At 42.2% G+C, this 144,179-nt stretch overlaps 9 protein-coding genes across 16 annotated transcripts in view; 5 read left to right on the plus strand and 4 right to left on the minus strand.

Moving 5' to 3' along the window:
- Positions 1-7,307: 7,307 nt before the first annotated feature.
- Positions 7,308-54,513, plus strand: LOC308296971 (vinculin-like; the record flags this gene model as incomplete). Of its 3 annotated transcripts, none has more annotated exons than XM_080740344.1 (22): positions 7,308-7,475; positions 24,717-24,787; positions 27,141-27,291; positions 28,306-28,414; positions 29,005-29,127; positions 30,159-30,319; positions 33,138-33,228; positions 34,524-34,671; positions 35,659-35,812; positions 36,063-36,238; positions 37,448-37,638; positions 39,729-39,928; positions 40,941-41,069; positions 41,671-41,820; positions 44,717-44,825; positions 45,588-45,890; positions 46,392-46,516; positions 47,369-47,560; positions 49,696-49,872; positions 52,482-52,685; positions 53,084-53,188; positions 53,876-54,513. In XM_080740344.1, the coding sequence occupies 22 exons, from the start codon at positions 7,308-7,310 to the stop codon at positions 54,020-54,022; spliced, it is 3,384 nt and encodes a 1,127-aa protein (XP_080596470.1). In that variant the 3' UTR covers positions 54,023-54,513. The 3 variants fall into 3 exon arrangements, with proteins under 3 accessions (XP_080596470.1, XP_080596471.1, XP_080596472.1); XM_080740345.1 differs by having other exon boundaries at positions 47,369-47,554; XM_080740346.1 differs by lacking the exon at positions 49,696-49,872 and having other exon boundaries at positions 47,369-47,554.
- Positions 54,514-57,483: 2,970 nt separating this feature from the next.
- On the minus strand, positions 57,484-65,952 carry ap3m1 (adaptor related protein complex 3 subunit mu 1). Its single transcript, XM_080740503.1, has 9 exons — positions 65,930-65,952; positions 65,001-65,278; positions 63,578-63,749; positions 63,175-63,312; positions 62,968-63,053; positions 62,283-62,416; positions 61,130-61,337; positions 60,555-60,699; positions 57,484-59,056 (listed from the first exon to the last, which is right to left on the minus strand). Exons 2-9 carry the CDS (start codon positions 65,271-65,273, stop codon positions 58,956-58,958), a joined length of 1,257 nt encoding a protein of 418 aa, XP_080596629.1. The 5' UTR covers positions 65,274-65,278; positions 65,930-65,952; the 3' UTR covers positions 57,484-58,955.
- A 968-nt stretch (positions 65,953-66,920) lies between these two features.
- On the plus strand, positions 66,921-82,768 carry adka (adenosine kinase a). 2 transcript variants are annotated; one of them, XM_080740317.1, is made up of 11 exons: positions 66,921-67,093; positions 70,648-70,722; positions 72,235-72,288; positions 74,822-74,900; positions 75,011-75,183; positions 77,021-77,129; positions 77,737-77,907; positions 79,002-79,037; positions 79,135-79,249; positions 79,398-79,484; positions 79,971-82,768. In XM_080740317.1, the coding sequence occupies exons 1-11, from the start codon at positions 66,987-66,989 to the stop codon at positions 80,102-80,104; spliced, it is 1,140 nt and encodes a 379-aa protein (XP_080596443.1). In that variant the 5' UTR covers positions 66,921-66,986; the 3' UTR covers positions 80,105-82,768. The 2 variants fall into 2 exon arrangements, with proteins under 2 accessions (XP_080596443.1, XP_080596444.1); XM_080740318.1 differs by lacking the exon at positions 66,921-67,093 and adding an exon at positions 68,448-68,543.
- An 861-nt stretch (positions 82,769-83,629) lies between these two features.
- Positions 83,630-96,526, minus strand: LOC308297330 (uncharacterized protein; the record flags this gene model as incomplete). Its single annotated transcript, XM_080740743.1, has 6 exons — positions 83,630-83,853; positions 86,033-86,256; positions 86,852-87,054; positions 94,249-94,478; positions 95,433-95,647; positions 96,324-96,526. 6 exons carry the CDS (start codon positions 96,524-96,526, stop codon positions 83,630-83,632), a joined length of 1,299 nt encoding a protein of 432 aa, XP_080596869.1.
- Positions 92,232-93,161, minus strand: LOC308296850 (dual specificity protein phosphatase 13A-like; the record flags this gene model as incomplete). Its single annotated transcript, XM_080740201.1, has 3 exons — positions 92,232-92,443; positions 92,597-92,814; positions 93,037-93,161. The coding sequence occupies 3 exons, from the start codon at positions 93,159-93,161 to the stop codon at positions 92,232-92,234; spliced, it is 555 nt and encodes a 184-aa protein (XP_080596327.1).
- A 934-nt stretch (positions 96,527-97,460) lies between the features above and the next one.
- On the plus strand, positions 97,461-105,296 carry LOC308296561 (sphingomyelin synthase-related protein 1-like). Of its 5 annotated transcripts, XM_080739858.1 has the most exons (7): positions 97,463-97,556; positions 98,245-98,262; positions 100,753-101,379; positions 102,050-102,145; positions 102,546-102,663; positions 102,791-102,941; positions 103,710-105,296. In XM_080739858.1, exons 3-7 carry the CDS (start codon positions 100,757-100,759, stop codon positions 104,012-104,014), a joined length of 1,293 nt encoding a protein of 430 aa, XP_080595984.1. In that variant the 5' UTR covers positions 97,463-97,556; positions 98,245-98,262; positions 100,753-100,756; the 3' UTR covers positions 104,015-105,296. The 5 variants fall into 5 exon arrangements, with proteins under 5 accessions (XP_080595983.1, XP_080595984.1, XP_080595986.1 ...); XM_080739857.1 differs by lacking the exon at positions 98,245-98,262 and having other exon boundaries at positions 97,461-97,556; XM_080739860.1 differs by lacking the exons at positions 97,463-97,556; positions 98,245-98,262 and adding an exon at positions 98,841-100,279.
- A 10,118-nt stretch (positions 105,297-115,414) lies between these two features.
- Positions 115,415-116,821, plus strand: LOC308297331 (neuropeptide Y receptor type 4-like; the record flags this gene model as incomplete). Its single annotated transcript, XM_080740744.1, has 1 exon — positions 115,415-116,821. The coding sequence occupies one exon, from the start codon at positions 115,415-115,417 to the stop codon at positions 116,819-116,821; it is 1,407 nt and encodes a 468-aa protein (XP_080596870.1).
- Positions 116,822-123,837: 7,016 nt separating this feature from the next.
- Positions 123,838-125,711, minus strand: LOC308297332 (poly(ADP-ribose) glycohydrolase-like; the record flags this gene model as incomplete). The annotated part of the gene is made up of 2 exons (XM_080740745.1): positions 123,838-123,968; positions 124,100-125,711. The coding sequence occupies 2 exons, from the start codon at positions 125,709-125,711 to the stop codon at positions 123,838-123,840; spliced, it is 1,743 nt and encodes a 580-aa protein (XP_080596871.1).
- A 938-nt stretch (positions 125,712-126,649) lies between these two features.
- mcph1 (microcephalin 1) overlaps positions 126,650-144,179 on the plus strand; it is a gene marked incomplete at its 3' end in the record, with an annotated part of 45,345 nt that continues 27,815 nt past the window's right edge. Inside the window, exons 1-11 of the mRNA XM_080740746.1 lie at positions 126,650-126,717; positions 130,412-130,502; positions 130,931-131,002; positions 131,102-131,193; positions 132,521-132,639; positions 133,224-133,308; positions 133,753-133,858; positions 135,527-135,655; positions 135,788-135,865; positions 138,873-138,995; positions 142,082-142,104. Of these exons, the coding sequence (XP_080596872.1) occupies positions 130,960-131,002; positions 131,102-131,193; positions 132,521-132,639; positions 133,224-133,308; positions 133,753-133,858; positions 135,527-135,655; positions 135,788-135,865; positions 138,873-138,995; positions 142,082-142,104 (798 nt within the window). The 5' untranslated portion in view covers positions 126,650-126,717; positions 130,412-130,502; positions 130,931-130,959. The remainder of the gene's footprint in view (positions 126,718-130,411; positions 130,503-130,930; positions 131,003-131,101; positions 131,194-132,520; positions 132,640-133,223; positions 133,309-133,752; positions 133,859-135,526; positions 135,656-135,787; positions 135,866-138,872; positions 138,996-142,081; positions 142,105-144,179) is intronic.

A 144,179-nucleotide genomic window follows, 5' to 3' on the forward strand; every position in this document is an offset into this window, starting at 1 on the left:
TAGTTTTGGCTCTGTGGGCAGGTGCCAAGTGCTTCTGGCTAAAGGAAATCATCATTTCCTTAAAGCTTGTCTACCTACAGAAGCGCAAAGTGCTCTAAAAAGTTTCTGAGTATTTTTGCTTTGTTTAACAATGACAGTGAGATACTTGTTTGCACTAACTAGCATTGACTGCTATGGTCTCTTTTTGCAAGACACTTTATGTATATATACTTATATATTATTCGCCCCCTCTATTGATGCACCTTCTCTTTATTGGTACTGTACTGCTCTTGTCTTTGTTTTTTTCCCTCTTATCTATCTTTTCTTACGTCTCTGTAACTTTGTAAATAACTGTATACTGCTGTGCTACTTCTGGACAACTGAATTTCCCCCTTGGGATAATAAAGGTATCTATCTATCTATCTATCTATCTATCTATCTAAATTAAAACAAAAAAAGCGTTTGAATATGTCACTGCATGCACAATGAATCTAAACTTTATGAAAGTTTAAAAAAATATATTGTGTTACAGAAGAAAATTTACTTTTACACAATATTCTAATTTTTTGAGAAGGATCCTGTATAGCTACATTCAGGGGCGTCAATTGGGTATGGCAGGGGTATGCAGCTGCCATACCTCTGGACCAAGTCCAGGAGGAACAATATGTTTATTTTAAATATAAATCCATGAATGTCTCAGCATCTTCGCCATACCCTAGCTTTTGCTGAACTGACGCCATGCTGGCTACATTCTCAGGAGGGTTGGAGCAGGTTATGTACTATGGTATTTAAAAAAAACACAGATATAGATAAAATATTATATGAAATGACAGATAGCTTCATACAGACAGTATAAAGAGGTTATTTTGCTGTTATTCACTTGGCAGTGATGAGCAGTATTTTCTCTACAAAACACTAGAGGGTGCTGTTGAGTAACAGTATTTGGCAGCAGCTCAGTCTCAATATAGACCTACTACCAGTATATTTATAGAAAACATTTATTTATGCTGTAAACTTTTTTGGGGGGAATTGGTTTGGAGAGAACAGTATACTTGTATTATACTATACTATACAAGTTTTATAGTATAGTATAGGGGAGAACGGGGTAAGAGATGAACCACTTCGTGCTTATGTTGCCCTGGAAGCAAGAAAAAGTGAGATGGCAGTAAATTCAAAACATCTAGACATATTTCAGGATGTCTGACTGCTATCATTTGAAATTATAAGTAAGTGTCTATGACAAAGGACCATAAAAATATGACATATTTAAAAAAAGTGGTCATCTGGTTCAACTTGCCCCAGGTGAGGGGTAAGTTGATCCAGGTAAAGGGGTAAGTTGACCCACGTGAAATTCAGTTCAGTTTAAACTTGAACAAAGAATGTATGTACTTATCAGAAATATTTTAATAACACATTTCCCTTTTGCAAATAGTCTTGTTTGTTTCCTTTCTTATGGTTATTTAAACCATAAGAAAAACTATTAAAACCAATTAAATTGAGTTTGTTATTCAGAACCTTTTAATATTTGCAATTATTAATATAATATTAAAAACATCTCTTAAATTAGTGTATTCATCAAAATGAAAGATCATTCAGCATAAACTGAGTAGCAAAGACCTAATAAAAAACATGAATGGTGATTCACATAGTTCAACTTACCCCAAGGCATGTGGTTCATCTTGCCCCAGGGCCACCATTTTGACAAAACCTGGCTAGCTTAATGCTTAAGGCTAATCTTTAGCTAAATGATTCACGTAGTTTTATACATTGAGATATCACCAACATGCATGATATATCATTTTAGACCTGGGTACATTTGCTTTAACATAAAAATCATTATACCATAAAAGTACAAAATTGACTTCGACCAGCAAAAAACACTTTTTGGGGTAGAAATATGCTTTCCACTTTGCCCATGTATCTGTCAACTCCACAGCCAGGTGGAAATGATGTTTGCGTTCTTATTGCGGGGTCAAATGACAACTCATGTGTATAGTTTTAAAGATAAAGGGGGTGGTTCATCTTACCCAGCGGTTCATCTTACCCCGTTCTTACCCTGTTCTTACCCCGTTCTCCATGTGTTACTATTTGTCGCACAGAATTGTGAAAATGTCAGTCACATATTTATGTGTGACATTCTTAGCATAGGTCTAATAATAACAGCAACATCAACTTGCAGAGTTAAATTAATATTAATGATTTACACAAGCATGTACATATCTATGCATGTGCAAATTATCAGCTGTCTCCTACTTTTCCATGCATTAACACACATTGCATGCAATAACACACATTAACTTCATCTAATTTTCACTTGACATGTATTTTAGGCCTATATAATACATAAATAATAAATAAAATGTACAACCTTTACATACAGGTCTGTTTTAAACTCAGTAAAACTATTTAGATCACAGTTATAAGATGGATGTTACAACTGTTCGATTCGAATTATCTTATTAAAGTTTTGATTTAATAAAACTTGCTTTGAGTTACTAGTGAATAGTGATTGCTAATAGGTTATGAGTGACAGTAAACTTGAAAAAGGCAGACATTTGTATTTGTTGCTTGCTGTCACATCATAGGTAATGTGTCTGAGAGTGTAATGAGTCATGCTTTCAAAGGCAGTCTTTCAAATGCATTTTTCATGATAAATTAATTTCCCAGCTAGAAAGGTAAAATAAATCTACCTTGAGTTTGAGACCCCCATCATCAGTAGGCCATACAACCATTTACAAAACTTTAATCCTAAAACCCAAGCTTAGCCTATGTCTGTCTGTCTGTGAAACTGTCTGGAGTAGACTATTTCACCCCACATCCACTGTGTCAAAGTGAGCTAAATCTAAGTATGTGTTGGCTGTTTAGACTGGAGGATGTGTTGGCTAAGTAGTAAGGCTATGTAAAAAATGTGGTTTCTCTCTGTAAAGGATTTTGTATTTTGCTTTTCTTTCCAAGATGTCTTAATTCAGTCTACTCTTGCATTTTGTTAATTAGAGCTGAATCACCCAACAGTAATAGCTACGGAAGCAAAGGACCTTGACAACCAAATTGCCCAGCAAGCACAAAAAGAGCATAGAGAGAGGACAAGCAATAGGAGGAAAAGAGATGAAATAGTATTGTCATGGACAGTTGGAAATTGGAAACACCTCATCATGTTTTCCCTTCCTCATAAATAGACAAAAAGAAAACTACCGCATGTGTCTCCTCACAAGTCTGGCTGTGACAATATTGCCTTCTATTTTTCCTTTTATGGGACTGGGATGAAGTTTAGGTCAGGTCAAGAGTACAAAATGTATTCATTATGAAGTGGAAAGAAGTTTCAAGCAGCTTTTTGACAGATTTTTGTATTCATTTTGTTTCAGTGTTTTGCCTCATCAGGACCAGCTGCTCCCTCCACCAGATCTTTAACTGATCTCTATGCAAGGCTAAAGTATAGAAACAACCACAAGTGTAATTTGTATAGGGTTGATGGGTTTAATAAACCCAAGGGCCCCCCTACTGGTGACAGTATTATAAATTCATAGGCTATTATATCGCCGTTGTCGGGTGAAAACCTTGTATGTCCAAAAACTAGTGAAAACAGCCGATCTACAAGCACACAATGCCTCGCACCGCGAGGCGTTGTGTGCTTGTAGATCTGCTGTTTTCACTACTTTTGTGCGACGGCCTTGTATGATGAAGCAGGGCTTTGCTTCAGAACATACAAATTTGAAACTTGGAGATACAAGGTTTACACCCGACAACGACGATATGTATTTTGTCATTTCCAATATATTAGGGGTTTCTAATCTCCTAATCTATGGGCCCCCTCACAACAGTACAGGGCCCTTTTGATCTGAAAACCCATGCAGAATAAGATCTAATTTCGCCCCTGGAAACAACAGTACTGTAGCCAATGTAGCCTCGTAAACCGCCCTCTTCCTACTAGGCTATAGTCAATGCATTGTTATCAGAGACTGTTGTTTTATGGCACACATTAAAGTGTGCATTTTGGCAAGGCGCTGTGTGTTCAGATAAGCAGTGTTTTACTATAATAAGTTAAGAGGCAGAGTTGGAAGCTGCATGAAAGCGGGGTGAAGGCTGTGTCACAGCTGGGCCTAGAATTCCAAGCAGAGACCCAGTGTGGAGCAGTGGGTGTTTATGTTTGCATGTATCCACTGACTCACACCTCTTTGTCTAATACCTCATACCTCTCTCAACGCCCACACCCCTCTCAAATAAGAAACATGTCAATGTAACGCCAAGCTCCGGACCTGCAACCACCACAAACAACCAGCCATCATCACAAACATGATGAACAGCCATAAATTAAAAAATCAAACCTCGGTTCGAAGTGGAGTGGTGAATCTGAGCAGCGTGCGTGCGTGCGTGCGTGCGTGTATGTGTGTGTGTGTGTTGAGTGTGCCTGGCCTGCACAAAACAGCGCCCCTCCTTTAACTAGTGTGTTGTGTGTGGCCACTCAAGGTATTGCCAGGCTACGGACACGGCCAGCCAGCCACCCACCCACCCAGCCACCCACGGACATACCCACAGACATACCTGTCTATTGGGAGTGCTTTCACCACTCCAAAAACAGGCATGGATAAAATAAAATAAAACAGGGATAAATAAGTTCAGTTATGGTTAACAAGCAAAAAGAAGTGATGATGTGGACTACGGGCAGTCATCATATCTTTATTGAAAGCACACTTCAAAACCACTGTAAACACAGGCCAGCTATGGCTTCCATCACAGAGTGTTTAGACAGGTCCAGATACACAGAGAACTCACAGCAGTGCTACTGAACTCAGTCACGGTTCATTCTATTGCTCCTAATGAATCACCAGAGAGATGCTGGGCTGTGCTGCTATATAGTTTACTTCTCCTCTCCTCTCCTCTTCTCTTCTCTGCCTGCCTCCCATATATGGACCTGAGGCACATCAAGGCTGGAATCGAATCCTACGCCTCTTTATGGACAACTCCTGAAAAGAAGCCTGGTGAAACCCCATAATGTCATCCATGACCAATTCCTGATGGAGAGAGATTCTGTGTGTGTGTGCGTGCGTGTGTGTGTGTGTGTGTGTGCGCGCGTGACACTTCTCCCAGGTTGTCCTCACATGATCTCAGCCGTGTAAATATACCAATATAACAAAATATTAGTGATAACCAGCGGAGAGGAGAGGAGAGGAGAATTGCCATGGCTCTTCATCCCGCCTCGGCCCTCTCTCATCTGGAAGTGACGAACACATTCTGCGTGCATGCATGTGTGCATGTGTGCAACTTTGCATGTGTGCATGCGTGGCATTTCTGGCCATCCCGGCACCCTATAGCAGAGATCCCCACCCCTGCTGCCACATCAGTCTTGGTGTCATCATAGGCTGTTGCATTTCTTTGTCATTTTATGTACATGTCATATATGACCTTGAATCTTGCACATATGACCTTGCTAAATATGCTATCTGTACTTGCCTCATTAATCTCCATGTCGACCCTGCACCTTATGCACTGTATATTTGAGTGACATTGTGTCTCTTTTTGCTGACTCTGTTTCCTGCTTCTTTCTCTGCTCTCTATTTGTATGACTGTTTTTGAAAATGCAAAGGTATGGGAGCTTGTACAAAAGTGAATTCCACCCATGCACCTACAGTATAGGTTGTGATGTGACAATAAACTTGGACGTTGAACTGAGGTGAGGTGAGGAGGTGAGGTGAGGTAAATTCCCGGTCTGGGCGTCAAGATGGGGAAACAGATTTTGGGCTTCTTGTGTGGTGGTTTAACTGGGTGGACCAGAGAGTCTAGTCACTCAAGTTTGTCTCTCCCTCTCTCTCTCTCACACACACACACACACACACACACACACACACACACACACACACACACACACACACACACACACACACACACACACACGATGGACGCACACACGGACGCACACCCACACGCACACACACCCACACACACACACACACACACACACACACACACACACACACACACACACACACACACACACACACACACACACACACACACACACACACACACACGCACTACTGTAGCCTATAAAAGTGTCAGAGCTACAGGTCTTTTGGTGAGCATGGGGCACTGTGGTATAAATACCCAAGTTTTGCTGCTGGGTCTCTAGTTTCCTCAACATACATTTGGACTAGCACTAAAATTCACTGGGGGAATCACACCTGCAGCATGTGACGCGCACGCACACACACACACACACGCACAAACACGCATGCACACGCACACACCGATGTAGAATTTCCACCACTACATTTGCATGAACCCACCCTATCTGGTACTGTTAGTTCTTGTCTCTTGAAGGCCCTATTTGAATTCTTCTTTGTCAGCACAGCGAGGAACTGGGCAAGTATTGGAAACAAGTTCCGGGTGTGGTCCTGGACCTCTGTGTCCCAGTGTTTCAGTTTCAGATGCCTCTCCTGCCTTCAGATACAGTCGGTGAACAGCAAGCTGAATCCTTGGTCTTAATTTAGACCTGGGAGACATGAACTCATGACCCACCTTTTAATGAATGTAGATCATATGACAGAGGCAGGTTCAATGCTTAATAGAATGCACACCACTGTATCTCAGCCATAGGCCTACAACATACGGAGAGACCACAGCGTCTGTCATGCGTCTTCAACTATTTCCAAAGTTCAAAGCTGACCTTTCCACATAATGAGTGAACAGTGGTCATTGACTGCCCATAGGCCATCATGAGTTATAAAACCTGCTGTGAGTGGACTCCATTTTCCCATACATTTTCCCAATTTCCTCTCACAAGCACAAGGAAGGGACCCCAACACACTTTCCTTTTTTGGCCACAGCATGGAATGTACTATGACGTAATTTGGGAATGGCTCTCACTTGCAGGCAGCACGCGCGCGTGTGTGTGTGCGTTGGTGGCGGGTGCTCGCTCCCTCGCCGCGCGCGCGCGTGTGTGTCTGTGTATGTGTGATGAGCAGTACGCACCAACCCGCTTGGCAGCGTGTATTGCTTAGCTGTGATTGGATGGAGGGCGGCGAAGATTCCTCCTGTCACGATTTTCGTTCAGACGGCAGCTCCCACCGGAGGACACCGATCATCAAACCGCTGTCACTACCAGGGCTGTCTCCGCGAGAAGGTTTTTCGTCCAGGGAGCTCTGGAGCCGCGATAACCCCGGGATTTGTTTTTGTTTTGTTCTTCTCCGCTCCTGTACGGTGGTGGGAAACGGGGGGTGGGGCGGGGGAGGGGGGGAGTCCTCGTTTAGTGCTGGAGGAGCGGATCCATCCAGCCGCCTGTATTTCATCTGTCTGGCTGCGGTAGTAGTAGAAGAACCAGTCTGACCGTCACGATGCCGGTGTTTCACACCAAGACCATCGAGAGTATCCTGGAGCCCGTGGCGCAGCAGATCTCCCACCTGGTCATCATGCACGAGGAGGGCGAGGTGGACGGCAAAGCCATCCCGGACCTCACGGTGCCGGTGCAGGCGGTGCAGGCGGCGGTCAGCAACCTCGTCCGGGTGAGTTCTAGTCACTAGTCTATATTGATGTTAGTGTTCCACAACATCTTCTGCAGGAGCCAAGACGCTTTTTGAGCCCTGAATGATGACAACAGCGTGTCAAACTTTGCCCCCACCCCAGGGACGTGCAGAGAATATTAGAGAGGCAGGAGCTGACATTTCTAAAAGGGCCTTTTGGTGGAAATATTGAAAATAGCTGACCTCCAAGCTCACAACGCGTCGCGAGCTTGGAGGTCGGCTATTTTCAGTACTTGCTACTACATTGAACTAAGCATAATCAATTGTGAATACTGAGAGTTTGGACAAGGCAATTCTCTTGAATTTGTGTTTCTTTCACCATAGTAAAAACTGCATTCATGGTCTGGAGAGGGCACTTTTTTACAGACGGATAAAAGGGCAGGGGCTCGAGCCCCCTTTGATGTCTATGTGTGCACGTGCCTGCCCATGACTGAATGATTGATATTGAGAGAGGAGACTGATGGGCACTGGACCGCATCAAGTTTGTAGGGCGGAATAAACGGGCGGATTCAGTCACCAGAATGTGTGTCACTGACTGTCACAGGGCAAGAGGCAAGAGGAGAGGGAAATGTCACTTGTCAGGGGGGAGAGGTGCAGTTTTATTATGCCTCTGCTCTCTGCATGCTCGCTGCCCCGGAGCTCGTATCACCTCTCCTTCATAACAGTCAAAATTAGCCTTGGTGCTGGTGGATAATTGCTGAGCTTGCGGTTTCTGAATGTAGGCTACCCGGTTTCTTCTCCAGACATTAATAGATTGAATTGTTGGCTCATCGTGTATCATTGCCCCATGTAATTTCTTCCCCAATTCCTGCCTATTCTGAATCATTTATTCACCTGAGTCACTGTCACATCCTTCTCCTGTCATCTCAGTGGGAGAGAGATGGATGGACCAGACAGACAATTGCATCTATTTATATTCTCTTAAAAGTCAATACAGAGGAGACCTCATTATCATTGACCCAGGATTATTGAATTTGATGCAGTGGGAAGTGCTGTATAGTCTCACACTCAAACAACAACTACTTATAGAGTTATAGCCTAAGTAAATTGCACATTCATTTGAATTGGATTGGATGATAACATATAGGCCTACTGTATAGCATAATATATACTTACTTGTGTTTTTGCACAGAATGACCACTGGTTATGTATGTTATTGTGCTGTAATAATCAAGCTGAACCCTTATATCACCTAGAAGTATATCACAAGCAACCACCTAATCTTTTCATGATGAATCCAAATGATAGGCGTGTAATTGATTTAATCTATAGAATAAACTTGATGCAGATATGAAAATGTGTAGATGGGGTGGTCAATTCATTGAATTAATAGTACATTTTAAGCCTCAAAAACACTTGTGCAAATCATGTACCGTTTAGGAAGTTAGCCAAAATATTTTCTATACTCTCAGTGGTGACTGAATTGTTTTGACTTCATAGAATAAACATGAATGAAGCGAGGTCGGGTTAAAAAGAAGTGCAGAAGTCATGTTGCTTTGCTGTGTTTCATGTGGCTGTTTCTTATTGGATTAGAATGATTGTGGAACATTCATTTACAGTAGCCCACTCAAACATCCTTTTGTTTCTCCAGTGAACTGTGTCTGAAGTCATATAACTGTAAGAAACATTTCCATGAACAAACATCTTTGTCATCTATACTATAATTTTGCGAATGTCTGACTGAGTGAGTGAGTGAGTGAGTGAGTGTCTGTCTGTCCCAGCGTTTCTCCTCGGTGGCTGGAGCAATTGATCTGAAATCGCATCACCATCAGCATATGAACACACCTGACAGAACTGTGAAGCCCGTTTGTCACTTTCACAAATCGTATGCTGTATAATAGCATTTTTATGGTGTATCTATATCTATTTAGCCTACAGTACCTTTTGTGACCACACATGTTAAGGGAGGGGCGCTGTTGTTCAGGCCATGCACAATCACACACAAACCCACACACACACACACACACACACACACACACACACACACGGGGGAGGGGGGGGGGGGGGGGGGGCCCTACAGATGTTGTCCAAAATCATGCAGATCGGTACACAGTATCTCTGTAGCCGTTAAATGGAACGGGTATTTCTTACATTGATGCTCCTACATATTAGCATGCAAGCACCAGTTAAAGTTACTTTCCATCCCTCATATACTGTGTGCACAGTGCACATCCCATAATCCACACACTGCACGTCATTTCGGAGCTCATATCTTTGAACGGGTAAGGGCTAGTTGATTCAAAATATTGAAAAGTCTTATTCAGTCTGAAATCAGACATGGTGTGCGTGGGTGCTTATCTCAGACAGCAGCTTAATGTGCGTGGACTGTACACACTGCACATTAGAGTCTTACCCCAAAGGAATCTGATAGCATCAGTCATTGTCCTTGCTGTTCCAAGATACAGGCGATGCGAGGCGTTGTGTGCTTGTAAATCGGCTATTTTCACTATTTTATATTCTCAAACATGTTTCATGAACTGTCCAGTTCAAGAGTGAAGCATACATGTCAAGTGCTCTCGAGAGTGAAACTCTCCATAACCAACGTATGCCAACTAGTCTTAGTGGGAGGTTTGTCACTTATCCAAGACATGAATATTTTAAATCATTATTTTTAATGATAAATACAAAACAAACGGTTTTGGACATACAGTACAAGGTTTCCACCGGACAAGAACGATGTACATTGCCAAAGCAAGTGATAAGGGCTCTGCCTCCCTGTCTCTCTCACTTCGCGCCTCCCTCTGTCTCTCACCCCCCCCCCCCCCCCCCCCCCCCTTTCCTGTCTCTCACTCTCTCTTTCTCTGCTATTGTGGTCTTCCAGCGTGTTCTATCAGTTCAGTTGACCCGTCCATCCAGACAGATGGCATAAGAAGGAGGCTAATGGCAGCCTCAGGCTTGCTGGGTGAGGCTGTGTGTAGACAGAGATAAGGGCCGAGGACACAGTGACACCAGCAGGTGTGGGACAGAGAGAATGTAGTCCCTCAAGACAGACGTGTTGTTGTGGCTCGCACAATTTACAAATGGTCCTGCCACAACAGTCGGCACTGTCTTGGGAAGCTCTGAAATTGAGTAGAAAATAGAGCAGACGTCACAGAATCTCCACACTTAGTGTTTCACCCATGCAAGCCAGTCGGGTAAACAATGCCTAGACTGGAAACCAAATTAGTCAAAGCCTATACCGTATCTATTGAGCTGCTTAGCAGAAATGGAAATTCTAAAATATATTTTAAATATATATGGCCTTATAGCTATACTTCTTTTACAGTAAATGATTAAAATAGCAGTTCAGCAAGCTCTCAACATGTTGCAATGCATTGTGAGCTTGTAGAACTATCTGGTAGGTAGAGCGAGAGAGAGGTCGTCTGGTACAGAAGCTCACTGGTTCTCCTTACAGTCTTCCCAGTGTATACCGTATGTCAAAGTGTCCTTGAGCAAGACTCTTAATCCCTAACATCTATTTCTCAAAATGGTGTTTTTTTTTTAATATATTTTGAAAATGTTTGACCTTTTTCAGCTACTGTTACATGCTGCCAAGAATAGGGGCACAATGGTTAATGGGAATGAGCATGGAGGAAACAGGAAGGTGCAAAGTTGAAGGAGAGAGAGATAATTGAGTAATAGAGATCGATGAGTAAACTCATGATAAGAGGAGGAGAGGAGGACAGAGGAGGGACACAAGAAAGCAGTTGAAAAGGTGTTGAAAGAGAGAACCAGAGGTGCATGAGCTGAGCAGTGGTGTAAAGTAAGTACTGTACAGTTTTGAGGTATTTGTACTTTACTAGAGTATTTCCAGTTTTCAGTACTTTTACTTCTACTCCACTACATCTCAGAGGCAAATTGTACTTTTACTCCACTACACTTATTTGAAAACTTTAGTTAGGCTGCACCCACACCAAAGTATGGTCGCCAGCAGATAAACTCTTTTTGTGTGTGGCTATGTAAAAACACAGAGAGCGCAAGCCAGTGCCAGTGATGCACCTGTCAGTCCCTTCTAGAACATGCATTTCTGTCTGTGCACACTTTGATTTAGAAAGCAGATTCATCGCTGAGTGATGCCATGGCAGATAGAGTTCTAATGAATGGCCCCCAAACTTTGGAATAAACTCCCATTGCAATTAGAACTGCAGACTCATTCCCTAGCTTTCGCCGTGGTCTGAAGACTCCACCTTAGCCCATAGCACTTACCGTAGCACTTTCCCACCCTCAATGAACATACATGTAATTTAGATAGCATTTTTAGATTTATTTTTATTTCTATAGTTTGTACTGAATACAGTAGGTGCTTGGTCTACCCTATGTTTTTCTTAGATTAGGTTACTATTTCCATGCATTTGATGTATTGATGTTGCTTATTGTAAATCGCTCTGGATTAAGACCGTCTGCTAAATGCCTAAATTGTAAATAGTAATGATGCACAGCATCATGTCATCATTATACTGTTACAGTTACACTGTTAACCAGGGTGGGAGGGGGCACTGAAAAACTACAGTAGGTCACTGAGATATACATGCATACATATGAACATGCATACACTCAACCACACGCTCGCACGCACGCACGCACGCACGCACGCACGCACGCACGCACGCACGCACGCACGCACGCACGCACGCACGAACGCACGCACACACGCGCACACACACACACACACACACACACACACACACACACACACACACACACACACACACAGCATTCACTCAAACTGTTTTTTGATTGATCGTTTGATTGAATACTTTATTAACAGTTTTCAAATAGTACATACGATTATGATGCTAAAAGGATAACACAAAAAAACGCTTGTGTCCTATGTATTCAATTCACCAAGACATTTAAAAACAAAAATATACAATAACTAATCCTGTGCCCGGTGGCACACTCACAGTATATGAGGGATTGAATGTAGGTGTCTCAGAAGTAATGTTGGAGAACTCAGACCGGTGCCTGTTGGGAAGAACAGTCACCATTGATGTCCATTTGTGCAATACCCGTTGTATCAGTCTGTGATGTCAGTACTATGACGTCGGAGTATGAAGTCAGCTTGCAGACAGACAGCCATGATGGCGACACTGGCGACACTGTCTATTATCAGTGATGCATGCAGACAGACAGCGGACATCATCTCCAAATTTGGGCATTGTTTCAGCATGCAGCTGTTACCATGGCGATGACACTGTTTAGTATCAGTGATGTCAGTTGTTAGATATTCAAGACATCATCAACACTAAATAATGAATGTATATGTACAGTATACTGTATAAACAGTTGGGGGGGGGAGTGAGTCAGTCAGGTTGAGTGTGATCTGACGTTGTGAGGTTGGTTAGTGTCGTCAGGATGTCTTGGCTAGATGAGCCTTGTTGCTGATGTGATCCGCTCGCTGTGTCTGACTGAACTTCAAGTGTATGTTCCTGAAGTCGTCAACATAGACTCCTGAGTATGACTAGGGGAGGGGCAAGAAGGAATAAATAGATTTACTGGTCAGGGAAGTAACCACACACTCACAGAATATAGGGGAGGGGGTTGCAGAGAGAGACAGAGAGAGAGAGAGAGAGAGTGAAAGGGTGATGTGAATCTGTGGTTCTCAAACGTTTTGGGATACATTCTTTATTCATCTACAGCACCCTTAATTATATTGTTACTTTTCACTCTAGCACCTTATATTTATGGCATATTTTACTACTTTGACATTTAGTGCACCAACATGTGTTGCTTCAGAGACTTGAGAGACACAATCACACTCCTAATATCGGACGGGGAAGACTTCTTGGGACGGACATCCCAAGAAGTCACCCCTTGACTGGAAGGGGTGACCAGACATGCAGTAGTAGATTATGGTCCGGTGTACAATCTGAAAATAAACGTTTATTGAATCATTGGTTTTTGGAGCTTATTCTATTTGAATGCCTATTCAAATCAGGCCAAAATAGAGATGATGCAATAATCTTACATTTTTAACCATTTTTATACTTAATTTTATATTTTCTCCTTTCCTTCTCCATCAATAGGCTACCTAAATGAGTATATAGTGTATACTTAGTGTATAATCATATTTTTCTTCAATTCAGTTCAAGTTCAAGTTCAGTTCTACCGAATTCAAGTTCAAGTTCAGTTCTTTGAATAAAAATACATGTGCGCTGACTGCGCTCTACTCTAACACAAAATAGTGTAGTATAGTTTCGAGTGTTGCAGACTCTTTTGAAGAATGCAGTAGGTTGAGTAGTTGCTGTGGCCTGCTGAGTGACAGGCAAAAGCCAGGATCACAAAGAAATTCTGCACCAGATCTTTGACCCCCAGTGTCCCCTTCTAGACATAATCCTGGGCAGACTCAACCTGTTCTAGCATGTCCTCAAACTCCCCATAGTCCTCATCCTCTGGATCAGTTTCTGACTGGCGAGCTGCCCTTGCCATGAAGTACGGAGGGAGCTCCCCGCGGCTGTGCCAATACGCCACACAAAGGCCTCCAGACGAACCTTGGACATGATGGACCAGACTGAGATGCTCTCTGTCCCTACACTCTGGAGACAGGTGACATTTTCTGGGTATGGATGGAGGCTCGGGGAAGTTTGTGGAGCCAAACTCATAAGCTGCCAGGGTCACGTTTATTATATGTGACACAGATAGAGGAGGAAGGTGTGCACGCCAGTGCCAAGGCCACATGATGACATGATGCCAAGGAGTACCCAGTAGGCACACCATTGATAAAAGCTTTGATACATTACCAAATGATATGCTAAAATCAACAATCAACTAGAAAGATGCAACTGGAAATTGCAAGTGTGGTTGCCGTGACGCGAGTCACATTTGTACATTAATTCCGTGTCACCATTTGAATTTTCCCCATTCAAGTCAATGGGGAAAATTAAGCGTGTGTGATTTTGTGGGTCCCTTAATTTTTGGTTTTCCTACATTTTGTTTCAAATTATTATTATTCAAAACAAGATTTTCATGAATAATAATAATACAAATCTGTTATTCCTCTAAGTAATTTCATTTCAATAAAGGAAAAATCTAAGAAAGTAGTGAAACTAGCAGATCTACAAGCTCACAACGCGGCGCGAAGCTGCTTGTTTTCACTAGTTTGAGTCCCGGGCAAACATCTAATTTCTCTTTTGGGTCACGGAGCTAAAAGGTTTGGGAACCACTGCCATAGTGAGTAGATTAGGAGCAAAAGGCCACAGAGCCCTGGAATAGATATGACAGTGCTGTGGCGGAGTGAAGCTCTAAAACGTAATAAAACCGGTGTGTTGATCTGTGTGGGATCGGATGAGGTGTAGCGGTGACACCGGCTCCTGACAGTGTCTAAATACTGTCTATGGTGTCACACGTCTTCAAATGAGACCATGTCTAGCCACCTCCAACACACACGCACACGCACGCACGCACGCACGCACGCACGCACGCACACACACACACACACACACACACACACACACACGAACACACACACACAGACAGACGCACACACACAGGGGCGTCACACCAAATTCTGGGTCCTGGGTACAAGGATTCACTGCGGGCCCCCCATGAATGTTAACTATTGAAAAATATTTTTTTGAAAAATCGTGAATATGTGTGCAAGAAACCTATGCCAAGGACCCCCAAGATGATATGTATTTGGCCACGGACCCCGATCTCAAAATATTTAGTTCCAGGGACCCCTCAGAAGCAAAGTTTTAGTTAGAAATGTTCGCTTAAAAAATACATATATTCAAAGATTTTCACACATTTTCACAACTTTTCAAAAATAGCAGATCTACAAGCTGCCGCGCTGTGAGCTTGTATATCTGCTATTTTTCAATAGATAAATTTATTAGGGCCCCTCCACCTTGGGCCCCAGTAACTCAGTCCCACTTTCCTACCCCTTGTGACGCCCCTGCACACACACACACACACACACACACACACACACACACACACACACACACACACACACACACAGACACACGCACGCACGCGCACACACACACACACACACACACACACACACACACACACACACACACACACACACACACACACACACACACACACTTTCTGTGAGTGTGGGCTTCTTAGTTTACATTAATGCTTTTAGATCCCAAAGCAGGGCTGACATCACTAAAGCAGTAGACTAGACACTTCCAGGAATGAAGGGCTGCCTCCTGAACCCTGGAAACACCAGGGAAGACACTGCACACACACACACACACACACACACACACACACACACACACACACACACACACACACACACACACACACACACACACACACACACACACACACACACACACACACACACACACACACACACACACACACACACACACACACGTTTGTATTACTATACTTGCGAGAAGTGTTGGGTGACGTTACTATTAAAAGTAACTTGTTACGTTACAGGATTACCGCCATTAAAAAGTATTACGTTACGGTACAGCAGTGTTTCTCAAACTTTCACATTTCAAGGTCTCTCCTTAACTTTGACAGTGTACAAATGGAACCAAATGGACCCGTTAGGGTTCATTTGGTTCTGTTTGTACACTGTCAGAGTTATAGACTTGTAAGGGACAATTGAGACCCCCCTAAAGGAACCCACAGAGTCCCTGGAATCCATTTGAGAATCACTGCAGTACAGGATTACCTTCTGAGGAAAGTAACTTGTTAGATTATTTTTGCGTTACCGACGATTAAAACATGCAAGAATTATTTTACTTATCTTTTACCAAAGTCAAATCAAAGCAAATCATCTACAATCTCACAACGCCTTACGATGTTCTACTATTCTTGGTATTTATATAGCCTAATGACGTGCCCCACTTTTTATTTAATATTTTTATATCCAATTAAATTGATTATTTAAATGATCTGTTGCCCATTAGTCCGACGGTTAGCGTGAGGTTGGGGTTAGGGTTGGTGGTGGTTGTGACCGTCTGTCTGACCAATGGTACTTCGGCACAATGGACCATTGGACACATGGCAAGGCACCCTACATACGGTACAGTAAATGCCTAAATTGTAAATTATAAATGGCTTGCTTTAGGAAGAAAGAATGGGAAAGAGAAGGACAACACTACTGTGATGACTCAGAATAGTGATAAAGGTCAAAGAAGTTTAGGGATAAGGGGTAAAGTAAGGCATGGACAAAAATAGAGCCCATAGTCTCTCGATAGGAAAGTGAGTGTTGATGCACTCTTGTAAGTAAAGACAATTTCTTTTTGCATCTAAAGAGACTTCATCCTTCAGTGTGCGAGACCCTTCTTTTTGTACATTATGTGGACTTTCATGCTGGCCTCTGGCCACCAGTTTTCAGCCCTTTAGTAAGCCTTGAGAAGAGCAAACCTCTCTACCTCCCTCTCCAGGAAAGCAACATCGTTGATAGATGGCTGACGATGGAGCATCCGGACACTGTCTGTCTACCGGTATATCAGTGGTAATTTAGCTACGTGAGCAATCACAACAGGCCTACACACACACACACACACACACACACACACACACACACACACACACACACACACACACACACACACACACACGCAAAAAAATACACCACACTCACAGAATCACTTAACTGCATTAATAATTTACTGAGTAATCGATGTGAAGTGTTGGTGGTTCTGGGAAAGACTGAAGCCCAGAGGGCCTCTGTCCTTTCTCTCACCACACAAACATTACACACACACACACACACACACACACACACACACACACACACACACACACACACACACACACACACACACACACACGTTAAACGAGTGAAATTGGAAGTGATGAGAAAAAGACGTGCAGATGAAATTGGAACTGGAACACTGTAAAATTGTATCTGCTAAATGATCTTCCTGGAGTTCTATCTTTGACACAATCTGGTGTTGTGGTGGTGAGGACCTAAATGATCTGGTGTTGTTGTGGTGGTGAGGACCCAAATGATCTGGTGTTGTTGTGGTGGTGAGGACCTAAATGATCTGGTGTTGTGGTGAGGACCTAAATGATCTGGTGTTGTGGTGAGGACCTAAATGATCTGGTGTTGTGGTGGTGAGGACCTAAATGATCTGGTGTTGTGGTGAGGACCTAAATGATCTGGTGTTGTGGTGAGGACCTAAATGATCTGGTGTTGTGGTGGTGAGGACCTAAATGATCTGGTGTTGTGGTGGTGAGGACCTAAATGCAGAACTCAACATCAAAGTACACGCAGGAAACCAAGGAGTGGAGTTTACGAAGACTACAGAAGCATGCCGTCGTTGTTGGGTGGAAACCTTGTATATCCAAAACCGTTTGTTTTGTATTTATCATTTTTTAAATGATTTAGTGAAAACAGACGATCTACAAGCTCACAGCACATATCTTTGTGCCCTGCTGCAAGCTTGTACAATACATCTGCTATTATTGAAGAATATCGAAAATCGAAAATATTCGTGAATATTCTCTTCTGGGGACCCCTTGCACAGACGGGGATCCGTCGCCAAATACATATCAATTTTGGGGTCCTTGACTCTCAAAGTTTGAGAGCCATTGCTTTATTGCATTTCCGGAAATGCCAAGGATTTTGGACATAGAAGGTTTGTGGCCTAGGTACAGTGGTGATAATGTGAAGTGTAGATGGGCTGACATCCTGACATCTTGGAGACAGTAGCTGATGGATGATGGCTGGCTGCCTCCTGGGTCTCTGGCTCTGGGAAGTCTATTAACTGGCTTCTACACACACAGCAGCACAGAGACACTGACAGCATCATCTTGCTATAATTGCATCTCGTCTCTGCCCGTGCGCCTCTGCCCGTGCGTGTGTGTTTGTGTGTGTGTGTGTGTGTGGGGGGGGGGGGGGGGGGGGGGGGGGCTGGGTAAGTTCACTGTCGTCACTGTCACGCTGAAACCTTGTATGTACAAAACTGTTACTTAACAAGAAATTAAAAAAAAACATATAAACTGTATTCCAATGGATCTCATTTATAAATCCCGCGACACACTTAACCACTTTAACTTTCACTTCCAAAATGTTTCAAAAATTGTGAAAATAGCAGATGTACAGACAGGCTCACAACGCGTTGCATGGTGTGTTGTTGTGAGCTTGTCGATCGATTATTTGAGCTATTTTCTTGTGTGACGGAGTAGGCCATTAATTTAAGACAAAACATAAAAAGTTGAAGTATGAACTCGAAGAATGTGAGAAATGGACTGAAAATGGAAATCAACAGGACTAAACGAACACTCATGAACCGACTGGAATCGAATGTGATGCATAATAATGTTATACAGAACCCCTGCACTACAACTGTTTTTGTATTTGAAAATCTGCTAATAAAAATTAAGTAAAAAAAAAAAAAAAGTTGAAGTATGGAGTTACAAGGTTTCTACCCAACAGTGAGGATATTATGCAGATGTGTGTCCACACACTGCTGTGTTTCTGGGTCATGTGGTGTTGCAGACAATCAGCTGCATCACTGAACATCTGTAAATACGGCAAGCATTGTCACCGTGTGACACCCATGTGTTCTAAGGGATGGAGGGGGGATTATCTTTTCACCCATTAAACCCGTGAAAGCATCTTTGTCATTTTAGATTTTAGATACATAGCAACATACTTTTTTCAGAAAACTTGTAGGATTTAGAAGGCATTTCGTTGCTGTCGGGCAGAAACCTCTTACAGTATCTCCATATTCTAACTTTTTTTTTTTTTTCTAACTCAATGTATAATAACAATAGCACACACATGATCTGTGAACTAATTTACACCTAATAGTGAAGTATGTATAATTACAAGCTAGTGTTAGAGGGGGTGGCACAGATAATGAATGCACGTAATGCACAGTTTGAAGTTGAGTTTGTAATCCCTGAAACACAACAACCACAGCAGCCAGCACCGAGGCAATTATGTTTAACAATTGTTACTCACATCAGATGTTTTGACACAAACATGTGGCTCGATGAACATCAATGTGGATAACTGAACTCTGCACTGCAATGCTACATGGGATGACTTAAGTGTAATACATTACGCTTTCAGTGCCACCTTTTCACCACTAGAGGGCGCCCAATGGCCATAGAAAACACCATTGACAACCGTTGTATATGCACAAGCCGTGCACAGCCATGACGCGCCTGAACACTTTCCTTTGTGTCATGAACAGGGACAGGATGAAGTTAGCTTGAAGTTAGCTATTGGCTACCAAGCATTTTAGAAGCCCTATTTTCAGCGATTTAGCCATGATTAAACCTTGCACACCTCATGGATATGCATGGAACAGAGAAAATGAGCTCATCCTGGATTGCATTGGAGTGGATGGTAAATATCGGCGGCGCGACGCTCTCACGGGCCGTGTAAACAGATGACGGCCGGCGGCCCGGCTCGAAAAAATAAATAAATAAATATAATTTTTTACAAATTAAAAAAAAAAAAAAAAAAAGCCGAACTAGTTCGGGATAGGCACCCAGGACGGTCCAAATTATCCCGAACTAGTTCGGGATAGGCACTATAAGAGTTAAATGCCTGATCTCATTTGGTATTATTGATTCCCTATCGCTCTGCAACAAAGTCCCTGAATACATGAATGCACAGTTGACTTCTGTCCATGCTGTGAGGGGGTTGGGCATACGTGTGTGGCATATGTGTTGTGGTCTCAGTGTGGGGCAGTCAGGTGATGGGGAAAGGATATATATAAGAAGTCAGAGGTCATCTGGTGGATGAGTTGAGACGAGCAGGTCAGGACAGTTGAACAAGGCTGTGGTTGGAGACATCCACTACAACAACATGCTTAGTTCTTAAAACTTCTACGTCCTTAATGCCGGATTACCAAATGAAATATAATTGTGTCCGTAGGTCGCAGTTTTGTATGTGAAACGGCACATGCATTGCTGACTCCGTCTGGACATCTGGACGTCTATGGGTTTTCCGCTCTGACATCATGCTCTGACGTCACTGTGATGTCAGTGTAACCACTCTAACAGAATGGGTTTGCTGCTCTGACATCACGCTCTGACTTCACTGTGATGTCAGGGGAACCACACAAAAGAATCTCTTTTATGCCCATACATGGCATTGATATTAATCCCATATCTAACGGACTTCATATGGGAATGCCCATATGGAGGCCACATCTGCCACATACCACACTAACAGAATCCATATATGGTCAAGACAGATGGCCAAGACAGCCCATATATGTGTGGCTGGTTCTATAGACAGGGATCTCCATGGGCACGAAAGGGATTGTATGTATGATGTCAGATGTCATAGACGTCATAGGACTTTCACATAACGAATAACTGAGTAAGCATGTTTGGTATCTCACAGCATATCTCCATATATAGTACATGGATCTCCATATATGGTACCAGGGGTCTCCATATATGGGTAACTGGTCTGATATATACCGTACATCACTGGCCAGATGGCCAAGACATGGCATTAGGGCGAGGTCGCTTGTCGCCCTGAGGCGTCTTACTAGTAGATCTAGAAAAACACAGGATAGGTGCAGCCAGTGAGAGAAGAGATTAAAAAGTAAAATAAAAACCACCATTGAGGTTTGAATTATTTGTGGTGTATCTGGCCTAGCCGGACACTCTCCAACAAACACAATTGGTTAGTGCGGGGGTCAGCAACCCGTGGCTCTAGAGCTGCATGTGGCTCTTTAGTGCCACCCTAGTGGCTCCCTGGAGCTTTTTAAAAAAATTTAGAAAATGGAAAAAGTATGTATTTTTTGTTTTAACGATTTTTTTATCGTCACTGTCGGGCAGAAACCTTTTTTTTTTTTTTTTTTCGCAAAGTAAAGCCCTGCTTCATCATACAAGACTGACGCACAAAAGTAGTGAAAACAAAACAGCAGATCTACAAGCACACAACGCCTCGCGATGCGAGGCGTTGTGTGCTTGTAGATCGGCTGTTTTCACTAGTTTAGTTAATTTTTTTAAATGATTTTTAAATGAAGAAATATTCAGACTTATACAAGCTAAGCCCAACATGTGAATGAATCCTTGTACCCGGGGCCCGGAATTTGGTGCGACACCCCTGCAGTCGGCCAGCTTCAGCCAAAACCCAGCTTGACAACAAGCTCTTTCCTCTGTAGTCTTGAAAGATGCACTGAAGGATACACTGCAAAAGTGTTGATTTAACTCTCAGGATAACACTTAAGTTAAATTATTTAAAGTACACGTATTTAATCATGTCATCATGGAGGTTTCAACTCCACACTGACATAATTCTAACGTATTATCATTTCCCCAGAGATTTGTTCTTAATCTCCTCACTCCCTCTTTCACTCGACACCAAATCATTTTGCCTAAAATCTCCAAAATCACAGTGCATATGTGACGCTATTTTATCTGAATCTTTGCTTATTATTTTCTCAGAATATTCACTATGACATGCCCATAATTTGTTTGTTTTAGGTTACGAGTAGGCCTACCCTTCTGTGTTCCAGACTGTTAAAAAGGTTTCATTAGGATTGTTACTAATTGTATCGACTGTTAATTTTTTTAAATGATAAGTACAAAACGAAGTTTTGGACATAGAAGGTTTCCACCCGACAATGACGATATATAAGGCTTTTATAATTTTTTGCGGCTCCAGACAGATTTGTTTGGTTTTTTTTTGGTCCAATATGGCTCTTTCAACATATTGGGTTGCCGACCCCTGCAGTTAGTGGGTGGGAAGCCGGGCGAGTAGGGCCAATTCTGTCACTGCGATACTGACTCCTGCACAGACCTGCAGGTCCCCACTTGACCCTAAGGGTCGTTTCATACCGTTATAAGGAGCCTAACTAATTTCGGTTCGGGAGTGCTCCCCGACCCGAAATTATTTAGGTTCGGGGGGAGTTCATCCATACTTTCTTAACGGCTAGTGCCTAGTCGCTTGTAAATATTGGTGGTCCATGGCATGACGACGTTTGTGTGACGACGTGTGTGTGTGTGTGTGCGTGTGTGTGTGTCACGCGTGCGCCTGCCTGCCATCACTCAGACCCAGCTGCTGTCTCTATTCGCTATGAAACACTCAATACACGGCGTCCACAATCATTTGGAAGTCGGCGTGTCTCCCTCCCAGAAACGAACGCTGTTTCCTTGGATTCACAGCCGAGAATATGCACTTGAAGCCGGGCTGAATGAATGAGAAGACACCGCTAAGTACCGAAATTAAGTCGGGAGGTCACAACATTTTGGCAGCACCGTAGAGCCGACTAAAGTCGGTTGACGCCCCCCCGAACCGGGAGGGGAAACCCATATTTGGGTCTGGACACTGCCGAACCGAAATTAGTTAGGCTCCTTATAACGGTATGGATCGACCCTAACCCTAACCCTTGTTCAGCAGGGCGTGTGGAACTGACTGAGGCATACTGTTCCTCCACAGATTTATGCTTTTATTCGTGGTGAAAAATCTACCTTGTTTGGAATAATAAGTGTCGCTTTATCGTTGTGTAATATTCATCGTTCTTTGTGGATGTGTGGTATGCAAGGACCTTTAGAATCTAATCATAGTCATCTGCACTTGATCCGACTAGGTTTAGCATGATGTAATATGTATAGAAATATAGGCATATTTGCAACCGTCAGGTCGCAAGTTACTATGAAAAGCTCCACCGGATGTCTGTCTGTCCGTCTGTCCATCTGTCACGCCATACTTTTGCGTCACACTTTTGCCCCTACTATATCTCAGCCCTATCGATGCCAAACTTTGCACACACACCCCTTGGATGGCAAATCACAACCCTTGATTTCTCACATGCCCCTCTTCTAGTGCCACCATTAGGCCGATGTTTGCAAAACACATTTTTGGACACTGCTCCTACAGATTCTGGCCTAAAATCACGCAAAGCGTTACACAGTATCTCTAAAGGCATGTCATCAACATGGATCTGTCCCATTTTGCATATTCCCTCCTGATTGGCTACGATTGTCTTCTAAAGTCTGCGTATGCGACGTGGCGGTTGCTTATCTCCCCATTAGGGAGTCTTACTGGTTATAATGTATAATCCATCATCACCATAAAATGAATGAACATACATCTATCTTCTATGAATGGATATACACACGTACAGTGTCAGGTGGCCCACAGCTGTGGGTATATGGACAGTATAGTACCGTCTATCAACAACTTACTGTAATATAATCAGTAAATATACCATCTATTATCATTATCATTTGTGTAAGGACATGGGTTTGATGACAACATGTCATGAAGCAGCAGTCAATAAGACCTCCAGTGGATGTCTCCATGTGAGTGCTTGGCCAGTCCCCAGACGTACCGGTACGTCTCACAGCACAGCAGCAGCCGTCCTTGGAGACAGAGGGTCTTTGTCCCCAATCTGGCCCTGATACTTACAAGCAGTCGGCAGGGGCGTCACAAGGGGGCGGGAAGTGGGACTGAGTTACTACGGCCCAAAGTGGAGGGGGCTTAATTATTTTATACTTTAGCTATTGAGAAATAGCAGATATACAAGCTCACGGCTGCGAGCTTGTAGATCTGCTATTTTTGAAAACTTGTGAAAATGTGTGCAAATCCTTGAATATACCGGTATGTATTTTTTAAGCGAACATTTGTAACTCAAATTTTGCTTCCGGGGGGTCCCTGGAACTAAATGTTTTGAGATGGGGGTCCGTGGCCAAATACATATCATTTTGGGGGTCCTTCACATGAAAAGGTTTGAGCTCCACTGACTGTAAAAAAAACCTTAGAAGGCTTTGAAATATTCAGACTTATACAAGCTAAGCCCAACATGTGAATGAATCCTTGTACCCGGGGCCCGGAATTTGGTGCGACACCCCTGCAGTCGGCCAGCTTCAGCCAAAACCCAGCTTGACAACAAGCTCTTTCCTCTGTAGTCTTGAAAGATGCACTGAAGGATACACTGCAAAAGTGTTGATTTAACTCTCAGGATAACACTTAAGTTAAATTATTTAAAGTACACGTATTTAATCATGTCATCATGGAGGTTTCAACTCCACACTGACATAATTCTAACGTATTATCATTTCCCCAGAGATTTGTTCTTAATCTCCTCACTCCCTCTTTCACTCGACACCAAATCATTTTGCCTAAAATCTCCAAAATCACAGTGCATATGTGACGCTATTTTATCTGAATCTTTGCTTATTATTTTCTCAGAATATTCACTATGACATGCCCATAATTTGTTTGTTTTAGGTTACGAGTAGGCCTACCCTTCTGTGTTCCAGACTGTTAAAAAGGTTTCATTAGGATTGTTACTAATTGTATCGACTGTGACGCTAAAATCAATGTCCTGTGTGTTGCAGGTGGGGAGGGAGACTGTTCAGACCACAGAGGATCAGGTGATGAAGAGGGACATGCCCCCTGCATTCATTAAGTAAGTCTTACTTACTCTTTACTCTTTATCAATAAACGCTTCCTCCAGACCGGAGTCGACCAGGTTGACTCAACGGACGCACTGAACTCTCTTTGGCCTTGCCTTTCGTTCATGGTCACTCACTCTCATGTCAATTTAGGAAATTATAGGAATAATCCATTTAAGCCCAGCAGACAAGAAGAACTCTGTGAACCAAAGGTTTCATGATGTTAATGCAGTTTAATGGCAGGAAGCATGGCTGTGATCCCAGCTGCTGGGAAAACCGCTTCTGACGCTCATTTACCCTGAGCCTTCACTCAGTTTGAGGCCTGAACTGGCTGTCTGTGCAATACTTACTGTCTGGTACTGTCCAGTACTGTCTGGTACTGTCCAGTACTGTCTAGTACAGTACTGTCTAGTACTGTCTAGTACAGTACTGTCTAGTACTGTCTGGTACTGTCTAGTACAGTACTGTCTAGTACTGTCTGGTACTGTCTAGTACAGTACTGTCTAGTACTGTCTGGTACTGTCTGGTACTGTCCAGCACTAACCAGTACTGTCTAGTACTGTCCGGTACTGTCCGGCACTATCCAGTACTGTCTAGTACTACTTTCTTGTACTGTCTATTACTGCTGTCCAGTACTGTCTAGTAATAATTACTGTCCAGTTCTATCCAGTGCTTTTTAAAATAATTTCTCCTGCGCTGTAATTGTATTAGTATTTTTCTGTTTCATTAGATTAACCTTTTTCTTTTTCTTTTTTGTATTCAAATGCTCTTAATGCTCTGTGTCTCAACCACTAAAACCCTATAGCGTCCTTATTCTGGCACAAAATTGCAGATCCTGGGGGACTCCGTACTGTATAGGGTTTAAGTGCTTTTAATGTTAGTGCTTAATGTTTTTCACTAAAGCACTTGTTGAATTGCCTTGTTGTTGAAAGGTGACTCCACAAGTACACTTCCCTTGCCTTGCTTTGCTGTCTAGAGAGAGCTAATGGCCATGTGTTGTCTTCTAGCCTGGCCCCAAAGAGCTGACTTGGATTCTGGGGCTTACTGTAAAGTGTTACTCAGCAATCGTGTGCGATGCGTGTGTATGATATGTGTGCCATATGTGTGTGTCCACTTGCACGTGTGTGTTTGTGCATGTGCGTGTAAATGGGTTTGTGTGCGTGCATGCGTGCGTACGTGTGTGTGGAGGTCTCATGAGGCCAAGCAGTAAGGCATCAAGCATTACCTGCCTTGCTTTCAAGCTTTCCTTTTATACTCCTCTGGTTTCTGTACACTTTCTCCTCTCTTCCTTGCAGCTGTGGGAGGCGAACAATTTAGATCTCAAAGAGATCCATGTTGCTGTCATCCATGCTGCACGCACGCACGCACGCACACACACACACACACACACACGCACACACACACACACACACACACACACACACACACACACACGCGCAGCAGTGCATGACACCATAAATCTCACACACAGGGCTTAGGAGGGGGCATGTGGGAATGCGAGCTCTACTAAATATAGAGGGACCGACGGCCATCGATACCCTGACCAATGGGGTCAGGGAGGGGAGGAACTAGTCTTTATTCAAGCCCTCGCAAATGCATCCTCTTAGTCCTTACTGAGGCTCGGCTAATCATCCATCAATAGGCAAGCACTGTCTCTAAAGAGACCCAAACTCACAACTCGTTTGGATGTGAATTTGTACAGAATTACACTTTAACTTGATTACAATTAAGTTCAACCACAACATGATGAATGCTAGAGTTGTTATGATGATGATGATGATGATGATGATTATTATCATTAGGCCCTTTGCCGGCAACAGTCGTGTGACTGGATGACGATATGTGTTCACAAATTGCAACATTGCAAAGTATCTTATTGCGTTGCATCGCATTTTTGTATGACAGCTGTCGTACGACGAAATATAAGTGTTTATGGGCAGGTTTGGGGTGAAAATGTCCGGCCTATAGCCTGGTCTTCTGCTCCTTTAATGCGTTCTTCTTACCCTTAAAGGGGGAGTTTTTCCTTGCCACTGTTGCCGAATGCTTGTTCAGGGGTCACATGACGTCCTGTCTCTGATCTGATATGGAAGGTGTCTGAGTCGTGTGTGTGTGTGCTTTAACTATTGAAAAATAGCAGATATACAAGCTCACAGCGCGGCACCGAGTGCCGCGCTGCGAGCTTGTAGATCTGCTATTTTTGAAAAATCGTGAAACTATTTGTCCAAGTCCTTGAATATTTAAAATCCTTTCTGTGTCAGTAGTGGTGCTCAAACTTTTTCATGTCAAGGACCCCCAAAATGATATGTATTTGGCACTATGATGAAAAGGAGTTTAAAATAAATGGAGCTGAATGGTGTGTTTTTGCAGGGTGGAGAACTCCAGTTCCAAGCTGGTCCAGGCAGCATCCATGCTGAAGGCAGATCCATACTCGGTTCCTGCACGGGACTACCTCATCGACGGATCCAGGGGAATACTGTCTGGAACATCAGACCTGCTCCTCACCTTTGATGAGGCAGAGGTGTGTGTGTGTGTGTGTGTGTGTGTGTGTGTGTGTGTGTGTGCGTGTGTGCGTGAGTGCGTGAGTGCGTGAGTGCGTGCGCGAGGGAGTGAGTGCGTGCGTTTGTGTGTGTGTGGGCTTGTATTCTTATGTGTGAGTGAAGGAAACTAACAACATCTATCACTTACCCAAGGGGGAATCCCCATTTGGCCAAGGAAGATTTGTGCATTAAGTAAATGACCGTGTGAACTGTATAAATAAATCAAATTACCGTAGGAGCAGCACTAATACTGTTAGCTATTTCAGCTTTTCTATGTTCTGTGATATTCCATAAAAATAAAGTACTTTATGTACTGCAACGCAATCTCGAATGTTTTCACAGTATCTTCCCGTGCTTAACTCTGCCTGTGTACGTTTGTGCGTGTGTGTGTGTGTGTGAGAGAGAGAGAGAGAGTGACTGCATGCGTGCTTCTTGCGTGCATGTGGTGTGTGTGTGTGTGTGTGTGTGTGTGTGTGTGTGTGTGTGTGTGCGTGCGTGCGTGCGTGCGTGCGTGCGTGCGTGCGTGTGTGTGTTCGTGTGGTGTGTGTGTTCGTGTGGTGTATGTGTATCTAGGAGGGTAACACCATAAGTGGAATCACATTGAGATGCTCACAATATCTACTGTACTCACTTGAACCGTTTTGACAGCCCAGTTCAGCCTCAGTCACAAGGCATTCATCACAAGACTACACACACACGCACGCGCGCGCACGCACACACACACACACACACACACACACACACACACACACACACACACACACACACACACACACACACACACACACACACACACACACACACACACACAATACACCACACAAGCTCTGCCGTGACTTCAAGGGCTGCCAAGAAAAAAGTGCACAGTTGATTGGGTTTATGCCTCCTAATGAATTATGATGGTTCGAATTTGTCTCTTACAATGTTATTCACAGTCAGCCCAAATGCATTTGAAAGTGTTGATGCAGTGTGATTGTGTCTGCGGCGTGTCTTAGGTGCGGAAGATTATACGGGTGTGTAAAGGCATCCTGGAGTATCTGACCGTAGCTGAGGTTGTGGAGAGCATGGAGGACCTTCTCACCTACACCAAGAACCTGGGGCCAGGTAAAGCAGGCAGGGGTGTCGCACCAAATTCTGGGCCCTGGGCACAAGGATTCACCGCATTATTTTGTGCTTTAACTATTGAAAAATAGCAGATATACAAGCTCACAGCGCGGCTGCGAGCTTGTAGATCTGCTATTTTTGAAAAAACGTGAAACTATTTGTCCAAGTCTTTCAATGTTTAAAATCCTTTCTGTGTCAGTAGTGGTGCTGAAACTTTTTCATGTCAAGGACCCCCAAAATGATATGTATTTGGCCACGGACCCCCATCTCAAAATATCTAGTTCCAGGGACCACCCAGAAGCAAAGTTTGAGTTACAAATGTTCGCTTACAAAATACATATATTCAAAGATTTGCACACATTTTCACGCGGCACTCGGTACCGCTGTGAGCTTGTATATCTGCTATTTTTCAATAGCTAAAGTATAACATAATTAAGACCCCTCCATCTTGGGCCCTAGTAACTCAGTCCCACTGACATGTATTTTATACTTTGGCTATTCAAAGATAGCAGATATACAAGCTATTTGCATTCATTTATTTAAGGAAGAGATGACATTATGGAGATACAAGGTGTGTTGTCTCTCCTCAGGGATGACCAAGATGTCAAAGATGATTGAAGAGAGGCAACAGGAGCTCACTCACCAGGAACACAGACAGATGCTGTTCAACTCCATGAACACCATCAAACAGCTACTGCCTGTCCTCATATCAGGTGTGTGTGTGTGTGTGTGTGTGTGTGTGTGTGTGTGTGCGTGCGTGCGTGCGTGCGTGCGTGCGTGTGTGTACAGAGTAGTTTAAAGACATTCATGCTCCGTCCCAAGACAGGCTGAAAATGGCAGAAACACACAATGTGTCCTTGTAGGTTGGCTATTCTCGATGCACGACACCGCCGACTGACGTAGTAATAATATCTGGCTTAACAAGGCTGCGACAGTTGTTATAGCAACAGTGATAATTACAGTAATTTTTCCGTGTAGGTCTGTCAGACTGACACACACCACCCACTGGCTCACATGTGTTTTACAACTCCCAATTATGCATATATATTCAGACCATACCACGTTCTATTGTATTAGCATAGAAGCCATGTTAAGGTTGTTAACAGGAGACATTATTAAAACAAATTGAAAAACAAATAGCCGTCATTACGATGAATAAAAAAGAGGGGAAAAAATAATATGAACTACTGTATAAAAGACTGTGCTTGATACAGTATATTGATGCATTAGGTGTATTAGTGTATTTCTGGGTTAAACCTAATGTAATTTCTTAAACCACTTTAAACCTGGCGTCCCTAAGTAACATTATAGGTAACAATTAGCCAAAGTTTTCAAAAAATGCAGTGTATATATACAGTATATTTAAGTGTGTAAGCTTTGTTAGCGTAATCTTTTTATGAGGTTTTAGTGACATCATAAAGATTAATATATGCTTCGTCATGCGATGGTGTCGTGCGCTGTGAGTGCGTTGTGTTGGAATAGAAGACCTACAAGCTCACATCACATCACAGATGCGATTCGTACTTGTAGGTTGGCTATCCTCTACCCACGACACCGTCCTGCGTCAAAGCACAAGTCTGACTTAACCACTTAAATGACATACAGTATGGTTGAGCAGAGTCGCTCAGGGCTCTATGCGTCTAAATTGTCGATCGACAAGCTCACAACGCGTCGCAGCGCAAGAATACGGATGCTGGGGTGGTCGAGTGCTTACAGTAAGAAGTGTTTGTATTCCTGTCCTCAGCCATTAAGATCTTCGTGGCCACCAAGAGCAGTCGAGGGGCTGGCGTGGAGGAGGCAGAGCGGAACAGAAAGTTCACCTTTGAAAAGATGAGCGCCGAAATCAACGAGATAATACGAGTCCTGCAGCTCACCACGTGGGATGAAGATGCTTGGGCTAACAAGGTAGGACAGGACATAGATAGACCAGGCCAGGACTTCTTGGCCCTCTGAGTCACTCACTTGACATTTTCTCAGCCATCACCTTCGGCCCTGAGCCTGCATTCTAAACATCAACCACCCACTCACTCACTCACTGACACACAAACTCAGCATCCTCTCCCTCAGCTCACCTTCAGTTGTTTTAACCACTTGGAACGTGAAACCCTAGGCTGATTTTGTTGTTTGTTTTCCAGTTAAACTTTAAAGATGCAGTTCACACATCCAAAGTGTGCTTTAATTCTCATGAAAACGAACGTCTGATCAATAAAACGCTAATAATTTACCCCGCCCCCAAAATGTTCCTAAATTAACTTATGTGATCACTTATGTGATCTCAAACTTTGCCCTATCTTTACCCTTATTTAGAATGCCAGGATCATACCCATTATTCATTTGATTAGCTGCAGCTGTATGTATTGAACTGAGTAAAGATCCTGAATTTATTTAGAATATACCGTAGTTAATCCCACGCCTTGCCACTTGTAAGAAATGGTACTCCTAAATGGACACGATTTGACCTCAGATCTCGAAAACATCCTATTGATCATGTTTTTAGATCTAGACTGTGTTGTACTGTAGTTCTCCAACAAAGATAATTTCCTCCTGATTTGTCTATCTGAAAAATATGTTCTGAAAATATGTGGCTTGCGAAGAATGGGTACAATATTTACTTCAATGACCATGGGTGTTCAAGTTCACTTCTTCCAAGTCAAGTGAAGTTTGTCAGTCTTGATTTCTATTGATTTGTCTTTGCAGGTCAGTCTTGTGCGGTTGTTTTTACCCTGCCGTAGTTTTTAATCTGAACTGGGAAATAAACTGAACCCTAGGTTACAAAATTCCCCTTTAAGATCTATATATTTACACACAACTCACAGCATCACAATGTGACACGTTGTGAGTTCATAGATCAATTAATTTATTTTGTCTTTTTTTATTATTGTGCTTAATTTATACACAGTCGTACGATGTCGCTTGCGATTTGTAGAACGCCTATTTTCAGCAAGCGACACCGTTGTAGCACGCACTGCCCCAGAGCTAGCCGAGGTTTCATCTCCATGTCCTTCTGCTCTGCAGAGAGCAGCCCACAGTATTCAGTCTCTTTACTTTCTGTCTCCACATTTTTCTTTTTGCTTGATATTATAACTCTTGGTTCTTCTTCTTTTTTTCTGTTCTTCCTCCTCCATTCTTTTCCTCCCTGTAGAAGGTAAGCCTGTTTCCGATCCCCTCCGCAGTGCTGCAGCATGTGGATGTGTGAGGAAGGGTCAATGTTTGTATGTTCATAACCCGTCATGTCGGTACTTACTGTCTTAAAGTAAGTGTGTGGTGAATGTTTTATTTGGCTGGCTGTCTCGCCTGTCTGTAGCCCGTGTGATGTTGTACTGTATATATATATAAATAGTATATGTCATCACTATATTATGCTATATATACGGTATATATATATAATATACGTCCAGTATGTGTCATTTTGTCACTCAGTGTGTCTTTATATGAACTACGATACGTTACTTGAATAATGATGTTGTGTACTTTTAAGCTTGATAACTGACTTATAACTGACTTTAAATAGCCATTAACTGCTCCAGCTCCTGATGGCTACTTTTATACTTTCTCGTAGGGCCATGACTCTCGCCGAAAATAGCTGATTTTCACACTTTTCAAAAAAGTGTGAGGTATAATTTTGGCTTAAGTCTAGTCTCTTTCTCGTCTTTGCTAATTCTACTCAACTGTCTTCATGTCTCTGGCATTGGTTCACTTTGCGATGAGCCAGTCAATGTGCAAATGAAACGTAATCTGATGGAACGTTTTGATACTCTTTGGCGCATCAGCTTGAGATTTTTCATTGATGTGGTTTTTGGGGGATTTCTTTTCCAGAAGTCTAAACTGTATCACTGCATGTTAATAGCCAGCTAACAACTTGTCCAGCTAAGGACATGTTTGTGTTTAGGTTCATGCGTGTGGGATGTGCGTACGGGTTCTTGTTTGTGCACTGTGTATACACTGCATATTTCAAATGAGCCTGTTGTAAGCCCTTATTAGTGTGCGTGAGAAACCATGGCCCAGCATGTCTGCTCAGTTCATGAATTATAGATAGATAAGCTGGTTGATGTCCTCGCACATCCACTGTAGATGGACGATATTGAGCGGTCCATTTACTATAAGAGCTTCATGAGCTGGAAAAAGTGTTTGTGTCTCCAAACGGCTTCTTTTCCACAGAGCTCATGGCTAGACATCTGAGACAATACTCATTACTTGCTGCAACTATTGATTATTTTCTTAGCGATCATTCCATCGGTTACTTTTTCAATTAATCAAATACTTGACTTGTTTCTTCGATAATTTGTTTTATCTTTTATAGATCAACAACAATCGACATATTATAGATTTTGTATAAACAACCACGTTGATTACCACATACCACATTTAACCACTTAAGCACTAGTTGTACAACACCCCCAAATAGCAATAATAGAGGATCTATAAGCTCACAACGCATCACATTGCAATGCGTTGTGAGCTTGTAGATCTGCTATTTTGATATTTAAAAAAATCTTATAGTGTTTTTTTTTAATATATATATTTTTGGTTAGGATTTCTTAGGATTTGCCCTTATCGTCAGTAAACAAGAACTGAAGCTTTTAGTCATTGGAATTGTTGGTAAACGGCATTGCTTTGAGTGATGCTGGTATTTTCTGTAATCTGAATGCTGTAACTTATTTCATGTCCAGGACTGGGTTTTTGACAAAGGTACACATGATGCTCTGTTTCATTCTCACTTCAGGACATGGAGGCTATGAAAAGGTCTCTAGCTTTGATCGAGTCTAAGATGGCACTAGCTAAAGCTTGGCTCAAAGACCCTCATGGACAACCAGGTACGTTATTGAGCTTGAAGATCGGATGTTTTCTTTTAAAAACATTTTGCAATACACACACAGCTATGGATAGGATCCTTGGCAGTTGGCACATATTTTACTTAAAGGAGTAGTTCACCCCCAAAATGACTTTTTTTCTATTGATTACTCATGCCATGGAGAGTAGAGATCAATAATATTTTTAGTTTTTTGTCACATTCCTAAGACATAAATGTGATAACAATAAATTTAGCCCCATTCATTTCGGATGGTGACCCGTTTCGAAACGGGTCACCATCCGGAATCAATGGGGGTAAATTTACTCAAATCAAATTGTTGTCTTAGGAATGTGACAAAAACCAAAAAATATTATTGAACTCTAGTCTCCATGGCATGAGTAATCAATAGAAAAAAAGTATTTTTGGGGGTGAACTACTCCTTTAAGTAAAAGTAGCAATACCACAATATAAAAATACTAATAAGTAAAAGGCCTGTGTTCAAAATGGTACTTGAGTAAAAGTACAAAGATATTGGCATCAGAATGTACTTAAAGGGATATTTCACTTTCAAAAAAACCTTGGGTAATTTTATCATCTAATCAGGCTTTTATGAACACCCTGAACAGTTTTTAATTTGCTTGATTTAATATTTAGATATTTGATGTAAATGTTACCAGGTCCTCCAGGCCCAGGGCCTCTCCCCACACACACCCATTGTAACTTCAAACTTCATTTTAACCATGATAGATTCATTAAAAACACCCATTATTTTTTTCTGGTTTCTCATACTACCCTCCTAATATGTGAGCAGGCAGTGTTTTTTCGATAACTTTTTTCAATAATTTTTTAGTATTTCATTTTTTCCATCTTCCCAAATAATTATTAAAAATACATGAAAGAAGTTATCGAAAGAACATGGCCTGCTCACGTATTAGGAGGGTAGTATGAGTCACTCGAAAAAATAATTTTTAATCAATCTATCATGATTAAAATGGAGTTTGAAGTTACAATGGGTGTGTATGTGGAGAGAAGCCCTTCCACTGCTCCCTGTTGAAAGTGGAATATCCCTTTAAAGTACCAAAAGTAAACATTATAGGCTATTCTCAAATAGCCTATGTATAAAGTAGGGCTAAAGTCGTTAATATGTTTTATAACATAATAATTTATATCTGCAAAGTAACTAGGAACTAAAGTTTTCAAATAATTTTTGTGGAGATACGAGGTTTCTGCCAGACGGTGACGCTATCATCGCTTGTCCTCTGATAAACGTGGTCAGTGCTTTACATTTACGACGCTGTGGTGTGTCCTTGTACACAGGAGACCCGGGGGAGGTTGCCATACGTGTGATCCTGGACGAGGCTGCCAAAGTGGGAGAACTGTGTGCTGGGAAAGAAAGGAGAGACGTTCTGGGAACCGCTAAGGCTCTGGGCCAGATGACCGAGCAGATCTCAGATCTGCGTTCCAGGTAAACACAATCAGTCTCTCGCTGTATCGCATGCTGTCTTGGCCTTTGTCTCGACTCAGCCTCAACTGACACACACACACACACACACACACACACACACACACACACACACACACACACACAAACTCACTCCACCAGTAAGCGTACAAGAGCTCTTTCCAGTGAATTTCTTACACCAACATTGTTTTCATGAAGCATTTTGTTGATAGGAGCAACAGTTTGTCCATAGAACTAACATATCTTAATATGTAAGCACCGTCATAACTGAAGTGACACAGTTATGAGTGACACACTCAATGCAGGCCTCCTGACAAGGTAGAATGATGTCATATTGAAGGTACGAAATATGCTGACATTCGAAATCGACAGCCATTCCCATGGACACCCAAATAAATAAATATACCTGTAAATTGCAGCCGTTTCAAGCGAGTAGGAATGGGGTTGTAGTGTGACCAAGACTGGAGAACTGTTACTGTTGTTCTACTGTAATCTTCAGCGAAGCTGTTCCTCGCAAGCCAGACCTTGTGCCTCCAATAATTTTCAAATTCTTCCGTCACACAGTCAGGAGCACAGAGGCTCCGAAAATGATCAAGCGACAAAGCGGATGTGAATCATCCTCCCCACTTCTGTTTTGTCTTACACTGTGCACAAATGTATCCTAATATAAATCAAAATCATCTAAGCATATAGCTTGCTGCTTAGCAAAAATGGAACTTACGGTAAAAAAATAAATTTAAAGATATTTACGTGAACGGGTCGGAAACAGATGACAGCTTCCTTCCTCGGATTTCGGGAGGTGTACTGTAGTTCCAGTCTCTATTTAGCATTCGGAGATTGTGTGTGGAATAGTTGTCTGGCTACGTTGTACTGTAGTCATGCAGTAATGTGTGTGTGTGTGTGTGTGTGTGTGTGTGTGTGTGTGTGTGTGTGTGTGTGAGTGCGTGTGCGTGTGTGTGTGTGTGTGTGTGTGTGTGTTGTCTTCTTTAGGGGTCAGGGTGCCACCCCAGGGTGTGTACAGCGTGCACTGCAGTGTTCCCAGGGTCTAGACCTGCTGTTTGGAAAGGTGGACAGCGCTGCCCGCAGACTGGAGGCTTTAATCAATGCCAAGCAGTCTATCGCCAGGAGGATGGACGCTGCACAGGTCAGTCTGAGCCACACAACACCGCAATACCAGTAGGAGACTCTTTGTGTCTCCTACTGGAACCACAGGTGTTCATCAAATACAAGCTCTATTATGACATGCCCAGAATAGGGATGCTAGGGTTTATGTGGTAAAGAAACGGCCTCACCTACAGCACAGGGCTCAATGTGTTTTGTTACAGTATACTTTATGTACTGTATGTCGGTGGATGTGAACAGAATTGATGTTGCATACTTTATGCACTCTTTAGGCTTGGCTGGCTGATCCCAACGGTGGCCCCGAAGGAGAGGAGAACATCCGGGCGTTGCTAGCAGAGGCCAAGCGTATTGCAGACCTGTGTGAAGACCCTAAAGAGAGGGACGACATCCTGCGCTCCATCAGCGAGATCGCAGGCCTCACTGCCAGACTGGTCGAGCTACGCAGACAGTACATTTATTCTCTTCTTTGTCACACTCACATGCACATGCACACGCACACGCACATGCACACACACACACACACACACACACACACACACACACACACACACACACACACACACACACACACACACACACACACACACACACACACACACACACACACACGCACGCACACGACTTGTGAGTGACATTTGAGTAATTCTTAGGGTCTTCTTTTTTGCAGATTCAAACTGCAGCCTCATGCCATCACTAAATGGCGTGTTTTCCCTGCCTGGACAAGGACAGTGTGTTGTTGTTGTCTGTCAGTCTTGGACATCAGTCCAACCATCAGGTTGCGAACCCTTTGTTGTGCTGGGTGTGGTGTAGGGCAGTGGTTCTCAAAGTGGATTTCAGGGACTCTCTAGGTTCCTTTATGGGGGTCTAAATTGACCCTTACAAGTCTGTAACTTTGACAGTGTACAAATGGAACCAAATGGACCCTAATGAGTCCATTTGGTTCCATTTGTACACTGTCAGAGTTAAGGGGAGGCCTTCAAATTTGAAAGTTTGAGAAACACTGGTGTAGGGTGTGGTGATATATCTGATAACTCTGGTGGACCTGGTGTGGTGGAGGGCTGTTTGAATATACTGTACTGTAAATAATGAACACTGAAGAACATCTGTATGATGCCAACAGTTGACAAATGTTTTCTAGGCTTAAAGGGGAATTTGGTGAAGGGAAAACCTAATACCGGATTCATTATACTTGTTGCGCATCGTGTCGGCCACCGAGAATGGCCTATCTGCTGTTTTCGGTTTGCAACACCGGTGTGTATAGAACAGTCTCTAGTCTTGCGTAGCCAGACAAAGATCTCTACCTACCAATACATTTGGGGAAATCTTCTAACCTCTACATAGGAAAACTTCTATGTAGTGGTTTGAACAGCAGAGAAAACCACTGCTAACAACCCCACGCCTACTGTTTTGGTAACCAGTCCGATACCATCTCAATATCCATCCTGAAGTCTCTGTATTGGTCCTGCAATGCAGTTATTTCCACCCAATTTTAAGCCATACATTGTATTATTTAAATGTCACCAGGCGTAGGCGGGCAGACGGTAGGCAAAGATCTCCGATCATGTGCCTACGTGAGACTAAACAGGCTCTGCTTGTTCCTGACTCGGGCGGATGGCTACCTCTATAGACTGAGCTCTGTCTGTTTTTCTGTTCTCAGGGGTAAAGGTGACAGTCCAGAAGCCCGTGCGTTGGCTAAGCAGATCGGCGCTGCACTCCTCACCCTGCAGTCCAAGACCAACCGGGCCGTGGCCAACATGAGGCCAGCCAAGCCCGCCGTCACCCTGGAGGGCAAGATGGAGCAGGCCCTGCGCTGGGTCAACAGCCCCGGGGTGGACGACAGAGGAGTGGGTGAGTGGTGGTCAGCAGGGCTCCCATGGTCATGACATTCCTGGAAATATTTTGAGATTTAGAAAAATATCTTTCCAGTACTGGAAAAGTTTTGGAATTGATCAAGGGTCCTGGAAGGTCCTGGAAAAAATAGCTATGCATTGTCTTTGGTGATTGATTTTGTTAATACCTCTGAAATGACAAATTAAACATCGGCCAAATTGTCAAATATTAGAGGCAGAAATTGTGAAAATAGACGATCTACATGCTCACAACAACGCGAGGCGTTGTGAGTATGTAGATCTGCTATTTTCACAATAGAAACGTGTTATACAAAATTCCTCAACTCTTAGTGCTCGTCAGGGTGGGGGGTCCCCAGTTAAAATATGATTATTTCGGGGGTCACAGCCTGAAAAGGTTGAGAACCACTGGCATACGCTACCTGTCTTTAGGCATTGTGCATAGGAGTAAGTGACTTGTTATTGAGCTGAATTATTGTTATATAGTCCTGGAAATTGGTTTAAATACGGTATTTTGGAAGATTTTTGGAAACGTTTTGGAAATTAATTGGTAAAAATGTGTGGGAACCCTGGGTCAGGCACGTGCACACATAGACATCAAAGGGGGCTTGAGCCGCTTTTAAAAAAGTGCCCTCTTCAGACCATGAATGCAGTTTTCAGTGTGGCGAAAGAAATGCAAATGCCCCCTTTACATGCCACACCAGAAGGCAGCATTCAAGTGAATTTCGTGGTCCAAACTCTCCTGAACTTGAATGCAGCATCTTATGTTGTAAGAATTGCCCTCTCATTGTAGAAATCCATGCCGCTACGCCACATCTCCAGTATTGACTTGATTATGCGCAGTTCAGTGTGGTATCAAGCACCGAAAATAGACGACCTCCAAGCTCACAATGCGTCGCAGTGCGATGCGTTGTGAGCTTGGAGGTCTGCTATTTTTGATATTTTCACCAAAAGGCCCTTTTAGAAATGTCAGCCCCTGCCTCTCTAATATTCTCTGCACGTCCCTGGTGACGGTGGTGTTGAATGCTGCCCCTGGGGAGGGGTGAGATCACAATTTGGGTCTAAAATTAAAACCTCAGACCTTGCATACCTGTTGTCAGCTTTTATTGATGTTTGGATAGCGTGTGAAAGTGGCTGTGTTAGCGACTGAGAGAAAGAGACTTTGCATTGCTTGTGCATTTAGCTGGACAGTTGCAGCATCATGAAAGATGTGAGCGATTTGAGGCTATAGACGGGGCCCAAGGGGGGGTTTAGAGAGAGACAAATGCCTCAGTTTGTAACGTAGCACCCGGAGGCCCAACCTGCTTTCTGTGCCCCTCGTGACGATTGATGCCATCTCCCCAAACACCTGCAGTGACTCGCCTCATACAGAGCTCATTGACTGACTACTGACTGACCGACTGACTGATTCAGTGAACGCTCTGCCTGCTGCCCTATGTCTGTTTTGTGGTTTGATTGTTTCCCCTGTTTTGCTTAAATCCCCTGCTTCCATATGGAGCAGAATGTGAGAGACTACAATTCAATACAGGTACCCACGTAATGCTGTTGTCTTTATGTCAACAATCACTATATATCTATAACCTTTTTTTCTTTTATTTTTTATTTAAGAACATGTACATCATTACAACAGTTGAAATGTCACATTTTAGTCCATATTAAATGTCCGTGGTGTCATTTTGTTGGGTTCCATATTCAGTCCATTTCTACCATTTCTCAAGAAACAGTTCTTCTTGTACTGAGTTTGTGTAATTCTCTCCATCACATATTTTTCTCTATAACTTTATTTGATGTCTGACATCAACCAGGACTTAATGCATGCAATAGCATTTCCTTTTTTGCTTAAGACTAAACATTTCTTAATTTCCTTGGCACGTTTTATGAATGCAGCAATCATTACTGATAGATAATAATGAATACTTTGTTTTGTCCAGCACAGTGAGCTCACTCTGTCATACCCACTAAAGGGCCAACATAGCAGTTTTCCCATTTGCTCAGACACAATGTCAAGGACAAGGACAAGGACAGAGAGATTGTGTGAAATCAGGCAGCCAAGTGTGAAGTGCGTGAGAATGACCTGTGACCCTTCCCCAGGCCAGGCAGCCATCAGAGGCATGGTGGGGGAGGGGAGGAGGCTGGCAGGAGGCCTCATAGGACCATATAGACAGGACCTGATTGGACGCTCCGACCGAACCGAAGCCCTAATGGTGTCCCTCGCCGACATGGCCGCCAGAGGAGAGGCCGAGGCTCCTCCTGCACGCGCTACAGCTGCACAGCTGCAGGACAGTCTGAAGGTATAGCGTAAACACACACGTGTGCACACGCACGCACGCACGCACACACACACACACACACACACACACACGCACACACACACACACACACACACACACACACACACACACAGGACATAAGGCTTACAGGCACTACAAGTGTAAGTGGAACCACGGTCTGCTTGCGTGAATAATCAATGCATTTCTTAACCACTTGAACCCTATATAGCAGGGGTGCCCACACTTTTCTTGACATGAGTGTTACTTTTAAAATGACCAGCTCAACATGAACTACCCACCCCAAATCAATGTACCTGAGGGGGCTTTGGAATAGCGGCACTGGCCTTACAAAGACAAAGAAATGGGGAAATAGTGGGGGGGAAGTCTTAGGTTAGTCTAATGTTTATGTTTTGGGGTTCTTTGTTATGCTACTGAAAACAAAGCATTGCATTGCGAGGTTTGCCATACTTTAGAAGCCATCAAGGGAGTTGACAGGCCCTTATTGATGTCAATCAATCAAGTCACCTTGATTCAAGTGACAGATGTAAAAAAGAGGTTTTGTGATTTTTGTTTATAAATATATTTTTTATATTTTAATTATGTTTTAGGGTTATGTCATGTGGTCTACCTGCACAGCCTTTGTGATCTATTGGTAGATCACGATCTACCTTTTGGGCACCCCTGCTATGTAGTATATCTAAAAGGTTGAGAACCAATGGTATATCTGTTATATACCATTGGTTCTCAACCTTTTTACACCAAGCACCCCGGAGAGTATGTAGTAGCCCCCCTCTCTTTTTCAAAGCTCACACTTTCTGAGAGTGTAAGGTTCGCTGAATGTTCAGGATAGAGACTATTCCTACATACAGTAGTCATTATTGGTTAAGGATGCCACCTGGTGGCTAATAAGGTGAAGCATGCTCACAGTAAACTGAAAATGTGTCATCCTTTCATCAGCATTGCCATAGCATAGCATGTCCCATGTTCCATCTATGGAGGCTCACTCACATGTGGTCTGCATTGTTTTTAACAGGACCTGAAGGGTCGTATGCAGGAGGTCATGACCCAGGAAGTGTCTGACGTCTTCAGTGACACCACCACTCCTATCAAATTGCTGGCTGTGTCTGCGACTGCTCCCCCTGAGACCCCCAACAGAGAGGAGGTAAGTGGTGTTCCAACAACAAGCTGCTGTGGTTCGTTCATTCATAGACCCATCTGTTCCACCCATCTATACTTCATACGACGAATAGAGAAAATAGCCAAGCTAATTATAGAACTGTTATTCTTTGGAAATGAAAATTTTGAACAATTCCTTTATAAATATTGTGGCTGGTCCTTGAGGATAGTTAAAAATATATATATATTTTTTTGTTTCCATAGCGCACGGCCCTGTTTCAGACAAGATTCTAGGAACCTTTTTTAGGTGCTGCCCTTGATGTAGTAATAAACTATGGGCGGGGCCTGAAGCGCTGCTGCTCTTTTTTTTGGGACCTTCCCGGTTAGGTCTGGTTGTATGGAAACGTAAGCAGAACTTGGTCCCGGAACTTCACGGGTTCTTGAAAGTTCTCGGTTCTGGAAAGTTCTGGTTCTATTTCTGGTTCGGCCCTGTAGTGGAAAAAGGGGCTCTAAATTACTATTTCTATGCATTTGATGTGTTACGTCATGTTTACCTCGCTTACTGTAAATCACTCTGGATTAAGAGCGTCTGCTAAATGCCTACGTTGTAAGAAATGTGACTGTAACAGAGGTCATGTGTGTGGTAGGTGTTCGAGGAACGCGCAGGGAACTTCGAGGCTCACTCAGGTCGTTTGGGGGCCACCGCGGAGAAGGCCGCCGCTGTGGGAACGGCCAATAAGAGCACAGTAGAGGGGATCCACGCTGCTGTGAAACACGCCAGGGAGCTCACACCACAGGTACGTCTGTTCATATGCTACTTATCTATATACAGTAGCACTGTAACACCACAGGTGCATCTGTTCGCTGCAGTCTTATAAGCTATTTATATACAGTAGTACTGTATATTTGATTTTGTATATAAGGCAGTAGTTCTTAACTTGTGGTCTGGGGACCACTGGTGGGCCACGGGGGTATTGCAAGTGGCCCCCAAATACTGTAATTGGCAAAGCACTAAGATTTTAACATTAATACGAAATAATGCCATGGTATTTCTTCTTTAAAAAACGTACGTTTTCTTTGTGATAACAATAAATAGGATCTTTTTTTTTTTAATTCAGTGTAAACAATCCAACATAATAATACATAACACATTCCCAGTGCACTTTTCTTTTCTTTTTTTTCAAGCTGCCGACAGACAGTCCACAAAGACAACACAGAACAAAACAAAACAGCGCATGAAGCGTACTTCCGTGTTTGAGACGCCTCTGAAACGTGACGTAGTGGGGCTACTATTTGACTTCTGTGACGCGTTTTGCGTCATAGTTTGTGTTCATGGACGCGCTCGGGCTCTAATTCATGAACGCGCGTCGTTCATTACGGTTCATGATTAGAAGCCCCAACTGCAGTACCTCAAACGGCCACCATGTCCATTTTGCTTCAAAGCTCCCCCTCGGTTCTGGGGGCTTGGTTAAAGTATACTGTACTACGTTAGTTCCATCCGGAACAAGCCGGAACACAATGGATTGAGTAATGCACGAGGCCCACCCATCTGAGATTTTTGAGTGGGCCCTGATCCTGATGCGATGCGAGAGAGCGGTCTACCTTCCACACCCTTCTGTCATGCACCTAAAATAGCAACCAACGTGAGCTCGTAGATCTACTATTTTAGGTGCACGCTGCGATGCGTGGCCAAGTATAACTCAAGTGTAAGTGTTCCAGGTATCACGCCAATGTGCCCATTCTCACATGCGCACACAAACACAGCAGGGTTGCATACAGGCAGTGAGTGATTGACAAACAGCCTCAGTGTTGAATTCAGACACGCACAGAAATTGTTCATGTTTCTGATTGTTTAGGTGAGCATGTTTACATGAAAAAAAAAACATGTTAAATGTCTATGCAACCACTGAAAACAGCTACTATTATTATAATTCTGGCGAAAACCGGGACAATTTTGTAGTGAATGTTGAAAACCGGGACATATTAGTGTTTTAGAGATATTTGTCGGGACACCGCGATACACGCAGCTTGAAAACGGGACAGTCCCGGCCGAACCGGGACGTCTGGTCACCCTAACCCACATTGTTCTTGTGAAGCAGTTTGTTTATGCTTATTCATTAAGATTATAAAGATTGCTTGTGTCATTTTGCAGCAGGCATTCCGGGGTGGAATGCCAGGCATTCGGTCCAGAAGGCATTACCAGCAGGCATTTCCACGGGTGCTTCACTGCTGTATAGAAACTGTGACGTTTTGTTTAGCTTTTTGGAGCCGTGTGCAGAGCACATGGGCTCCCTCTGAGTGGCAATGTGTGTCCTGTCTCACCAGAGTCTGTGTCCAGTCGAGAATGAACAGGATCTGCCCATGCGCAATTCTTTGGATGGGATTTATGTCACTTTGAAGTGAGCCGATTTTTTGGATGGGATTTATGTCACTTTGAAGTGAGCCGATTTTTTGGATGGGATTTATGTCACTTTGAAGTGAGCCGATCTTTTCGATGGGATTTATGTCACTTTGAAGTGAGCCGATTTTTTGGATGGGATTTATGTCACTTTGAAGTGAGCCGAATCTCTGGGATCCGTTCTTTTCAAAGAGCCGTTCAAAAGTTATTTATTTTGTAAATACTTTGTAGATTTTGATTATAATTACAAATCACTTCAATCAAAAACATAGACCTGGAACTGCTCAAATTCACGGCTCCACTTCGAACCGAGGTTTGATTTTACTAGCAGCTGGGCATGTGGAATTAATGAAGATTGGAAAGCTATGTCATATTTAATGCCTAAAATGTATAAATCGTTTACAAACAAGCCGCCGGAGGTGAGATAAGATTGCCTGCATTTCTCCTGCCCGTCTTTGTGCTTTGTTGCTTGCAACTGTTCGCTGAGCACCGTGGCGCTCACTGGCCATGGACTAGACACACAAGCAATCAACATTTGCAATTGACAGAAATGTACTGCTGTATGCTTATAGCGAATATTACATTTTGTAGCAGTTGTAGGTCGATATACAAACTACAACATATCGTTGTTGTCGGGTGAAAACCTCGTATCTCCAAGTTTCAAATGTGTACGTTCTTTCGCAAAGTAACGCCCTGCTTCATCACACAAGGCCGTCGCACAAAAGTAGTGAAAACAGCAGATCTACAAGCACACAACGCCTCGCGGTGCGAGGCGTTGTGTGCTTGTAGATCGGCTGTTTTCACTAGTTTAGATCATTTTTCAAATGATAATTGCAAAACCAACGGTTTTGGACATACAAGGTTTCCACCCGACAACGACGATATAGTACATAAATACCAGGACAGCTCTGTTTGAACCTGCACACCAGCTGCTCTCTGCCCTGTTTATGTGGAGTACAGACAACCTGTTGCATTGCTGGGCAGGTTGTCTGATTGCAATGAAATCACTTTAACTGATAAAGAGGTCACATAGTCTCTCAATATTAATTCCTTTCCCATTTACATATGCTAGTTTAAATCTTTGATTTCAAAATGTGCTACCCCATACAGTCCATTTCTTCAACGTCACAGCAGACACACGCGCCACACAAACACAGCTGATGTATTGTTTCAGCGTTGCGCCGTGGACTGCTGGTGGCGTGAATTGGTCATCAAATAAAGACTACAGTCACCAGATGTAGTGTAGACAGCATGGAGTCAAGTGTGATACCGGTATGTGTGTTGTTCATATTTAGGTGACGTCTGCTGCTCGCATCCAGCTGAAGAACCCCGGAAACCAAGCAGCGTATGAGCACTTTGACACCATGAAGAACCAATGGATCGACAATGTAGAAAAACTCACTGGTGAGACTGTGCTTTATGTCTGACATCTCTACTGCTATTAACATCTGGGGTTTCTGGGATAGACAAATGTATTTCCTTAACTGAAAGCACAGTCAGTAGATGTGTGCACATGACATCCAACCTGTTTTAGCGCAGGTGCAGGATACAGGTAGTCTACACGTGAAGATTGAAGGGAATTAATCACGTACTGGTAGGGATTGCAGCCACCAAAACATTATTGATGCACTACTTCAACTGAACAGTGTCTCCATCAGGCAACTGAATTAAAGGAGAACTCTGGACTCGTTCTTTTCTTACCGTAATCTGATGTTATTCCATCCATTAACCAGGTGTAGTGGCGGGTGGGATGTAGCGGTCATTTGCATTTTTACGGCAGCCCATTAGAGACAAAACTCTGTGGAGACGTCTCTGCAATTATGAAAGACAGATGTAAACAGATATAAAAAATAATTGTCCTGCGATACAGATAAGTGATTTAGCATAATGCCCCATTGATCGCGGTCAGTGCTGTTGTGGGGCGGGGGGGGGAGATATACAGATCGTTCTGGGATATCATAATATCAGACTAACGTAATAAAATGGCTAGTCCGGAAGTGAAACCAGTGTATCTTACTTACCTCAGTGGGCCAACATCAATATAATCCTAGTGTGTGTGTGTGTGTGTGTGTGTGTGTGTGTGTGTGTGTGTGTGTGTGTGTGTGTGTGTGTGTGCGTGTGCGTGTGCGTGTGTCTGTTTGCATGCCTGTGCCTATCTATTCCTAGGTCTGGTGGATGAGGCTATAGACACCAAGTCCCTGCTAGACGCCTCAGAGGAAGCTATAAAGAAAGACATTGACAAGTGCCGTGTTGCCATGGCCAATGTCCAACCCCAGATGCTTGTTGCCGGGGCAACAAGCATAGCTAGGCGAGCTAATCGTGTTCTGCTGGTGGCAAAGAGGGAGGTGGAGAACTCCGAGGACCCACGGTTCCGGGACACGGTGAAACTCGCATCGGACGCCCTGTCTCACACCATCTCACCCATGGTGATGGACGCCAAGGCGGTGGCCGGAAACATTCAAGACAAAGGTACGGCTCACAATCTGACAAGGACTTCCAGGGTCAAAGGCACTTTTTCCACTCAAACTATGGCTTCACGTCACGATTTGTGACCAAAGAAATTGCGATTTACGATATTGTTGCGATATTCAAAATATGCCCAACATCCATTATCCTGGGGCGGAACATTTACCAAAGAATAACCGATCTACAAGCTCACAACGCGTCGCGTGCGACACGTTGTGAGCTTGTAGATCGGCTATTTTTTGGCAAAGAGATCTGGTAGAGAGCGGGGAAAAAAACCCCCATCAAGTACGTTATTTCCAGGTCTGTTACTTTTACCAATTACAGAGGGTTTAAATGGTACCAGATATGCTGCTCGGCAAATAAAAAGTTGAATTGATCCCAGTGCATGACGGAGGATACGTTCACGATAAATTGAAATCTCCACAATATGATTATTGTGTTTTTTTATCATGATAAACGATAATAATGATTATCGTCCCATCCCTACTCTCCTCGTGTCTCCAGCTCTCCAGAAGGCCTACCTGGACTCCTGCCTGAGGATACTGGCTGCTGTGGGGAAGGTCAGAGAAGCCTTCACGCCTCAGGAGCCTGACTTCCCACCTCCACCCCCTGATCTGGACCAGCTCCACGTAAGTACACTCTGGTTTGAGGTGTAAAATCTGCCTCCAAACACAAACACTCAAAATATATAAAATTGGCGATTTTAAACAAGAACGCAACAAGAATCTGGAGATAGATTCCGAGATAAAGCCATTTTACTGCAGATCATTCCATACACTGCCACGGTGGTTCAGGTCATTAAATAAAGGCTGTTCCCTCGAGTGCCCAACTCTTTTGACAGTTACAGTTGCCTCGTTCTCTCTATAAACATTCAAAGGGTTAACTACTCTAACGTTTCTCATTTGTTCAGATCTTCCAGTAACAGTACAGATGATATCGAATGAGAATCTATTAGTCTTTTCCCCATCAAAACACTATTACGTGGCTAACACATACCGTACACTGTCATGCGTGCTTGTATGTGTGTGCATCAGGGACGTGCACACATAGACATTAAAGGGGGCTTGAGCCCCTGCCCTTTTATCAGTCTATAAAAAGTGCCCTCCAGACCATGAATGCAGTTTTTACTATGGTGAAAGCAATACAAATGCCCCCCTTTCCATGCCATACCTGAAGGCAGCATTCAAGAAAATTGCCTTGTCCAAACTCTCCTGAACTTGAATGCAGCATCTTAGGTTGAAAGAATTGCCCTCTCTGTGTAGAAATCCATGCCACATCCACGCCACATCTCCATTATTCTCTTGATTATGCTTAGTTCACCGAAAATAGTCGATCTCCAACGCGCTGCGACGCGTTGTGATCTTAGAGGTCTGCTATTTTCGATATTTCCACCAAAAAGGCCCTTTTAGAAATGTCAGCCCCTGCCTCTAACATTCTGCACGTCCCTGGTGTCATGCGTGCTTGTGTGTGTGTGCGTGCAGGTCAGTGACGAGCAGGTTCCCCCCAAGCCTCCCCTGCCAGAAGGGGAGGTGCCCCCGCCTCGCCCCCCTCCTCCAGAGGAGAAGGACGAGGAGTTCCCAGAGCAGAAGGCTGGAGAGGTGCTCAGCGAACCCATGATGGTGGCGGCCAGGCAGCTGCACGACGAAGCACGCAAGTGGTCTAGCAAGGTCAGTGTGGCATGCGCACACACACACACACACACACACACACTCGCACACACACACACACACACACACACACACACACACACACACACACACACACACACACACACACACACACACACACACACACACAGTTTGAATACTCACTTTGAAGTCATGTTGAACCTTGGTGGAAATTGCTCGCGTGATAAAACTCCAAATATTGTCCGTGATCTTTGTTTGTTGCGTCTGTGCTCTGTGATCAAGAAACCATTCGAAATCAGGATTATTGATTTTGCACGTGAGGTACATTTTGCACATGATCACTACTTCTGGTTTCTTGGCCTCAGAGCAAAGATGCGTTTATTTAATATCAGATACTCTGCTCCGCTAACTCATCTTTCTAGTTAAGTAGGAGGTGTGTAAATGTTCTGACTAGAAATGTGGATTTTGTAGTTCATAGTCAGCTAAGGATTCTTCTCTCTATCATGTGATGAAGTGATACAGTGTCCTCTGATATGTCTTTCCTTTCAGAACTAAACTGTTACTTTTCCGAAACATTGTTGTTCCTGAAATGTGGAGATCAGTGTCTCGATTCCAATTTCAGAGAAAAGCTGGAAACTGGTCATCTGGTAGAGCTGTCCTGTCCGCATGTACTGTACTATAGGCTCACTAACGGATTAATACACATACAGTACCTAGAACACATACCTTTTATGTTTAACCCAAGTTAAATACTTGAAATCTACAAGCTTGTAGATCTGCTGTTTTCAGTGCGTGACACCTGCGCGCGGCGCAACTATGTACAAACTCAGGCTTAGCGATAGAGAGGCGGAGAACCACTTTTGTCAAGATTACTCCTCCCTGCAAACCAATCGCCTGCTATATTTAAATCCAATCAAATCAACCCAGAAGCCCTTATAGCATCTTGACGGTGTGGTTCTCTGACTAGTCAACTAAACATTTGGAAATAATAACAGTGGAGCAGACATGTATCGTATGTTTGTCTTATTGGCTAATGGCTACCTTATGCTAATGTTTCCTATTTCTTTGTATTGTGTGTGTGTGTGTGTGTGTGTGTGTGTGTGTGTGTGTGTGTGTGTGTGTGTGTGTGTGTGTGTGTGTGTGTGTGTGTGCGTGCTTACGTGACGTGTGTGTGTGTTTGTAGTTTGTGCAGGAGCAGCTAGTCCGTGCAAATGGTTTATCATTATTCAGGACTGGTGCTTTCTTGCTGCCTTCTCTCACTCTTTCAGCTCTGCTGGTGTTCTAAATTCACACTTGTGTTCTGATCGGTGGGTCGGGCGTCTCAAACAGACGACTCATTTCAAGGATGCAGGAGGTGAAACGCTCTGTTCCACAGGCTTTAGACAGTGTGCCCACTTCCCACTCAGTCACTCACACGCCTTAAACCTCCAGTCTGGCCGGAAGCCCTAAAACGCTGCTGTTATAAACGAATGGAGTTGCGCTGTTGTGTGTGGAAACAAGGCTCCGCTAAACGAGCTGGAACTGAAGGACGCCAAGCACACATGTTGGGGATTGTTTCTTTGCTGCTGCTGATCCACAGTGAGGTGTAGAGTATCACCCTGCTACCCACCTTCCCAGACCACTCTCCTCCTCTTCTGTTGTACCCTCCTCCTGTAAAACCTCCTGCTCTGTCTGCACATGCAACTCTGCTTCCCCTCCTCCTCCTCCTCCTCCTCTTCCTCCCTGATGCCTGTATCCGTCTCTCCTCCCCCTGTAGACCTCCTGTCCTCTGTTCTTCCATCCTCTGTTCTTCTAATGCTGTACCAAATCCCTGGCCTGAACACTCACGCGGGTGTTTTCAGTTACTCTCGCTCATTTAACCTCTAGTCTAGGTAAATCGGACTTTTTTTGCAGCAAAACTGATAGGAGTGTGAGGGAGCTGTCTTCTGCCCACACAACCCTGAGAAGAGGTGTTCGGGCCATAGTCACTGAAAACACCCGTACGAGCGTTAAGGGCCTTTAAATGTTTTCAATGCTTTCTTCCCTCCTGCCCTCCGTGGCTTCGTTCCTCACCTGCTCCCTTCTTCCACACATTCCCCCTTTTCTTTCTTTACTCCCATCCTCTGACGCCCTCCTCCTCCCCCTCCCCTCCTCTCAATCCCTCCTTCACCCCCCCCCCCCCCTCCCACCCCACCCCCCAGCCTGAGGATGAGGAGGCAGTATTGGAGAGGGAGGTAGATGATGAAGATGAGTATACTGATGGGGAGGATGACTATGAGCCAGAACTGCTGATGATGACGGCCAGCCAACTTGTCAATCAACCCATTCTGGCCGCCGCCCAGTCGTTGCACCAGGAGGCGCGCAAGTGGTCCAGCAAGGTCTGCACATGCACTCATATGTGCACGCACACACACACACCATACTGTACATGCACGCCAGACCTGGATTTGCAGATCATTCTTAGTGTTTGTTTCGACTCAGTAGGAACAGCATAATTTAGTTAACTCGCACAGCCCTAATTTATATACCACCTGTCACTACCTGAATTCTTCTCATTCAGTAAACCTGGCTCTGGTCCATAGCTTTAGAGTTCCCCCTTCTAACGCTATGGACCAGAGCTACATTAAGCCCTCTGTATTGCCAAGCAGGTTAAAACAAACACTCAGAATTTGCAAATAATATTTGACCCAGGTTTGGTAAACACACACACACACACACACACACACACACACACACACACACACAGATCTTACATTCATGCATCCAGATATTGCAATTTCACACACACTATTGCACATGCACGCATGCATACGCACACACAAGGCTCCTGCAAGGTACAGCAACGCGCCCTGGACTTCATATTCACGATGGCTGACAGAATCAGTCACTGGCAACGATATTCATTGCACTGTACAGTAGGTGCAGGAACGTTCCGCTCTGCATCCGCCATCATTCTGGACTCAACAACTGGTTGTGGCTGCTGGTGCTGCTGTTTTGTTGTTGCATCACACTCTGACCCCTACTTTGTCTTGTTTGACACTTTTATGCTGATGTTATGCTAAGGTTGCACTAAGGTTTAAAGCCTGATTTATACTTAGTTCCAAAAATTGCTGATCTACAAGCTCACGACACATTGCAGTGTGACGTGTTGTAAGCATGTAGACCGGATATTTTTGCTGCGCGGCACCGCGTGTAACAAAGTAGTCAAGACAAGTCTTAGGATTGTTGGAATGGCAAATGTGTTTGTTTGCCCTGGATGTATAAACTGGTACTGGCTTCACAAGTCCCTCCCTTTATGTTCTTGATTTGGTAAAGTGGTTTAACGGAGGGCGTCAGTGGCTCTGACTGGCTATCGCCGTTGTCAGTCACTCGTTGTCTGGCCAACCTGTGAAGCCAAGGATGACAGTCTCCCAAAGACTCATGGGTAACGTAGTAAGGATGTTACCTGGTTGCTTGCCATTCACAAACTGCTTCTTCGCCTGCTTAGTCTGAATGTGTCAGACTAAGATCACCGCACCACTATGCACATCACTGTATGGTACTAACTGCCAGGGATCCTGAGACCTAACCTTCAGCTAATTGTGGTGAGAAGGCGGCAGTGAGACTCTCTGGTCAGCCTTGTATCATCATTGCATCTCTGGCAAACAGGGCACATGGACTGAGGCTTAACTGAAAGCAACATGACAAGAAAGGCTTTGTCATGGGTGAACATGCACTAACTTGTATTCACGCTGCATGCAGCTCATTGCAGAACACAAACTAATTGTGTTTGTTTAATTGCTGTTACAATGGCCATTTTGCTTTTATTACAAAATCACTTTGCAATCTTAACATTTTAATGTCTTTGGATAACAATGTTTTCATCATGTGTTTTGAGTTTTGACCATGCTAAACAAACTTTTCTTGCGTTATTGTTGAATAAACTAGTTCAAGATGTCTCAGCCAATGAGGTACACAGCAAAATCCTGAGTGAGGACCAGGCCTCGAATTTCATCATTTTAGAGGCAAGGCCACTTGGCCTTTGGTGTTGTCCATTTTTTGAGGGCACAAAGGCCAAATGCCAGGGCAGGAAGGCCAACAAATACAACAAGATTTTAGTCCATTTAAATAATTAATTGAATTTAAGGGTTACATTTAATATCTAGAATATCTGCTATGAAATAAATAAATGGTATTTACAATCTGATGCTCAGCCCTGCACACATCAAAGACACTGGATTGTTTTAAAAATGGGGATTCAACAAAAGACACTGGCGTCTACATGACAAGAAAGAGACATGAGAAAGTGGTACAGTCAGCTGGGGCATTAAGGCCACTGTGGCCTCAGGGCATGCCATATTTTGGAGGGGCACAAGGCCAAACTGAGGGGCAACGACGGCCATGGCCTTCATGGCCTCCCTGAAATTCCTGCCCTGGTGAGGACCCATAAGTAGGGCTGTCATAATTATTACATACCGGTAATCGTCTAATCGCAATTATTTGACATAATCGTCATAATTGTTTCCATGTTGAAAAATGTTCATATATTATTATATTTTTTTTAAAGTAAAAAATAGTGGAATAGTGGGAATAGCAGATCTACAAGCTCACAACGCGTTGCGATGCGACGCGTTGTGAGCTTGTAAATCTGCTATTTCCACTATCAATGTTTGTTTTTAAGTATAAAGTTGTCAAATATGTCAGTAATGTCTTTGTATATTTAGGTTATGTGTCATATCTACCATGTGCAACTTCAAAGCCTAAAAGCCAAACAGAAATGTAATTGTCAATGACAAAAATACAATTATATCGTTTATCGCAATTATTTGAGTGACAATCGTCATGTAAAATGTCATAATCGTGACAGCCCTACCCATAAGTGCCTGCGAGGCGAGAATACATTTTCCCACTATTATTAGGGATGAAGGAACACTGAACTCAGGATTTTACTGTGCATGTTTCCAGTGTATTCTGAAAGGACTTGTCCAATACTTCAATTCAACCGTAGGGTAACGACATCATCGCAGCGGCCAAGCGGATGGCTCTGCTAATGGCTGAAATGTCTCGACTGGTGCGCGGTGGGAGCGGAAACAAGCGAGCGTTGATTCAGTGCGCCAAGGACATCGCCAAGGCCTCAGATGAGGTGACGAGGCTGGCCAAAGAAGTGGCGAAGCAGTGCACCGACAGACGCATCAGAACAAACCTGCTTCAGGTATCAACATATATGCTCACACTACCACAGCGGTTTACTGAAATGATGGGCACATGGCATTATGGCTGCAATTATAGATCATTATCTTAGCAATTATTCTACTGATTACTTTTTTGATTAATCGATAATGGAATAATCAAATCTTTTATATACAAAACAAATTGATGCAAAAACTTCTAGTTGATTTTTTATAGTAAACTAAATTGATTGGTTTGATTAACAACTTAAGCCCTATTGCACAAAAAATTACTAAAATAGACGATCTACAAGCTCACAAAAAGTGAGCTTCTACATACGCTATTCTGCTACTGTATTTAACTGTTGCGCTCCTAAGACATGGATACAATGATTGCAAAACACCTTCTAACACAATATAACCCGTATTGGTCTTAACGAAGGTGTGCGAGCGCATCCCGACTATCAGCACTCAGTTGAAGATTCTCTCCACCGTCAAAGCCACCATGCTGGGACGAACCAACATCAGTGAAGAGGAGTCAGAACAGGTAAACACAAACAATGACTTGTCAATGACAAAGGCATTACACAATCATGTTGTTGGCCAAGTGCAATCACGCTGCTCTATTATGTACAGGTATACACAAAAGCACAATCAAAGAACACAAAGAAATCGTTGCTGCCAGGTGGAATATCCAAAACTGTAACTTCAGTATTCAAAAAAGCATTAAAATAATAATAATAATAATAAAATAGCAGATCTACAAGAAAGAAAAACATAACAAGGTTTCTACTCAATAGTAATGAAATAAATGTGTTTTCCGGACAGCGACAGACAGACAGACAGTCACGCACACACTCATATCGTCGTTGTCCGATGAAAACCTTGTATGTCCAAAACCGTTCGTTTTGCATTTATCATTTTAAAAATGATTCAAACTGCGAGGCGTTGTGTGCTTGTAGATCTGCTGTTTTCACTACTTTTGTGCAACGGCCTTGTATGATGAAGCAGGGCTTTACTTTGCGAAAGAACTTACAAATTTGAAACTTGAAGATACGAGGTTTCCACCTGACAACGACGATATGTGGCCAGCCTCTTGCAGAGCCACACGAAATCTGTTATGAATCTGAAATCTGATCATTAGTGAGTTATATGTACAGTAACGTCACTATTAGAGTAGGTCTGAGCTCCATGTTCCCGTTGACCGCTAAACCATCCTTGCTGTCTTCTCTAGGCCACAGAGATGTTGGTCCATAACGCCCAGAACCTGATGCAATCAGTGAAGGAGACCGTCAGGGAAGCAGAGGCAGCGTCTATCAAGATACGCACGGACGCAGGATTCACCCTGCGCTGGGTCCGCAAGACCCCCTGGTACCAGTAGACCAACCAGGTAGCTCAGACTGGCCACTCCTCCTTGAGCATGAAACCAACCAACCATTTCCAACAAAGGTAGCACACAACAACCGCCGATGTTGGGATAACGGGGGATCACACAAACACCTCCCCGAAGAGGAGGGTCTGTCACCTGGTGCAGGTGGGTCCCATCCATCCTCCACTGTCATTTGGATTTGTAACATCAGGGATTGTGTCACATGGTACCATGTCGGAGTGAGTCCGTCCAGACCCCGCTGGTTCCCAGTTCTGTAACTCTGAGAGTGTACACATGGAACCAAATGGTCCATTTGGTCCCATTCGCACACTCTCAGAGTTAAATAAACATTGAGGATTTTACAGCGTAGATTGGGCCACAGATGATAACTGTATTGAATGGGGTGAGTTGCCTAATGCATATCAAATTGGGGGTCTTTGAAGTTAAATGGGTTGAGAATGATTGCGCGCGCTATGCCTCCCTTTATCTGTATGCATATGGTCTTACGTAGGCTAATCAGAGACAGTTTTTAATATATATTTTTGGTATCTTGGGTTGCAAGAGTTTATCCAAATCCCAGGTATATATTTTTTGCATGAAAACGTTTTCTATTTTCTAAAGGTGAATTATGACATAAAGAGGTAAACTCTCAGAGGACCTTTACTTTTGGTTGAGTTTTATCCATCAGAGTTTCTTAATGTCTGTTGTATATATGTTTTATCATCGACAACACTCAGTTATGGGCTTAACTCACCGATTTTGCCACTTGTGTATGTAGCCTTTTTCCTGGCTGATCGCTCACACAAGCTCTCCTCTTTTCATGTTTACTTTTATTGATAACATTGTTCTTAATGGGAGATTGGTCAGAAAACTGACACAACACACCGGATGCTGCTGTTTGTCAGGTGATTTCATTGTTTTCATTTGAATTGGAGGGTTGAAAATACTGTATAAAACCCATTATGCAATATTTATTATTATAGAATATTTAAAAACGTAACAGAAATAAGGTTGTCACTTAGATGCTAAAGATTTGCCATTTCCACAAAAAGGTGTGTTGTATTATGTGCCATTTAAGATTCACAATGAAAAATGCCAAAGGATATGATGTTTTACATTATCGTAGGCTTCATAAATGGATGTCTTTAAACATCCATAAAAGATCAAATACAGAAGAGAGCAATGTAATTGAGTGTGGTTTGTTGTCAAGTGGGGATCATGGGGAGTCTGGTGCGGTGGTGTACCTGTGATGGATTGAGTTGACTACCTGGCAGGCTTTAAAAGGCAGTCAATCAGCACTATTTGATATTTGTCTTACAAGAAAAACACATTTTTGTCTTTATATCCAATAATTTAGCTGCAGTGAATTGCATTTGTGTGTGCAGCTTCAGTTATTTCACAGAAATGTTTTTTAACTTAAATAAATTAAACTTAAAGCTAGTCAACTCAGTTTAGCTCCAACAAGTTTGTCACAATTCTGTGTACTGTAGTAAGACAAAAGAAATATTGGGCTGATTAAATGTCTTTTCACCACTTGAGCCCTATTTTGTACTTTGTCAATTAGCCCAATTAATTCCAGGTGCTTACTGCTGCTAGAGCATGCTCCTCTTGCAGCTAATGACAAACCAGAGATATTCTGGAGTTACTCTTGGGGTTTATCATTTTCGAGCAGAAACTATGAATTGTTTTTATTCTGCTTTCATTATTTAAATGTACTGCTGAACTTCTGACCAATCTCTGTAACAGTTGAACTGTTTACTTTAGGACTTTTTCATAGATGATCAAAGCCAATGATTTTTTTGACAACCCACTCTGGAACCCTCTCCGTGTGTTTAGTCTGGATGCTGTCAAGCATCCTTTAGAGGATTTCCTGGAGACCCCGGTTGTTTGTGAATAATGTGAAACTTTGTGTGATATGGTGGCATGGCTTATTATGCCACTCTATTACTTAATTTATAATTTTGAGAGGCAATTGTTTAATTAAAAGTGTTTTGTCTGGAGCAAGTGAACAACACCGCTAAAGCACCTTGCAGACAGCTAATAGCAGTTTACTGTATATACAGTCTGAGTATTGGTGATAATTCGATTTTTCTTGAACGTAGTTCAGTCTACTCGACGCAAATATATTTTTAAAATATTTTCTTAAGATGTCAAGTGTTCGAAGCAAGTGTTCGAAGCTAAAGAGTTGGATGATGGCTTTCGTGGAGCCGCAATGTGGAGATCTATGCGTGAGAAACTTCCTCACACGAGAAACAGTATTAGCAGTGGTGGGCTGTCACCGTGGCGGTCAACTTAAGCTCTCCTGTCAAAAATGTTAAGAAATGTTCTAAAAGAAATTGCCCCAATCTACAAGCTCAAAGATCTGCTATTTTTCATAATCATTTGAGAACATTTGCACCTATAATGACATGCTCAACAAACATACAGTACAATAGGGACACCAGGGTTAAGGGCAGCGCTTTGGCTGTTGTGGCACAGATTTGTTTACCGCAATTAATTTATGAAATATTATAGCCCACAGAGCATGTAGCAGTCATTGAGCCCTTGACTAAGACTGAGAGACACGGTGTGATGGTGCGAGCACTGAATGATTCACACCCTGAATGTATTATGTATGATGATAAGTTATAGCCCTGCCAACACATCTGCTGTGCCTTGGATTAATAAAGGACAATAATGAAGGCTCTGGCTTGGTCATTCAATTCAATCCATTTGTCATTACAAAGAAATGCTTCAACCTGGAATGGACAACCTTGCCGGAGGTGTTGGCTGAAAAAGAGCACACGGTGAAATCACATAAACGCAAACCTTTATAATTTTCCCAACAACATACAGATTCTACTTAATGACTTAGTACTTTAGGGAGTACAACTTTTCACACTTTTAGATAAGGGATTGTGCTAATACTGTGTCAAGTGAAAGGATGTATTCCACCACATTAACACTATCTTGGGAGTGCTGTTGCTAAACTAGATTGCCTAGAACAGTGTCAAGTATGACCAGCTAATCTAACGATGATTCAACAATTCCTTAAAACCCCTTAAAGGAGTAGTTCACCCCCAAAATGACTTTTTGTCAATTGATTACTCACGCCAAGGAGACTTGAGTTCAATAATATATTTTTGTATTTGTCGCATTCCTTAGACAAAAATGTGATTATAGTAAATTTTCCCCCATACCATTGATTCCGGGTGGGGAGTAATGCATTTGGGTCATTTTGGGGTGAACTACTCCTTTAAGCCTATTATGTAGTTGACCAGGGTGACAGGACTCTATACATGGTTCTCTGTTTCCCTCCTCGCTACAACATTTCCTCTGCGGAAATAGCTGATCTTCAACACATAGTGTTGCCAGGTGTTTTGTACTGTAGATCGGCTATTTTTACTGAATGTTTATCCCAGAATAGCGACGCTATAGGGTTCATGTGATTAACCATTTTTAATAAAAAATTAAACAACAATCATTTTCAGAGGTCAAACAGTGTGCATAGATTTATATTTCACCTTGGCCAAATTTAGCCAACAACAGCCACTAAATAAACTCAAGGCCTCCTTGGTGTACTCTCGATAGTAAGCTGTATATTACACTTTAACACACATGACAAGGCCACAAGTAGGACTGCATTTAAGAATCACTGACTCACATACTGCAGCCACTCAGAGTGAATAGTTAACACATTACATTCTCTAAAAAATAGACTTCATATGTATAAAATTGTCTTTTTCAGTTATTCCACAATGTGTAAAAACATTTGCAAAAACTAACTTATCTGGCTTATTAGGCTCAGGCAGAAACTAAGAGGATATCCAAGGCAAGTAGGGGTTACTGTGTCACATACTGTGACACAGTATGTGGACCGCAAGTCCTGAGTGTCCCTTGTGAGGTTATATTGTGACATTTATGGCAACACTCAGAACAGCGCTTGATCCAAATACTGGATAAATGGTAAAAAAAAGGGAGGAATGGTTTGCAGCATACAAAAAACAAACATCAACAGTTGTGCTGCATTCACACTAGTGGCGACAAAGTAATTAACAGGCTACAAGTCATTTTCAATGGAAGCCTTCAACATGAAGCTACGCTACAATGAAAGAGTTTAGCAGGCTTCAGCTTTTTTCTGCGCTCCAATGACACAGTGAAGCGACCTGGCGTTTCCCAAGGAACCTAAGCACACCGGTGGGGGCCAGTGGTGGGCAAGGAGGTAGGGAGCGCTTTGCTGTGTTCAGTTGGACCGCACGGAGGTGCCGAAAGTAGGGGAGATGAAGATTTACTATTCTGTCCATAACAGCACATAACTCTGTAACGGCGCTGAGTCGGCTCATGCGACCGTCGCAACGCTCGACACGGCGACTCGCTCACTCTGCGGTGTTTCATGTGGCTCATGGACGCCTGAGACGGCGCGCCTCCGTCGTCAACATCGAAAACAAGCGCTCCTTTCCCTTGCAACCCCTGTGTCCCCACCGTCACGCTTAGGGTAATTGGGAAAAATGTGGACGCTGCAGTGAAGCATCCCTAATAATGCCCCCCTCCATTTTGACTCCCTCTCCCCAGAATTCCAGCTGTTCTGTAAAAGAAATACAAATGTATTCTTTCCATTGCACACAGAGTCCCCTGTGCTATTTTACCCTTTTCATTTATGCCCTGTGGCTTGAGCAACACGTCAAGGGAGACTGCAGCAAAGATCACACTTGGTTGTTTTGTTGTTTTTGACACTGCCAGTGTGAACGCAGCATTAGCACTTCATTAATAAACGCACACACAATACTGGTTATTACACCTTCCCTTTACAGGCCAAACAACATCCATTCATTCAAATATAATGTTATAGACATAATAAATAACCAAGCAATTAATACCAGTGAGCTGGCGGATATGAAAAGCTTGTCATAAACCTGGCCCATATTTGGCACGTTAAATTGTTGACTTTGGTGTTTTGTGTCTCTACTTATGTCCTCACTTGGAATTTCCCTGCTTTAGTCACATATTTGACCCCTTTAAAAGGTTTGTACTTCTCTCCATACATGTCAAGACGATTCACCTTCAGCCCTGGAACAAAGGTTAGAGAATACGCCAATGTCAGCAGTGTCATAAAATGCAGAAATTCGCTGTCAAACCTTATATGTGGTCCTAGTATGTCCTACCTTCCAACACTACAGAAAATACTACATAAGGTTGTACTGTATGTTAACATGTATACTTTGTGTGTGATGAACAGAGAAAATAGCCCATTCTACTTTCTCACAACAAGCCGAGACTCATTAGTTTGTAGATCTGCTACTTTCACTATTTCTTTAAAGGGGCACTCCACCACTTTTCAACCTATCTTCATATAATAGGTCCTCACTAATGTTCATGATAAAATATCAAAAAAAAAAATCTACTCAGTTTGGGTCTCATAGGAGAGCTGTGGGTGGGTCAAATCCTTCCTACCGGTGACATCATCAATGGGAAATGCAAGCTAATAGAAACTGCAGGCTTTCTATTCCTGAAAAAGTTGCAATGTTAAAGTGGAAGCCATTGTTCTCGTGATAATAAAAATCTATTTTTTCTTTTTTCAAAAATATTATTACATTTTTTTTTGTCAAACGATGATGTCACCGGTAGGAAGGATTTGACAGCTCTCCTATGAGACCCGGACTGAATAGAAAAAAATTGTGCTATTTTATTATGAACATTAGTGAGGACCTATTATATGAAGACAGGTTGAAAAGTGGTGAACTACTCCTTTAAGGTTTTTGAAAATGTTCACCTATGTCATGCTCAATTAGGCCAGGTTGGAAGTGGTTAATGTAATGTACAATTCCAAAGACTGACTTTATTCTTATTTGTCATTACTATTACAAATGGGACAGGACGGGGCAAGGCAACTTTTTGTCCAGCATATTTAAACATCAAGGCAATTCACTTTACTACTTTAGTATTTCACACAACATTAAAGGTATATTCAGTGATTGTATTTTATTCAAATAAAAATATAATTGGTACATTTTTCATTCATTCTCCTCACTAGAATGTGTGCTGACCATATAAGGACTTCCACCATGGCCCGTGTTACGAGCATAGCTAGATTCGGTTTTCAGAGGTGGCCAGCCAGTCCTCGACCAATCAGGGTAGAGTATGGCCATAGTTATGTTATGATGTTTAGTTATGATGGTCAAAATAAAAGTTTTTAGAACCACAGTCGCTCTGAATTAACAACGTCTGCTAAAAGATTGTAAACTACGGAACTCATAAAATATAAATCAGTATCATACATATCCTGAAGCTGGAGACATAGGCCTACCGATATTCAGTGATTGGGTCTAATGATCAAAACGAGAACATTATAATGGTGTAAAAGATCTATAAAAAACTAAACATTTCCACGCTGTAAGGCCAGTAAGTGACAAGATGGCCCCCGGCCACTTTCATTATTACTGAATACACCTTTACAATCATTAAGACCAGGCAAAATAAATGTGGTAGGGGTTTTGCAGGGCTATAAATTAGTTTTTACCAAGTTAATACCAAGCTAAGGGTCAAAGTTAAAGGTCAATAAATATACCTGATATGGCCAGCTGCTGTATCTTCAGGTTAATGTTGAGTGAGGGGTTTTCCTCAGGTTTGGGGGCTCCAGACTGCAGACTCAGACTGCCTTTCAGGTTAGGGAGCTTCTGCGGGTTCAGTTTGCCAATGTCCCACACCAGTACCTATCACAACAAAGATCACCATAATGCACTCCATTTTAAAGCCCGGGCCGATGCCTATCCTGATTTTTGAGTCCTAGACCACAGATTAACGACATCTTGACCAACATTTTGTACAAAATGTGCTCAATCTTGACATCGAAGAACATCAAACTTGTAAGCAAACAAATGAAAACAAATAACGTTTAATCAAATCAAACTTTTAGATTAAGTACAACTGCTGCATAACTGCCGATACCAATGTCACTGACTAACATCTACAGCAGTGGTTCTCAACCTTTTCAGCCCGCAACCCCCAAAATAATCATATTTTAACTGGGGACCCCCCACCCTGACAAGCACTAAGAGTTGAGGCAAGCATTACATTTTGTATAACACATATATGTATACATATATTTTTTGTATGTGCAGATACCCTCTATACCCTCTATACCTTGGTGGAAGTGTCGTAGTTGTAGTTCCCTTGTGTGGCTGCGAGGTTGGCACTCAGCACAGCTTTAGGCATGTGGATGGTTATCATCAGCCCCTCCACCTGCTTTCCCATGGTCTGTTTGGGTCCAACAGTGAGATCGAGGCGTCCACAGGAGCCGCTGTCAAAGAAGTTGATGCTCTGCTTTACATACACTGGGATGGCCACAAGACTGAGAGGGGAGACAGAGAACACCAAATTCTTTATCAACTGTGTGTTCAAGGAACAATGAAGCTCTGTTATCAGTTAGGCTTTTTCAGATTGCGGTCCAATTCAATGTGTTTCTCAAATAAGACTGTCTACACTGTTGTTTGCAACTGATTGGGTTTGTTTATTCAGACATTGTCGACCTATCTGCATTGGTTGCTATGGTAAAAGTGTGGTAATGGCGTAATGACATAGGCACGCATGAGTAATGCTTGATATTTGTACTCTGTTGAATACGCACTGAATATAGACGATCTATAAGCTCAAAGTGTTGCGTCACTTGCATTGCGATTCATTGCGAGCTTGTAGATCAGTTATTTTCAGTGAGTGACGACGTCATAGGACGAAGTTACGTTTCAGTGCCCAGCCTAAGGCACATCATTTGAAATGTTTAAATATGTTTCAATAGTTTTTTTGCTGTTCAAAGTAGATAAAGAAAATCGATCGGATTCCAATCGGGAGAGGCCAAAGATCTGTTTTTGGGCTGCCCGTCTGAACATAGCCTTAGTGATTACATGGCAACATTTGAAACCTTGTTGACAAGCCTGTTGACATTTTCACAATTTTACAGTCATGCATTCCACAGCCAAGACACTCGAAGGAGGACAACGTGTACCAAAAGCTGTTACCAAATGCCAAATAACACATTCACATCTAGTCCTATGACTGGCAATAATTAATATTTGCCAAACACAATGCCAGTGCTGTTCAAAATTCTAAATTAACTTAAGTCAATGCCATAATTGCCCACCTGCAGCTCCCAACATGAATTTGGCTACTGGGTTTGAAAACCGTAACTGGGTGCACAACTAGTTAGCATGTGTACTGTTATCATATGGCGTATTATTCACGGTTTAAATCCTGCTCATGCCATGTTACATACGAGTGGGATTTGAACTTGTGAACTTACTTCTGTGCGCTGACGTGATAAGTCATGAGCGTGAAGTTTCCATCTGGGGGGACGAATGAGAGGACACGCTCAGACTCCCAGCGCTTGAACCGCACACAAGGATGGAAACTCACATCATCAAGGAGACGGGGATTCTGCAGGTAAAGATCAATAGTGGCTTGGCTTAACACAATTATCTAAACGAAGCGGATAAAAGCGCCAAACTTTTTTTGAGGCTTCTTTAGGACCTAACGATGGATTTTAGCCTTGGGTACGAATCTTTAGTTTGAAAATTACCCATAGAATTATGCATATCAATTTGGGCTCCCACCGACTTTCTATAAAGGAGGAAAATAGGAATAGGAAGGACATTTTTTTGTGCAAAACAAATACTTGCAATGGATTCAGAATCATGACAAACCGAATGATCAGATTTTTTTTCTGGGTATTTTCCTCCTGTATAGAAAGTCGATGGGAGCCCAACTTGATATGGATAATTCTATGGGTAATTTTCAGAATAAAGTTTGGTACCCAAGGCTAAAATCCTTTGTTAGGTCCTAAAGAAGCCTCAAAAAAAGTTTGACGCTTTTATCCGCTTCGTTTTGATAATGTCAAAAACCAGGGTTAAGCCAACACACAACAAGATGTGATTTATTTGAGCACACAGTTGAGTGTCCATAAAGGGGCCCAAAGGAAAGTAACCCACCATAAACGAAAGCGTTAGGTCAGGCATCCCAGTGAGTTTAACGCAGGCCTCGATTGCACCCTGGATCTCTGCAAACACTGTAGTACCTGTACATCACGTCACGTAACGTTAATTTAACAAAGCAGTTAAATAAATACGTTTGAATACTGCTAATCATCCTAAATCTCTCAAGGTAACTTTACATCTAAGGATGTGTCTCAACTGTACCTGATTTGTCCAGAATGGCATCTATTTCCTCAATCACATCAAAATATGCCTCATTATTAGTGTATTTCACTCCAGCCCGCCTCCAAGGAACAGTTGACAACTGACCAGTAGGTAATGTTTCCCCGACATGACTATTACCTGCAAAAGAAAATGCATACAGCAGATGTGTAAAAATGTTATGTTGAAAGGGAACTTCGCTAACGCACCACGACTGGTGGGTGCTGGGCAGAAGAAGCTTCAGTTCAAAAAGGTAGAGCACACCAAAGCAGGCAAAAGGTACTTCTTTGTGTAGAAATGTCAGCTAATAAAGATGTACCTTTTACCTGTTTTTGTGTGTGGGCTCTACCTTTTTTAACAAAAAAAAACAGTGGTACAGGTAGTGTTCTGAGGTAAATCTGTTTACCTGTGAGTGTATTGACAACTGTTTGCAGGATATTGGGAGGCCTAATCATCTCTTTGAGGACATTGGATTCAGTTGCCAGAGGAAACCCATTGTCCAGCATCTCCTCTAGTAGCTCATACACTACCACCACATTGTCCTTGATAACCACCTCGGAGCATTCTCCAAAGTAGTCCTGCAAATGACACACCCCCGTTATTGATAATGATAAACTGACGTAAGGTGACATAAGGTGCCACTGCACAGACTCGACCGAGATGAGTTTTAAAGGGACTCCTTTTATATACGTATATTCATGGCTCTTTATTAGGCACTTTAGTCACATAGGAGTCCATTCATTTATTATACAGATTAGTCATATATTTTTATGCACGTTATGCTTCCCCCCTCTCTTTAATGATATAAATCTCTTATCTTTTAACAGTCTGCAATGGTGAGCCTTCACAACTAAGATTTTCACCCACCTTGATTGATAGATGATTGATTCTGATAACTGCTGCAGAAATAGGTGCAACGACCAGAGAGTATATTATTTATGTATTCATATCAGTGCCTAATGCAAAACCACTGTTATTCCTTGGAACATGATTGGGTTGAAGGTCAGTGGGCAAATATGGTGAGAGCTGGTGACATTGATGCTCTCTTTTCAAAGTGAAAAAGGTCCTGTCTCTTTTATTAGTGCATGAGAGCCTACAGAAAAATGTCTCACCCCTACATGTTGTACAATGTACATTATTACCACCAAGGGGTGTCGCACGGTCTCGCACCTAATTCTGGGCCCTGGGTACAAGGATTCACTGCGGGCCCCCCATGAATGTTCTTCATAGGGGGAGGGGGTTATAAACCATGTAGACAGGGAACGCATTATTGCGCCTTATTTTGTGCTTTAACTATTGAAAAATAGCAGATATACACAGCACGCCAAGTGCCGCGCTGCGAGCTTGTAGATCTGCTATTTTTGACAAATCGTGAAGATTTGTGCAAGTCTTTGAATATTTCAAATCCTTCTAAGGTTTTTTTTGAAAAACCTATGTTTCTATGTCAGTGGTGCTCAAACCTTTTCATGTGAAGGACCCCCAAAATGATATGTATTTGGCCACAGACCCCCATCTCAAAATATTTAGTTCCAGGGACCCCCCAGAAGCAAAATTTGAGTCAGAAATGTTTGCTTAAAAAATACATATATTCAAAGATTTCATGACTTTAAAATAGCAGATCTACAAGTTTGCAGCGCGGCGCTGTGAGCTTGTATATCGATATCTGCTATTTTTCAGTATCTAAAGTATTAAATAATTAAGGCCCCTCCACCTTGGGCCCTAGTAGTAACCCAGTCCCACTCCCCCCCCCTTGTGACGCCCCTGTTTCCAGCACGACTCCAGGTCTGACTATAACAAAGTTAGAACAATGACCTTCCACACAGACAGACCTGAAACATCTCTGCTACTCTGTGCAGGAACTCGATCACAAACAGCGGCGGGACTTCAGTCTGGATGACGGCAAGGAAGAACAGCTTGTCTCTGTATATGCTGATAAGGTAATGGTGTGGCGTCTGGAGCACAGGTGGAACATTCTCTGGCTCCACCGCTTTCTCCTTTGCCTCGAAGAAGTAATCACACACACTCCGGCTGATGACACTTTTCCAGTGTTTCTCCAGGAAGATGTCTCCCGAATGATTAATCAGAAACAGACTGTGGATCATCTCAGCTGGACGGAGAAAAACAATGGAGTGGTTTGTTGTGTGTCAACAATGAGGTTTTATGGAGTTAATGTGAGAGAGCAAGAATGTAAGTGAGAAAATGCATGTCAGGGGACAGGGGGAGAAGGGGGGAAGAGAGAGCTAGTATGTAGTACTACAGTGGTTCTCAATGTGGATTTCAGGGACTCTCTTGGTTCCTTTATGAGGGTCTAGTGGCGGAAAAAGAGACCTCTGGGAACTCAGATTGGGGTCTAGTTGACCCTTGCAAATCTGTAACATTGACAGTGTACAAATGGGAAGAGGAAGACCATCACATTTCTATTTCTCTAGAGAAAGAGACATAGGTTTCCAAGTACTACATCTGTTAATGCATTCAAAACACTGCATTTGAATAGAAACTATTGGTTTCATGTGTAAATATTGTCACCTGTCTACTGTTTGTCTAAAAAGAGCTGGCAAAAGCTTGCACGAAATGTAGCCTCCAGCTCGAGATTCGGAAACTCTTCAGTAACTACTACAGATAAAATATTAAAAGTAATATAATGCACCACACACACATCATCATCCGCCATAACACTTTCAAAGACCTCAATGGCAACAAATGGCCATCAACTGGACAGTATGTTTATAACTTTAAATATGCATAAAAGTAGTTTTACCTGCTGGAGGACTCTCTCGCCCGTGGCAGGAATGTAACTTTATTTGTGTGGCAAATATGGCAAGAGACGACCTGGTGTTTGCCAACGGGTCTGAGCTGCGTGTATCTATTCTGCATCCGGGTTAAGGCAAGGCCCAAATTCAGAGTGAACATTTTTAAAAATCTTTGCTTCTGGGATGTCTAGAACAAAATACACATCATTTTGGGGGTCCTTGGCATGACAAAGTTTGAGAACCACTGATGTATTCAAATTCAAATTCAAGTTTTTCTGGAAAATAAAAAACATATGTTGCTGCTATCAGACTGATGGGAGGCTCTCTCCATTCCGACATGTCGCCAGATAGCAACATTGGTTCTCAAACGTTGTCATGTTGATGTAGGACACCCAATATGAAATAATATTTATAATATTTGGCTGCGGACCCCCATCTAAAAATATTGTGTTTCAGGGACCCCAGAAGCAAAGATTTGAGTTTATACTGTCTATGGGCTGGATGTAGCTTTGGATGCAGACAATCTATTCTGCATCTAGCTTAGGGCCTCAGACCCGTTGGCAAACGTCAGGTCGCCTCACCGCTGGCAGAAGACGTGTCTGTCTGTCTTAGCTGCCTAGCAGGAGCCTGACTGTATTGTGCACAGTTTACATAACGAAATAAATTGTAAAACGATCGTTCGGAAACGTGGCATGAGCCGTAAATTTAGGAACGTGCCAGGGAAGCCTGCTCATAACAAGAGATTTCTACATTTCAAAATCTGAACGACAACCGCTCAAAAAACAAACACGCCTCCGAGACAAAGTTCAGAAGTTTTGGTTCAGGCATGTAAACGGACAGCTACGCCGTCTGACTCCAAAATACTAGCCGATCTACAAGCAACACCGCGCGTCGCAACGCGACGCCGTGTGGGCTTATAGATCTGCCATTCGCGACGCTCGGCTCAGTCGTACGACGGACTATAAACAGAGAAGCGTGTGGTTGTTTCTTTCCATTCAGTCATATCATCTCACATTAATCAGGAGTCTCGGGACACAGTGAACCACTTAAAGACACAGATAAACCATGGCTTCTTCTGGAGAACCCAAGGCAAAGAAACTCAGACTCTCCTCGGCGGAGAAGACGGAAGAATCGCCAACTAAAAAGACTCCTCCTGCTGCTGCCAAATTAAGGTGAAATGAAGCGAAGCGATCGATCGATCGATTTAACGGTTCTGGACGCCGATGCGTTTGTAGGACAAAGTACAGCAGGTCCGTCACCACCACCAGTACCGCGTCCTGTGGCTTTCTGAGTTTCTGCACGCCTGCAAGGCGATGGATGTTAAAGAATCGTCTTTTATGCATGCAGAAAACTGGTTATCGTTGAGGCATTTTACGCGCGCGGGCGCGCACATGCTGGAGAGCATCCATCCATGTTGCAAGAGAAGAGGTCGCACTCCGACGATATTTGTGTGACTTTGATTGAATACTCAAATAGAAGTTTGCATAGGAAAAAGAACAGGACAGTGTAGTTCACTCTGGTACAAGGTCAACTAAAGGGATAAAGACCACAATAAAGCTTTTGGACTTGGTTTAAATTGGGAGCCAAATAAAACACATTGCCATGCAAAAGAATCTCATAAGACATCCGGAAAACAATAATAAATGGTATTTACAATTTTAAAAAAAGTTCAGGGGAGGTAAGGTGTTATCCAGAGTTTCCCAGCTTATCCACCATGTTCTATTGTGTTTAAAGTCCAGCCTGTCCAGGGCTGCACCACCACGTGTGCACCGGGGCGTGCATGATACGATACCCACCACCAACACGTGTCTTTTGTTATGTAGTCGCCATCAGGGCTCTCTGGAGTCGGGACGTGGCTCCCCTGGGGAAATCTTCTCGGGACGTGGCTGACGGTGGCTCCCCTGGGGAAATCTCGCCCCCGCTGCCCTTTGGAAAAACCTTTGTTTTGTTTTGACACACGTTAATTATGATTGAATTCAGCAGTCACGCTTCGCCTTGGCTTTATCTTTGAGCAACGTTCACTGGCTGCTGCTATCCACAAACAACCCCTATCCTTTGGCGTTAGGAGTTCTCCTCCTTAACTCCTTGTGGACCAGAGCTAGGCACGCAAATAACCGATATACATATACAACTACAAGCTCACGATGCCTTGCCGTGATTGACCTGCTTAAATGTTGCAAAATGTGTGACAAATTTGAAAAATGTCCCCCCCGCCCCCCCCCCCCCCCCCCTAAAAGTAGGGACACCATGTCCTGCTACAAAGCCAAAGTGATAAAATGTTTTCTGTCCTATCATTATTCCAAGCATTTTAATACTGCTGTTTTTATCCGAATGCGTCTCCCGAGTTCCGACCTCCCATCAATTCCAGTCGCTTTAATTAGTAATTAGTTAAGAGACAACCAATCACAGGCAGAGTTCTGGTGTCCTCGCCCTCTTTCTTCATGTGTAACCAATCAGATCCTTCCGTGTGGGTGGAGCTCTGGCTGCACACAAATCCACCCAAGAGCATGCCTTGCTCAAATTAGGTTTTTTTGGACACTGGACTCTTTTTGGGGCTGATTTTAGTCTGTTCAGCACTGTCTTTAGTGTTAACTGATACAGAAAGACCATGTCAGCTGTAAGGTAAGAGTACACTGGACATTGGATTTGATCTTTGTCTAAGGCAAAGGGTTTGGTGGTTATACCTTAGTTATATATCTGGTATTGACTCTCTAGTCTAGTGTATAGTTTCACCAGGTTAGTATTCATGTATACATGAGAGTATGGTCTGAACAGATACTTTATTTACAACAAAGGCTTGAATTAAAAACACATTCAAGCCTGCCTGTTGGATATGCACTGTCTTGCTGCTTAAACATTCCAATGTTCATTGTTACATGGTAATTGCTTCCTCTTTAGCCTTGCCTGATGATGAATCTTTCCAAAGAGGGTACATTCAAAGATAATCATAGAATGCATCATTGCTAGATCTGTGTGTGCAGAGGGGGACCTGTTGAGGGTTGTTGTGTGTTTTATGTTAACACAGTTGCTCCCATCAGGGTTGTTCTCAGACATTGCGGAGAGCCAGTAAAGACATCAAGGACAAACAGCAGAGGTTCTGGTTATCCATTTGTGGAGAAGTTGTCAAAAAAATATGTCTCTGTTTTGTTATTGAATTGGAAACCTAGAGAATAGTTACTGCTTTTTTGTTTATTTTGCGAGTATAGTTTTCACAGACCACTGCTCTTGATGTTTGAGGAAGAATTACAGATTTGTAGATGACTTACTGACTGCCATATGGTTCTTCTACATTTGTACGGTACATTGAATTGCTGCTGGTAAATGTTGGAACAAGTGGTCCTTTGGTGCGGAGCACTCATCTAATCGGTCCCCTGATGGGAAATTGTTGTTTTCTTATGGTTTTAAAAGCCTAGTATAGTTCCACCCACACAGACGCTGCTGGCCTGATGTTGCCTGACTGTGAATATCATAACATGGTTATTTGCATGACTGAATAATGTCTTCAGCACCACTGTGTTCCCATCACTGTATTATGCTTGTACATTAATCATGAGTGCTTAGATCTCTATAGTTTGAGCCTATTGATTCATCTTTTCTTTGTACATGGCTGGTCTTGTGGCTAAAGTCGACCTGTGGTTAAGTCACATGGAAATGAAAATCTCTCTGTTCTGCAATTCCATTTCAAATGTTAGAATCATAACTAGGGCATTTTAGGCAGACTTTTATTAATTGCCAAGAAAGTAGCCTGTCTGCAAAGTAGCATAACGAATTAGCATTGTTTTGCATAGTTGATGAAATAAGAACATTTTGGTGAAAAAAACTATTATTATGTAGCCTTTTATTTCATCTATGAAATGCACTTCAACACTTCAATTCAACACTTTTATTACCATTTCAGGTGAGCCATTGATTGTAAGCTCAGACAAAATAGTACAATACAAACATTATAGTATGAAAATATATACTGTTGTGTTTTATATACAACACAATTCTCATACTAGATAAATGAATATGTTTATTTATATTAGGTGATCCTGTAGATGGGTAGATGGTAGATACTGTAGACCTGTTATTAGGGTGGAATTGAGTTGTCATAGCAGCACCGGCGTATGAAATACAGGACGGATACTAACAGAATAAGGGTATAGAGATGCATCTTCTGTAAGCTTCAAGATTAAAAAATATAAATAAATAATTGAGAGTAAACTGGGATTAGAAACAAGATAACAAAAACCATAGGAGATTTAGGGTCATGCTTGGCTTGTGCATTAAAAAAAGTAATAGACATAGGTTCAGTTCATGTTGTGAACTCACTGCCTCAGAACATGTGCTGTTACAGAGATGAGTAGTTCTGACCTTATTACTTTGTGACCATTTTCCCTGAAGGAAGTGGGACAAAAAGTAGATTAACCAGGCGTGGAGAAGAGACATGTCGATGACTGATGCAGTTTGCTTACAGACTCTGGAGTGCATCCTATTATCACGTTCATGTTGTTTACTATGCTAGGGAGCATTAAACTGGATATTCCATACTTATGTTGACATAATTCAAAAGCGATTAAACCACGTGACATATTCTGGACATGCATGTAGGCAAACATTCGACATAAAGAAGAGCTACAAACTTGTAGATCAACTATTATTGATGACATACAGCGAAATCTATAGGGTTTAAGTAGTGCAGTTATTAATACTCTTGTTAATGTTTGGTCTGTGTGTTTTTCAGCCCTAACTCTCTCTTTGGAATGGGAAATCCTTTATTGGACATCTCAGCTGTGGTGGACAAGGACTTTTTGGACAAGTAAGTTATGACTGGGGAGGGACTGTAATAAATACAAGTAATGATTGCCATGAGCAGAGCTCCAAAGATAGAAGTTGAAGGATGACAAAATATAGAACAAGGACCTGCAAAGATATTTGGTTTGCGTGCAAGAGTGCTAGGGAAGACCACAGATGCACCACGGTTGAACATCAAACAAATTTCTACCGAGGAGGGCCTCCGCAATAGTCATACTAACATTAGAACCTCAGTCTACATCAGGACATAATGCTAAAGCGGAATCTTATTCACGTCTAACCCCATATGACCTAAGCGAGAAAAAGGTTTGTGTGGATAAGTGAAATGGAGTGATAATGTCCTGGGTTGGGCAGAAGGACGTCCTCTTAAGTGACAGTACTACAACTGTCAACTGTCAAATGTCACTGTATGCACTCCGGACCACACTGTTGTTTTATCTCACTATCTCACATTATCTTCATCGGTCCTATCATGGTGTGGTTTGTCATGTGCATACAGATACTGTATGTGTGCCCCCTCTTCTGAACATGTGGTAGTAGTGACTATATACTGTAGTAACAGACTTTCATACTGTAAATGACTGGTAATATGACCTGTGTTCATGCCTGTTAACTCTACAGCAGTCAGAGCCACAGTAAAATGGATCTGGATGCATGCAGCACTGATGCCTTATTTGTAAAATGGGAACAAATTCACTTAAGAACAAATCTAATCCATAGATCTAAAGTGGAGATATAAGTGATCTTCAGTCAGTCTTCAGTTAAGTCAGTGACTGGCATGGATTTCTTTTCTGTTAATCAGAGCTAAATAGAATTTATGAAATTAGCAAGTGTGTGATATAAAAGCTTGAAGATAAAACAGGATTATAAAAAAAAATATATTTTGTGACACAGCGTAATTGTGACCTCTTTGGGGTCTTGTCCTGGGAGAAGCGGGTTGATCAGGCTGGTCAGTGTAGGAGAGTTCTGCCCTGGTCTGGCCTGGTCCTTTAACAGTTGACTGGGTCAAAGGGTTCCCCCAGGCCTCAGATCAGAGTCCAGCCTCAGGCTGCTTGCGTAAATGCTGGATAGATTAGTCGTCTGGCAGTTTTAATTCAATCTCACACAAGAATAAACCGGGGGCTTGCCGTACATGGCACCAAATCTTCAAACAACCTTTCCTTTTCAGGGAAAGTATGTTTAGCATATTACCCAACACAATGAATTGACTTTGACAGTTTCGTCCCGTTCGTTTGTCTGAAGACCGGTTTGATGTGTGTCTGTGTATCTTACATCCAAAATTGAGTCTACTGCTGTAGGCCTACCTGAAGATGTGCATATTATGAGAGAGTACTCAGGGTAGAGCTGCATGGCAGCCACTAATCTTGGATTGTGTGAATAAAGGTAATCAGTAAATGCAAGGGGATTTTGTTGTTAACAAATGAGGGCCACAGCAGGGACTTTGTCCAGTGACTATTTTTATTGATTCACTAACTTTGAGAACTCAACCTCGCTTGGTTTCTTTTGTCTTTTGCAGGTATGGACTGAAGAGCAACGATCAGATCTTGGCGGAGGACAAACACAAAGCCCTGTTGGTATTAGTGTTGACACCATCATGACATTTTGGTTGACTATTCATTGTTGTTCAAATCATTGAACATTGGAACATATAAATGAAATTTACATTTCTGTTGCACAGGACGGATATGACCAATAACTTAAATATACAAAGAAATGATTGACATTTACACTCATTGTACAGGGCGGATATGACAAATAACTTAAATATACAAAGAAATGACTGACATTTACAGTTACACTAATGGCTGCCCAACTGCCTGTGGCAAGTAAAAACGTTCGGAAGTGGAGTTTGCTTTCTGGTTTCCCGATGGGCGTGTGCATTAGAATGGGGAAGCAACCGTTTTCATTAAATATTGGTTATTCATGAAAGAACAAATGATGCTACCGTAGCAGTTGCGCTCATTCAGACCTTCGAAGTAACTGTCACCACTCTGCAGTTATCGATTGGATTTGACATGAATTTGATGTACTTTTCGGGCAAGTGGGCAAGACCTTTGGCTAAGTAGCCCTTAACTTGTACTTGCCCCGATGGGCAAGTGCCTCTGAGACCTTAGTGTTAACATCTACAAGCTTACAATGCCAACGTGTTGTGAGCTTGTAGAGAAGGAGAAGATTATGACGAATATGCAAAATCTCAATTAATTGTGATCAGACAGGCAACATAGTACCGTAATTGTGACAGGCCTAGTTGGTAATGTATCCATCTGTTATTGACAAAGAGTATACATGTTGCAGTCAATGGTAGAACTTGTACTGTACATGGGTATCTTTTAGATGGTTTTCACTCCCCTGTTCTGGAGTCAGCCAGACCAAACTCACCACATTCAACCTCTGTTCCACAGTGCCAGCCAATGAGCATGCAGGAGATTCAGTACATGGAGCAAGACTCCGCCAATTATAAAGCAGGAAACTACACCGCCCATTCCCACTGAGAGATGTGTAGATTAGGACTAAAAGTAAACATTTTACGGAAGAGATAGGAAAGTGTGTGTGCATGAGTGTGCGCATGCCACTGATGAAATATTTTGTCCAACTCTCTTGTGCCTGATTTAAGACATTCTTTTAACTATGAAGTTGGATCTGAGTAAAATAATACTTTTAAGGTCAAATAGAACATAATTAATTTAAAGCAGAAGGAGGAACGCCTCCTGGCTTTCTCAAACTAATTAATGACCTATTAAATCTACCCACTCGTCAGCAGTGTCTGTTCTACCAGACATGAAGTTTCCCACAGTTATTTGATTAAGTGGAGCTTGTGCTGTGGAAGGAGGTGTGTCTGCTGTATTTGACCAATCCACACAGACTATGGTGACATGTTGAGGGGTGTCACCTCCTCAGATACATTTCCTTTGAAACCCTTTGGAATAATTTATAATAAACTTTAACGAGTCCGGGAGGGCCATGTCCATTATTATCTCCTCCCAGATGTCTCTCTGTCTGCTCCTCTTCAACCTCTGGCTCTGTCTCAGGACCTTAGCAGCAGTGGGGCTGAGTTATAGTTTCCAATGGGGTGTCCCAATACTTGTTCACATACACTTATCTGTGTATACTATAGTATAGGCTGATGAACATGTTATTTTTGGATAGCACAACAGTTAAGTTGGTTATGTTTGGGCCTCAGAGGAACATCAAAGCAACAGTTCACTCTGGGTTATTTAAGAAGCACAAATCATTCAAATGACCTCTATGGTTAAGCTTTAAAGAACAACTCCACCCTAAATAACATCTGGGCTTATTTTCCTACTTATATTGATCCCAAATGACTGTCCATTGGCTCTATTAGGCAGTAATGCCCCTGTTATCTGGTTTCCCCCGCAGAACCCAGCAGCTCTCATAGCATAGCGTTGAGCCCATAAGCCTATCACCTTTACACTATTTGTTGCGGTCAAAAATGTGTTTTTTCTTTTTCAATCTGTTATTAGTTGACCACACGAGCTGCCACACTGCTAAACAGATCTTAGGCTGTTATGTGTTTTGCCAGTACTGTCACTTTGATTGGCAGTTGTGCAGAATGCTCACCCCAAAACATGATTTATGAGACTGTGGTGGCTTGTGTGGGACAACCAAGGCATGGATGTGTTTGTAATGACAACTAGTAAAGCATTCCTGAAAGAAGAAGAAAAAACACTTTTGACTGCAACAAATGGTGTAAAAGCCATAGGCTTATGGGCTCCACTCTATGCTATGAGGACTGCTGGGTTCTGCTGTCGGTAAACTGGACAACAGGGGCATTTCTGCCTAATAGACCCCATGGACAGTAATTTTGGATCAATATAAGTAGGAAAAATGAGCCTAGATGTTATTTAGGGCGGTGTTGTCCTTTAAGCCAAGGTATACTTAAGAATACTGTGCTGCCCTCTGCTGGGCAGAAAAGTAGGACTAGGACATTTTTGTGATAGTGGCCACTGGCCAGCATGTGATTAATTTGGTACCTTTTGTCTTTGCAAAGACTAACTTCAAAAGAGGCATGAATGTAATATCACTCTCGTAATAATATTTCCTAACTGACCCCTACCCCCATTGTTGTCACGACGTGTGTGTAGATTTGAGGAGATCGTCAAGAAGTTCAAAGTTGAATACCATGCAGGAGGAGCTACCCAGAACTCAATAAAGATTGCTCAGGTCAGTAAAACTCTGCCTGTTTATAATGTCACTTTCTCAGTGCTCACCCCTGTAATTCTGAAACGACTGTGGACAGTGCTTACTGAGAGCAGTTGTCATGTCTTCTGTAGTGGATGATCCAAGAGCCTCATAAGGTGGGCACGTTTTTCGGCTGCATCGGTAACGACAAGTTTGGAGACATCCTGAAGCAAAAGGCAGAGGAGGCTCATGTCGATGCCCACTACTATAACCAGGAGGAGGCGCCAACAGGAACGTGTGCAGCTTGCATCACCGGAGCCAACAGGTATGCACATGAAATTACACACTTTGGTTTGAACTCAAATTTTATTCTTTGGTACTGTCTGTGGTCTCTGTCACTGCCAACCTCCACTGTTGGTCTGTGGAGGACGTAGACCAGTGATTCTCAAACCTTTTAGCCCGTGGCCCAAAAGAGAAATTTGACGTTTGCCCGGGACCCAAACTAGAGAAAATAGCAGATCTACAAGCTCTCAACGCGTCACTTCACGCTGCGTTGAGGGCTTGTAGGTCGGCCATTTTCACTACTTCTTAATTATTATTCATGGAATTCATGTTTATTTGTTTGTTTGTGCATTTATACAATTATTATTTTATTTCTTATTTATTTATATTTCTAAAAATAAAAATGTATAAATATATATAGTATTTTTTGTAGGGAAATAAAATAGGATTTTTACTCGAGTTGTGACCCATAAAAATTGGTCCGTGACCCACAAATGGGTCCCGACCCAGTGCTTGGGAACCAGTGATGTAGACAACAACCCTTAGTTGTTGTCTACATGTACTGTAGACGCAACGTCCCTTAAGCTGCACTCAGACTGGAACGCACAAGTTGAGTGAGAGTTGTGTGGGGGAGGCGGGGGGCAGAGACAGCACAATGCATTGCGGATGGAAGTCGAGTGGTTTGAAGTCTAGTGCGAGTCGTGAGCAAGTTGGACGCAACCACACAACACCACACGACTCGCACTCGACTTCAAACCACTCGACTCCCATCCGGAATGCATTGTGCTGTGTCTGCCCCCCGCCTCCCCCCCACGACACGCACTCGTTTTTTTGCCTTTAGGTCTGTAGCCGGCCTTAGAACTCCTCCCTGCTGAACAGGCATCTGTTCACCAGGTGGGTGGTAGAAGTTCTGCTGCTGCAGAAACGAGGACACAATCCCCAGCGGGCTTCCCAACACTGCTTCGTTGGAGCGCTGGATTAATCCTGATTTATACATCGTTGTATGACAGGGTCGCGTGACGAAAATAGCAGCGACAACCTCACAACATCTATACTATAATTTTGCGAATGTCTGAGTGAGTGAGTGAGTGAGTGTCTGTCTGTCACAGCGTTTCTCCTCGGTGGCTGGAGCAATTGATCTGAAATCGCATCACCATCAGCATATGAACACACCTGACATAACTGTGAAGGCCGTTTGTCACTTTCACAAATTGTATGCTGTATATTAGCATTTTTATGCTGTATCTATATCTATTCTGCATCTAGCATGAGGCACATCTATTCTGCATCTAGCATGAGGCAACATCTTTAACCAGCTGTGTGTGTGTGTGTGTGTGTGTGTGTGTGTGTGTGTGTGTGTGTGTGTGTGTGTGTGTGTGTGTGTGTGTGTGTGTGTGTGTGTGTGTGTGTGTGTGTGTGTGTGTGTGTGTGTGTAGGCGGGTGGGCGGGCGGGCTGGGGGGGGGGGGGGGAAGTATCTCTGTAGCTCTTAAACGAAACGGGTTTCTTACATTGATGCTCCTACATCATGCAAGCACCAGTTAAAGTTACTTTCCATCCCTCATATACTGTGTGCACAGTGCACATCCCATAACCCACACACTGCACATCATTTTGGAGCTCATATATTTGAACGGGTAAGGGCTAGTTTTGTTAATGCAACACATTGTGAGCTTGTAGATTTGCTATTTTCAGCAATGATATGACAAAGTATAAAATCAGGCTTCAGCCAGAGGCATATCGCTGCCGGGAATCAAACCCAGATCTCTGCTGTGTCCTTGAGTTTTAATTCCACCACAGTGTTTTGGGGCATCTTCTTGGGCATGCCTGACACACTTAATTGCATCCGTCTGTAACGCCGGCTCTCTTGTGTCTCTCTCAGGTCTTTGGTAGCTAACCTAGCGGCTGCTGAATGTTATAAGAAGGACAAGCATCTGGATCTGGAACAGAACTGGGAGCTGGTGGAGAAGGCTAAAGTATACTACATTGCTGTGAGTAATGGAGTTTGTACTGTAAAAGGGATGCATTTTGCCACAGATTGGCTTTACTTAACTGTTTATATCCTATTGTAAAATAAATTCCCTGAGATATGAAAGTGAAGCTTTAAAGGAGTAGTTCACCCTCAAAATGACTTTTTCTATTGATTACTCATGCCATGGAGACTTGAGTTCAATAATATATTTTGGCATTTGTCGCATTCCTAAGACAACACATTTATTATAGTCAATTTACCCCCATTAATTCTGGATGGGGAACCAAATGCATTTGGGTCCCCATCCGGAAACGATGGGGTTAAATCAATTGTTATCAAATTATTGTCTTAGGAATGCAACTCGAGTCTCCATGCCATGAGTAATTTTGGGGGTGAACTACTCCTTTAAGAGAATCATGTTTTAAAACAAATACATGACAGCGAATATCCCTTGGGGCAGCAAATAACAGACTCACGCCTCCTGATTATGTGATAACCCCACGTTGGTTGATTTTCACATGTGTGTAGTCGACTGAAAGCATTACGCTTGATTACTTCCTGAGGCAGCAGTTAGTGTACTGTATACACATGTTTAGGTTCTAATTAATTGTGTGGTTTCCATCCAGGGATTCTTCCTGACTGTCTCTTTGGAATCCATCCTGAAAGTGGCCAAACATGCCAGTGAAAACAACAAGGTGTTTTGTCTGAACCTCTCCGCACCCTTCATCTGCCAGTTCTTTAAGGACAACCTCATGCAGGTCCTCCCCTACGTGGATGTGCTGTTTGGAAATGAGACGGTGAGTCAGACTTGATGCTCTAGTAAGGGCGAGCTCTGATGCTCCACTTGTCCTTTATACCAGGGTTCTTCAATGTTTTCAGGCCAAGGACCCCTTAGTTGAGAGAGAGATGAAGCAGGGACCCCCACAACCTTTTCATAGATTCCATACAGTTTAATCTTTTGACAGCACAATCATCAGTGTATTTTGGATTCAAATTAATGTGGGTTTTCGGATATTTAACCACTTGAACCGGTACTTAATAAACTTGACATTAAGTCTGCTCTTTTCCGCTCCAAAGCTCTTTGCCGAAAATAGCCGATCTACAAGCTCACAACGCCTCGCAGCGCGAGGCGTTGCGAGCTTGTAGATCTGCTATTTTTGGCTAAAGTTCTCAGAATATGGACGCTAAGAAGGATTCATATGATTAATATAAAAAAGGGGGGGGAAAAGGTTTCTATCACACAAAGATTTGGAGGACCCCTGAGGACCCCCTAGGGGTCCCGGATCCCCTGTTGAAGACCCCTGCTCTATACTGTGTCACTGGTTCCCAAGCACTGGGTCGGACAATTTCTTTTTTATTTCCTTCATTTTGTCAAAATAAAAAAAAGAAATACGCCCAAAAAGCATTTTCTTTTGTTATTTAATCTATAGGGTTCCACAGTGCAATACGCAGGACAATAATGCTACATGGAGTTAATACGCAATATAAATACATAATATGGCAGAATGAAAATGCACAGCACAGCGTACAGTAAATGACCTATAAAGTATTGTTATATGCTGAGCCGATTGAATGTGCAGACTATATGTAGTAAATCCCTAATAACATCAATAGGTATATAACATGTTAAGGACAAGAGGCAAGGCATTTCATTTTGTTACCATGTTAATTTGGGCTATAAATGTAGATTAAGCATTCATCCTGGCATGAATGCTAAATATTCACCAAGGCCTGAACAGCCTTCGTGAATATTTGGCCTTAGTTCCTTCGTCACTCACGTAGTTTCATCTTGTGGGTCCATGGAGAGTCTCCCATGAAATAACTGTAGAATTTGATGATTAATTGGTAATTCTGATCAAAAACATTTTTTTTGTTATTTTGTTTTCTTTAGGAGGCAGCCACATTCGGCAAAGAGCAAGGCTTTGCAGTGAGTAAACTGATATCCATATATAGCCACAGTAATATTTTAATGTAATACCGGCAGTTGTTATATTGGTTGTTTTACAATATGTGTTTACATATAGACTAAGGACATTGAGGAGATTGCTAAGAAAGCCCAAGCACTACCTAAAGCCAACAAGAAGAGGCAGAGGGTCGTAGTTTTCACTCAGGGGAAGGATGGAACAATTATGGCCCAAAGTAAGTCTCACATGTTCTCTTTCACATTTCTCCTTTCCATTCTTGTCTTCATCATCTTCTCTTCATTTTTCTCTCTGTTGTTCCATCTCACTTTCTCTCGCTCTCCCTGCCCCTGTGTTCGATGCTTAACATTTCTCTTTGTCTACAGGTGACAAAGTAGAGACTTTCCCTGTGCTGAAAATCGACCCCAAGGACATTGTTGACACAAACGGTGCTGGAGATGCTTTTGTAGGAGGTGAGGCCTCCCTACATAATGAGTCGACAGCCTGTTGGGTTATGTCTTTTTTGTGTCTTGCATGGGAATGGGACAATATGAAAATTTCACGTCATAGGATTATTGAAAAATGCGATTTAGGATATTATCGCGATAATCAAAATATCCCCAACATCCATTATTCTAGGGCGGAACATTTGCCAAAAAATATCATTGTGACGTGTTGTGAGCTTGTAGATCGTCTATTTTTTGGCGAAGAGATTTGGTAGAGTGAAAGACTGTATCAAGTACGTTATTTCCAGGTCCGTTTTACTAATTATAGAGGGTTTAAGTGGTAGCAGATATGCAGCTCGGCAAATAAAAAAGGTGAATGTCGGAGGATCATTTTACGATAGATTTCAATCTCCACGATTGTGAAGATTGAGTGTTTTTTTACCACGATAAACGATAATGACGATTATCGTCCCATCCCTAGTCTGGCGTGACATGTTTCCATGTGTCCTGCAGGGTTTCTCTCTGAGCTGGTCCAGGAGAAGGCCCTTGAACAGTGTGTGAGAGCGGGACACTACGCTGCAAACGTCATCATCAGACAAGCAGGATGCACCTTCCCTGACAAACCAGATTTCCGTCAGGACCCCTGAACCCACCACGGCCCAGCCCTACCCATCTCTTCTTCCTGACGTACCCCACCCCTCCGTTCCTCACATAACTCTTATTCCTACCTTCTGTTTGATTGATTGAAGAATTTATTAGAAGTTTGCAATAGGAAAAAAAAAGGACAGTTTCATGACGTTACAAATCACTGGTACAAAGTCATCTAAAAGGAGATCCTAGTACGTTTTTCGGCTTATTTACACAGGAACCACTTTATGTATCTCATATAATATTGAAAGACAGACGGATAGAACACAGTACTTTGCATAGGATAACATCAATTATAAAATTAAGAATAAAAGGAAAATAAAAAACAGAAGAAGAAGATAGTTACAGTGGAAAAGGGGATGTGAGTATGGGCTGTTCTGACACACCTAGTCTACCCTGCCCCACTCCCTTGTTTAGTTTTTCGGGTAAATTATTTACACGTCCATGTTATGTTCTTCACTTCAATAAGTCTTTAAAGGTGTGCATTCTGACACCTGTCTGTTCCTGTATCCTCCACTTGGGGCCGCTATAGGGCCACACAACCCACAGCCAATGTTCAAGATGCTAGTTGAGTCATGCTGAAAGGGAATAATACTATATCTATTCAGAATGGAGTTGTTTGGGGTATTTATGAATACCATCAAGTAGGAGGATAACATAGTTCTTCTTTTGATAGTCAGCAGGGAGTGCTGTTCCATGAAATGAGCACATAAACAGAGGACAATTTGAAATGTCAGCTGTTAGCTGTTAGGGACAATTAAGGATTCTGCATCAGGATGTGCATTGATAATTTTGTTTTTGAAAATGATTTTGATTATTAGATGTCAAATGTATTGTAAAAGTTGTAACAGGCCAGTTTTACTGTGAAACGAGAGTTTCTTTTAAACCGCACACTTTTTAAATGTTTTCAAGTCTCGGCGCACTAGTCATTACGTGGCCACCATACTGTATCCTGAGTTGAGTTTCAAGTTCTCAGTGTCAGTGATACTGCAGGTTCTGTCTTCATTATTGACTCTGTGCCGTATGTCTCCCGTTTCAAACAGGTCTGGTCACAATACGATGTGCCTTTTTAGTTTTTTATTAAGAATGGTGTTTTTGTACAAAATGCCTGCAGGGTGAGGGGTGAACATCTTGTCTGAGCTTATGGTTGCAATTCAGGGAAACCTGTCAGCTGGTCCCAGGGGCGTCACAAGGGGTAGGAAAGTGGGACTGAGTTACCAGGGCCCAAGGTGGAGGGGCCCTAGTAACTTTAGCTATTGAAAAATAGCAGATATACAAGCTCACAGCGCGGCACCGAGTGCCGCGCTGCGAGCTTGTAGATCTGCTATTTTTGAAAAGTCGTGAAAATGTGCGCAAATCTTTGAATATACCGGTATGTATTTTTTAAGTGAACATTTCTAACTCAAATTTTGCTTCTGGGGGGGTCCCTGGAACTAAATATTTTGAGATGGGGGGGTCCTTCACATGAAAAAGTTTGAGCATCACTGACATGGAATCATAGGTTTCTTGGCACACATTTTCACGATTTTCCAAAAATAGCAGATCTACAAGCTCGCAGCGCGGCACTCGGTGCCGCGCTGTGAGCTTGTATATCTGCTATTTTTCAATAGTTAACATTCATGGGGGGCCCGCAGTGAATCCTTGTACCCAGGGCCCAGAATTTGGTGTGACGCCCCTGGCTGGTCCAGCCACGGGCAGCTGCTTAGCCATCGAGCCCTGACCCTTCACCTGCTACCAGGACTCTCATTCTCACAGAAACCACATGCTCTTTTTAGGAATGCTGTGTTGAAACAGGAAAGGATGCTTTCAGAGCTGCCTATAACAGGGCTGTCACAGTTATTACATAATCGTCTAATCGTGATTATTTGACATAATCGCGATTATTTTTCATAATCGTCATAATCGTTTCCATGTTGAAAAATGTTCATATATTAAAAAAAAAAGTCAAAAATAGTGGAAATAGCCGATCTACAAGCTCACAACGCGTCGTTCTTTTTTAAGCATAAAGTTGTCAAAAATGTCAGTAATTTCTTTGTATATTTAGGTTATTTGTCATATCTGCCATGTGCAACTTCAAAGCCTAAAAGCCAAACAGAAATGTAATTGTCAACAACGAAAACACAATTAAATCGTTAATCGCAATTATTTGAGTGACAGTTAATCGGTATGTAAAATGTCATAATCGTGACAGCCCTAGCCTATAACTACCGTGTTTTGTGATGTTTGTTTGGACTTGATTTTTATGAGAAGAGTTTCAATTAATTGGAATTCACCCTGACACTCAGCTGACACACAGCTGTCAACTCATGATTAGTGCATTATTCAAGTATTTTGATTGCTATCATTTCGGTCACTTACACGTGCATAAGTGGGTATAGTGCTATTCATAACTGTCTGAAACGTTCCCAACATGCTTGATTACAATTGTCCTAAACATTGTATACAGTGTTACTTGAAAATGTACAAGCAGTATGAATATGATGTCTTCGTTACAGAATGCAGTCTGTGATACACATTAGTTCAAAAGATGTGACATTTTTGTTGGTCGGTTGGTGCCGAATTCACATTTTACATCAGTGTTTGTCCTTCCTTTAAGTTGGCCTTCACAGAACTTGTTTGTCTGCTGCCTAAAACTGACAAATAAAAATGGCTTCAAAAACACATTCATCATTTGAGAGAGAACTGTACAAAATGCCCCTGAGCCATATTTTTTCCTCAAAGCAAGTTACCACAAATAAAGTGATAAATATTTAAACATGTTAGAATCTATTCTGCATTGATCTATGACCAGAAATTGTTTAAATAATTGCATAGTGAAATTAGGTTTTGCCACAACAACAACAACCTGCTAAATGTCTCAAAGCATCTACATTTGGTGTTGTCATTGGGCATTCACAAGGTTTTAATTTAAATGGGATCTAAATATAATAAATACAGAGAACAATTAAGGGTGGGCGATATGGAAAAATACAATATCACAATATTTTCCCAAGCTGTATCACGATACACGATCGTTTTTATGGTTATTTTTCAAGTTAGACTTAACTACAACCGCCTACAGTACAAAGCTAAAAGAAAAAGGAGTAACAGATCATTTAGACCAGTGGTCCTCAAAGTGGGGTCCAGGGACTCTGGGTCCCTTTTGGGAGGTCTAAACTGACCCTTACGAGTATGTAACTCTGTATATAAATGAAACCAAATGGTCCATTTGGTTTCATTTGTATACTGTCAAGAGTTCAGGGGAGACATTTTAAAGTTTGAGTACTACTGATTTAGACAAAAATGCAGGTTTAAATTAATTCTGCAATGAAACTGTATAAACAATTCAACAGGATGTTTTATAAGGCTCCCTCATTGTATCACGATACATACGATATCGCTGAAAAGGCATATCGTGGAGACATTGTATCGTCTCAATGATATGTATCACCATAATCGCCCAGCCCTAACAACAATAGTGTCCACTGAGAAGACAAAACAAATCCTAAAGTAACGAGTAAACATTGTCCCATTATCACACTGCGTTACTGTTCTTGTGTCTTTCGCTTTAGTCTCAGTCTTTCCTCCTGTAATGTGATGTCCAGAGTTCTGAGTCGTTTCAGGAAGCCACTGTTGGGCAGGATACAGCGGCACTGACACACGCGCTCTATAGCGTCCACCACGGTCAGGCCTTGTTCCATCATCAGGTATGCCAGGACCAGGGTTGCTGAGCGACTCCGGCCCATCACGCAGTGTACCAGCACTTTGTCTGGAATGCAAACCAGCACAAAACTTGTCAAAACCACAGATTTCAAAGAGATGGCCCGGGTCCTCAGGGGCGTCACAAGGGGGTAGGAAAGTGGGACTGAGTTACTGGGGCCCAAGGTGGAGGGGCCCTAATGATCTGCTATTTTTGAAAAGTTGTGAAAATGTGTGAAAATCTTTGAATATATGTATTTTTTAAGTAAACATTTCTTTCTTTTTTTTATAATAATTTTTATCCCACGATTTTGCAACCCTTTTTCACCCAGTGCCAATTGCCTATGTAATTCTGGGCTCTGCTCTCCCTCTGCTGCGCCTGGGGAGACAACGGACTGACCTCATGCTTCCTTCAATGCATGAGTAGTCCAAGTTGTTTCTTTTCACCTGACAGGGGGGGATTTCCCCGGGATGGACGTAGCGCGTGGAAGGAACACGTTATTCCAACCAGTTCCTTTCCCCTCCATCAAGCGCCCCGGCTGGCCAGGGGTAGGCATTATTGAGACCAGGATTACTGCATGTTTTTGTGAGGGTATCAACCCTAGGAGACACGGGGAGAACATGCAAACTCCACACAGAAAGGCCCTATCGCCGACCCCACCTAGGGTGTGGGCGCTGATGACGCGGAGGGAGAAACACGCCCCCAGCACCCACAGCGTCCCCCGGCGGGAATCGAACCCAGGACCTTCTAGCTGTGAGGCGAAGCGCTAACCACTGCGCCACCGTGCCCCTTAAGCAAACATTTCTAACTCAAATTTTGCTTCTGGGGGTCCCTGGAACTAAATATTTTGAGATCGGGGTCGGTGGCCAAATACATATCATCTTGGGGGTCCTTGACATAGGTTTCTTGCACACATTTTCACGATTTTTCAAAAATAGCAGATATACAAGCTCGCAGCGCGGCACCGAGTGCCGCGCTGTGAGCTTGTATATCTGCTATTTTTCAATAGTTAACATTCATGGGGGCCCACAGTGAATCCTTGTACCCAGGGCCCAGAATTTGGTGTGACGCCCCTGCGGGTCCTACAGTAAGTCCCTCATACTTCCATATTCACAGCCACCTACTTTTACTGACACTTGCTATGAACCCACAGATTGACAATGTAGGCATTTAGCAGATGCCCTTATCCAGTATGAATTGAAAATTGTAGAATTGGAGTCAACAAGTGCAAAGGCAAAAAGTTAAAGTGCAAAGTAACTAGGAAACCAAAGAAACATAAAACCTAGCATTTGCCTGACTCTAAACAACATGCAATCTAAACATCCTTAGCATTTGTAGACAAGTAAACAGCATAGACCTATGTCTATCTAGATTCTAGATAAGTAACAATCATAACATGAACAAATAACCCGTTTGTGTAAAATAACTAGCATCTATCAGACACAGAGGAATTGCAATGCTATGAATGGTCAAAACACATGGGTCCATGTTAGATTCTATATAGACCTGTAAATATGTAAATGTCACAATGACAGACACCAAAACATATTTCCTCACATTTCACCAGAATGATTCGTGAGGCCTTTTCAAAAGTCTCATGATCATCAGACCTATCACACCTACTGTATATGAAACACCAGGAGCTGTTAGTAGTAGTACTTAATAAACCCATTCATTTTATGCTTTAGCTATTGAAAAATAGCAGATATACAAGCTCACAGCGCGGCACCGAGTGCCGCGCTGCGAGCTTGTAGATCTGCTATTTTTGAAAAATCGTGAAAATTTGAATTTTGACCTGATTCTATAAGTGTCTTTTGAATCCTTCTAAGATTTTTTGAAAAACCTATGTTTCTATGTCAGCAATCTGGCAAGCCATCGTCAAAGAAAAGGTCCTTTTCACTTAACTGGAGCTCAGTTAGTCTGTTCTTGAGAGACTACTATGTCAGTGGTTCTCAAACCTTTTCATGTGAAGGACCCCCAAAATGATTTATTTGGCCACGGACCCGCATCTCAAAATATTTAGTTCCAGGGACCACACAGAAGCAAAATTTGAGTTACAACCATTCGCTTTGAAAATACATATATTCAAAGATTTGCACACATTTTCACGACTTTTTCAAAAATAGCAGATCTACAAGCTCACAGCGTGGCACTCGGTGCCACGCTGTGAGCTTGTATATCTGCTATTTTTCACTGTTTAAAGCATTCAATAATTCTAACCCTAAATGGGTTAATAATAAACACCTACTCTGTGGGTGACCGAGGGCGTCCTTGATGAAATGGGTTGCAGGGTGGAAGTACTGGGAGATGTTGAAGGAGGGCGTGTCATCAGCCTCTACGCCCAAGTACTGGATGTTCATATCGCTGTAGTAATCAGCACCAGTTATCACGTTATTCCACTTGCCCTCGGCCGCGTTCAGGATGTGTGTTATTCCCATGTCCTTCAGGCCAGGATGTTCCAGAGCCGTCTTCCTGTTGTCACACACAGACACAGTAGCCTACAGTAAAATCATCTGTGCACTTGAGGGTACAAATAGACCCGTAACAGTCCATTTGGTTACAATTGTACACATTTACGAGTTCTATATGTATTGTATGAATTTTACTGATCACACACATCTTTGAATACTTTGTGTGTGTGTCAGGCACATGCACACATAGACATCAAAGGGGGCTTGAGCCCCTGCCCTTTTATTCCTCTGTAAAAAGTGCCCTCTCCAGACCATCAATGCAGTTTTTACTATGGTGAAAGAAACACAAATTGCCTCGTCCAAACTCTCTGTACTGAAAATAGCCGACCTCCAAGCTCACAATGTGTCGCGCTTGCGACACGTTGTGAGCTTGGAGGTCTGCTATTTTTGATATTTCCACCAAAAGGCCCTTATAGAAATGTCAGCCCCTGCCTCTACAACATTCTCTGCACGTCCCTGGTGTGTGCGTGTGTGTGTGTGTGTGTGTGTGTGTGTGTGTGTGTGTGTGTGTGTGTGTGTGTGTGTGTGTGTGTGTGTGTGTGTGTGTGTGTGTGTGTGTGTGTAGAAGAATCTGTACAATATGCATATTTACTTACTGATCCCCTATGTAGATGTTAGGCCAGACCTCGTTTACATGTGCGTACTTGGGCCCAGTACCAGTCCAGAACATCTGCTCTAGGTCCAGGGCTCCTGGCGTGGCATAGTTGCTGTCCGGGTCCACCTGCACTGCCTTGTACGGGTTCCTACCTCTGGACTTCACCACACAGGACGACATGATCCCCTCTGCTGCCCTGTCCTCCTCCACTCAACCAGATACACTTCACAGCCACAGTCTGGGACGGAGAGAGAGAGAGCAAGAGGTGATAACTCTGAGGATGATGGCCATGGAAAGCCATGTACATTAGAGATGTTTAAGTCAGTGTTTCTCAAACTTTGACATTTCAAGGTCTCCCCTTAACTCTGACAGTGTACAAATGGAACCAAATGTACCCGTTAGAGTTCATTTGGTTCCATTTGTACACTGTTAGAGTTACAGACTTGTATGGGTCAATTTAGACCCCCAAAGGAACCCACAGAGACCCTGGAATTCACTTTGAGAAACACTGGTTTAAGTTGGACTAAAGTGTTTGTTTAAATCATTGGCAACACTCTTTATTAACCCATTAAAACAGGGAAATCTGTGTCATTTTAGATTTTAGCATTAATTGGCTATTCAAAAATGGCAATTTACAGTTTAGGCATTTAGCAGACGCTCTGAATACAGAGCGACTTACAATAAGCAAGGTAATAATACATAAATACAATAGGCAAGGTAATACAAATACATCAACATCAATACATCAAATGCATAGAAATATCAATCTAGAAAAAATAACGTAGGTAGACCAAGCACCCAATCAGTAAAACAACGTTATATTAAACCTAAGAATACTATCTAGCTTTCATGTGTGGTCATTGAGGGTAGGCGAGTGCTACGGTAAGTGCTATGGGCTTAGGTTAAGTCTGAAGAGGCGAGTCTTCAGGCCACGGCAGAAGCTCGTGCCACGCTGCAAGCTTGTACATCTGCTATTATTTTAACATTTAACGTGGGTCCGCGGCCAAATATAGATCAATTTGTTAGGAAAAAGTTTGAGAACTACTAATTTAGAAGGCATTTGTAGAATCGGCCTCAGGTAGTTTAGTGCAGTAAACTTTAGTTTACTGCAAAATGTGTTGTCAGCACAACCCTGTTATAGATGCTGTTTTGATGTAATGCAGTAGAAATAAAGTGTAACTCACCCCTTCCCACGATGATTGATGCGCTGAATCCTCTTCCAATCTGCAGTCTTTGCAAAGAGACATGTATAGGGTTTCTGTGCTGGTCTGAGAATGTGTGTGTGTGTGTTTAGAACCTGCTGCGTAAAATGCAGATCTGGAATGAGGACTGCACTCTTAGGCGCTATGTTTAAGGTGAGTATTTTTAGCTTGCTGAGACACAAGTCCTGACCTCCACAACATTCAACCCAATGAGTAGAGAGACTCAACACACACACCCACCCACACACACACACGTTTGTATTACTATAGGCTAGTTGTGAGCACATCAACATCTTAAGACAGCGACTTTTGCCATTTTTATCTTTTGCTCACAACGTGTCGCAGCGCATAACCCCAACCCAACCTGAATATGTTTCCCTAATTGTAAGCCTAAGTCATAAACCATAAATCTTGTAAAGATATTGTCTTCACTGTGTCAACTTCTCAAATTCTACTTTATACTTGTATAATGGGTCATTTAGACCTCATAAGTATAGTAATACAAGTACACACACACACACACACACACACACACACACACACACACACACACACACACACACACACACTCTCACACACACACACACACACACACACACACACACACACACACACACACACACACACACACACACACACACACACTCCCAGTCTCCCAGTTCACTCAGCCTGTGTAATGTGAGCTGAGCCTTGTAATGTGACAATGGTTTTACTTTGAACATCCTGTGGATGTGATTATTACTGCATGTGGCAGTCATCCGGTCGAAAGCACCACAGACTAAAGAAGCACATTGCTGACGAGGAACATTGACCCAACAACGCAACAGCAACAGTCACGTGTTATCATCATCAGAATGCCAGTTTTGATAAGCAGACAGGTGCACTGAGCAGGGTGTTTTTGTCTCTTTACAAAACTATTTATGACTCTTTAATTTACGTCTTTAAGATCAAGGGTTGACAGCTCTCTCAGTTGGTTTCGGTCGGTTGTTGTCAGCATGGATCACGTTGAAAGTGTAACTTTTTAAAGATGTATTTTTATGCTTTATTGCGGTTTGTTTAGAGAGACAGGAAATGAAAGGTGAGACCCATCCGGCTCACAGGGACCATATGGTCTGGCTGAGCCACCAGACACCCTGAGAGTTGAGCTTTGACCTCCTTCCTATAACAGGTGACAACCAAAACCATCTCAGGCAATATTGCAACAACAAATGACTGAATGACAAAATCATATCATAGCACAAGACCAGTCATTTTCATGTAGCCTATACTGCAGGGGTGGGCAACTTTGATGATGGAGAGGGCCACTATATTTTCACACTCACTCCAGAGGGCCACAATGCATATACAGGCAAAAATAGCCGATCTACAAGCTCAAAACGCGACGCAGTTTTGAGCTTGTAGATCTGCTATTTTTGCTATTTTTGAATTGGAATCCTGAATTATTTTTAGCTTTTCTTTTTAGTGGAATCCTGAAAAGTAAAAATTGTATTTAATTTCAAATGTATATGTTCAAAAATATATGGTCTTCTGTTAACTTTATGAACTTAAATACAAATGCATTGGACAAAGAAAAGACTAGTACTAGTCATAGCTACTAATATAGACTGAAGTAATTAAAAGCAGGCCATGTTTGCATGTTTGGAATTATAACAGCTGAAATCAATAATATATATCAGTATTCTGATATTAACCTGAGGGCTGCATTAAGTGAAGGTGGGGGCCGCATGTGGCCAGTTTTGAGCTTGTAGATCTGCTATTTTTGCTATTTTTGAATTGGAATCCTGAATTATTTTTAGCTTTTCTTTTTAGTGGAATCCTGAAAAGTAAAAATTGTATTTAATTTCAAATGTATATGTTCAAAAATATATGGTCTTCTGTTAACTTTATGAACTTAAATACAAATGCATTGGACAAAGAAAAGACTAGTACTAGTCATAGCTACTAATATAGACTGAAGTAATTAAAAGCAGGCCATGTTTGCATGTTTGGAATTATAACAGCTGAAATCAATAATATATATCAGTATTCTGATATTAACCTGAGGGCTGCATTAAGTGAAGGTGGGGGCCGCATGTGGCCCCCGGGCCGCCAGTTGCCCATGTATGCTATATGTGTGTGTGTGTGTGTGTGTGTGTGTGTGTGTGTGTGTGTGTGTGTGTGTGTGTGTGTGTGTGTGTGTGTGTGTGTGTGTGTGTGTGTGTGTGTGTGTGTGTGTGTGTGTGTGTGTGTGTGTGTGTGTGTGTGTGTGTGTGTGTCTGTCCGTAACAAAAAACAATCACCATCACTGGTAAAGCCAGAGCAGAGTCGACAATAACAAGTGAAAGACCCTTAGGCTAACCTGTCTTCAAACGTCAACCATATGAAATGACCTCAGGGGCAAAACGTACCTTTGTGGATAGCTTTAAAGCACAGCTCAAGACCTATTTCTTTACTCTTGCTTTTAGCTAAATTTTTAAATCCCTGTGCTGCTAATTGATGTCCACACTGTTCTGAAATTGTTATTTCTCTGCTTAATTGTAATAATTTTAATTATTTCTTTTTATTCTGTATTTTTTATTTTATTTTACTGTTTCTCTGTTAAGCACTTGTGCTTCATTTTCTGCTCTGTAAAGCGCTTTGAGCTGCATTTCATGTCATGAAAGGTGCTATACAAATAAAGTTTTATTATTTTTTTTATTATAATAAGACAGCACTATGCTATACACACACGCGCGCACGCACGCGCGCACACACACACACACACACACACACACACACACACACACACACACACACACACACACACACACACACACACACACCCCTGCTCTCATATCTGTGACCTGTTAACTTAACTCATTAGTGGAAGAAAAACATCCTGCAAACTTTATTACTCAGCAGTACAGTTCTGTTTTTATACATCATAATGTATTCAAGTGTGGAAAAACAAACACCATAGCTATGATGAAGACAGTTTGATATAATGTTTGTTAATAATTGAAACTCCTTTTTTGGTGGTAAGATGTCAGGCGAGTCCACTCTTTACAAGCCTTCCCATCTCTAGTGGTCCAATATGCCCGAGGGTCAGGGAGCAATTTTCATTTGAGTAGAAAATAAAGCCCCCCGCTGTTTAGCCTGTGTGGTATTATTTAACTCTACGGTGCAATAATGTAAATACATTCTACTATAAATCAAAATTAGTCTATAAGCCTAGCTAGCTATAGCTGCTTAGCAGAAAGGGACATTACTTGGGTGGCAGTGGCTCAGGTGGTAGAGCGGCTGCTTGGGAACCAGTTCGATCCCGGGCTCCCTCAGAGTTATAGTGTCGTGGTGTCCTTGAGCAAGACGCTGAACCCCTTACTTGCTCCAGAGGAGCCTTGCATTGTTTCCTCCTCCATCGGTGTATGAATGTGTGTGTGTGTGATTGGGTGAATGTAATGCACAATCTATATGGTAAAGCGTACCATTTTACTTTAAAATACTTTTATGTGATTAGTCAAATACACCTCCTGTTTATAGTTATTAATATATTATATATATGTTAATAAAACTATCAATTTGAAAGCAATCCTAGTATAAATATTACAGTGTGCCTCAGAATGACTAAAAACCTGTGTGACAGACTGAGTATGTTCTCAGGCACAACTTAAATGTTTGTAAGAATGCAAATAACTCTGACAGTAGCCTAACGTTAATTAAATATGCTATCCTGATGTGTCTTGACACTTGTTAGTCATCATTATACAGTATGTACAAAAGCGTATCTCAAGTACAGTTTAGCAAAGGTGACAAGAGAACTGGTAACATGTGTTCTTGGGGAAGGATTTGCAGAAACAGTGGATGCCGGGATGGATTAAAACTCGTGGGGGGCCCTGGGCCAGTTAGCTTTCAGGGCCCAAAGTACGATATTGGTCTTTGAAATATCAGGCAAGCAAATGCCATACAAATAGGAGGGACCATGGTAAAATGGCCATATAGGGAGGACTGTGTGCCCTGCAGCTATACAGGAAGGGCCTTATATTGTATCAGCTAAGGGGCCCACGTATTTGAGCGTTAACCTGTATACATTTTAGTAAATTGTGGATGGGCCTTGTGGCCCAGGGGCTCATGGTAGGGGCCCCTAGGCACTGGCCCCACTGTCTATAATCTGTCTGTGAAAGGAGGGGGTAAAGCCAGTAGGATGGAAGTGAAGGAGACATGTCAGAGGAGAGGACACAGCCTCCTCCTGCGAGCCAGCTGTGTTTCAAGGGTGAGGAGGAGCGACAGGAACTTCTTGTTGGGGTAGATGCCACGTTTCTGGGTCACGTGCTTGATGGCATCAGAGAGAGAGAGGCGCTGCCGAAGCATCAAGAATGCTAGCACCAAAGTGGCTGAGCGACTGACTCCCATGATGCAGTGCACCAACACCTTTCCTGCACAGTGTTGAAGGATTAGAACGTGTAAACAATGTAGTTGTAAACAGATTGTTATTAATAAACTGTGTTCAATATGTGTTGAAACAGAAAAGGAGATGATGGCAGACACAGAGAACTTTAGAAGACTCAGACGTGTGCGCGCACACATACCATCTTTGCACTTCAGGCCCTTTTGTATGAAGTCAGCTGCAGGTTTGAAGAACTGACTAAGGTCAAACTGGTTTGAATCCTCCGCTGGAATGCCACAGTAGACACACATGTTCCCGTAGTAACTCTGTTCACCAATGCTGCCCTGTTTGGAATGCGCTGCATTCAGAACATGAGTGATGCCAAGCTTACGTAACGCACTTCTGTTCTGAGCTATGGCCCTGAGAAACAGACAGAGACACAGGGTGAGAGAGGAACATTACAAACTACATGAAACATACAGTTTATTAATTAAATAACATGTATATGCAGCCTATATAGCAGACAGTTTGAATGGAACTGCAATGGAAAGTACTTCCTTGCTGTACTCTGCAGAAGTCGGAGGGGGAGGGACTGTTTAGCGCAATAATTCCTTGAGGTGCGTAAACGGGTGAGACACTCACACATTTCCTATGTATAGGTTGGGCCAGACCTCATCGACCGACGTGAGCTCCAGTCTACAGGAATCCAAGATGTACTCCAGTTCTTTAATGCGTGCCAAATCCTGTGGCTGAGCTCTGCCGGACATCTTGAGAGAGACAGTGCTTGCAAGGTCCCAATGTTATTCCACTGTCTGCATACACTGGAGTCGGTTACTCAGCATGTGTGCACTGTGCAGTCTTACAGTGAGAGATGTGAGCAGGTGGCCATTTCAGAATGCTGGTTAGCTCCAAAATTAGCTGCTGGCTCAGTGCGTTCCCTCCCACTATAGTTGTATGTTCTTCGCTATTAAATTGAATTGTGTTCAGTGAGGAGGACAAAGCCGGAAAGACTAGGACATCCTGTGAGCTGTCACCATTAAGGATGATGATATTAGGACAGGAGTTGAATTGTTCTGTATATTGTTGGTGTCGGGTGGAAACCTTGTATGTCCAAAACCGTTCGTTGTGCATTTATCATTTTAAAAACGATTTACACTAGTGAAAACACGAGGCGTTGTGTGCTTGTAGATCTGCTGTTTTCACTACTTTTGTGCGACGGCCTTGTATGATGAAGCAGGGCTTTGCTTTGCGAAAGAACTACACATTTGAAACTTGGAGATACGAGGTTTCCGCCCAACAACGACGATATACAGTGGTTATACAGTAGGGAACCTGGCTAGGCCATTGAAGATACATGCCCACAATGGTGACAGTGGTACACATGGTGATTGAAAACTGTAACTAATCTTGTATGATGTAAACCATTCATCATTCACTCTTTAAACCATCCGCATTGTGGAGGCAATGCTTTATTATGTCATGTGAAAATCAGGGTTGGGGGGATACGCATTATATAAGTAACGCATTACATAATCATATTTCTTGTTATGAGTAACAGTAAATATAATGTTACTTTTAAATATTGGGGTCACACTATTACAATTGGTACAGTATACTCTTTTCAAAAATGTATATATATATATTTTTTTACTTCTAATGAATTCATTGCATGCTAATCACATTACAGCTTGTCTACAGTTCACTATTTTAGACTCATACATTTTTACAGCGTGGCACAAAGGGTTCAGCAGTCTAGAACAGCACCTGTCTGTCTTGAGTGTCTGTCTGTCTGTCTGTCTGTGAGAGTAACTTCCCCAACACTGACAGGAGTGGTCCTCATTAGACTGTTTAAACAGAAGGGTGTTGGGGTGGGTGTGGGTCCATCTCCTTGTGGCTGTCCCTCTGTAGTTTTTGCTCCAGGGTAATAAGCTGTTTAAGGAAGCCTCTGTTGGGGAAAACCCCGCGTCTCTGCTGTACGGTCCGTACAGAGCTCAGGAGACTGAGGTGGTGATGGATCATGAGGTACGCCAGGACCAATGCAGCTGAGCGACTCACACCCACAGCGCAGTGCACCAGCACCTTACCTAGGGGTGGGCGATATGGAAGAATGCAATATCACGATATTCTTCCAAGCTGTATCACGATTACACAATCTTATCACGATTCTTTTTCATGTTGTTTTTTATGGTTATTTTTCAAGTTACTTAAAAGTACAACCACCTACAAGGTAAATAAAAATCACACCCGTGTGAACTGAGCGGTGGTTCCCCCCCCCCCCCCCCTTCACCCCTGTGTGTATGTGTGTGTATGTGTGTGTGTGTGCGTGTGTGTGTGTGTGTGTGTGTGTGTGTGTGTGTGTGTGTGTGTGTGTGTGTGTGTGTGTCTGGTCTGGCCTGAACAACAGCGCCCCTCCCTTAACATGTGTGGTCAAAAAAGGTACTGACAGGCTACAGACAGACAGACAGACAGACACGGAGACATACCCACACACACGGCCACGTATAGGAGCGTTGTGACCACCGCTCAAAAATAAAAATCGAACCTCTGTTCGAAGTGGAGCTGTGTGTGTGTGTGTGTGTGTGTGTGTGTGTGTGTGTGTGTGTGTGTGTGTGTGTGTGTGTGTGTGTGTGTGTGTGTGTGTGTATTGCAGTTGATGCTCAGGGCAGGCTAGACTCAACAGCACCTCTCTGGTCACCCAGGGTTACTACATACAGGCTACATACAGACCCACAGACCCACCCACCCACATACCCACATACCCACCCACATACCTACACACACGGCCACGTATAGGGAGCTTGTGTTCCACACAGCTCCAAAAATAAAAGAAAAAGGAGTAACAGATTTAGACCAGTGGTCCTCAAATGTTCTGGTCCAGGGACTCTGGGTACATTTTGGGAGGTCTAAATTGACCATTACAAGTATGTAACTAATTTGTATACTGTCAGAGTTAAGGGCAGACCTTGACATTTTAAAGTTTGAGAACTACTGATTTAGACCAAAATGTAGGTTTAAATGCATGTGATGCCATGTGGTACCTCCAGATGTCAAAGCCTGATGGATGAATTCAGCGGCAGGGTAGAAGAAAGGTGAAAGGTCAAATGTTGGCAGGTCATTGGCTGGAACACCGTAGTATGTCACTGTTGTCCCGTAGAAGTCATCGCTGCCTTTACAGCACATTTTACCATGGGCTGCATTCAGAACATGAGTGATTCCCAACTGCCACAGCCCATACTTGTCATGAGACATATACCTGGTAGAAATAACATGCATCATCATCACATCAATATCAGCTTTTGTTCATGTGCATTGTGTTGGTCGCTGAGGGTGTGTGTCTATGTCTGTCTAAGGCAGTGTTCCAAAATTATTTTTGGGGGTCCCCAGATGATTAACTTAATGTGCAACATTGTTTTCTCACTCAACAGCAAACAAACCAACATAAAGTTTAAGTGCATAGAGGGTATCTGCACATTTCTAAAGTGACAATTTAAGGACTTTTTAGTACCTCCAAAATGACAAATTAAACATTGGCCAAATTGTCAAATATTGGAGGCAGAAATTGTGAAAATAGCCGATCTACAGTACATGCTCACCGCGTTGCGAGGCGTTGTGAGCATGTAAATCGGCTATTTTCACAATAGAACCGTGTTATACAAAATGTAATTCCTCAACCCTTAGTGCTCGTCAGGGTGCAGGGGGTCCCCAGACAGTTGAAATATGATTATTTTGGGGGTTGTGGCCTTAAAAGGTTGACAACCACTGATCTAAGGAATTGTATAACTTATGGAAGAATAGTCGTCCTTAACTGATGCAGGACACACACACACACACACACACACACACACACACACACACACACACACACACACACACACACACACACACACACACACACACACACACACACACACACACACACACACACTCACATGTCTCCTAGATACAAGTTCGGCCACACCTCATCTCCATGGCGACAGGAGGATTGCGCTGAATGTAAAACCTGCTGCAGCTCCATTAGAGACAGGCTCTTCCACTCTGAATGCTCTGACTCACTCATCACCTTCCCTCCTGACTCGGCTTCACACACATGTTCCAGATCAGAGTCTTTCAGCTCCTGTCTCACTTCTGACATGCTGCTCGTTGCCATCAAAGTAGCCTTAATTTTTAAAAAGGTGGGTGTGTCACCAGCAGTATTGCCATGCTACAAAGTTACTGACATAGTCACATACAGAATAAAGTTTGTAGACAGTCACATACAGACAAAGTCATGCATAGGAGACGGTGTGACCGCCGCCCAAAAAGTATAATTGTTCTTTTGCCTAACAAACTAAGTCACACAACACAACACAGCTACTGCACCTGGTTCCGTAAGAAAGTTTCAGCTGTTGCAGCAACAGACTTACAGTCTCTGACTGTCAAAGACAGGTGTTGGTCAGGTCTGGTCAGGGCAGCAGGGGAGAGGACTCGGATAACAGATATTTCCACTAATTCACAAGTAACATCAATATAGGAAAACTGTCACCTGTATGAGATGACAAATTAAGAAGCTAGCCTATTCCACAACACACCTCTGTTGGACCTGGACTGTTGGACACATTCAATATAAGGCTAGGCTAGGCTGTAGACAAAAGTTCAAGTTACCAGCAGATGTCAGCAGTGGTCGTGTAAAGTAAATAGGCCTAAGTACATTTACTCAAGTACAGTAGGCTATAGCTGATTTGATATTTTCTAAAGATTTTTATACATTTGAGAACTTGTAATGGGACATTCTGCATAATGAGTACTTTTATTTTTGGTAGGTTACCTGAAGTACATTTTGATGCCATTACTTTTACTCAAGTAGGCTACATTTTTAATACCAGAATTGTACTTGTAACAGAGTATTTCTACATAGTAGTATTGATACTATGATATGATCAAAGCAGCAACCCTACTCCCATGCACGTGGATGCGCTGTTTTCCCAGGCATTCTTTGAACGATTCTTTTAAGTTGTCCACCTCGGTTGTCCAACCATGTCTCTTCCTGTTTGTCTGGTTGTTGCCAAGTTGTCAGAAGCACGTTGGCAATGAAACACTTCAGTTGTAAGCCACTTGTTGCCTTAAAGTTTGTTCACCTAAACAGACAACACACGCGCAGTCCCCGGAGTGGCAGTGGTCTCTTGGTAAGGCGTTTTACAGAAACTAGGCTATGGCTAAGATGTTTTAAAATATGTTTTTTGGGCTTATTTATTTGTCGGGTTTTGGTGAAGTGACAGCAGTGTGATCACGACTTCACAGTACGCATCCTCGTAGTTTCTGTTGGAAAAATAAATCACGTGCACATTGTTTTAGTTGTAGCTGTTGAGCCTCATGAGCTGTGTCAGAAATGACTCACTAGTAAGTAATAAGCACTGATTCTGAATTGTACTCCTATAAGTTAGTGACAAATATAACCCCGATTCTGTGTAGACAATGAAGGCCATAGTGGACTGTCATAGTGGACATCCATAGGGAGTAATGTAGCACTAGGCTGGCTAGCTAGTATATCGTGTATTGATTTACATACAGAACACACCCTAGCCCTAGAATGGTTGTGAACTTGTGATATGGCATACATTTGATATATTCCATCCATATGTAATGTATGTCATATCACAGCCATTCTAGGGCTAAGTGTAATGAATATTTATTACTATTTCTAGAATTCTTACTTTTCTACTGAAACTGAGCCAGGTAGGGCCAGATAAGCATTATGATTCCTCCTATTCCCCTTTTTTTGGCACCTTGGTCACTTTATCATGTCAAATGTACTTCACTATCTGTGCCTTGAACCTTTCCTTCTTTCTTTTTTTGAAACTATGCTATGTTCAGAAGATGTACTGATAACAGGTATGTACTTGTATTGAACTGTCCAAAAGTGCTGAAAAATAAAACAAAACTGAAATGAATGATTTTGGACAGCTTTGGCTTCTGTTCAAGTGATTTCATATGCTTGCCTTGAATTAATATCCTCCATAATACTGTATGTGTCATATTGGAATGTGTGAGGACAAGTCACAACATAGACTGAGCCTCTCTCTCTCTCTCTCTCTCACTCTCACTATTAACACACACTCTCACGCGCACACACACACACACACACACACACACACACACACACACACACACACACACACACACACACACACACGAGAGCTGTGTCACACAGCTGTGTCACCGTCTTACTGTATGTGGCTCACTGTGTAAGCCTACCAGAGACGCTGACATGGCTAAACAGACGCCCTGTCGAGGCTACATGGTGTTATTGTGGTTGTGAACTAGTGAGGTTGGCTGTCAGAAATGGCGATTTCTTAACTTCAGAGTGTATGAGGGGGAACGGAACAGACGGAGACAACTCCTCAGAGGTAAATTAGATGAGTTAGGTTTAGTTCATTAAGGTTTAACAGATTGATTCAGTTCACATGGGCTTGCTACTGTACACCCTCACGCCTACTTGTTGTAACTACTAAAGCAAATGCAACTTCTAGCTGCTGTTCTAAACTTAACCCAGTGTCTTTCTACTGGGACACAACCCCAGACATCTAGTGGACGTGGTCTGTGTCTCTGCTCGGCCTATAATTATCTGGACAACAGTCACTCATGTCACCTCTGTTGTTAGGAGTAACAGAAGAACATTTCTAGTACTTGTAATGGCAATTTAAAAGCCTAAACAACAATGGGGGACTGCCCATAAGTCAGAAATCTCATTAGTCCTACATCTCATTAGTCCGAATTTAGTTAGGGTTAGGTTTTAGGGTTAGGTTTAGGCATAGTTTTACTGAGGTTAGGGTTTGGTTAGGTTTAGGCATAGTTTTATTGAGGTTAGGGTTAGGTTTAGGTTTAGGCATAGTATTTTTCACCAAGTTAACATCACCAGATTCTAACTAATGGGATGTAGGAACAATGTGATTTCGGACCAATGCCATGGCACCCACCCTTTGTCAAGTCCCGCCCATTGTCCCATCCCTCTTCACACCCATTGGTTGCAGTGTCTTGGTGGGACATTCGGTGGGACACTCCATCTTTGATTGATTGATTGAAGACTTTATTAGAAGTTTGCATAGGAAAAGGTACAGTTTCATGACGGTACAGTTCACTGGTACAAGGTCTACTAAAAGGAGATCCATGAAAAGACTAAGCTTATTTCCACTGGAAACCATTGAAGTATCTCATATAACATTGAATGACAGACACTACCATTCTAATTCAGTTGCTTCGTATTGTTATTCAGCGTGTTCAATTCTAATTTAAAACTTGGTTTCAGTCAAATGGAGCTGCTCAGTGGCAATATAGTGACTCAGCATGTTTTTAAATGTTTTTATTTCTACAAAAATTATGTTTTAGCAAATTCAACATCAAAAAGGCGGAACCAGGGCGGGACAAGGCAGATTGTGCCTGCTGGTTGGTCAGTCAGGGACCAACCAGAAGGCTGACAAAGGGGTCACTGATAGTCCAGACCAGAAGCTATTTGATGGTGCCAGTTATTTTTAGTAATATTCTGTTCTTTCATATCAAAATGCCTTGCTTACTGTACAGTCTGGATGAAGAGCCTCTGCTAAATGCCTAAATTGTAAATGGTAAAATGCCCTGGGCAGTGTTCACATTCAGCCGTGGGCAAGCTGTGAGCGCTTGCTTATCCTGGCAGACTTTGGAGCTGTGGTGAACCCCTGCTTATCAGCAGGTCGAAGTGCAGTTAGAGAGAAAGGCAGATTGTCTCATCAGTAGAGAAGTCCTGCTGTTTGAGAGGAACACAGTGTATCACTTCACCGCCGCCACCATCACCACCACCCAGCCAGCCAGGTACGGGAGTTATTAGAGCTGTGCTGGATTACTGACTGAAGATCTGCTGAGCAGCTTACAGTATTTGGTTATAGATTTACGTTTTTATTTATTTGTATAGACAGCAAGACCACCAAACTAGGAATTAATAGTTGGATGTAATAGAGAGTTTGCATTATACATCTTTGTTTGTTACATCTAATTAGGGTAAATACATTCTGGTAAATGTTGACATTCATTCATTCATTCATCTTATAGATTTGGGTCCCAGTACTTACAGGGCAGTACAGTTACTGAGCTGTTGCTGTAATAACACCCACATAGCTTACACACCACTAGTGTAGGTCACAGTGACTGATATAAGTACACTAACAAACAAGCTGTCTGAGTCACTGTCCACTCAGCAACAGCAGATTACCTTTCACAGACTGACTGAGAGTTTCTCTACTGTACCAACAGTATGGGTCAGTGGGGATTGCATGATTGTGTGCCATGTTGCTGAATCTCTGCCTCTGCTTTGGGTCTTACCGTCTCTGCATCTGCCTCTCTCCTTATGTGCAGGGGCATGGATTCACCGGAGGCGACTGTGAGCTCCTGGAGCTGTGAGCAAGTGGCCAGATGGCTGAGGGAGGAAGGCTTCGGGGAGTATGTGGTGCTGCTGTGTACGACGCACCGTCTGGACGGCACCAGCCTTTTGTCGCTGACTGAAGCAGACCTGCGTCGCCCCCCGCTGGGTCTCAATGTGCTGGGCGACATCAAGAGGCTGGCCTTGGCCCTCAGGCGGCTCCAGAGCCAGAACCAGGCCCAGGTGGACGAGCTTGGTCTCGGCCCCACAGACGGCCTGCCGGTGGGGGCCACGGCGGCTTCAGCAGGCCTCGAATGCGGGCGCAACGGGCCTGACAGGAGATGTAACGGGGGCGAGCACTTGTGCAACGGAACTGAGCTTCGCCTGAGGAGCATTGACAGATACAGTTATGCGTCGGGTGACGCGCCCTGTCACACACACTCTAACGGGAGGTGCAGGCAGCACCTGGCCGGCCGTCTGGACCCGGAGCTGTGGAAGACGGCCATGAGCTCCGTCTATGTTATGCTCGTGTTTGGATTCACGTCGTTCGTCATGGTCCTCGTGCACGAACGCGTGCCGGACATGAGGACGTACCCGCCACTGCCGGACATATTTCTGGACAGGTACAGTTACAGTATATAATGCACCTCGTTTGTGCAGCTTCCTTCCTTCATGCCGTTGCATGGCATAGTTCATTTTTATATCAATGAGGTAAATGTTGGTTTGAAGATTCCACCCCCCCTATGTCAAGCAATAATCACGACTTGACATAGGGGTTCAAGTCCATGGTAGGGTTAGGGCTGTCACGATATGACATTTTACATGACGATTAATTGTCACTCAAATAATTGGCGATTAACGATTTAATTGTGTTTTTGTCGTTGATAATTACATTTCTGTTTGGCTTTTAGGCTTTGAAGTTGCACATGGCAGATATGACACAAAACCTAAATACTCAAAGAAATTACTGACATATTTGACAACTTACTACTTAAAAAATAACATTGATAGTGGAAATAGCCGATCTACAAGCTCACAACGCGTCGCGATGCGACGCGTTGTGAGCTTGTAGATCTGCTATTTCCACAATTTTTGATTTTTTTTTTTCAATATATGAACATTTTTCAACATGGAAACGATTATGACGATTATGAAAAATAATCACGATTATGTCAAAAAATCACGATTAGACGATTATGTAATAATTGTGACAGCCCTAGGTTCAAGTCCATGGTAGTAGGGTGATATCTAATCTACATGCTGATGCTGATATTGTTGTTTCTGTTCTGACAGTGTTCCTAGAATCCCCTGGGCCTTTGCGATGGCTGAGGCCTGTGGACTGATCCTGTGTTACATATTTATGTTGATCCTGCTGCTTCATAAACATAGGTAACCCACCACTGCACTGCACTCACCAATACTGTAGACATTCCAAGCCAACCAACTCCAATCTCTTGTAAAAATGCAGTCATATCACAATATTATTAGACTTCACTATCATATGTGTTCTTTCATTGCTTTCTTATTGCATGCACAGTGAATTCTCAGTTTGTTTCACTGTACATGACTTGATAAAAAGATATTAATTTATTTAGTTTAGATTATTTTATTTCCATCAGACAAATTCGGTTCATTTGAGTGCAACGTTGTCAGGCAAAAAGGTTGTTTTTCAAATAAATACTATATCCCTCTCTCTGTTTGACTTCTTCTCTATATTCCTTCTCTGTGTCTCTCTCTGACTGTCTCTCTATGCCTCTCTCACTGTGTCGTGACTTTCTCCCTCTCTCAGATCCATTCTGTTTAGACGGCTGTGTTCTTTGATGGGAACAGTATTTCTTCTCCGTAGCTTCACCATGTTCGTCACCTCCCTCTCCGTACCTGGTCAACATCTACAGTGTGCCAGTAAGGTACAGTAGGCACAACACACGCATCACAGTTAGTGTTGGAATTGCTGGCAATTGGTACTTGTTATCTGATGATAATGGTGCTATGCAAACGTTACAACATGTCATGGTGTGTGTGTTTGTACTCTAGACGTACGATGATACGTGGGGAAAGATCCAGAGGGCGCTGGCCATCTGGAGTGGCTTTGGGATGACCCTGACAGGCGTTCACACCTGTGGGGACTACATGTTCAGTGGACACACTGTTGTCATCACCATGCTGAACTTCTTTGTCACCGAGTGTGAGTGCTAATGACTTTGTTTCCTTGTAATTTTGTGCATGGTAGAAGAAAGACTCTTCAGCCTAGTTTATACTTAACCCTTTAAGACCTCTAACAAATACTTTCTTAATCAGTAGTTCACACACTTTCAACTTTCAAATGTTAAAAAATAGCTGATGTACAAGCTTGCAGTGACGCGCTGAGAGCTTGCACATTTTATTTATTGGTGAATTAGTTTTCTCCATTGACTTGAATGGGAAAGTGCTAAAATTAAACTTTTCCCATTACAATTCAGCACAAATCCAGCACTAAATAATGACACCATTTTTATATGTTTTCAACATATGGGGTGCCAACTTCACGGAGGTCATATATGGGCATTCCAAGATATGGGCTCAATATTGATGACATCAGGGATCTCCATATATGGGCATACAAGGGACAAGGACGGACAGATACAGAGATATCCATATATGGGCATGAAGGGGACAAAATGTGGATCTTTCATTTGACCTTTTACGATATCTGTCGTATTTAGTTATCTTTATTTTTAGTGCACAGTAGAGATGGACAGGAAATGATCGTTTAAAACCCGAACCCGCGATGCGCTGTCAGGCTACATTAGAGCCCATGCAAGTGCCTGGACCGCTAGGCCGGTGGTCTGGGGCTTGCCCGGTTTTGATGGGTTAATCGTGCGACAGTGTTTCTCTCCCAGAATAAGCTACTGAGATAAATAAAACTGGTGAAATGACGGATTCTACCGCTTACTGTTGTCGTTGTGTCCCACAGACACGCCACGGAGCTGGAATCTGATCCACACCATCTCCTGGGTGCTGAACTTGTTCGGGATCTTTTTCATCCTGGCGGCTCACGAGCACTATTCCATTGACGTGTTCATCGCCTTCTACATCACCACGCGTCTTTTCCTCTACTACCACACCTTGGCCAACACTCGCGCCTACCAGCACAGCCGACGGGCACGCATATGGTTCCCCATGTTCTCTTTCTTTGAGTGCAACGTCAACGGACCCGTACCCAACCAGTACCATTGGCCCTTCAGTAGGCCCGCATTCATGAAGTCCCTGATTGGATGAAAAGTCACTTTGAAAGACTCGTGTAGATCATGATACCGTATTATGTTATAATTATAATATTAGAGGATATTGTAATTATGATCTATTGCCTGAAATTGATTCTCAGGAAAGCGGTCCTTTGCTGAGAATGGTTGCAAGTATTTTTATATTATTTATGAAAAGATGGTGTTTACACTAATCTTATCCTGTGTTGTGTGAGGTTTGTTGGAGGATGAGAACTTATTGTGTGATTTCTCTTTATGTCAGAGAGACAAGTCAGTCACACCTGCCTTTTAATTACTTTATTCACTTTTCACTATTAATTTATAGTGTGACGTGTAGGGTTTAATTTGGGATGTCAATTGTATTAATTATATTTTTAAGAAACGGAAAGGCTACACCGTAGTTAGTTGACATATTTTGGGGTTGTTGCCACATTCTTATTTGCTATGAAAGGACAATTGAGAGGTGGGGTTTTGTGGTTCTTTGCATTTGGGTGTTCGGGACTACTGTAGCACATTCTCTTTTCACCAGACACACTTGAACTTTATGTATGAAACACTTTTATTTGACCACGTCAACATCGTTCTCAAAAAGAAGGAAAGACAGAAAGAAATCCAGTATTCTTTTAATGTTCTGTTTTGCCAATTAACTGTGTTTATTATTTTATAATGTATTTATCATGGAATTTCCATGTTATATTTATAATTTTGTATTTTGCTTTATAGTATGAAGATTTAAAGTTCATACTTCTTTCTTTTAATGTTTTAATGGTACAGAATAAGGAATGGTCTGTAGACCATGGGTATAATAATGAGAATCAGATTTAATTAATTTAATACTTTATTGAGGATTTTTAACACACCAAATGGATGACACACCGTTGTGATCCATACAGTGCATTGCCATGGAATACTAGAGTTTTCGCATTCATTAGGTTTAGTTTGTCAACCAAGGCTAGTCCACACCAATGCAACTAGTTGCAACAAAACCATTAATCCCCAATGGCACTTGCACTGAGTTGCATTGGTGTGGCGTTAAAACTTGCAAGGAGATGCGACCAGTTGCAAGGAGTTGCATTGGTGCGGTCTGGCCTTTTACATTTCGCGTCACTAATAACCTCAATATTATTGCAATCATTGCAAACATTCGGATCATGGATTTTCAGGGAGAAACACATCTCTGCTATCTCATTGATCTCATTGCTCTTACACTACTAGTATTCCAGTCTAAAGACAGTTATATTATTTTGTTGTTTAATACTTTTTGTAAGGATTATTAGCCTTTTGGCTCAACAATAAAATGTTTACAAAAGTAACCAACATTTGGTGTGTGTGTGTGTGTGTGTGTGTGTGTGTGTGTGTGTGTGTGTGTGTGTGTGTGTGTGTGTGTGTGTGTGTGTGTGTGTGTGTGTGTGTGTGTGTGTGTGTGTGTGTGTGTGTGTGTGTGTGTGTGTGTGTGTGTGTGTGTGTGTGTGTGTGTGTGTGTGTGTGTGTGTGCGCTCGCTCCTGACATTGGCCACATTTGGTGTCTAGGGACGGGTTGGACATTTCCCAATGTTCCCAATATAATTCTGCAAACTTTTGCAATGATATTTGATGACTGATCTCTCACAGGCAGAGGTTATGACGCTTGTTAGGGACCTGTTCTCTTTTCAAGGGAAATGTAAACAGCTGCTGCTCGTCTCCAGTTTACTGTTGCTTGCCTAAGGCCCGTGCACACTGGGCCGATTTTCCCGGGGGGGTCATAAAATTCAGCCCGAGTAAAATTCGGCCACAGGATCTGCCCAGTGTGCACGGGCCCAACTGTAAGCATCAGATCAGATAAAGTCTATTGGCTGTGAACATTTTTAGACTGCATTTCATTGCACTGCCGGGTGATTCATCTGTGACTGTGACATAATGTCCCAAAAAGTCAGCAGAATGTGTGTGCATGTTGGGTAGTTGTGGTTGGTTGACCTTTTGTCGAAAGTACTGTATATCTTTGACCTGGCCTTGTGGTTGGTGTCCGCCCTGAGATTGGGAAGTCTGAGGTTAAATCCTCAGCCAAGACTATGAAAATGGCACTCAATGCCTCCCTGCTTGGCACTCAGCATCAAGCATCCAACCCTTGATGCACTCAACATCAAGCGTTGGATTCTCCCATACTAGCGTCATGTCCAGGTGGTGGACTTGTACATCAAGCTAGTTTCCTCACGCTAAAGAAACACGACATAGACTCCTGATATACAGTATGGACCACATGACTCTGGAACCGTTGGTCCCCAACTTCCCAAGGCTACTTACAGTATATTCTAATATGATTAATACTGTGATTCAACAGGGTGTGGCCACCACTGTGTGTTTGCCGTAGGCCACTTACTGGCCCTTCCACAGAATCCACACCTTAAGACAAATATAAGTATGTAATATCTTTGTTTAGAGATTGGGGCAACGCACTTTATATATAAAGGCTGCCTCAGAGTCAGAAACTTCAGCTCCTTGTCTAAGGCCACATCAATCCTCAGGATGGTGAGTACTGTACTTCATATCTGGCATTGTGAGTGTAGATGAAATCTTTACACAATTTTACACATTTCCAACACATTTTGACACATACAGTAGATTTAAACATTGTGATGAGTATTTTTTTTTTGTTTACTTATTTGAGTTGATTCAAGTTTATGTCAAGCTTGTATTATTATTAATAATAATACTTATTCATAATATAATCATTTTTTTTTTTTGTACTATCTCAGAATTCCCTTCCAGTGATCGTTTATTTCCTGGGTCTGGTTGTGCTGTGTCAGTCAGCCTGCTTCTTCCAGATGCTAAAGATGGACCTAACAGACCTAAACAACATTCCAAAAGGTGAGTTCAGCCCCATATGACAACAGTGGAAGAGAAACAGTGTGAATTACTACCGTGATTTAAGTCTAATTTGTACTTTATCATACAGCAGTGTTGCTCACTGAAGCGATTGTCAAGAATTATAAAATCTTTTTTCGAGATTTTTCACATCAGTTATTTCTACTGAGCGACACCGTCGTATGACAAAGTAAGGCCTGTTAAATGATACTTAACACATTAGGACAGCATTGGCAGTGGAAAATGCGTAAAGGCTCTACTGTGTTTGCTAGAGGCGGAGGAGATTGTGTTCATTTGACAGGACAGCATGAGGTGTTCCAGGTGTTGTTAACTGTACACGTTTACTTGACTAAAAATTTACCAAATTTACACACATCCACATGTGTATACCACTGGTTCTCAAAGTGGGGTCCGGGGACCCTCAGAGGACCTTGAGGGGGATCCAAGCGGTCACCAAAATCAAGAACAGTTCAAACACTTCAGACCAGTATATGTAGCCTAGGTGTTATTCTCCATTTTTAAATTGGCTAAAATGTTGGTTTCTCCAGTATTCTTGGGTGTCCTTGTATTTTAGGTCAAAACAAGACCTTTTCTACTGTTGTTTTTCTCTTCTGTTTTGTACCCTTTTGTAATGTTGCTGGTTTTCTGTATGGGGACTATTATCATTATTGCTAAATCTGATGTATTTACTCTACATTTTATATGTAATGTTCATTAATATGTATAAATAAAGACATTCTTTGTGTTCAGGTTGTGTGGATAAGGCCGGTAAGGAGCACGCCTTTGGCTCTCGATGGTCAACTAAAGACTGCTTGGAATGCGCCTGTTCTCCTCGAGGCATGAGCTGCTGCTCCAAGTAAGATTTTTATCTCCTTCCAATTCAATCAAATCCATTACACCTTATTAATATTAAACCCTTGATCAAACCAGTGTTGATTTTGACAGCAAATTTTGAATTTGTTTTAGTCATAGTCTCTTGAATAATTTTGGTCACCTGAAATATTTTACTTTTAATTTAGTTTTAGTTGACTAAATATTATACGATTTTAGCGGACTAAATCTATTTCTTTAAATAAATAAAAGAATAAATGAATTGTATTTATTTATTTACTTACGATATGTCATCAAGGCGCAACCAAACAGAAAAAGACGTATCTTTTAGTTCTACTGGATCTCTTCCGCACTAGTCACTCCCTAACATTTCAGCATAGTTTCTATTTGTTGACAAAATTGTGAATATATTTAGTCTTAGTTTTAGTCATCATAGCTGAGTTTTTATTTAGTAAACATTGTCATTTTTTTGTCATAGTTTTAGTCGACACTGGATCAAACCTTGGTGTTTTCTGTTCTGGACTGTGTGGATTGTGTGCTTATATGTTTGATGGTGGCATCCAGTGGTGGTAAAAGTACTCTGATATTTTACTTAAAGGAATATTTCACTTTAAAAAAGACTTTTGGTCATTTTATCGTCTAATCAGGCTTTTGTGAACACCCCGGAGAGATTTTAATTTGCTTGATTCAATATTTAGATATTTGGTATTCATTTTATCAGACACTCTCCACCCAGGGCTCCTCAAACTCTTATTTCAAAAGCCTGATTAGATGATAAAATGACCAAAAGTTGTTTTGAAAGTGAAATATACCTTTAAGTAAAAGTATGAAAGTGTTGGCATCCAAATGTACCGGTATTTAAAGTGTCAAAAGTAAAAGTACAAAATGTTTGAAAATAGCCGATCTACAAGCTCACAACGCGTCGCAAAATAGGGCTAAAGTGGTTAATGACAATGTATGTTTTATAATATTGCAATTTATATCTGCAAAGTAACTAGTAACTAACGTTTTCAAATAAATGTAGTGGAGTATAATATTTGGATCCGAGGTGTAGTGGAGTAGAAGTAAAAGTATTGGAAATTGGAAATACTCAAGTACAAATACCGCAAAATTGTACTTAAGTAAGTACAGTACTTAAGTTAATATACTTAGTTACTTTACACCAGGGGTCTTCAACGTTTTCAGGCCAAGGACCCCTTAGCTGAGAGAGAGGTGAACCAGGGACCCCCACAACCTTTTCATAGATTCCATATAGTTTCATTGTTTGACAGCACGATCGATCATGAGTGTATTTTGGATTCATGTCAATTTGTGTTTTCAGATATTTAACCACTTGAACCGTCAATACTTAATAAACTTGACCTTTCACTCTGTACCTGGTCAGCTCTTTTCCCCCTCTGCACCAAACCTCTTTGCCGAAAATAGCCGATCTACAAGATTGTAGATCTGCTATTTTTGGCTAAAGTTCAAATAGTTAATATAAAAGAAAAAAAAAATTCTATGCACACAAAGATTTGGAGGACCCCTGTAGTAACTCTTGAGGACCCGCTAGGGGTCCCAGACCCCCTGTTGAAGACCCTTGCTTTACACACCGGTGGCATCTTGGTATCAGGCTACTTATATCTTAACTGTGTTTCATTCTTAGGATACCATCACGCACTGCCATGGAGTTTCCTGACACCTGTGAGCTGATCGAGAATAAGGCGACCTGTTCTTATAAGATAGTGATGAAGTCCGATCATTCCAAGTTGTGCAGTTTTCTCTAAGCAAATGGCTGTTACAGATTGGCTGCATTGTCCATATCTTCACCAGGGACCAAATCGACCCACAATGGAAGCAAATGCTCTCAATCATTCCCTGGATTCAGTATGCATGCATGTGAATAATTTATATTACTCTAAATTGTCACAGATTTATGCTACTGTTAGGCCTACAGTGCCAATAAAGGTCAAATCTACAACTTATTTGAATGTAGTGTGTTTTTTGTCATTTTCAAGATGTAAAGTTTGTGAGTTTGATCACAGTAGCCTACTGCCAGTAGATAATGGAGTTCTAGCCCCTCAAGGGATTTAACAACCCAATGACATCTTTAATTCACACCTGTACAAACACTGACTTGAATCGAATCGATGCTTCCATCTTGTTTGTTTGAAAAGAGCTGACAGTCACAAGTCAGTTACAAATTGCACTTGGGAGTTCAGTGCCACCGTTGAAAATGTTCTTTTGACTAGACACACTTTATGAAACACTGAAATGTAGCATATATTGTTCTTTTCTGCATAAAATAAATAAATAATTGGGAATGGTTTGAAAGTCTGATTGCCAGGGAAGGACAGAAAACAACATTCATTTTCAAATACATGTACGTTATTAGCGTGTGCACATGTGCTTATTTGTGAATGGATGAGCATGCCTGTCTGTGTGTGTACTGGTACCTTTTCCACTGAAGTTGAGCTACTGTATTGTGAACATAAATCAATATCTAAAGTAAATTATACCCTTTATACTGGGTGTGCCTCTGTGTGTATTTGACCACCTATTAAACATTGCTTAATACTTGCACACCCTAAGTCAACAGTCATCTTTTGGTTTTGGTAAATATCAGTAGAGGTACAGTAGGCCAGGTACTGATGTCCACATGACAGTTGTCAGATGCTTCAGCTTCCCCTTTTCTTCATTCTGAACTCTCAGGATGGTTTGATTGATTGATTGATTGAATGAATGAATGCTTTATTAGTGAAACATGTAGAATTGCAGAATTATTTGTGGTTAAATGGTTATGAATGTCAGATCCAGATGGTGAAATTGAATGTACATAATACAGTATATAGATGCAGGGATTGGGATAGCAGGTGAGTAGTGGATTATATGGTTTTCTTTTGCACACGCGCACGCACGCACGCACGCACGCACGCACACACACACACACACACACACACACACACACACATCCACTATCATTCACAGCCACCTTTTATATGTTGTGGATGTGGATATGGATGGCGAAGAGCATGCACTTGATTCTGCATGGATTACAAAGAAAAGAAACAATAATGCCATTATGCTCCTCTGATGAAAGAGGCATGAGAATATGCACATCATGCACATAACCTGATATGTTTTCCTCTCCTTCATCATAACCATAATCTTTTAAAAACAAACCTTGATTCTGTGTTCTCTGTTTTTCCACTGTGTGCACACATCCATCTTTTGTGGTTTGATTTGCTTATATCTTAAGATGATCTCACATCTCTTTCATTAACAGCTTCCCTGAACCCAATCATTTCACCCCCGACTGTGAGCTGATTGTGGATTATGACTCCTGTTCTGCCAACATAGTGATTAAGTCAGAAAACACAAAGGAGTGTTTCTGGGAACCCATTGGCAAAAAATAAAATGAATTATAAATGTTCTTTTCTCTGAATATGTCCTGAGAGATTACTTTGATCAAAACCCATGTGATGCATACCGATTGGCAGTCTCTTGATGTTATAGGCCTGTCACGGGGCAGCCTATGCCCTAGTATAGACTAAGACAATGCGCGCGCGCGCGCGCACACACACACACACACACACACACACACACACACACACACACACACACACACACACACACAACTACTTCTAAATTAATCATCGCTGGCCAGCTTGGAAGTGACTGTTGTGGGTTTCATATTTGTATATACTGTATTTGAATGAATTCCTGAATGTAGGCATTGCAACGCTTTTAATCGTTATCTGTTAATGATGTTATCTTGTGTTGTCACCTGACGTGTATTTGAATTTGGTTTAGTAAAACCTGGTAATTGTGTAATCCAACTCATGGTCTTGCCTAGTATAAAACGGAGGCTGGGGAGGCAGTTATTCAGTCAGTTGGACTTGAGGTATGGACAAGTAAACATCTAGGGGAGAGCTGCCAGGGCCCTTGTGTATAATAGTCAGGGACCAACAAGCCCAAAAGCTCATGTCTTGCCGTACTTTTTATTTCTGTTTTATCTATTAGTTTGGGCATTAAGGTCCACAGAATGACAGGCCTGCTCTGCCAGAAACATCGCGAATTTTTTTTATGGCCATTTGTATATTCACTGTCCCATCGACTTCACTATACAGGAAAAGAGAAATATAAAAAAAAGAAAATAAATGTGCTTTAAGTAGCATGTGAGGGGTCAAACTAGGGGTTCTTCATGATTCTGAATCCATTGCAAGCATTTGTTTTGCATGAAAAACATTCCAAGGGCAAAATACCAGCCCCCCAAAATTGTGAAAAGTGAAGATTTTTGGGGGGGCCAAAATGTAGCCCAATGAATGTTTTTCATGCAAAACAAATGCTTGCAATGGATTCAGAATCATGAAGAACCCCTAGTTTGACCCCTCACGTGCTACTTAAAGCATGTTTATGTTTTGTATTATTTCCCTGTATAGTGAAGTCGATGGGACAGTGAATATACAAATGGCCATAACTTATTTTCGCGATGTTTCTGGCAGAGCAGGCCTCTCATTCTGTGGACCTTAATGACCAAACTAATAGATAAAACAGAAATAAAAAGTACGGCAGAACATCACAGGTCCTCTCCCATTATCAGGGACTGGGTCCCTGACTAATAAGGGTGTCGCCTGTTTAAAACAGTTTCTTGAGTCCCTAGTTTGTTTTCTTTTGTTTCTTTAGCCGTCAAGTATATTTTCATTTTCCTTATTTTTGTAAAGTCGTATTTTCTTATTTAAAGGCCTTCACAATTTTTGCACTGAACCTGTTGGTGGAGGATGTTTTGGGCACAATATAAACCCCAAACTGTGCATCTCTGGATTTGTCAACTTTTTGGAGCCTTGGCCCTTGGTCAACCTTTACAAGGCCTATCTTATATAATTGATCAGCTGAAACCGATTATTCAAACAGTTCTTGATCTTATAGTCTCTATACAAAGTGCTTGTCATAAGAATAGTATGATGCAGATTTTCTAAATCATGATTGTTTATACCGTCATTTATACTTTGATAGAATATACAAATGTTCATTCAGTTAGACCATGCAGATGTCTAATGTCAGATAAGTCTATTTATATATCTTAAAATCGTATTATTAATAATAATAGGGCTTTTCATGGTACTCAAAGTCACTTTACAAATAAAAACTGCTTTATTAGGGCAACATTTAAAAGGCTAAAAGCTAAAAAAGTACATTAGCAGGGATACACAAGATTAAAAGCTGAGAGGGAGAGTAGAGTTGGGTAGGGAAAGCAAGTCTGAAAATGTGGGTTTTGAGGGAGGCTTTGAACACTATGCTGTTGCTGCTATGACACCTGCATTTCAATATGGGGTTATAAAAGAAAGGTAGACCTGTAAGTATAGAAAGGTATAGTTCAATAGTTTCACCACTGGGTGTCAGTAGAGCTCATAGTTTGGGAACATCAGACCTGTCAAAGTCTCCTACACTACAAGCCAAAAATAACAGGCATGTTCATGGTGCTTTTCTCTGCCATACAACGCCCGGGCTTGTGTCGTTTTGCTTCACTCTGGATTCACACCTGAGCATCACATTGTCAGTCATCTTGGCATCCTGTCACCATTTCCCCACCAAATCTACCAGGTGAGTGCTGTGCAATTGAACTATTATCAGCCAAAATGGTCTTTGTTGTGGACAATCAGTACCCCTTTTTTATTTCATTTTTTATTTTCTCTGATCAATTAAATGCTGAATCTGTCAAGTCTGTTCACTTTGACATTGTGCAGTTGTTGCTGATTATTATTATCATTATTATGGGTAGTAGCATATTGTTGTTATTATTAAACATCTTTGCATCACAAATATTTTTCATACATTCAAACCATGTATGATATTTAACAGTATTTCGAATTTATATAAAAAAAACATGTTAAGTAAAGCTATAAATATGCTTCTGCAGATCATTTTAGAGAAAAGATTGATGTTGAACCTTGATTTTATTTTAAGCATTACTGGCAAATAGCCTAATCAGTCTTTAGAAGTGTGTGTGAATTAATGAATGAATTTCTTTGTGTGAAAATATATATAAATATATTGTATGAAAGCAGGTCAGATTTCCATCCTACATGGAGTCCGACTCATGGACACATACTGTATAGGCTGTATACCAGTGATTCTCAAACATTTTCATGTCAAGGACCCCCAAATTAAGTTTTTGGCCATGGACCCCCATCTGAAGACATTTTGTTTCAGAGACTCCATACAAGATTTGTGTTATTAAAATGTTTGATTTGATTTGATTTTTTATAGCAGATCTACAAGTTCACAATGCCCCACCTCATGATGACATCCTGTTGTGAGCTTAAGATTGTCTATTTTCAAACAGCCAATTATATGGGTTTAAAGTGGTTGAACTGGGTGATGCTATATCAACTAATAATTTTGCTGCAGACCCCCTGTAACCCCCTCAAGGACCCCTGTCGGTCCCTGGACCCCACTTTGAGAACCAGTGTAGGCTATATTCAGTAATTAAACATGCATGTTGTATAAGTGGATGCATGCCATGGCACAATTGTGTGCATGTACACACACGCACGCACACACGCACGCACGCACGCACGCACGCACTCACACAAACACACGCACGCACGCACGCACGCACGCACGCACACACACACACACACACACACACACACACACACACACAGATTTTGAGGAGATACTGACATATGGTCTGCTGATGGTCTGTTTATAATAATTGGATAACAGGTCTCTCATGAAAAGTAGGCTTCTCATGGGTAAACACTAAACAGTGGTGTGATAATTAATTCCCATTGACCAGGGTCAAGTGTTTGAATGTCTCTCATTCAGTCTCTGTTTCATTTCCAAACATAGATGCTGTCTGATTCACATGCAGCTCCATTTCCATGGTGAGTTGTGGGACTTTTTATTCGTTTTTATCATCTGCAGCAATTAGTCAGGCTTTTATATAAAAAAGGTATTATAGCCTATTTATTACCATCCAAGCAGATGAGATAAAACTAGCTGTTAATAAGTAGCTTTTCATAAGAACACAGAATCAGCACGGTCATCTCATGACGGTAGGGTGATGTTTTTCACACATTTCCCCAGAAGACCATTATATTTATTGTGATGTCACAGAGAACTCCTGGCTGGCTGATATGACATGAACAAGAAGAAAGGCATCACATAGTGAGACTGAATAGCGTCAGGTCATACTGTTCTTCTACTGCAGAGGTTGCTTTTTCTCTGTCATTTGTGGAAAGTAACTATAAGTACATGCACTCATGTAGCCTACTGTACTTACAGTATGTACAATTTTGAGGTGCTTTTACTTTAATTGAGTATATCCAGCACTGTAGTACATTGTGGTAGAGATTTTTAAAAGACATTTGATTTTGTATTCATCATCATCACAAGCATTAATCTGCATTTCATCTATGAAATTATAATGATTTGTCAATTCCATTTGCACCTGCAGTGACTGACTCATTCAGTACTATTCTCTCCTTCCAACTGTGCAACCATCCTCAAGAGGAACTCTTTACCACCAAGACATGCATGCATTATCATGTCCTATGGCCATAGCTGGGGGCCAGTTACATAATTTAACCACCCTTGCCTCCCCTCCTATTTGTCTGTCTGTCTTTCTGTCTGTCTCTGTGACTGTCTCTCTCCGTCTCTGTCTCTGCCCCCCCCCCCCCTTTCCCCCCTCACTCAGATGAATATTTCCAGTCGGCTTGGATGGGTGGTTTGATCGTAGCGGCATTGTAGTCTTGCTGTGATGTCCTGGAGAGGGAGTGCGAACCAGTCTCTTGCATTCGGCCCCATTCTCTCTGTGCCCTTCAACGAAACCCTTCAACCTCCTCTTCCATGGGAGGTGGGCAGAACCAGCGGCCAGTCGGTGCAGGGGGAAGAGTGGATTGACAACAAGACTGACCCCTTTGTGCTGGTGGAAGGTGATGGCTGGTGCCATATGTCACCTGTCCTCACAGTGTCTGTAGTGGTTTGTTATTGCATTACAATGGTTCTGGGGCTGATGGGGAACATTTGCCTCATCCACATCATAGCCCATAGCAGGGAGAGGGCAAATGTCACCAGCATCTTCATCTGTAATCTGTCAATCTCTGACATCCTCACATGTGTCTGTTGCCTCCCATCCACTGTGGTTTACACACTAATGGACCACTGGGTGTTTGGGTCAGTACTGTGCAAACTGGTTCCATTCGTCCAGTGTGTGTCAGTGACTGTATCTGTGCTGTCGCTGGTGTTCATCGCTCTGGAAAGGCATCAGTTGATCATCAATCCTTCTGGGTGGAAACCCAGCGTTCCACAGGCTTATATGTCCGTCGTTCTGATCTGGATGCTTGCTTGCCTCACTTCCCTCCCATTCCTAGTCGTTCACCTGCTTACAGACGAGCCCTATGCTGACATTCCCCAGTCAAAGTTCCAAGCACATCTCCAGCCTCATGCTAACACATCCCTGGTGCAGCCCATCCCCAGCAGGAATTCTAATTCCTCCGCGGTTTCTAATTCAGACCGCACACAGTTGTATCATGTCCTCACGTCAGGCAATCTGGAAGCATGTCTGGAGCATTGGCCGTCGCAGCAACAGAAGCTGGCTTACACCACGTGGCTCCTGCTGTTCCAGTACTGCAGCCCACTCCTGCTGGTGCTGTTCTGTTACATCAGGGTGTTTGTCCGCCTGCGGCGCCGCAAAGACATGCTGGATCGCGCCAGAATACCGGAGAGCCAACATATGATTCAAAGTCGGCGAATCAACATCATGCTGGTCGCCCTGATAACGGCCTTCGCCGTTTGCTGGCTGCCGCTCACCGTCTTCAACGCGGTGTCGGACTGGAACCAGGAGGCCCTGCCCGTCTGCCACCACAACCTGCTGTTCTCCCTCTGCCACCTGCTGGCCATGTCCTCCACGTGCATCAACCCTGTCATCTATGGCTTCCTCAACACCAACTTCCGCTCGGAGGTCAGGGAGGCGCTGCTGCAGTGTCGCTGCAGCCCAGTGCTGGAAGAGGAGCGCGACCACTGCCGATTGTCCACCGTGCACATGGAGATGTCCCCCTCAGGGTTGGAGTCCGGAACGACCGGAGGAACCGAAGGGACCGCATCCAACGTCGAGGAACCGGAATCGGTCCCTTCGCATTTGGAGCCGTTTCCGGAACTGGTTTGATCACACTGTTCAGCAGGCACGTGTGGGCTTGAGCCCCTGCCCTTTTATCCGTCTGTAAAAAGTGCCCTCTCCAGACCATGCTGTTTTTGCTATGGTGAAAGAAATACAAATTGAATTGAATTGCCTTGTCCAAACTCTCCTGAACTTGAATGCAGCGTCTTATGTTGAAAGAATTTCCCTCTCTGTGTAGAAATCCATGCCGTTACGCCACATCTCCAGTATTGACTTGATTATGCTTAGTTCAATGCGTTATCAAGCACCGAAAATAGCCGACCTCCAAGCTCACAACGTGTCGTAGCGCGACGCGTTGTGAGCTTGAAGGTCTGCTATTTTCGATATTTTCACCAAAAGGCTCCTTTTGAAATTTCAGTCCGTGCCTCTCTTACATTCTCTGCACGTCCCTGCTGTTCAGAGCATGAGCATGAGTAAAATGATCGACGAACAGACTCGTCACCAGCAGTTAAAGAGCTAAGGTTCTATTTGGAACCCTGTACTTACAGGAACGTTAAAGGAAACCGTTAAGAGGGAATCGCTAAGGAACCGGAATCAGTAAAATCATAAAGGATCCCAAGTTCCAACCCTAGTCCCGCAACTCCATGCCGTCGACGTGATATGCACAAATGTGCTGTACAATCCTGAACTCTTGAGAGTGTACAAATGGAACACATTTGTTCCATTTGTACACTCTCAGACAGTGGCTTAGGAGGTGGAGCAGCCGCTTGGGGAACAGAAGGTTCCCAGTTCAATCCCCTGAGTTGATGTCGAAGTGTTAGTGTGGGGATTTAAGGGGAGCAAATGCTAATTTCGTGCAAATTTGTCTTAAAGCGCAAAATTTTGCACAGATGTAGCCCAGGGCTTGCTCTAATGATTTAGCTAGGGCGCCCGAGCCGATGACCTTCGGGGTCGCCACAGCGGCCAAATCAAGTTGGCCTCCCATTGACTTTCTATACAGAAGGAAAATACCCAGAAACATTTTTTTTTTCTGGGTATTTAAGTAGGATCTGAGGGGTCTAACTTGGGGTTTGTCATGCTGAATCCATTGCAGGCATTTCACAAAAAACATTCCTTGGGCTAGAAATGGCCTCAGAAAACGATGCATGTATGGGTGAGCATTCATGTTAGTCGGAGGCCTTAGGGTTTTGTTTCTCGTGCTAACTCCGACTAACATGAATGCTCACCCATACATGCATCGTTTTCTGAGGCCATTTCTAGCCCAAGGAATGTTTTTTGGGCAAAACAAATGCCTGCAATGGATTCAGCATCATGACAAACCCCTAGTTAGACCCCTCAGATCCTACTTAAATACTCAGATTTTTTTTTTCTGGGTATTTTCCTCCTGTATAGAAAGTCAATGGGAGGCCAACTTGATTTGGCCGCTGTGGCGACCCCGAAGGTCGTCGGCTCGGGCGCCCTAGCTAAATCATTAGAGCAAGCCCTGGGCTACATCTGTGCAAAATTTTGCGCTTTAAGACAAATTTGCACGAAATTAGCATTTGCTCCCCTTAAATCCCCACACTATGTCTTGAGCAAAACACAAAAGATCTTGCGTGGTTTCCTCTGCCGTTAATGGGTGAATGTAGTGCACATTGTGAAGTGCTTTGGGTAAAGGCACTAAATAGATGCACCGTTTTGTTTTTCAGTCTGTCCGTACTGTACTGTAGGCCCAACATTGGTTTAGCTTTGATTATGTAGAATGTCTTTGAAGTTATGTATCAGAAGTGCACTGTGAAATATTAATTTGTATAGCTTTGACTTAAAAAAAAGGTGTAGCACTGGATTGATTCTTAGTTGAGTGACGTTTTATAAAGGGTTTTCTAATGGCAATGCAATATAATTGGAACAGTTACGCTTTAAAAAGGATACACTTGTTAATACATCATTGCAAATAAATCTGTGTCCAGTTTGAGACAACAGACCTTTGTTTATATTATGTTATAAATATATTATGTATAAATATGTGCATACTGTATGAGCAAATATTGTAAGTATATTGCCTTAAATTAGGCACGTTGAAGTAGAGCTGAGTGTGCCTATGTAACTGTAATGTATGTTGTACGTTGTATGTCATTGTTAATTTTACATCTATATGACGTTATAGTGAATTTAATTTAACAATTTCTTCATTGAATATAAAACATATGGTTGTTGTCAACCTCTATAAATGTTTTAGAGACAGTGGTGAAGGACAAATGGTGTTTGAGAATAAATGGCCTGTAATCAGGACAATTAACATTCAATTGAATTCTAATATGCTCTCATTTACACAATGCTTTCTAAAACAATTCAGAGGACTTTCCATTCTGTTACAAAGGCAGGAAAACCTTACTGGGAAAACATTCGTACAAGACAAAGGTGAACTTGAGATTGTGAATAAATAGCCTTTAATCAGTGCACTAATTTAATTTAAGTGGGGCTTTCTGTATAATTAAATACATTTAAAAATATGCATATATTATTTGTGGATGTGTTTGGTTCTATAATGGACTTGTTTTGTTTCATGTGGCAGAAAAAAAAAACAATCTGCTGCTTTTCAATTTTGCTGCGTGAAGAGAAAGTAATTAAGACCTGGTGAATGCAATTCATTAATTCCATTGTGCCCTATTTTCTTCCATGCCTTACACCTTATCCCTAAACCTTTTTGCCATTTTTTAACTATTTTGAAAAACCTTTTTTTCCATAGTTCAAATAGCTGATTGGTCGCAAGTTTGCTATGAGAAACGTCACAGCTTGTCCGCGTGTAGACGTGTACACATTTTTACACTGTATTAGCCCTATATTCACGGCCCGCCCACTCAGCAAATTTCTCAGCAACTTCCTAGTGCTGACGTCAGTTATGAAGGGGAAACTAACACAGAAATAGCTGGACTTAAAGCCAACAAATCATTATTTCGAACGGTAAAGTAAATTATAATACTTTGTGCCTTTTACTATCTCGTGTTCTTGATCATGCTAGCCGTATTTTATACTTTACTATACGGAAATTGCATTAAATTTGCGATGTCTGTGTTAACTCTATGGGTTTTTAGCAGGGTTTTACCCTTCAAAACGTGACTTCAGCACCAGGAAGTTGCTGAGGGGCGGGCCGTGAATAGGACTATTTGGTTTGCCACTCTGACTTCATGCTCTGATGTCACTGTGATGTCCGGCACATCTTGTCCACGTATCTGTGTATCTCTGAAGGTCACGCTTGACACTGTAGTTCCCTTGACACATCACTGTGACATCACAGGTGATATCACAGGTGATCCTATGTAAAAGTCCATATATGGGTATTCCCCAGAATCCCTTTTATGCCCATATATGAAGATCCATGATGTCATCGATATATATCACTGGCCAGATGGCCAAGACATGGCCATCTGGCCAGTGATATGGGTATAACAGATATTGTATGTTGTGATGTCATGGGAACCACTCTAACAGAATCCCTTTTATGCCCATATATGGAGATCCCTGATGTCATCAATATTAAGCCCATATCTAAACAGGACTTCAAATGGGAATGCCCAGACAGCCCATTTATGTGTGGCTGGTTCAGACAGGGATCTCCATGTATGGGCATAAAAGGGATGTACTATATACAGTACATGGATCTCCATATGGGTAACTGGTACGATATACATCACTGGCCAGATGGCCAAAGGGTGAGGTTGCATGTCGCCTTGAGGCGTCTTACTAGTCTACAAGCTCACAACGTGTCGATGTAGATTGGCTATTTTAAGTATTTTAAAAATATTCTTCAAAAGATGCCAAGAGATGTAGGGATAAGGGGTAAGGCATGGACGGAAAATAGGGTCCATTTTGTTGATTTGAAAATATATAACGAAACCTTGAAATATTGGGTTCTAGGATTTCTATGTGTGTACTGTAGACTATATTATCCATGTTGCACAATGATGTCTGGAACTTGAAATGCAATGCAATAAATGTATTTTTGCTTGAGTAGACTGAATGAATGTGCCTGACGTGATCCGGCACAATGAAAGCTAGCCTCGTAAACCAGACTCTCCTTGAATTAGAATCAGAGGGCAGGAGGAGTCTAGACTATAGGCCAAATGAAAGCGTAGGTGTCTCTGAACCTTCGTAACCCTAGCAGATCCATCAAGGACATGAAATGTGAGGACCATGGCTACTGGTGACATGACAGAAAATATAGCAGAGATGAGGTGTTTCTCCTTGGTCTGAAACACGTCAGGCTCCGTGGGCTCTCTGCTCTGTATGATCAGTGGTACTCGGTGGGTCAGGGGACCACCAGGGGTCCCTGAGGGGGATCCATCTAAATGTGTTAACATATAGCATCAAAATCAGTTCTGGCTATTTGAAAATAGCCGATCCACAAACTTGTAAATCTAAATGGCGGTCCCTTTCACCAGGGGCGTCACACCAAATTCTGGGCCCTGGGTACAAGGATTCACTGCGGGCCCCCCATGAATGTTAACTATTGAAAAATAGCAGATATACAAGCTCACAGCGCTGCCGAGTGCCGCGCTGCGAGCTTGTATATCTGCTATTTTTGAAAAATCGTGAAAATGTGTGCAAGAAACCTATGTCAAGGACCCCCAAGATGATATGTATTTGGCCACGGACCCCGATCTCAAAATATTTAGTTCCAGGGACCCCCAGAAGCAAAATTTGAGTTAGAAATGTTCGCTTAAAAAATACATATATTCAAAGATTTTCACAACTTTTCAAAAATAGCAGATCTACAAGCTTGCAGCGCGCTGTGAGCTTGTATATCTGCTATTTTTCAATAAAGTCATTAGGGCCAACTCAGCGTATGAGTAGCACGGCTTGGCAAGTCGTGCGGCAAGTACTGGGAGCTGATGGTAGGTGTGGCGCTCCACCTCAGCAGTCCATCTCCCAGGGGTCTAGCGCATTGTAACGGGGACAGACTCCCGCGTGTTACCGGCTGATACCGACAATAAGCCACTCCCGACCTACTTGTTGTCATTAGGGCCCCTCCACCTTGGGCCCCAGTAACTCAGTCCCACTTTCCTACCCCTTGTGACGCCCCTGCCTTTCACATGACTCGAGTTTACGAAAGACAGGTTCACTTTACTGGGAAAAGATTCTCGGGCCGAATACAATAGTGTGTTGCCTACAGCAGGGGTTTTCAAATTCTTCACTCAGGGCACCCCTGTAAATAATTTTTAATCCACGACACCCCTGAATTAAACGATTCATTTTTAGAATCTTACATCGTATTACGCAACGTAAATATGCACATCTTTCCACCTGAGATACGGAAGGCTATATCACGGAGAAATATCCTTTTCCAACAGGATTAAATATTTATACTTGGCATTTAATCACTTGAACCCCAGCATCCCTATTCTGGGAGGAAGGTTCACCAAAAATAGCAGATCTACAAGCTCACAACGCATCACAGCGTGACGCGTTGTGAGCTTGTAGATCAGGTCTAAATCAGGTCTGTTTTACTAAGCATAGTGAAGTGATATTGATGAAGTGATATTGATGAATTCCAAATATTATCAAATTATTCCGAGTCACCCCTGGACCAATCTGGCTAGCCATCGTCACGAAAAGGGACCGCCCACTTGTCCCGTAGCCATCATTGACTCTTTTCTCGAGAGATTGCCCCTGGACTGGCATCATTGCACCCTAGGGTGCCACGGCACCCACTTTGGGAAACCACCAGAAAGGTGCAAGAAAGGTGCCATTCTGGGAACATGTGGTTGCCTATTTATTGTGACCGTCAGGTCGCAGTTAGTATGAAAACACCATGTCCGTGAGTCAGTCACCTCAAGTCCTGTCACATCTGTGAAAGCCACCGGGTGGCGGCACAGAGCTATGTGAGTTAGCGATGAAAGCAGCAACACAAGAAGGAAGTTATCCCCCATATTTCCCCTCAGATCTATTGTGCCAACTGCAACAACATGTTTGTGCCGCATTTAGAAGCTCTGTCGACCTGAGGGTCGCTAGTCGCCATTAGGGTGTTTTACTTGTACGGGATAGTGATTTTTGCTTGTGATTGGCTGTGCGGAGGTGGGGGCAGAGATATACCTAACCCTAACCTCAGTAAAACTAACGCTGGTGAATGCTAACCTGCCGACGCTGGTGAATGTTAACCTGGTCGGACCAATGAGAGGTTGATTCACTCGGACTGAAAGACCTGCAAAAAAGACTGTCCCTTACTTGTACAGGTATGTATTGTGATGTCACATGAAGCTTGAACAATCCTGAAGCTTGCACCACTCCTCCATTGAACAAAGCCGGTGTCCCTGTAGGCAACCACGCTAATTAAACAAATAAATAAACAAATAAGTAAATAAAATATGTGATTAAAAAATACCAAAAGAAAAACCGTTACATAAAACAGTATATACACTGTGTACGGTATGAGTATATCTATACTATTATATATATAAAGAAGAAAAAAAAAACAGTATAAAAATAAAAAGAAAATAAAGAAATGAAAAGAAAAACTAAACAAAAACATAAACATAAAAGAAAAACATAAGCGGCGCCTCCTGCCGTTCTTGATCATGAGCTCCAGGACGAGCTCAGCCATGTCTACACCGTGAAGAATGTCTCCAAAAATCTCTGTGGGCAGTGGCTTTCCTACAATTTAGCACATGCTTCTACAGTATACAGAGCAACTGTGAAATCAGAGTAAATGTCGTGAACCCTCGTCGAAAACAACAAAACGTAGCGTTTCAAAGAATCTAGGATACCAGGTAAACATCAAAACCTACTGTGGTCCAGCAAAACAAATCTACATACATAACAAAGACATGTGAACAAATAGCCAACATAGCATCTATCAAATATGGTGATAAAACGTGACCTCTTCCCACATCGGCCCGGGGTCCCCTGTGTACAGGTGGAGGGCCTCCACATCTCTGATCGCTCCGTCTCGAGGACAGAGGTGTCCAGGATATCCTTCATTCTCTCCCTCTCCACCACTGCTTCTTCCTTTTCTCCACCATTATCATGACCATAGCTTTCTCCGGTAATCGCTTCCTCCATTCCATTCTCTCTCTCTTCTGCTCCTCCTATATTTTCTCCTCTTCCTCCACCTTATTCTCCAACTCTGATGCCTCCTGGACTGTGGTGTTCTCAGTAGTCATCTTGCAGTTGCCAATGTGTATTTCCATTGCTCTCCTCTTCTTCATGCCAGACAAATCTTTAAAATAAAGTTGATTTCTACGGACATATTGGTTTATATTCAATTCCTCACAACCAATAATATCAAAACAGAAATCCAGGTGCAAAATGAATCAATTGATGTGCAACATTTTATTTAAAATGACTCACCTCTGTCTTCTGTGTTGTAGACGGCACGTCCGAGCGAGAATGGCGTACGTGGTATCTCGCCAAGGCCCCGCCTCAGGGAGGGGCTGGCCTCCTGGTAGATAAAGGTGTAGAGGCCGACAGGGTTCCGGCTGTGGCATGTTGAACATATAGCTTTGTAGTACTTTTCCAGGAGATTAAAAACCTCCCCAATCGAGATGTTCCGCTCTGCGATGAACGAGTGCATGTCGTGGACGTCTACCATGAGTTTGCTGTCACCAAAGGTGAAAAAGGACACGTCTCGTTCTGCCTCAGAAGCTGCTAGTATCTGGAGCAGAGCTTTAAGTCGCGGGTCTCCTCCAAAGTTTCCACAGCCCCAGCTCCCCGTGGCCACAGCTGGGAGAGTTCCCCCTTCCCCAGGGCGGGCAAAGCCACAGTAAGCCTTATTAAGTTCTCTGGTGATCCTGCTTAGGTGAAACTGTTCCATGAAGCTGTGGCACTGCAGTGCGTCAATGGCCACAATTTCAGTGCATTTTCTCTGCCAGGCATCCCTTGGAGCTGTTTCTTCATGGCTGCCGACCCATTCGAAGCTGTCTGCAAAGCCTGTGTATTTGCTGTACTGCTGCGTACCTGTGACGATGAGGCATTCGTCATCGCTCAGGGACTCTGTGAAGAGGCGGGACACGATGAGCTCGGGGTTGATCAGGAAACGGATCTCCTCCTGAACCAGCCCGGAACCGAATACGCCCCCTCCCACAAGCCGGTTGGCAAAATCCACCTGAAGCATTCCGTGGCCACCGTCCTCTATGGTCCCTTTACAAGCAACACGCAGCTTTGACAACATAGCTTTTGAGAGTTTCCAGGCGGGAGCTTGGGAGCTTGGCAAAGATTTTCTTGTGAATGTTATTAGACCAGTAGGCATTTTCTCAGTGACACTTTTGAAATAGCACAACAGGGTCTTGAGCTTCTCAATCTTCTTTGGAGAGGTCCCCTCAAACAACAGGAAGAAGTTGATGTCAGGGTAGGTGACGTAATCAGCATCTCCAGAGCTGCGATGGGGGAAGGTGCAAAAGAAGGCATTGGCCAACAAGCACGCCGCCTGCTCCTGAGACATGGTGATGGAGCGGTCCATCCCTTTCTTAAGGTAAGCTATGTGCTTGGTACACAGCTCAGGGAGTCTCAGTGCTAATTTCACCATGTCTGGGAGCAACACGTCCAGTAGGTGATCTTCATCATCGGGTTGCAGGACCTTGCTGCAGTACAAATCAAATGCTGTGAAGTCCAATTTCTTGGAAATTGGCACATGTGGACTTTGTGGAGAATTGTATTTCAATATTGCCTTCTTCAAAACTTGTGAGCTTGTAAATTTCACACTCAATGATTCCCGGATCACTTGCCATCTGCCCTGACGCTGCAGGTCTCCCGTCTTCTCATTCAGCACCTGAACACGGTTTACCTTCTCTGAGCAGGGCATCTTTACATGATCATCATCCCAGATATCCTGAAACGTGCTGGGATATGGAACAGGAAGTTTGTCCTTCTGGAGAAGGTCTGTCCGTATCATGACAGTGTGCTGGCCAGGACAATCCCTCAGCCGAGGGAGAGACTGGGCACATTTCAGTGTGTTCCGCAGCATCCTGCTAAAGTCCATAGGGCTGTAGGAAGCTTGTTGTTTAAGGTTTGCAAGCTATGAGTTTGGGAGGGCACTATATACAGACCATTCGTGACGTGCTATGACGTAACAGCCTTAATTGCGCATTTTGGGGTTACACATTTCATTGGTGCATTGGTGATCCCTCTGCAGCCCACTGCAGATCCTCACACCTTGTGAGGATATTACGATTGGGCTCCCAAATAATTGGCAAAACACTAACATCTTCTATCTATCTATCTATCTATCTATCTATCTATCTATCTATCAATAAAATCTCTGTGTGTCTGTGTTTATGCCCGTATAGCCAATTAAAGAGGGGCCGTTTATGCCCGTAGCCAATCAGAAAGGGGCAAAGATGATTGGTCAAGCTTCACGTGACATCACATACAGTACATCATACACATATACATATACATATACTGTACATATACATCTGTACATATACATCTACATCTACATATACATATACTTACTGTACATATATTGTACATATACATCTGTACATATACATACATATATGCAAACTTCTAATAAATAGGCTACTTCAATCAATCAACCAACCAATCAACCAATCAATCAATCAATCAATCAATCAATCAATCAATCAATCAATCAATCAATCAATCAATCAATCAATCAATCAATAAATCAGCTGGCCATCCTGTGTGACCTGTGACCATATAGAGTAAGCTAAACTGTAAACCTGTGATTTGTCTATCTATTCTGACATCTGTGATACATCTGTGACTCAGATTTGGGCACAGTTTCGGAAACCGAGGAAAAGACAGGAAGTTGGCGGTAATGCGCCCAAACTGGTTTACCGACCGCCAAAGAGCCCCAAAGAAGAAGAAAAGAACGGAAGTGATGTATTTGACCAGTCTGCCAATCACTTCCTCAACCTTCCTTGCACAGATTGTACCATAAACTCCAGGCGGGAGAGTCGTGTGTAACTTCAACAATAAAACCTCCAACCCAACCAAGTAACTGTGTAAGTAAAAGTGTTTTCTTATCGTTTTGTGGAGATATGACATGTTTGTTTACACTCAGATGCGGATGTGGTGTTGTCTGTTGAGTTATAGTTACATTTGGGTTTAAGTTCACATTATTACGAAAAGTAGTGTGGTTGTAGGCAGCTATGCAGCTAGCCAAATAAACAAACAAGAAACAACGTTATCGTTAGCTTGGCTAAACTAACTAACTAATAGTTAGTATAGTACAGTATAACTAACTAACTAACTAACTAACTAATAGGGCTGTCACAATTATTACATAATCGTCTAATCGCAGTTATTTTACGTAATCGCTATTATTTTGGCATAATCCTCATAATCGTTCCCATATTGAAAAATGTTAATATATTTTCAAGCCCTGAAACATGACGGTCGCTGTCTGATAGTGATAACACGACCCGTCATGTTTCAGGGCTAATATATTTTCAAACATTTTCAAAAACGATCTACGCTCACAGTAGATCTGCTAATTCCACTATCAATGTTATTTTTGAGCGGTGGTCACAACGCTCCTATACGTGGCCGTGTGTGTGGGTATGTCTGTCTGTCTGTCTGTCTGTAGCCTGCAGTAACCTTTTCTGACCACACATGTTAAGGGAGGGGCGCTGTTGTTCAGGCCAGGCCAGACCAGGCACACACACACACACACACACACACACACACACACACACACACACACACACACACACACACACACAGGGGGGAAGGGGGGGGGGGGGAACCACCGCTCAGTTCACACGAGTGTGATTTTTTATTTAAGTATAAAGTTGTCAAATATGTCTGTAATTTCTTTGTATATTTAGATTATGTGTCATATTATCTACCATGTGCAACTTCAAAGTCTACACGCCAAACAGAAATGTAATTGCAACGACAAAAACACAATTAAATCGTTAATCGCAATTATTTGAGTGACAATTAATCGTCGTCATGAAAAATGTCATAATTGTGACCGCTCTACTAACTATTAAGATACTGTACTCTACCATACAGAATTACATTTATTCATTAAATAAATACATGAATGCTGCCACCCTTTTTCAGACATCTTCAACAAAGATCTTCTAAGACAGCTTTAGTGGTTAAAATTATATAACGCAGTCAGTGTGTCAAGTCAACATCTTAAAAGGAAACTTTTCTTTGTTATCAAATCTTTTTTAATTTTTTTCCATAGAATCCAGAATCAATTATGACAGGATAAACAAATGTATCATCTTAAAAAGGTTATTACAACTATAGTCTAATTTATTCATTGGCTATAATGTATAATTGGGTCCAGATTAGATCCACATTTGTCTTGGACTTTATTTTATTGCTATGTTCATGTTTTATAAATAAAGTGATTTTCTTTTAGAAGTAGTGAAAATAGCAGATCTACAAGCTCAAAATGCTTAGCTTTGCAACATGTTGTGAGCTTGTGGAACTGCTAGTTTCACTACTTAAACCTTTTTCTATGAAATACTACTGGAAAAGAATATATATATTTTGAAATTATTTTGGTAAATGTAGGAGACTAGTAGGAGATTTACTCGCTACCCTCTGCGACCCATAGACTGGCCCTGACTCCTGAGTCCTGACCCACTGTTTGGGAAGTGCTGTAGTGTGGTGAAGAAGTTGATTCAAGGAATCTCCTTTTTAAAAAGTTTTATTTACCTCCAAACAGGCTCCGATTCAGCCGTTCAGACGCGTTTCGACCATCTAGGTCTTCATCAGCGTTAGTAAATCAGTCTGTTTACTAACGCTGATGAAGACCTAGTCCTAGATGGTCGAAACGCGTCCGTTCTGAGCCTGTTTTGAGGTAAATAAAACTTTTTAAAAAGGAGATTCCTTGAATGCTGGCAACTTCTTCACCTGGCATGTTCTTTTGAGCCATGCACCGAAAAGACTGTATCTAAATTGGAGTGCTGCGGGCTTTCTGCTTTGTTGCAGGCATCTCTCTACTTAAGTGCTATAGTGTACATACAGTATACACAACAACTACCTCCTGGCTGCATGTGTGTTGGTTATGCTTTATTAATGCTCATTATTTTACTGTTTTGCTGATGTTGCCTGCAATAGTTATTCTTCCCATCCTAGCTTTATCAGGGGTTGACACTAAGGTCTCAGAGGAACTTGCCTGTCGGGCAAGTACTGGTCATGTTTTGCCTGGCGTTGCCAGCCTCTATCACACACTTCGTTTTGGGAAGAGAGTCTGGGATTTCAGGAAGAGCTTTCATTTCTGGGGGGCGGGCTAAAGCCTAGTGACACGAGCCCCAAACCACGTGCCCCAAGCATACAACCCTGATTGGCCAACCCTTGAAGCTGTTTGAGGAAATAGAATCTCAATGGATCGGTTACAGACCGTACACCACTACCGTCAGGGGGTGTTGTTGTGTTCGGTCTGGTTTATTAACCACAAGGTCATGTTCTACTTGCCCAAAGGTCACTTCCACTTGCCCGAAAAGTAAAACGTCCATTATAAAATGATCGCTGAGATTTTAATTACCACTCAATTTAACACATTTCTTTACTTCTGGGGCTGTGCAATAAAACATGTCATACTGTAACTCAATACTACAAATCCAAATACCTACATAGCTATGATTGAATAGGTCTATGGTTTCACACTTGTTATTTTACATTTTTGTGTAGCAACAGAAAAAAAACAGCACATTATATGTAAACAGAGCTCTTATTTTACATTCCACAGATCAGAAGACAGAGCACTCTGGCCACGTTCAGGTGTTTAGACAGATATCTTGTGTTGTTTATAGATGGTTGCGTCCCCTCTAAAAAATGAGCACCTGTCCGGTCGGGCAAACTGAAAGTAAACTTCACCTGCCCCAAAGTTTCATTTAGCAGGTGGGCAAGCCTTAGTGTCAATGCCTGTTTATTATTGTTATTGCTACTAGCCCTTACCCGTTAAAAGATATGAGCTCCGAAATTATGTGCAGTGTGTGGGTTATGGGATGTGCACTGTGCACACAGTATATGAGGGATGGAAAGTAACTTTAACTGGTGCTTGCATGATAATATGTAGGAGCATCAATGTAAGAAATACCCGTTTTAATGGCTACAGAGATACTGTGTACCGATCTGCATGATTTTTGGACAAAATCTGTAACAGGGCCAGACAACCGACCCCCCCCCCCCCCCCCCCCCCCCCCACACACACACACACACACACACACACACACACACACACACACACACACACACACACACAGCTGGTTAAACATGTTGCCTCATGCTAGATGCAGAATAGATATGCCTCAAGCTAGATGCAGAATAGATATAGATACACCATAAAAATGCTAATATACAGCATATGATTTGTGAAAGTGACAAACGGGCTTCACAGTTATGTCAGGTGTGTTCATATGCTAATGGTGATGCGATTTCAGATCAATTGCTCCAGCCACTGAGGAGAAACGCTGTGACAGACAGACAGACAGACAGACAGACAGACAGACAGACAGACAGACAGACAGACACTCACTCAGACAGACATTTGGAAAATTATATGTTTGATGTTGCACACTGCACAGTATTGTGAACTATACCACATTGAATTTCACTGCTTGTACCTCTATGAGTAATATTAGTGTGACAAATAAACCTTGATTCTTGAGTCTTGTTAAGAGTAATTGCAGACATGCACCTGGATAACAAATTAACATGTTTTATTTTCAGACGGATCCACGTGAGGCTCCCCTTCTCTCTTATCTCTTATCTGTAGTACCAGGCAGCTTCAGACTGACTCACACATGCACATTACTTCCAAGTAAGTTCCACTAACTGCTCTAATAGTCATACATACAGCATTATTCACACATTGAATTATTACAATGTCATTTGACAAGGGTATTTTGTAAACTTTTCTTCCACCGGCTGTTTGTGATGTAACATGTCCATTCGTCAAATAGCATAATACAGAAAATATATATATAATTAATTGCATTGCTTGCTTACATATTTATTATAGTCGGTATGATGGTTTAGTTCTCGCTCTCTCTCTCTGTCTTTTTTTAGGAGTAATGTCATCATGATGTTTCAATAGTGTGGGTTGTCATGGTCTTGCTGATCTTCGTTGCTGAGTTTTCTTCTTTCATTTTCGTCTTTCATTTTCGTTTTCTCCTCCCACCATGTTAAGCGTCTTTGAAAAGAACTGTATAAATCTGAGTTATTATTAATATTTCTGTGGTATTACAGGTGGATTTATCTCTGTGTTCGAGGGCATAATGACTACAGGCAGTGCCAGTAGCTGTCTAGATGTTCTCAAAGGTAAGTGATGGTACACACCCTGCTGAACTACGATACACGTAAAATGCACCTTCTCTTTTTGATCCTGCTAAAACTTTTCCCCATCTCTTCCGTCAACAGATGTTGTCGCATATGTTGATGTCTGGTCATCGGACAAAACCGATAACTATTCCAAGTCATTCATCCAGCAGTTGGAAGAAATGGGAGCCCAGGTGAGTCCATGTATTCTACATTTAGTGCACATTCAGTCACTTGAGCCATGTTTTCATTACCGGAATTCTTTCCTGCAAAAATAATTAGCATAACGCGCTGGAAGTTTTTATTTTTTCAAATGCCCTCATTGGCAGCAAAAAGGCTGGTATAGCCGGAATAAGCCACAGTTTTCACTAAAGATCATTGTGGTGGCGTCATACTAGCGCAAGAGGTGACTGTAACCATGCCAGTTCTTGCCCGATTAAAAAACGCATAGTAAATGTATTATTATCACCTTCTGCAAATCACATTTCAAATGCGCCTCTGTTGTAGTCTACTGCACAGCTCTCTCTCTGTCTGTCGCTGTCTCTCTCTATCTCATGCTCGCTGACTCGGGTGACACAGGTTTCACTTTTGCAGCAAACTCGTAGCCCGGTAGTTTCACAGGATAGACTACTATAGGCTTCTGAGGATATAGACTACACAAAGTTCTTACCCAAGAGCAATGCACACATTATTCTTTTTTTTTCACTTTTTTATTCAATAATCACAACAATAAATCATAGACATACAAACCCCCCAAGACATACAGTAAAGACAATAACTAACATAAAATGACATAGCAAATGCATACGCTTTTCATTGAAGAGGAAGTAGACAACAGCTGTCCATTTCCTACCATGAAACTATAATTATGAACCTCATTGAGAAATCTTTGCGCACGCAGCCAGCCATGGACACAGTGCGTTTCTAATACATTTACCTTAAAATCGTTTTCAATCCCAAATACAATGCTTCTACTGTTATTATTGGCTCCTTTTACGCACCTGTTTGTCAAAAATCACAGTATGCATTTTCACTGCAGGGAAAATTGTATTCTCCCGGTACTTTCAGCAAAAAATACTAGGTACTTTGCCGTGAAAATTCGGACGCCAAAACTTCCGCCACACAAAATGAGTGGCCATTTTCACATGACGTGAATTTCAAAATTGCCAGAACTTTTGAAAACACGTCCAGAATTTGGCTCAGTGAAAACGTGACTTTGTACTTGTAGTCTTTTATACTTTGTCATATGGCAGTGTTTTGCGTAAAAGAATGGCCGAGCTAAGTTCACAATGGGTCACAATCTGCCATTTTTGAAAAGTGTGTGTGTAATGTATGTGTAAGTCTGTTTGTGGGTTTCATAAATGTATAACCAATAAAAAAGTAATAACAAGCTTGTGCATAACATAATTACAGTTAATCCATTGGAGCACAGGTTCTTTTCCATCCTGAAAAGTAACTGTGTTGGACATAAAAGGTATCCACCGATAATATACTTATACTTCCTGTCTTTTAATTTCTCAGGTAACGAAGTCATTCAATAAGAAAGTTACCCATGTAGTCTTCAAGAATGGACATCAAGCTACATGGACCAAAGCTAAGAACACTGGTGTCAAGCTTGTTTCAGTCCTGTGGGTTGCCAGGTAATCTGTCTGTTTTTGTGTGTGTGTGTGTTGTGTGATTTACATTTGTATCCTTAATCCATTAAATAATACAAGCATCACTTGTAGAGTTCTCACCGGCTCTAACTGGGCCCTGCTGGGCGGCGACCCGAGGCTCAGCCCGGCCTGAATAACAAACTATACTTTTAGGTCCGAAAACCCCAAAAGGTGTCATTATGCGCTTAATGTCTGCAAAGTCACGCATCCAACAAGCTTTGAGCTGAGCAGATTGGGCCTTCCGTTCCTGAGATAATGGCCAAAACATCTTGAAAACGTCCACTTTCACAGATTTTCGATCGCCGATTTTCGATTGAGTTTTGGCCATTGTTGCCTGTTTTCTTTTTTTAATTTTCTTTTACACAGGCTAGGAAATGAATGTCGGACGGCGACAAAGTAGATATCTGAGTAAAGTTCACTTTGAGCTGCATCCAACACATCCACTGCCATTTTGGTCTGCTTTACCGTTAGGGGCAGTTGAAATGTAAATGTTGTGTGTGTGCACAGGATTTGATAACGCTAATTACTTGCTCATGTTCTGTTTTGTTTTGGGGTAAATGATTTTTCAGATGTAAAGATGATGGTGAACATGTGGATGAAGAGTTATACCCAGCCTTAAATGATGATGTTAAGACTGTGTTGAACAAAAAGAAAGTAAGTACTATATTGGATTTAAAGTGGCTGTAAAGCAGTAATACAATGTAATATGTATTCTCAGTTTGTCACACCACAGAATAACGTGTTATCATCAACCAAACAGTCAAATTGGAATGATTTAAAAGAAATTGCCATGTTAAAAACATATAGAAAATAATTTACATGTAGTCTTCTGTGTATTCTCTCAGCCTGGGGGCGTGTCCCATGTCATGAGGATTGCTATATTTGCATATTTCCCAGGATGCACAGGAAATGTGGAGTTGTTTACGTAGTTATTTGATACTGTGTTGGGTGGTTATGTTAAATTAGTGATTTTATTTTTTGGACCCCCACACACACACAGTCAGTCACAGTACATGACCAAGCAGTTATGGGTATAAATCGTGGGTACATGATTTTCATCTGGTCATTCATACATTTTTCGTTCTTGATTTCTTTTAGCATCGTTGCATGCAACCAGGAGAGAGGAAAACCCCTGATAGTGACAAGCGCAAGAAAAAGAAGTTGGACAAGATGATTAGAGACCTAATTCCAAAACCACCTTTCGGTAAGAGACCAATAGGGCTTTATAAGGGCTTTTCACATCTAAGATTCATAATGAAACCAAAGTGTTTTTTTCATTGTTGAAGATGAAAATAAGACACAATAACTATGATAACAAACTGTTTTACGTTGTTGCAGAATGCAGATAAAACATTTGCTACAGGAATTATACTGTCTCAGAATGTCTGGAGTTGGGTTTTTTGTCTCCGGAGATGTACTGTGTCAAATCTCACAATTGACTTTTAGAAGGAGCTTAGACATTGTTTTATTAGTGTGATCAGAAGGTTTTAATGAATTGGTCATTGTCAGTTATATTGTATAGTGGGAAGTTTTAGACTGTTTACAGTCTAGCTTGTTTCATGCCATCTTGTTTTCTATCGTAGGGCCCTCACACACTGGCCCGACGTAGGCATTAGTACGTGTTGATAATCATCTGTGCGTGAAAATCTGTGTGTTGATGGTAGTGTCCCGTCGACACTACCATCCTTGGAAAGCATCGCTCAACCGACTGAACAAACTCAGTTGCTGTCACCTGTTGATAACTATGGGGGCGAAGAGGAGGGTAGAGCTCTCTCGGGTTCGCTGTTTTGAGTTCTTTGAACACGGAACTGCTGCTACACAACTGTACATCCTGTGTGCAACTGAACTGCCCTAGTACTTGAATACAGAGACAGACAGATAGATGACAAGGTGAACTAGAAGTGTGCATAAACTGAACTGTCATCTGTCTTTCTGGAAAATGTTTCCTCCACTGCCGTGTGGTTTACTAGATGTCCCTACGGGTTCAGAGCAAAGCCTTTTGTTTATTTTTAGAAGACAAGGCATTATAAATTGAATCTTTTCCACTGGGTTATATAGAATACAAAAGTGATCATTTCCCTCTTAATGCTGCTTGTCCCATGATGTCATGACTCTTATCCCAGCGCATGTTTTTTTGCTTAATAATGCTGCTCACGCAGTCACACAGCAGCTCCATCAGCCAACACTGTCTGTATAATCCTTTCACCCAACTGATCTTCCAACGAAAGATCTAGGAGTCAAGATAACAAAGTTTGCTGTGTAGGCCGCTTTAGTTTAGACCTTAACTGGCTCATTATACGTGCAGAGAGCTCACTTTTTGGAAAATAGAATTCAGAATTCATAGTTTATTTCTGTCAGGCTCATATGAGTGTACTGCATTGAGCAAAACATCCTTTCAACTGTCAGGACCTGTTACAGGGAGCTCACATAAAATTACTGCTTAGTTCTCCCGACCTTGGGTCTGTCGAAAAGTCCTTTTCCACTTGATACTCCCGTTAACGTGACGTGAGCGAGAGAGGAATGAGTGACAAGTTTCTGTCAGACAATCCTGACCTGCTGTGAGCAACATTGAACGGAGTCTTTCATCACTCGAATCAATTATTTCGCTTTTTTGTGTGACTTTTGTTAGCCGTGTCTCCAAACACTGTTGTTAAAAATCCATTATTCCTCGTGCCATTTCATGTTTCACGGGAATGCACAGTTCAACGATTTAATTCACAACTTTTGCAATCGACAAAACGACTTCACCATCGACCAGCTACTCTTTGGGTGGCTCTCTTTTTACACCCTGCATGTGCTTGCATTCCTGCATTTAAATCCATGGAGTGCAGTTCTGTAATCATGTCATGATTGATTTTTCCCTCAGTGCCAGAAGATGTGTCTCCATATATTATTGATCAAGAAAATGGAATAGTCTACAGCCCCTCGTGGAAAAGGTCCGAGTCTATGGCACAGCGGTTGAGAGAAATGAAAGAGCAACGGTTAAACCTCTCACCCACAGGTATGCTTAAGCAGAATCTACTAGCTTAAATCCATGTTAACCTGTGACAGTGAGGTTATTGTATTTTTGCAACAATTGTACAACAAAAGTTAAAACTACAACCTGTGCATGTGACATTTTCATACTTTTCAGCCTCACAGATGGTAGAATCGGGCTCATCAGGACCACAGCCTTCTATTGGGAGTACACCAACCTTCTTGAAGTTTCTAGGTAAGAACTGATGATGACAGTGTTTCTGGACAGTCAGGGAAAATTAGCAGAATACCTGTCAAATCTGGGAATAAATTCCTTACCAAACTATTTCTTGGTAACATGTCATTAGATCGAACACCCTTTGGATCGACCACCAAACTCTAACCCAAACCCTAATCATAACCGCAGTAAAACTATGCCTAACTCTAACCCTAAACCTAACCTCAGTAACCGCGAGTCCGCGACGCGGGTGATTATCTAACCTGCCAACGCTCGCGGGTGATTATCTAACCTGCCGACGCTGTTCGACCCAACGGGAGTTCGACCTATGGGGCAGTCCCCAATTTCTTCACCAATGTGTTTGTAAAGGTGTCTAGTAACATATCTAACAAAGATTGAAATTCAACATCCCTAGCAAAATGTTTGACAGCTAGGGTAATTCTGGGTCTCATTCACTTACTATATACACTGTACTATAAGGGAAAAAATATGCTTTAAGTGGGGTGTGAGGGGTCTAACTAGGTGTTTTTAATTATTCTGAATCCATTGCAAGCATTTGTTTTGCACGAAAAACATTTAGTGGGAGAAATATGTGAAAAAGGTGTTCACTTCCGGCAGAAAGCGTGACAATTTGCACCTAGGGGTATTTTTGTGCGCTGAATTCAAAAACTGACGGTCCCAAGCACTTTTCTCAAATTCACTTTTCTCTAATTCATTTACCATAGGGTTAGGGTTAGGAAAAAAAGACCCCCCAAAAATCTTTTTTAAGTAGCATGTGAGGGGTCTATCTAGGGGGTTTTCATGATTCTGAATCCATTCCAAGCATTTGTTTTGCACAAAAACATTCCTTGGGCAAGAAATGGACCCCACAAAACTATGGTTTAATGAGTCATCACTTTTCACAGTTGTGTAGGGTCCATTTCTTGCCCAAGGAATGTTTTTCGTGCAAAACAAATGCTTGCAATGGATTCAGAATCATGAAAACCCCCTAGATAGACCCCTCACATGCTATTTAAAGAAGATTTTTTGGGGGGTCTTTTTTCCCTAGTATGGTAAGTGAATGAGAGCCACCAGATCCCATGGGAAAAGTGCTTGGGACCGTCAATTTTTGAATTCGGCGCACAAAAATACCCCTAGGTGCAAGTTTTTACGCTTTCTGCCGGAAGTGAACACATTAGCCTATTTTTGTTACATATTTCTTCCACTAATTCCTTGGGCCAAAAATGGACCTTGTGAAAAGTGATGACTCATCACTAAACCATTGTTTTTTTTTGCGTCTGTTTTTTGGCCCAATGAATGTTTTTCTTGCTAAACAAATGCTTGCAATGGATTCAGAATAATTAAAAACACCTAGATAGACCCCTAACATGCTACTTAAAGCATATTTTTGGCAGTGTTTTTTTCCCTTATAGTACAGTGTATAGTAAGTGAATGAGACCCAGAATTACCCTAGCTGTCAAATATTTTGCTAGGGATGTTGAATTTCAATCTTTGTTAGATATGTTACTAGACACCTTTACGAACACATTGGTGAAGAAATTGTTTGGTAAGGAATTTATTCCCAGGTCTTATTAAAATTCCCTGACTACTAGTGTTGAAAGCATGTGAGTGCTGTTGGCAGTCCTTCCCTTGTTGCTGTTACCTTCTAAACAATGTTTTTCTAAAAACTTGATTTCTGACTGATGACTGATTTTATCCTGAATAGCTGTGCAGTCACACCCAGCACAGTATTCAGTTTGTTTAGAATCAGGCCATGTGTGACTGCTTGAATCCGCCATAACCCATACTACTTGGCTGTCATCTGTCAGTTATCTGATGTTATAAGTTGGCCACAGAAATAAAAAATCACACCCGTGTGAACTGAGCGGTGGTTTACCCACCTCATAGATCATGTGTACCGATTTTTGTGACATTTGAAGAAAATATGTAGGAAAAGGAGCAAAAAGTGTGTTTTGGAGAAAATTCAAGATGGCGGAAAATCTATCCTGGCGCAAATGGGCATGGCCTATATGGGGAGATGCGCCTTGACCCAAGGTGATGTCTTGCATTGTCCCATTATAAGTCAATGGGGACAATTCAGCGTCGTTTTTTGCCGATTATGTCGCCATTGTAAGGCGGATCGGAAAGAAAGTTACTAGCACACCATTCCCGGCCGAGCCGCACGTTTTGATGTATATATTGCGGGGGTGGCGTAAATGGTGCGGGACTAGTAGCGTGCCGAAGTTTAGGCTACATACAGACACGGACGGACGGAGACCCACACACACGGCCACGTATAGGAGCGTTGTGACCACCGCTCAAAAAACACAAATGACATCATGTCATGAAGGGGCTCTGTCTCTCTCTGAATGTGTGTGGGCAGGATGATCGATCGATTGGGAATGTAGTCACACCTTGCCCAATTATTTTGATTCTGACGCAGGTATAACTGCTTAAGTCAGCCATCCTACATCCTAGGTGTCTGTATCAAAGTTTGTTAACCTTCGTGGTCTCTTGTGTATTGTCTGTTGAATACAGATATATTACTTCGGTGGTTCTCAACCTATTCAGGCTGTGACCCCCAAAAGAATCATATTTGAACTGGGGAGGCGGGACCCCCCCACCCTGACGAGCACTAAGAGTTGAGGCATTACATTTTGTATATCACGGTTCTATTATGAAAATAGCATATCTACATGCTCACACAGCATGCAGATCGGCTATTTTCACAATTTCTGCCTCTAGTATTTGACAATTTGGCCAATGTTTAATTTGTCACTTAAATTGTCACTTTAGGAATGTGCTATACACTTAAACGTTATGTTGGTTTCTTTACTGTTGATTGTTAAGTTAATCATCTGGGAACCCCCCTGGGGGTCTCAACCCACCCCACAGGTTGAGAACCACTGTATTACTTTACCTTTTAGGTGCAGCTCACCTACGTACATGTAGTAGCATTCTGCTTTAGACTTGGTAGCTATTTGCTTCCATCAATGTTATTGATGCTATTGATTATTTAAAAAAAAAAAATTCTTTCTTAATGCAGATGAGGAATCTGATGAGGAATCCAGTGCTTCTGCTGCTTATCGGTCAGAAGAGAAAAAGCTACATGGTGACGATGACCTTTTCGATCACAATCCACTCCTTGGAAAAGACTACGAGAAGCCCTGTATGTCACCTTATAGTGATGTCCCAAAACAGAAAGACCCTCAGAAGCCCTGGCTGTCACCTTGCAGTGATTCCCCAAAACAGAAGACAAAGAAGTGTTTGACACTCTCTGATAAAACTCTTACACAAAGCAAAAAGTCAAGAAGGACTTTAACCAAAAGTGAGCCAAAAGTGAAAAACATCTTCTGTTCTCCAAAAATCCCGTGCGCAGATGACGGTGAAGGCCGTAAATGGGGTGGAAGAACAAGGCAAACACGCCTGTCATTTTCTAGCCCTATTCCAGAAAAGAATAAAACCACGCCATCTCCTATAGAAAGTAACACTGATGCTCATCCTGAGATGTTCAGTTCATTGAGTAGCACTTCAGTCCCATCCATTGCTGGTAATGCTGTTGTCAATCAAGAACAATCTAAAGGACCATCAAAAGTGGATCACCAAGCAGTTAAGAAACCCAGACACTCATTTTCTTTGTTATGCTCTTCCGCTAAAGCAAAAACTAATACTAGTATTGCCTCAAGTACAGTTGACCAGGAGGACGATGTGTTTGACGACTATTTCTCTGTCGCCAGCCACCGCCTTAAACGGCACACAATGTTGTTAGGTCCTAACAAAAAGAAAAGAAGATATTCAGAAACCACAGTGCCTGACAAAAAGAAACCAGACGAAAGTGCTAAAAAGTCCTGCCATGAGACTAACAGTGTAACCCAAAAGCATCCTCACCAAGATGTCGAAGTGGACAGCTACAGTAGTAGCAGTGTAGATTCTGCAACTGGAAATGCAAGAACATTGCCAGTCATGAGCAGGGGTGAATTAACACCGCAGTCTGTCAAACGGAGAAGAACATTATCTACACAGCCAAATGAAGAATGTACGGCTGGTGCATCATTTGGCCGGCGGAAGAAACCCGATGTCAAAGTCTGTTCTCAATCCAGGGAATGTAAGTAGTCTGGGGAAATTAGGAAATAAAAGGAATTATAATGTGCCAACTTGGGAGTGTCAACTTGAACTATTACTAACAGTGGTTAGCAACTGTGAATTTGCTTTTTATTTATTGAGATTCAACAATCTAATAAAATGTGACTAGCTTTACTTGATACTTACAGTAGGGTTAGGGATTTTAAATTTAAATCATTGGAACATAGCTATGTTCCCTCAGCCCTCACCCCAACTCTGAAGCTGTGTCCAAACCTGAAGCTATTTCTTCTATTCTAGTCGCTTCTATCGCTTCACTTTGGTCGCGCAGGTCCGCGTTGGTAAAGAAATCATGTCCCGTTGGAATCAAGGCGAAACACCTGGAAAAAAGGGAGTCCAAACACCAAAAACATGTCTGTGTCTCCGGACAACAACAACGCTGATTGGCTGTCAGGATGCGATGGGATGGGGTGAAGCGAAGGTCGGTTCAATTGGATTTTTCCAAGTGGGGCGACACGAACGAGGCGACCGTTCGCGCCACGCTTGGTCGCGCGGCGTCTCGTCTTTGCATTCACTTTGTAATCGCGCCGCTCGAACCATCCAGGTTTGAACCCAGCTTAACCCCCAACCTCTTCCCTATCCTAACCACCAACCTTAAACTGAGGAAACATAGGCCTGAGTGAATGTAGGACCAATCCTGAAATTATAACCTATAACCACATGGGATTGCCCCCTGAAATCACACAGGATGTTGTTTATAATAAAATACTTGTATCTTTGTGCTAAGACTAAAACTGAGGAATAGATGTTGCAGACTAACTGATAGCTTCTGCAAGATATTGTCAAAAAGTACATTTCTATTTCCCATGGGAGAAACTCTTATGTTTGAGCTGTATATAAGATGCATATTGTAGTAATTTTATTTTTGTATAAAGTATTAAGATTTCGTTGAAAGACTGGATGTGATTTCAATGACAGATCATTGAATTGATGTAATCATGAAATAAATACGTTTCTGTCTTTTCTTTAAAGAGTCTTTACTGAATGGTCTGATTTTCCATATAAATAACAGAGTGCAGACCTATATTACATTGTTTATTAAAATATATTTTTTAGCATCTGCTTGTTTCAAGTAGGTTGCTTGCTTGTGCTACTGAACACAATACAATAAGCACCAACAAGTATAAATGATAAGGAAAGTGTATACAAGTCAGACTTTGCTTTGTTCTGCAACATGTTTGACAATATCTGGACTGTTCTGAATGCTGTGTGCCCCACCCATCTGGTACTCCCAAGCATATGAAAACAAACGCTTTAGAAGCACTTGTTTGAATCTTTATGGGACTTTGATAAACATCAATACACAATGCACCTGCTGTGTGTTTACTTGGCATTGTTTCCATATTGTTGTTTTGTGACACTACTTTTTTCAGTTGTAGATGGAGGAACTGAACATGCTGTTGCAGCTGGTCGCACTAACAGCATTTCTGAAAACATACAGAAAACGCAGGCGAATTTAAGAGTTGAAAGGGACAAACAAGACAAGGTAATGCCTGTTATTATTGCTACATTTATACTGTTATGGTGTTACACATTTTGACAGCAGTCAGCAGTGGGATCCATGGGTCCTGTTGTATTTTTATATATATATATATATATATATATATATATATATATATATATATATATAAAATCCTGGATTTCCTTTTTTCAAACGCATTTAGTGGACTTTTACTGCTAGAAGAACTATTTCCCATACCCATACCACATACTTGAATGTTTTGATCTTAATGAGAGAGAATGCATTTCTCACACATTCTGAAACTTTAGCTGTTCTCAGTGATGAAAAACTGAGAAGGCTAATCCTTGGTTTATGAGTGGAATCCCATGCAGACACATTTGCGTGATTAAATTCAGTCTGCGTAATCAATAAATTGCAAGTTCACAGTAAATGCACTGTAATTGTAAAATACTGACGGTTTGGGTAAGCTTGTCATGATTTTCAAATTTTCTGTGTCATACAGAATTTGTACTGGGGGTTTTGTAGAAAGTCCCATGTGTAATTCTGCTATTTGAATGCATTTGCTCTAAAACATCACATCTCTGCATATATGTGTTGTATATACATCAGTATATTCTGTATATCCGTTGGGTTCATTGTAATGCTCATCACAGTTTCCTTCCTGTCATCCACGATGGTACGGGGTGCAGTGTGCTTGTGAAATGCACCTGGGCTCAGTTTGTTTTTGATGTATTTCCTAACCTCAGCAAAAGTTTCTTACCTTACTCTTCTTCTGAATCTTTTGTGATGACTTGTGGTCTTTTTAGTAGAACAAAATGTTTACTATTCTCGTAGGGCTACTAAGAGACTTTGAATTGGCACTGTTGTTAGATACTGTATGGCATTGCAGCAAAAAAAAGTATTGTCTCTGGTAAATATTCTTGCCGTCTCCAACGTTGCTAACTGTCTTCTAAGTGGTGTGATTGACAGTCCTCGTCCTGGTATGAACCTGACTTATTCAGACTCACTCCATTAATTGACCAGAGGATTGATCCTGCAAGCTGGACCCTATTGGTTAGATGGCTGAATGAATGGATTAGATAGAAAGTCAATGGTTATATACTAAATATACTGTACTTGTAAAATAATGATAGTTTGGGTTTTAGATTAAGCATGGCGTTTCTCTCTCTTGGGGGTTTTGTACAGAGTTGTGTATGCTTCTCCATCAAGGAGAAGTGTACTACAAAATGCACACAATAACACAATACAAAATACTGTAATTAACCTTTTATGTAAAACAGTTTTCTTCCTTCCAGACAGATTGAAATCATGCAGCAATAGACTGCATATTTTAGTATGTCCAAAATATATATTTGATCAGCAAACCCGTCACATTGCATGAATAGAATCATGTTGGTGTGTGAGGGGAACCTCGAGCCATCGAGCAGACCGCGTCATACACTAAAGAATTTCCTTCATTTGTGCTCGGAGGCCATGCCACAGTTCACACCGACTCTTTGTCTGGCGTTTATTTTGTGCCACTCATTCTTCAGTGCTTGCCTTGTGTTGTTGCCAGAACACGACCACTGTTTAGGATAAGCCAAAAATACCCCTTTAGTGGAACCTCCTAAAGTAGCTGGCCATATTTTTATGGGTTTATTTATTGTTTAAATATGAATTACGGTAGATTATTTTCTTGCCTCATTATAACATTCCCCCAGCAGTGGGTTAACATTTTTACTTACCGAGTAGCACAGAAACAATTTTCCCCTCATCAAAGCAGTCATATCTCAATATCTCAGGGGTCTTCAATGTTTTCAGGCCAAGGACCCCTTAGTTGAGAGAGAGATGAAGCGGGGACCCCCACAACCTTTTCAGAGATTCCAATCATCAGTTTATTTTGGATTCATGCCAATTTGTGTTTTCAGATATTTAACCACTTGAACCGTCATTACTTAATAAACTTGACTTTTCACTCTGTACTTAGTCTGCTCTTTTTCCCCCTCTACACCAAACCTCTTTGGCGAAAATTGCCGATCTACAAGCTCACAATGCCTCGCGCTGCGAGGCATTGTGAGCTTGCAGATCTGCTATTTTTGGCTAAAGTTCTCAGAATGTGGACGCTAGGGTTCAAGTGGTGAATATAAAAAAAAGGAGAAAACAAGTCTCTATCACCCCCTAGGGGTCCCGGACCCCCTGTTGAAGACCCCTGCAATATGTTGTTTATGAGGTTTAATACCTGTGTACCGGACGGTGCTTCCTTTGGTGCTCATGGGGCTGCTGATCAGAGACAACATCCTGCCGAGCTACCAGAACATGATCACCAGTGGTGGAAAGCAACTAAGTACATTTACTTAAGTACTGTACTTAAGTACAATTTTGAGGTATTTGTACTTTACTTGAGTATTTCCAATTTCCAATATTTTTTACTTCCGGTCCACTACATGTCGGATTCAAATATTGTACTTTTACTCCACCACATTTATTTGAAAACTTTAGTTACTCGTTACTTTGCAGATATAAATTTAGCCCTATTTTATACCTTGGCTATTTGAAAATAGCAGATCTACTTACATGTGACGCATTGTGAGCTTCTAGATCTGCTATTCTCAAACATTTTGTACTTAAAGTAGATTTAGAATTCTAGTAAGAGTATTTCAGAAATACTCTTACTAGAATTCTGAAATAGTAACTATTTCTATATCGCAGTATTGATACTTTTACTTAAGTAAAAAATATGTTTATACTTTTTCCACCACTGATGATCGCTGA

Source organism: Nannobrachium achirus, assembly GCF_963921795.1.
Source record: "Nannobrachium achirus genome assembly, chromosome: 13".
Classification (NCBI taxonomy): domain Eukaryota; kingdom Metazoa; phylum Chordata; class Actinopteri; order Myctophiformes; family Myctophidae; genus Nannobrachium; species Nannobrachium achirus.

What these genes read in the sequence shown, in the direction of transcription:
- ap3m1 (XM_080740503.1), bottom strand. Translation starts at nt 65,273, where the DNA reads ATGATCCACAGTCTGTTTCTGATTAATCATTCGGGAGACATCTTCCTG. An exon ending in ACCTAACGCTTTCGTTTATG is followed by an intron (nt 62,417 to 62,967) that starts GTGGGTTACTTT and finishes CTTTACCTGCAG; the next exon opens with AATCCCCGTCTCCTTGATGA. An exon ending in ACTACGACACTTCCACCAAG is followed by an intron (nt 60,700 to 61,129) that starts GTATAGAGGGTA and finishes TTGTTGTGATAG; the next exon opens with GTACTGGTGTGGGACATTGG.
- adka (XM_080740317.1), top strand. Translation starts at nt 66,987, where the DNA reads ATGGCTTCTTCTGGAGAACCCAAGGCAAAGAAACTCAGACTCTCCTCG. An exon ending in GACAAGGACTTTTTGGACAA is followed by an intron (nt 70,723 to 72,234) that starts GTAAGTTATGAC and finishes TGTCTTTTGCAG; the next exon opens with GTATGGACTGAAGAGCAACG. An exon ending in CTAAAGTATACTACATTGCT is followed by an intron (nt 77,130 to 77,736) that starts GTGAGTAATGGA and finishes GTTTCCATCCAG; the next exon opens with GGATTCTTCCTGACTGTCTC.
- LOC308296561 (XM_080739856.1), top strand. Translation starts at nt 100,745, where the DNA reads ATGTGCAGGGGCATGGATTCACCGGAGGCGACTGTGAGCTCCTGGAGC. An exon ending in CCGGACATATTTCTGGACAG is followed by an intron (nt 101,380 to 102,049) that starts GTACAGTTACAG and finishes CTGTTCTGACAG; the next exon opens with TGTTCCTAGAATCCCCTGGG. An exon ending in GAACTTCTTTGTCACCGAGT is followed by an intron (nt 102,942 to 103,709) that starts GTGAGTGCTAAT and finishes TGTGTCCCACAG; the next exon opens with ACACGCCACGGAGCTGGAAT.